This window comes from Amaranthus tricolor, chromosome 5 (genome assembly GCF_026212465.1).
Source record: "Amaranthus tricolor cultivar Red isolate AtriRed21 chromosome 5, ASM2621246v1, whole genome shotgun sequence".
NCBI classification, from domain to species: domain Eukaryota; kingdom Viridiplantae; phylum Streptophyta; class Magnoliopsida; order Caryophyllales; family Amaranthaceae; genus Amaranthus; species Amaranthus tricolor.
The window spans coordinates 29,232,053-29,376,231 of NC_080051.1; the positions used below are offsets into that span (position 1 = coordinate 29,232,053).

Consider the following 144,179-nt stretch of genomic DNA (forward strand, 5'->3'; position numbering starts at 1 on the left):
CAATTTGTCGATATGTGATAACTTATCCCAACACCACCCCCCCCCCCCCACCTCACATGTGAACCCCCGTCAAATTAGCATGTGGGTGTAGTCAATTAGGGTAGGAACGTCATTCTTTTCAAACCTACCATTTTTTAATTTTTATCGAACCATCGGCTTTGATACCATGTTGGAATAATATTTTCCCTTGCCTTTTCTCATTGATAATGTGAGTATATATACAACAGCTGGTCTTAGCCGAAACCGTCTCAAATTGAGACCACGAGTAGGTCGGCCCGATTTACGCGTGTATCAACCTCACATGCTTTCTCTCGTTTTTTTCATTTTCTGGGAATTTTTCAATTTTAATCTTAAAGGTATCAATTTTGATCTTAAAGGTATTAATTTCAATTTAAAGTAAACTTTAAACGGATCAATTAACATAAACATTTTCAATTCTGACCTATTTGTGATCAATTTTGACGTTAAATTGATCAATTTCTACCTAAATATGGTTATGTTTCACAATTTAAGAACGAAGTTAATAAAATGATATTATTTTATCATTCTATGGATGAATTTCAAACAACAAATGAATAGTCAATAACACTATCAATAATATTGTTAAAACATTGTACAATACAAGTACTTTTATTCAATGCAACATGATGGTTCTAATGGAACATAAGAGTACTTGTACTCTTTAATCATCGATCAATAATAGTGATATTATTTTTTCCTCAACACGTTTATATATATTTATAAATAGTTCAAATTGAATATGTTAGTAGTTAAATTATGACACATAAATTGACAATTGATATTTTATGATCTAGCTCAATTTTAAACGTATAAGCTTCAATTATCGTTTTCAAAATAAGTATTTCAAAGTCTATAAAGATATTTTATAGGTTTTAATTCAAATTGAATATGTTAATAGTTAAATTATGACATATAATTTGACAATGATGTTTTATAATCTAACTCAATTTTGAACTTCTAATCTTCAATTATCGTTTTAAAAATAAGTATTCAAACTGTATAGATATATTGTATAGCATTTAGTTCAAATTTTATATGTTAATAGTTTTAACACTATTATTGATGGTTTTATTGACCATTTATTTGTTGTTTGAAATTCATCCATACAATGATAGAATAATACTCTCTCCTATTCATCTTAAGTGTCCCATTTACTTTATACACTCTATCCAATGTACTTATTTAATCCTTAATAAATCGAGTTATGTATAATTAAAAATTATAAAAAGTTGATATTAATAATCTTTACATCAAAACGAATCAAATAAGATCCCACATGACTATGTTTTAACTTATAGATTAATAATAAAATGCAATTTAAGAGTGATAAATGAACAGTGTCTCAAAAGTAAATGAAACATATTTAGGTAGAAATTGATCAGTTTAACGTTAAAATTGATCACTTATAGGTTCAAATTGAAATTTTTTACTTTAATTGATATGTTTAAGTATTACTTTGCGTTAAAATTGATACCTTTGGTCAAAATTGATAAATGCCCAGAAAATGAAAAAAAGAAGGAAAAACGTGTGATATTTTTACACGTGCAAATTGGGCCAACCCACTCTTGGTGTCAATTTGAGACGAACTCGACCAAATTTTGGTGTATATAAAAATATAATCGAAAATTTGAAAAAATAAGACAATTAAACAACTTATTTCCCAAAATAAGCTCCATGAAAACTTATTTCCCAAAATAAGCTTCCGTACATCCAAACCTAGGTTTGGCAAGAGTTGTTGTTAGTAACAGCGAAAGAGAAAAAAAAAAAAACTAAAAGCCCAAAGTCGCTGTTACTAACAACGACTTTAAGGTTAACTGGTAACTCCTTCACCTCGTCAGCTGGAATAAGGAAGTAACTAACAACTGAAAACTTAAAACGCATTAAGTTGTTGTTACTAACAGCGACTTAAAAAAAAATTTTTTTTTTTTTAAAGTTGCTGTTAGTAACAGCGACTTTAGGCTTTTAATTTTTTTTTTCTCTTTCGCTGTTACTAACAGCGACTCTTGCCAAACCTAGGTTTGGATATACGGACGCTTATTTTGGAAATTAAGTTTTCACGGAGCTTATTTTGGAAATTAAGTTTTCACGGAACTTATTTTGGGAAATAAGTTGTTTAATTGTCTTATTTTTTTCAAATTTTCAATATAATAAGTAGAAAGGTGGGCTAACTATACAAAGGCCCAATGGGGTTATATGAAACAAAAAATTATCCTAACACACAAATTTTTAAAAAAGATTTATTTACAATTGTAGAATTAAATTACTAATCAATTGAAATTCTAACAAATCAATAATCAAATAAGAAAGATGACTAAAATTCCATTGGAAATTTTCATTTCTTTTAAAACTATTTTCTTTGTGAAATTCTTAGAAATTATTTTTTATGTTCAATTGAACGAGAAATTACAAGTAACACGGGAATTGTATTTACAAACCCTCCTCTTGATAACTACATTCCTACAGTCGTTTTTAAGAATTTGCACTTCAAAAAAATTTTCATTTACTATACTTACTCAAAAATGCCAATTAAACAATTATTTTAAACAAGCAATTAAAACAGAAATAGAAGAAAATTATGAGGCACAAACAACCTCTAAATGGTTCAATCCATTATTACTATTCTAAGTCATATATCATACAATATATATATATATATATATATATATATATATATATATATATATATATATATATATATATATATATATATATATACACACACATATATTTCAATCCTAAATATCTATAATTAGCGTAAAAACTCATGTAATGTACGATTTTGTTAGCATCGATATATATAAACACATGATATTAAAAAATAAAGCCAGATATATTATACAGTAGACATATTCAATTTTGACAGTTATATGTATGATTAATTCTGTAATTTTGGAAATTGTCAGCAACATATCATGTAGTATGTTATATCCTCTACTCAATTTAACTATAAATAAATGGAAAATTTGAAATGTCTAATCCAATTTCTCAAAAAATTGAACAAAATAATATAACTTTCAACTTTATTCCAAAACTAAGCGTGAAATTCCCAAACCTGAGGTTTGGGGCTGTTCACAGTTACTAACTGCGAACAGGTCAAAATAGGTCAAATAACTGTTCGTAGTTAGTAACTGCAAACAGCCCTTTGACCAATTTTGACCTGTTCGCAGTAGAATGCTCCACAAATACGCAGATCTTTTTATTTTTTTCATTTTCCCCAATTCTCAAAACCCTAGCTTATCACTCGACATTCTCCCTTTAAAACCATAGATTCAATCCATCAATTTCTTGCATTCTTCTTTCAATTTGACACTTCAAAATTAGTCTGTAATACTCTAGATTGCTCAAAGGTAAACTTGTTTGCGTTTTTTTTAGTATATATGTAGTTTTTTAGGGTTTTAATCAAATTTGCTTATTTTTTCAAATGTAGGTTACTAGTTCTTTTGCTTCACTCAAAGCTTCTCCTACTAGGCCAACTTTTCTTTTGCTTCACTCAAAGCTTCTCTCTTAACTTTACTCAAAGCTATTCTCTTCTCTAGCTTTACTAAAAGCTTTCTAATTCTCCTCTAGACTTACCCAAGTCTAGTTACAACAATTCTTTCAAAAACCCTTTGCAAGGATAAATTTTCTAAAAATAAAATTAAAGAGTTGCACAAGAAAATATTATAAATTAATTGGCAATTTTTGAACAAAATATTTCTTGTTAATTTTTCCAAACTCACTTATGATTTTCAAGGCTCATAGAGTGCTTAATTTTTGAAACAAACAAGTCTTGTATTTATAGAGTTAATTTAGTTAATAAAAAAGGAAGTAACTACTCATTATTCCCTTACCCTAAAAATAAGGAGAATAATATGGATCTTGAATTTACAAGGTTTAAAAGCCACGGTTATTTCCTTAATAAAAGGTAAAATAGATGTACAAATGATTTACAAGTAAAAGCCACGGTTTTCCTTTTTCTAATAATAGGTAAATTAGTTACTTACTAGAATTAGATCCAAAATAAAAGCCTATTTTTAAAAGGAGAAAAAAAAGGAAGAAATATTCCATTTTTAGAAAATCACACGGTTATATTTTTAGGTGATTATAAAATATTTTGCCAATTAACTTAATTAATAAATAATGCAACAAATTAATTTTAACTAATACATCAACTAAAAATTCAGAAAATAACTTAATCAAAATTTTCCAGCAGACGTATCTTCTCCAGACTCCAGTCTGGGAATAATGCACTGTTTTTATTTTCCAGTAACGTTAGATCATCAAACTTGGGAACAGTAGACCTCCTGTCTACATTTGACATCCTAAGCGATATACCTTATCTAACTTCATTAAATTCTTTTGATGAGTACACGTTCATAGACTAAGTAATAGGCACTATCAACTATCCTTAACAAGACCGGATATCGACCTGCATACAATCTCTAAAAATACATTTGTTTATATAAAGTGCAGTCATTATCAAAACCTAAGAGTGCCAACAGAGGTCATGGTCGCAATACACGGGCTTTGAATTTAGACATGATCCCGATCAAATTCGTGGTAAAGGAAGGACTAAGTCTAAGAGAATTGCCAAGAAATGGATGAGGGTAGAAAGAAACAAAATAATTGTCGTCGTTGTGGGAGTGAAGGTCACAACACTAGAACATGTGATTCCAGTTAACATATACTATATATATTATACTAGTATGATACTCTATAACATATATAATAATGTTAAACTTACAACACAAATGTATGATACATAATTACATAATAGGAATATTAACTAAAATTACTGCGGACACAGTAGTAGAGGAGATGGATCCAGCAGCTCCAGGACCCCAAGACTCTAGTGTCTTAACTATGCAGCAGGAGCACAGGAGCACTCCTCTTTGGAATGCTCAGGTTAGTTGTACAATAGTTGTGATTTGCATTTTATTAATGATAACATACAAGTAACTTATGTATAACTCCATATTCATAAGTGTCCGATACAGACACGTTAGTCACTGGGCATCCAGATTCCGTTCCATGGGTGATCGATGAAAGGGTCATCCCGTACCTGGAGCTCACGAGGTTGTATGACTTTCACCTTGTTGCATACGATAGAGTTGACCGTGCTATTATCACAGTTACTAACTGCGAACAACTATTTTGTCTTTTTTGACCTGTTTGCATTTATTAACTGCGAACAGTCAAAAACCTCAGGTTTGGAAATTTCACGCTTAGTTTTGGAATAAAGTTGAAAGTTGTTTTATTATGTTCATTTTTTTGAAAATTTGTTTAAAGATACTTTAATGGTAAAGATATTGATGAAGACTAAATGTCATGACATTTTTCTTTAACCAATAAATGAATTACATTTGACAGAACTCTCTTTATTCGTGATACTTGAAATTTTCCAAACTTTTACCATAATGTATGATTGTACTTGATGAAAAATTATAAGAAGTTAATTTTAATATAATGTCCTTTGACAAATCAAGACAAGAAGTCATAATATGCTTTAAATTATAAATTGAAAATAAAATAAATCTAGAGTGATTATAGAATATTGTTGAAAACAACAAATGAGATATTTAATTGAGAAAAGGAGTATATTATCGTGTGGATGTAAAAAAGTTCAAAATAAACCCGATGTTTTGAACTTAACTTATTTTGAGAGGATATGAACTTAACTTTAAGTCTTTAATATGTGAATTTAATTTAATTATTTTAAAAGAATAATTTGAAATTATAGCTTTAAAATTTAGCACTTTTGTGAATTACAACATCAATATCTATTTTTTTGCGAATTACATCCACCAAAGTATCAAAGTTTGTAGGTTCAAGCCAAAGCACATAATTTCGACCATTTCAGTGGTAGGAATTTTAGGTTAAATGGTCAAAGTTATGTGTTTTTGGTTTGAACTACAAGAACTACAAACTTCAATACTTTGATAAATGTAATTCGTAAAAAATAAATATTAAGGTTGTAATTAGCAAAAGTGCTAAACTTTAAAGTTCTAATTTGAAAATTATTTTTTTAAAAAATAAACATTAACTTTAAAACTCGTTTAAAACACGAGTTGCAAATTTGCAATCAACCCATGTCGTCCCATGAGCTGTATGAACCCATGAGCCGAATCTTACAAATACTACTTGTGTAGGTTAAAACCACTTCATTTCTTCGGTTGATTTCTGCTTTCCGTGGCAAAATTAACTTTTGAAGCAACGTAAGTGTTTGATCTTCCTCTTGTTTTGGAATCCCGAATTCTCCATTGCTTTTCAAAATTAGGGTTTCAATTGATATGTGGACTTCATTGCTTTCACACATTAAAGATGCTTTACTTTTATGGGTTTTCGTTCGTTCGTAATTTGCTCAAATTAATGCTAATTTTATCTTTTTGTTTCCTGATTAAATTTGTAGGGCTGAAAATTTTGGGCTATGACTACCATTCGTAAGTTCTGCTGCAACGATCTTCTTCGCTTTGCTTCTGTAAATTTGGACCATCTTACAGAAACTGTAAGTCAATTTCTATACTTGTTATGAGTTGCTATACTTGTTAAGTTTGTACTGGTTATTGATCCTTTTTCTGTTTGCTTGGCAAAATTTGAATTTGTGAGCAGTTCAATATGTCGTTCTACATGACCTATTTGGCTAGATGGCCTGATTATTTCCATGTTGCTGAAGGCCCCAGCAATCGAATTATGGGTTACAGTATGTTTTCATCCAATTGCTCTCTCACATTTGTGTTCATTTCTGGTACTTGGTTTTTGGAATCAGATTTATTTAGTACTTCTACCGTCACATTCGGGACTATAATTCTTTTTTTTTGAAATAGTATTAGTTTGACATTCTTACTGTCTAAGTCCATTCTCAATGAGGCAAAAAATTTATAGTTTGGGTGATGATGGATATATTAAAATGACTCATGAACTCATGTGCACTTTTGATTTGTGTAAACTTGCATATGATGAATCAAAAACAAGATCTTTGTTATCACAAACAAAGTTGATTGTGTACATCTGAGATTCATCCCTCCAAACACCACCCAGGTGAGAGCCATTAATAACATTGGCGTTATGGAATGTGTTGTTTATTGGAAGTTATCAACATTTTTGCATTGGTGCAAACGGCTCTTACTGTTTCGATTATTGCATTTTTTTTGTGAAATAAAAGTCTCTTACCTGACAATATTCAAATATATAGAGATGTAATCCAGATGTGTGAAATGTAGGTTCACCACTGCCACCAAAGGCTTTGTGTACTGTATTCCTTTTGGAGTATGAACTGTGGCTAAGGATGTGTGATGGGCCAGTGATGGCCTTTTTTTCGCAGTCGACTGTTTCTATTTTTATTCGGCTATAATTCTATTTGTTGTTGATTGATGTTTTGCAGAGCTGTGTGATGATATTTGTAACCTTTGGCTTTGAAAGCTAGCCATGCTGCTCCATTCAAAACTTAGTCTTGGCACTAAAACCTTATTTTTTAGCTTTCTAAAAAGCCCTTTAGTAAAATTATTTTGTGCCTGACCACATTATTAAGTAAAGCTCGCCATTAAGCTGCTCCACATTAGACATTGTAGCTTCAAATAAATTTTTTATACTGTCCATAGTTTTGAATGAAGTTATAGGATGCCATCAATTTTAAACAGTCACCTTGTTAATTATTCCTAGAATTTTACCTATATATCATTCAACTGCTTGCCTTTTTGGATCATGGAAGGTTTGGCATTTTGTGTTATGTATGAAAAATACAATCACCCAGAATATTTTAAAATTTTATTTGAACTATTATTTTTTCCTTTCTTGTAGTTATGGGAAAAGTTGAAGGCCAAGGTGAGTCTTGGCACGGTCATGTTACAGCTGTGACTGTTGCACCAGAGTATCGCCGCCAACAATTAGCTAAAAAGCTGATGAACTTACTAGAAGACATTAGTGACAAGATGTGAGTATCTTACTACTTAGAGTAAATCATGTTCCATTATGGAATATTTTTTGAGACTCATTTTTGTAAGACTTAGTTAATGTCAAGTCCTTGGTAACATTGTTTTCTAAGAAGCTTTTATTTCCTGAGGAGAATTAGATATTTTAGAGATTTAGATAGACAGGCTTATGTTTGGATCTATTTAAGACCTGCATGAAGTATGTTGTTACCTAGCAATGTCTTTTTTTTTTTTTACTATGTGCATATAAATGTAAATCAAAGGCAAAACACCAGGACAAATCTTAATCAACCAAATGCAAGGGTTATGCATAGATTTTCCTATCATACTCTGGAGTCATTCATAACTTTTTTGTCCATCAAAGCTTATTGATTCACAAAGTATGCTGTGTTTAAAAAATTCTTTTTTGTATACCTTTAATCTTTGCACTTGTCAATTCTAGAAGGGTTTACGAATTGTTAGAAGATCAAATTCTGACAACTCATTTAAATTGTGCAAGTGAAAGCTGTGGAACCTTGATATTAAATTCTTTAGTTAATGTACCAAAGCAAATAATCCTCACTTGATCTCTAGTACTTGACATGCTTCCTGTTCCACCCAATTATAGTTTTTTTAGAATAAGCATGTCTATCTATGTAATATATTGATATTTTTCAGTATTGTAGTCTGTGTGTATAAGGGTGGCAGTGAGGCTTGATTGTCTGCAGGTGTGCATAAGTATGTGCTCTGTTTCGTTGGTATTACTTGGTTTATATGATCAATAATGTAGGGAAATGTTGGACTAGTTAGCTACGGGCTATTGCTCTGTTGCCTTCTAACCAAATTGGCTTAGCTTTGTAGTGACAAAGCTTATTTCGTCGACCTTTTTGTGCGGGCATCAAATGTACCAGCTATAAAGATGTATGAAAAGGTAAGGTTCTTTTGACATCATTTATGTTTTTCTTTCTTTTGCTTCACTGTGTAAAATCAAGACTGGAATATTGTACATGGCCTTTCTAATTAATTTGATTTATTTGTATAAAGTGTTGTACATGAACTCGTACTATTTGCGGTCACCTTGAGCTTTAAACTTGACCTAGATGTACCCGTGTCTGTATGACATGACCCGGGTACTGACTTATGATACAGATCGGACTTGATTGAGGGAAAACAGCTTAGTCATATTATTGAAGGAAAGTATTTGTTAGGCTTTTTGCAAACCTAGATGTTAAAATTTAGGCACCAAAACAAAGCAAGGAAAATGAAAACATTGGGTTTGCTCCCTGCCATAGTCATTGCATGTTAGAGTTCTAGCATTTACAAAGAGGAGAAGAGAGAGAAGGAAGCGTGCTGTTCAGTTGAGGCGAGAGAGATAAAGTGAGAATCGTGAGAGGTAACGTGGGATTGTGACTTATTGATATTGGTAAAAGGGAGGTTAAAAGAAAAGTCAATCCCAATTGCCCAAAATGACCACTGTCTTAAATTTCAATCACTTTAAAGTGATTTATTTTCCTCTTGTTACATTTCTTTTTATCCTCTTTACTCTGTCTAATGTTTCATTTAGTTTAAAAAGATACCTTTTATTTTTTATCTCTTGCACTTTTCCCATTTTTTAAGATCTTCTTTCCTCTTGAAATTACGGTTCTAGAACAATTTTTTTAGTTAAACAATCATACCTCTAATTTTTTAATGGAAAAAGTTATATGATAAACTAATCATAATTGAACATGAATATTTTTTATTTGTGTCCCTGAGCTCATGCCCGCATTTGGGATGCTTCTAAGACAAGTCCCCAAGTTAGAAATTTACAACTTGACAAGTCTGCTCTTGGATCGGTACCTGAGCTGGACACCCGTACCTGAGTCAGCATGGCTGTGTACACCCCTATTAAAGCTTAAATTTACATTGCATTTGTATATTGCAATTCTCTGCCTACTCAAGCATTACAATTAATTTCTGATGGCCAGGATAAATTAGATATGAGCTAAAGTTTCCTGGATAAAGTTTACATGAAATTATACCGAAGGAGGAAGGGTTCTCCAAGAAAAGTTGATGAAAAAGGTGTGCTGATGATGTAAGAATGGAAGTTCTGAATACCTGATTTGTTTTTCCTTCTTATTTCTAGACAGATTTTAGGATTCTGTGCAGCTTTTAAACAAGCCAATTGAGACTACTACCAGATCCTTGAATTTGATGGGCGTTCTAGTTTCATCAGTATGATACAATCAACAACCGTACATTTAAGCTAGTAGACTAGCACATATGTTATTGGGAAGCTAACCTAGGCCAGAGAATAAGGGATTTCAAATGGTCAATGAACCTGCTAAGTTTACATTAGGAAAAAGTACACCAAGAGAAGTAGAGGGGAAAAATTGATTTAGTGCAGGCCATTGTAGTTATTGTGCTGTAGTCTCTAAATTTTTGGCTGAGAAAATTTTTGTTAAGGAACAATGAGTAAGCCAGAGAGGGAGTTTCACTACAGAGCCTAAAGTATAAACATTAAATGTAATATACTACAAAGTAGAATCAACTAGATAGCAACGTAAATTATCCCTCTATTCTCCTTTTTCTTTGGAATAATCTAGCAATAATTGTCTTGAAATAGTCGGTGTTGGATGAGAAAGTAGTTACCAAAAACGGGAAACTTCCAATCGGATGTTGTATCAGAACCTTTGTTTCCAAACTTAACATTAAATTTTCCGAAATTACATTTCCTAAATGTTTTTTTTTTCAAGCCCAAAACCATATATAATACCATAAGCCCTTGTTTTCCTTTTTTTTCTTCCTTATCTTTTCTTTTTAGTTGTTTTGACTTTTTTCTTGCCTCTTTTTTTCTCATTTCATTTTTTGTTGTAAAATAAAATTGTACCTATGTTTTTAAAGCTCTAAAATTAACGTTTCCCTTTTCTGTTTCTGTTTGTGTTGTATCGAATTAAATTTCATTTCAGATAACATTGATGTGCTTTCTTGTTTGTTTTGAGGGAAGGGGAAGGGAAAAGGATGGAAAAAAGTGTTTTCCCTTCTAATCTTTCCACATTAGAGAGATTGCTTTCTTAACCAAATTGTCCATATTTTCCCTCCAAATCCAATTCTCTCCCCCCTCTTTTTGTTATCCAAACAAAAGATCTTCTATCCTTTTAAATCCCTCCTCTTTCTTTCCCTCTATTTTTCTCTATCCTAACACAATGTAAAGCTTTCTTAAGGCAGGAAGAAAGACAAATGAGAGCTGAATCTTCGGGAACTCATGCAATAATGTGAACCATTGCCTTAGTGCTAGAACTTGGACCTTTTATGATTTGCTAATGTCACCAACATAGTATTTTATTGATTGGAGAACTTAGATGGACACCTTTATATATTTGTACCACTATATATCAATGGTGTTTACAGATATATTTGGAACTATGAGAAGTCTGATATATTTTAGACAACACAGAAAACATGTAATAGATGGTTAGAAAATGACACCTGTAAAGGGAATGACTTGAGAAAATCTTGATGATAAATACTATCCCAGTTTACACTTGGTTCTCCCTTTCTCGCAATCAACATGTCATCAGTTCAGCTAGACACGAGCCTTTTTCCCCAACCAACTTGTCATGAGTTCAGATAGACACGGGCCTTTATGCAACCAACATGTCATGGGTTGGGCTAGACCTTGGCCTTTAACTTTATTGGTTCATTGACATGGCTTGCAACAAACCTATTTTACATGAGTTGCATGCTTGCATCCATCCTTTCAAAATAAAGTATTTAATCAGATAATATCTGTGGCTAGGAACAGAGCATAATGGTCTTTTTTCTGCCATTGTTCATGTGAGACCCCTGGGCCTTTAACGGGAAAGAGATTTTCTGGTTGGACCGTTGGACTAGTAAAGATTTGAGGTCAAGATGACTTCTTTTCCTTTCTGATCAATCAAACAAATCAGTATTGTTCTAATGCTGGGTGTGTCTGTCTGTTATTTTGTAATTGTTTATCATAAACAAATACTGTTTCTTGTCAACTATCAAAAAACAAGGAAAGCTAACTTTTCATGGAAAGCAGTATTGGATATATGTGAATTCTCTGCTATACTTATGCTCATCTAATGCATGTCTTGTGTCTCAGCTTGGCTATGTGGTGTACAGACGAGTTCTTCGTTACTATTCTGGTGAAGAAGATGGATTAGGTAATCCTTAGTTCCTTGTATTTTACTGATATGTAAAATCTCCAGACCTTTTTGAAGTTCATTGATGAAAAAAGTTGTTAATTGCAGCAGTATTTATAAGCTACAATATATCAATATTTCCTGATGCTTGTTTAACACTCTTTCAGATATGAGAAAAGCGTTATCAAGGGATGTAGAGAAGAAATCTGTTATTCCTCTCAAAAGGCCTATAACTCCTGATGAACTGGAGTATGACTAGTAAATTAATGGTTCTTTCTTTTTTCTGGTTATTGTAGTTTACTTTGGGGATATTTATTTTGCAACAATTTGAGAATGTTAATGGATGGATGTGTAACGATTTGCTTATCTTTTGCTAAAATTGATCTATATAGACCTCGAGCTCAATTTTGGACAATTTTTATATTCGGGTTTGGTGAACCATCACCTTGTAGCGCCCAAATCAAAGCTCTTAAGACATGGTCTATTGCAACACCGCCTCGAACACTCTTATGATCAAGAGCAAAAAATGTTGGAAAACGTTCCGACTGTCGAAGCCCTCACCATGAGGCACTTCGAGGTTAGACGAGTGTCCTTGAATGAAGTGTCTCTTGAGCTTTTGGGACTAGCAACTTGTTGGCCCCATACCACCTTATACTTGTTGCACACTCTCTATCTTATATTTGCCTCCTGTCGATAAGTCATCATAAATCTATACCCATCCACTGGTTAGTGGTTACTACCCCAAAGTTAAACCTATACAACTATACCTCCCAATTGAGTTGGATTGTATTTGCCGTCTACTGAAAACGTAGGATATTTGGTTAAGAATATAGAATAAAAAAGACAAGCCTTCATTTAACAATATTCATGAGCATCAGAAAAATCGATTCTTGTCTCGGTTAGAGCAAAGACCGTTTTTTCAAGCATGATCATAGGTTTGATTTGCACGTAGCTTTGTCTTTCTCTCAACCTATCTCGTAACAAAATAGAGATTTTTGTCATTTATTTATTTATTTTTAATAAACTTATATGGCTATTTTTTTTTTTTTCAAAAAATGGTATTTTATAAACTACCCTAGCTATTCCTGGGGCTAACACACCTAATTACAAAACAATTTATAAACAAGGTGCATCGTATTAAAGAATAGTTGTGATACCTTAAATTTAGCTTAAAAAAAAGGATTGATAGACTACTCATATTAATAAGGTGCATCTTCTTTTTATGGGAGTCCATTTGCTAAGAACTCTACTGTTAAGCGTGTTTGATGGAGAACAATCTTATGATGAGTGACCTCATGGAAAGTTTTCCCATGCACGAGTGAGGCCAAAGTGCGTTGGAAAGACTTATGTGGTCTGTGGAGCAAGTCTACTATCTCCATTAATAGTCACCTGCGGTCCGTTAGATCGGGTGTTACAAATGGTATCAGAGTAACCCTGCGACCGTGGCTGATTGTGTGTTCAGTGCACCTAGCGGGGGGAAAAATCCTAAAACTAGGTCTAACGAGGAAATTGTATTCCTAAGTGGGGGATGAGTGTGATACCCTAGATTTAGCTTGAAAAAAAAGGATTAGTAGACTACTCATATCAATAAGGTGCATCTTCTTTTCATGGGAGCCCATTTACTAAGAACTCCACAATTAAGCGTGTTTGTTGTGGAGCAACCTTAGGATGGGTGAGTTCATGAGAAGTTTTCCCAGGCGCGCACGAGTGAGGTCAAAGTGCGCTGAAAGAACTTATGTTGGTCTTTGGGGCCAATCTACAGTCTCCATGAGTAGTCACCGGCGCTTCATTGGGCCGGGGTGTTACAATAATAAAGTCTAAATAAAATCATAAAACGATATTTTAATTTTTAACAGACTATTATATTTCGAACTCTCTCCTATTCACAATTATTATCCTATTAATATAGAAACTCCTGCAATGTACGAATTTATGAGTATGAAATATATAATAATATAACTTTAAAGAATAAGACAAATATATATTATCGTGATTAAATCTATTAAATACTGACTTCTTTAAAGTAAAAAAATACTTATTTTTTTAAAAATTATTTATCAAATACCTCACTTTTTTATTCAATTAAATATATCATATTCTTTAAAGCGAAGTTGTCTTACCCAAGGTGCTGGGACCTTTGAAGGGATACTTTGCTCCCTAGAGGACCAAGCTTACTTCTCAGCTAAGTCCCAGAACGATAGCACTCGCAGAAATGGCACGGTCACACCAAAAGGACCCTGACAGAGAACGAAGAGCCTCAAATACCTGCAGGATGGTTGCAACGGATACGATGACATGTCAAGAGATAACTGCAATTATATGCAAAAAGCTGGAAAAGCTCGTACAAGGCAAGACACCACACCTACCTCGTACCCTACCAATGTAGATACTGAAAGACAGAGGGGGAGACCGTAGTGTAAGAATCAGCAAATCACTAAACCCTACGTAGACTTGAGGAATATCCCATTTCCCTTTCTACTGGTCTCGAGAAAGTATCTATCAAGGTAAAAGCCTAAATTGCCATTAGGGTTTTGGAGACCCCTCCTCATACCCACTATTATAAATATGCGATGCCATACATCATCAACGGTAGGATACCTTTTTGTACTGAATTTCAAGTATTCTTCTCTCAGAAAAAAAGATCACTAAAATTCTCTAAAAGCAATATTTGTGGTTCCATAATAACCCATACTGACTTTATCATCGGAGGAGGACCCCTCTTCGGCCCTCGTTTGTTACCTTGTGCAGGATATGGAGTGAAATAGTTGGAAAAGCTACTAAGACCTTCCCTGTCGTTCATAGCCATTGTGAATCCTAAAAAACATTATCTTCAACTTTGCTGAGAGTGTTGATTGTTCTCTTCACAGCCGGAACATAAATACTTGACCTAATTAAGCTCAACTTAAAAAAAAAATCTGTATCTAAATTAGGTAAATATTTTATGTAATTAACTATCAACCACTAATATAATACCACTTGTCTATGCTCTTTAAGAATGAAATTTGTCATTTTTCAACATTTGTAATAGTATGTATGAGTTGATCTTTGCACGTTTGCCAATAAACCTATTCAGTTGAAAATATTTAAAAATGTGTTTGTTTAATAATTATAAAATGCTGATTTTTATAATACTAACATTAAAATAAATCAAACAAGATCTTATTTAACTATGTTTCAACTTATAAATTAATAATAAAATATAAATTTAAAAATAATTGATAAATACTATAAAATTTTAAACAAAACAATAATAGCCAATATGAGAAGGGTATATCATCAATAATTCAATATTTAAGAAATTTCACATGATAGCATCCAGTTTATGCACTATCTAACTGCCGTAGTATTTTTCATTAAATTCTTATTAATTTCCGTTTAATTTATCATTTTGTAAGATTTTTTCCACATGGTAGCATCCAATTTTTACTCTCAAATATTTAATTTACCATTTTAACGTTTAATTCACCGATTAATTTATCAATGCCCTTAAATGTTGTAACAATTAAGTAGGTATGTCTTAGTGCTTGAAATGCACCTTTTGTACTTTATGAAATGCACCTTTTGAATTATTTATTAGTGTTTATAATGCACCTTTGAACTTTATAATGTCAATAATTTGAATGACAATAAAATTGTTACAACATTTAGGGCGTTAATAAATTAATGGATGAATTAAACGTTAAAATGGTGAATTAAACATTTAAGATCAAAAATTGAATGCTACCATGTGGAAAAATCTTACAAAATGATGAATTAAACAAAAATTAACAATAATTTAACGGAAAATGCTACGACAGTCAGATAGTGCATAAACTGGATGCTACCATGTGGAAAAATCTTACAAAAGTGCTATCACCGACGTTTCATGAAACTTGGTGCTATCATGTAGAATTTCCTATATTCTATTCTACAAATTCATATCGTAAAATAAAATAAAAATTAATTACTCTCTTGAATGACTGTCTCTTTAAGAGACAAATGTCAAGCCCTTCCCAGATTAATGCCTACTTATCATATTTTTAATATCTACTTATATTATCCTTAATTCTATTTATGTATCCTTAATGTCTACTTTTAATATCTTAAATACCTACTTACATTATTCTTGATACACACTTACAATATTTTTAAAAATATATATAATAGGCTGGGCCGATTAGATTCGCATCTAATTTGCGAATAAAAATTACCACTTCAAAAAGGTACTATCCTTCAATGGCGGTGAAAAATTCGAAGATAATCTTCTAGTGTCAATTCTATTTCCAGCCAACAATTTCACTCAAATTCCTGGATTTTACGTGTAAAAGCAAGAACATCATCTACTCAAATTCAATCTTATCTTGTGGTCCCCATTTCGCGCTAATTTTCAAAGTAGAAGGTAAAATATTATTGTTGTTTTTTATGCCTTGTTCTTATTACTCTGTCTCTTTCATTTGTTCTTTTTTACTTTGTTCTTTCATTATTGCGCTAGAATTTGTCTTGAAATTTGGATTAATGCTACTTTTTATTAGTGGTGTATTAACTGGAACACGGAATTGTAGATTAGGTTAATTAGTTTTTTAATTTGAGATACTTTTAGTGGACATTATAGTATGATTTTAGGAGTATATGCTTACTACACGACATTCTGAATTGTTAGTTTCTCTTTAAAATTTGTTGTCCTTATTAGCCCTAAAATTAGACCCTAATTGATGTTAGAATTGTCTTAAAACAAATTAATGATTTAGTTTTTGAACAATTTTTCATCTGCGGAATTGTTTTATCTAACATCTGATTTTCACCCATGTATTCTGAGTCCATTTTGTAAAAAGATTTGATAATTTTGGCCTAAAATGAATCGCCGATTGACCATACTCATGCTCAAGTGTAGGGTATCTGGTAACCGGTATGCTCATAGGACAAATGGATAAAATCTAACTGAAACCTAATTGACTCAACTTTAAAATAACCCGAACATAGAATAAATAAAACAAATTTAAATGGTGACAGAGGTACATACAAAACCTAATTGACTCCAGTCATGTGCGCTCATGCATAGGAGTTTGCTTTTTCACTCTATTGAGTTGGTTGGTAATTTCTTGGATATTACATTTCTAATTTTGCATTATCAATGCAAAATCTTTCTTTAAATGACCAACAAGTCCTTCCATTGTATGTTTTTCATTTTCAATTCCCATAATAATTTTTTTTTTCCTAGTTTAATTGATACGGAAACCTATTTCCTTCATCAATTTAGCACTGTTAGATGTTACAACAACATACTCTGAAGACTTCGGTACATAATTGTAATTATAAGGTCACCAATAAGCTTCATAAATTATGCATGCTTCTTGTTTACGTGAAGCTCGAAATGATTTTGGTCAATGGTAAACTACTTTTTGTTATTATAAGGCTAAAGTTACATACATCCGTCCCAAATCTTGGATGGAAGCCAAGATGGTAGTCCCTTACTAGTATTAGGATAATGAAACGCTTTTTGTAAAACGACCTTTTGGAGTAACATATCAACTAATGCCTTTTTCCCCTGACCATTTACTTTAATGCTTTATACTTGCTTAGCCATTATGCCCATCCTTTACCTATGTTCTGTTTCTAGTGTTGTACCTAACTCTAATTTTAATTAACAATAAAGGACTGAGGATTAGTACATTGGGGATGATTGAGTTGTTAATTTATTATTTTTCCTTTTCCTTTTTGATAAAGTAGATTTAACTTGGTGAGGGATACGAGTGGTATGTATGTAGGCTTTTTGCTTCTAACTTCGTACCATTGATGGTTGATTCGGAGGAATTTGATTGGCCTATTATATTGGAGTTACTATATTGTTCAGACATTTGGATTTGTTCACTATAATCTAAAGCTAAAATTTGTTGACAGAAATTTGTTCGAAAAGCAGACACTAACTTGGGAGAAGTTGGTGTGTGAGTTGTGTATACCTGGAGCTTAAACAACACCTTGTGGAAGGAGATTATGAGGGAGGAGCATGTGAGTATGGCTTATTAACAAGTAGTTTTGGTATTCAATTATTCTGTGAAAGAAGTTTGGCAATGATTGCAGATTGTTCTCACTCTGTTTAGTTTTGGTGGTTTTGTCCTGTTATTTTGAATAAACTAGCTGAACTACAATCAGGGGTAGGAATAGCTCTACCAACTGCCACTAGGTGAGCATTGATTTGAAATTATTATGTTCGATTTTTCAGTTTTTGGGGTCACTGTTTTACAGGATTTGTGCATCATTTAGGTAATAGGGTTCATGAAGCCTAGGCATATGATGAGTGGTGCAGGCATGTAGTTAGGAAAAATGAGGTGCACAGTTTTTAAATGAAACTTGTTACTGATTTAGTGGCATGTATTGTGTACATGTGCACATCTAATCCTTAGAATTATTCTAAGCAGTCTCTCTACTTGTTCATTGTGCAAACAAATTTAGCAGCATTCACTCCATTCTACCTGTAGCAAATTTAAGGCAGTAGGTAGTAGCCAAGTTTTACCTTGTAACTGTAGAATCTCTAACTTTAATCATTTGAAATGGCAGGCAATAAATCTGGAATTCTTAGATTTTAGGAATGGTGGGGCCTTATCCTAATGAGTCTCGCTGGCTGAATAACCATCTCTAACTAGTACTCCTTGTGGGTCAGCTTCAGGTACACAATTGGTGGTTACCTAGAGAAGGGGTAAAAAGGTGTATTTTAGGGGGCTGTTGGGAAAAATTTGTGAATGAAATAAAAAGATAAGTTAAATGTGTGGTTGAGAAAAATTAATAGTGTGGATTGTGACCAAAAATAGAAATATAGCAATTCATGTGAGAGAGACGTAAGTGAATGATGTAGCGATTCAATCAATTTTTAAGAACGGGAACTGAGGGAGCAAAATATGTATCTTGTATATTTGCATTAAGTCCATCAGTTTTTATAATAGATATCTTTTTGGGTCATAATTAAACTGAAATGACTAAGAGCTTTACCATTCATACTCAGCTCAACTGATGTCATGATAAATAACTCCAGAGAATTTGGTCAGAGGTGAAGAAGTATGTGCAAATATGAACTTTGCCTACCTTAAGATTCTGAAATTAGAGTTAACATCACGTGCTTAACAGGCAGATTGCATTTATGTGAGAGCTGTACATCACATGAGCTTCATTAGATGCTAAGGTGATTCTTTAACGACCATTTAAGGCAGTCATAGTATGGCCTTCTCCTGTGATTCTTGCTAATTTCCTTAATTTGCTACTATGGTCTTATAACTGATTACAGCGTTGGAAAGCGAGTTCTATTCCTATATTTAGTTAAGTAGGCTTTGCAATTTACACGGAGCAACTATTTTGAGGTTCAAAATGATCATTTAAAATGTTGCACACATTTATTTTCTCTTGCAAATAAGCATATGAAAGTATGTGGAGTTGGCACTTGGCTCCTGATGTGTGGAAGAATTGGTCTTATTCCGTTCTCAACCAAATTGACGATTTGAAAGTTAGTCAAGGTTGTCATTACAATAACAATAAAAATCACGAAGAAGGTTTTCTTACATGCACGGTCGAGTTCTTGAGTTTGGGCTCACTTAATAGATGAATTTGATTTTTAAGAATTGCTTAGTTTTTGTGGAAAATTCTTTTTTGTTTTTCATGAGATTACAAGGTAGGCTAGGGAAAGGGGAGGACTAGGTGAAAATGAAACCCATGACCTTTTCTGGACTGGAGAAAGTGGTACTTGCACTAATTGAGACCAGACCCGATTCTCAACACGCGCTTTTTTGGAAAATCTAGCATACTACATCTAGCTTATATTGATTGAAATTCTGCTCATTAAAAATTTATTTATTCAAGTTTGCAATGTCGTAAAAATGTGTAAACTTTTTTAAAAATGGGCTAATTTTGAATAAAAATAAACTCAAATGTAGTATAGTCTGTACTCTGTATAGTTACTCTCCTTGCTATAAGTAGGAGAAAAATATCACAGCTGGAATACATGATGAAGTAAAAGTTTTCCTGCATAGACCGTAGAACACTAAGTGAAAGTGAAAATGCAAGTGCAAGCGCAAGTGCGTATTTAGTGCCGTTATATTGTCTACAATCTGCATATGTTCATTAAACTATTAGAAAAGTTATAGTAATCTTTTGTAGGGAGTAGTTTTACGTTATTGCAAAGCAAGATCAACTCGAACATTTTGCAAGGACTTGAATATTGAATAGAAAAGCATATCTGCAATTGGTGTTGACTTAGATGTTTAAAGTTATTTCTTCATTTAACTTGCAGATTGGAGAATTGTATTTTATTAGATAAGTTTTGTATATAATTTTGAAGCTTTTTCAAATTTTATCTACCTTTGGATATTGTGAAGATTATTTTTTCATTTTTTGATTTCTTGTACTTGGTAATTGGTATCATTATAATAAAACAGAAGACTAAGAAGACAAAGTCTTGGGTTCAATTGTCACCCAACACTCCCTTTCGTCATCTTAGCATGTAATTGAACAAAAAAAATACACATCAAGTATGATTAATCATTAATAAGAGTTTCATTTACTAAAATAGTTCGAACGAACAACATTCACAAAGAACATGAAAAGAGAAAATCGCAAAGACGTTTTTAGATATAAGCAAAGACGATTTTCTCTTACAAGAAAGTCATGTTAAACACCCTAAACTAACTTAATATTGTCCCCTAGATGTAATGCATGGCTAATTTTTTTGGTCATAAATCATTTATTACTCAAAATTGAAAGACTAAAACAAAAGATATGGCTGGACTTGCTCACCCAAGCATGGTTTGTTCACCCGGGCACAATTGTCTTGGAGCTTCTACCATCTCGGATCCTCGCTCAAGTATTTTGGCTGGTTACGTGATCACTTATAGGCGTTATAGGTGTAAAATGTAAATCATCATTCGACAGTGAGAATGGTCGCCAAGCATGAAATTTGTTCGCTTGAGTTGCATTAAACAATAGGTCCTTATGTAGTTTTCTCGCGAGCACATGAAATTCCCACCCTGGACAATTTTACTTGAATTGGGCATAAATCTTGTATTTTACGTCTTTTTTGGGTGTATGACCTTTTGTGGAAAGATCTTGTGGAGTCTGTTTTAGACATACAAAGTGCTCACCCAAGCACAATGTTTTCTGTTCAATTTAACTTGAAACGAGCTTAAGCCTTTATTTTAACTTTGTTTTGGGCATATTAACTGTTGTGAGTAAAATATATGAGATGTAGAAGTTGCGCATTATGTTTAAACTAAAAAAATTTAAACAACCACCCTTCTGCCTTATATTTTAGATCCAAGCTACTAGACACAAAAATACCTTATTTATGATCCGCAAATGCACCTAAGGAATAATCATCCTATTTATCTACTTCAAGCCCAAATAAGCACAAGTAGGATTAATTCAATTTTTTCCAAATAACAAGTTGTAGTATCCAAGAGTGCTCTCTCCTCAAACCCCTCTCTCGAGAAGGAATTGTCCACAGTTCCTAGTGGTTATATCAAACTAATCATAAGCATTGGTGAAAAATGCCTATTGAAAGCAATTAACCCTATTAGAATCACATAGCATAAGAGATCAACCACCTGTGCCTACCCTGTGCTTCTTTTCGGCTCCCAGATCAAATAGATTATCATTAATCGAAGAGCTATAGTGATACAAAATAGAATAAAACCAAGAATATCATTGTTAAATCATTTGAAAACCCAAGTATGCAAAAGAGATTTTGTATGATTTATGAAAATCAATTGAAATATGAACTTGAAATATAAATCACAAGAGATTTTGTATTAAAGAACTAGTCATCAATCAATAAATACTATGTCGGATCAATTATTAACAATGGTTTCCTTTATTAAGAACAAGCAATATTCACGAAGAACATACTACAATGCAACAATGCCATAACCTTAATCCCAACAATATGGATTAACAAAAGAAAATAGCAAGAGGGAACTTCTTAGGAGTTTTAAGATATAAGAAAAGACGAGTTTTTCTGAAACAAAGCCATCTATATGGGCAAGCTGAAAGTATTTTAAACTTAACTTAGTTTTCCCTTAGATTGGATGTTAATGGATGGATTATATTTTCGTTACAACTAATATAATGCTGAAAATTAAAGGACAAAGAGAATTTAGTTTCATCTTGTGCCAGCTTGAGCGCCCTGCAAACTAGGGGCTTCTGCCATCTCCACTCATGAGGTGCTCACCCAAACAATGTGGGTGCTTACTTGAGTACTCATAGACATGAAGTGTTTGACGACTTAGTTTTGCAAATTCACATATACTCTATGTCTCTGATACATTTGACGACACAGTGTTATGAAGTTAGTGAATCCATGCGTTTGCCAGCTTCTACGGCAGTAATCATTGTTATCCTTGGGGAGCTGTAGTTCTATAATTCTATTAGACTTTTCACTTGTCATTAATTACTTTAGAATTTTGAGTGAAAAAACTAGGAACAGTTGAAGGTCGATAGCAACTAGAAGCTCGTGAAATTTTTGCCTGACTAAAGAAAAAGTAATTTGCTTGGACTCATAAATTTTTGTTTCTTGGACTGTTTTAGATACATCTTACCTTGATATTTGAAATAAAAACAGTAACTGTTTGGCATATTGTATGATTTTCATGTACATGAATAATATTCTGTTTCTAAAAGGTGCCTAGGCTGAGTGGCTGATTTGCATATATGTACATTTTAATTTAGTTTTCTTGACTCTAGGAAAGCCTTCGTCTTTGGCTCACATGATGAAATATATTCCAGAAAAGTAGCAAAATCTGTGTCCAGGTAACGTCGTGGATTGTTTTTGCTGATGAGTTTAGGCGAAGGCTGAATAACTCGGTCAAAGGGAAGACTGTGCAAAGAAGCCACAGTTACTCTTGTTTTCTCTTGATTCACTAGAACTCTGTGTAGCACACTCCTATACCTCCCGTTGCTAAATATCTGTGACATAAAGATGAAAGAAACTTTAGTTTATTATAACATTGCATTGAATCATGCTAGATTATATATCTCTCATTTTATTGAACTTATGAAAGAATATGTTACCTCTAGATGATCACCAATGTTTATGACAAAAGCATTTGGTATTGGCTCGACTGTCAACCATTTTTCTTCAAACTGTATTTGCAAACCCTTGACCTCATCCTGGAGAAGAAGGGTGAGGAAGCCATAGTCTGAGTGTGGTGGCATCCCAAGTGTGAGTTCAGGTTCTGGACATGGTGGGTAACAATTTGCCACGACTATCTGGCTCCCCTCCTGGAATTCTTCCAGAATCTCTTTTTCTTCAGTGAAATTCAATTCTGAAGTACAAAGTCCAAGGCTTTCTAGAATGGCCTCCATCAACATCATAAAAAGGTTTCTGGTTTCCTTTGAGTACGTTGCTGCCTGCGTCCTGTAGAAGAATTTAGATTGAAATGATTACCTAGAATTAAAAAAAAAAATTTTTTTTGAGGGCATTTGGTGACCAGTAGTTTCTACTTTATTTCCAAAATGGAAAAGCAGCCACAAAATCTATCATCTGGTGGCTGTCACATTTCCTAAAAGATTCATTGCGTAGTAAAGCAATAGTTGGTAGGGCTGTGGAGGAGAATAAATAATGTCTCTGATTTACCTCAGGTCTTTTGGTGAAGAGGGCCACTGAGAAAGGAAATGATCCGGCATGGGATGACAAACAAGCTTCAAAAAATCTCTCCAACAATAGACTCCATCTTTATTCTGACTAAAGCTAGTTCCGTATCGAACTGGTGCTTTCATGTCTGTGGACATGTACTTGAGTCGTTCGTCGAAGGGGAGCTCGAAAAATCTTTTGCAGACCTCGGTCATCCTATGGATAATATCTGTGGAAATGCCATGATTAACCACCTGCGGCAATACGTATGAGCAGCTTAAAATGGTAAGTCTTATGCTTATGTATATATTTTTTTCAATTTGAAAACTTGGCATGAATGCATTGTGCTGCTAAATGTTTCAGTTAACGGACCTGAAAGAAACCATATTGTTCACATGCCTTAGTAAGGGCTTTGAGAACTCGAGACCGGGTAGGGCCTTGTAGTTCAGCAAAATCTATAACCGGAAGTTTGATGTTTTCCTTAAAATGTGATTCATTTCCTGTACTTGGACGTTCTGTAATGGGTAATATGTACTTGTTTGGGACCTTGTCAATTCCATTCTCATGAAGATGCTTCACACCTTTCTGATATTGAATTTCAGATAGGCTGTCACTCATTCTGGTCGATGATGTGAGTGAAATTGCTGGAGACATTAATGGGAACACCTAATTTCCTGTGACATGCATTCAGTAATGGTCAATTATACATTCTTTTGCATTCAGAAATGGTCAATTATATATGGTCTTATTTCCTGTTAATGAGGAGAAAGGAGAGGGAGGGAGAAGAAAGAGGAGGGGAGAAGAGAGGAAAGTCAACACTGAACATTAGTACATAAATACCATCCGTACCTTATTTCCGAAGATGGCTGAATACTATTAAGGGAAGCTTAGAAATCAACTTTTTTTTTGAGAGTTAATGGTTATGCCGAACTCTATTTATAGAAGTGGCATATGAAGGCTACGTCAAAGGCACAGTTACAAGTTTTTGAAATAAAACCAGAGCTTTGAAAACCAGCTTTGGTTTTTCAGCCAATTCAAGCAACACTTTGTGTATTATAAGACCGTTGACTAAAGTTGGGTCAAAAACATGCTCGTGGGTCCTAAGGTTTCTCCATTTGTGTATTCCCAATCAATTTCAAGTTTTTGTCTATTTTCCTTGATCTAGTTCTCTCACTTGAATATTATATGTTTCATGCAACTGGCTGACTTTTGGAATAATTTTTAAAAAATAGGGTCTATTTCTAATATTGGTTGTCTATTATTGGAGTCTTAATCATGTCATAAAACCCATTTAATTCAGTGTATCTTCCCGGAGGTTCAATCTAAAAAGCTTGGATGCCTAATAATTGCTCAAGTTGTAAATGTTGTGATGTTGTCTGCTGTTCTGCAATAAGATGTACTTCTGGACAATTTACAACTTTCGCTGCATTTGAGTGGGAATAAAATAGTAAATCTTATATGCCTCACGTTTTGGAGTTGGCATATCATTGTTGATGAATGCTATCAAGTTGATTCAATGAGCCGGGTGCTAGCAGAAGCTTTGAGTAATATTATCTCAGAATGTTAACTTAAAGCCACCTGTTCACAATTTTCAATGTTCAGAATTGTTCAGCAACAAAGTTCAGAATTGTTCAAATCAAGTAAAATAAGTTACCATATGACCGTTGAAGCATGTTTAACTGGCGGTAATAAAAAGAAGTAAATGGTGATAAATATGTAAATGTTATTTTAGGTAAAAAAAATTCCCATGATGTTCTTTTTGGAGATGATGAATGATTTTAAAGAAAGACGAATTCTTGAGGAAAAATTGACGTTAGCTGTAAGTTCATTAGCTGACATTTGAGTCTGGCCATGATCCTCAGTTTGATGTTGTCTGATTGAATTTCACAAAGTTCATCCCCAAATTAAACTTGTGTCGAACTCATAAATTAGTTATCGAGCTTGGCTGGATTAAAATAATTCGAGTTGAACCAAACTTGAGGCCAAGACGATATACGCTGCTCTAAAATTAAAAGAGGATAAAATTAATTTTACTCGTTTCTATTGAACAAGCCATGTAGGTCATGTTAAAAGAACTCTTATCGTCGTTATTCAATTGGGAATCTAGGCTTGAGAATAAAGGACATGTGATAATCTCTTGTAATATCTATTGTTTTTCTTTGATTAACAAGCTCACATGCTGAATATTGTAAAGTTGAGTTCGCTTGTTTAATTTTTACCCGTAATTTAAGCTTGAGTTGAGCTTGAATTGAAATGATTGGGAACTTCTCTGTTGTGTCACTTCATCATCATCACAACTTACTCCTATTGCACAAGCGACACTTTTTGTAAATTGTACTCCTTGTCCGTCTATTTTTATTAGAAGTTACCAACTTTGGAGCATATATGCATATGACTTTTTTGGGTTTATTAAACTTTTTAACTTATGCACTGCAGGCAATGTATGTCAGAACTGATTGGCTCCTAGCATCTGATATTTTAGCTCACAAAGTGGTTACAAGTAAGAATGTTTTAAGTTCTTTTCTTATTTAAAAATTATATTCCTGAACTGCACTAATATGATTCAAGGGCATGCATAAATTAGCTGAGTGTTTAAGAAAAGCTGTTTGAATGTGTCAGAATGTTTAGAGTGGTATTTGCAAGTTGCAATTGTTTTGACTTCTTATTAAATTAGAAGTCAGATGATAGGAAAAGGGGCATTCTCTCCACATTAATGATCAATTGACCATATCGAGCAAACTGAGTAACCAATAAACCCTTTTTGAATAAACTATACTCATCTGCCAATGACCTTGGAGTAGTTGGTTATCTTTGAGCTGTTGCAAGAGGCATATAGAAAACTAGGTACCACGGTATATCAGATTGGCCAAAAAGAAACAAAATTTAGAAGTGCCTAAGGAGAAAAAGTGTTTTTTTGTGCAAGCTTAGCCAATTATTTGCTGCCTTTTTTAGCTATAATAAAGGAGTGGCTCTAAGAAAATGCAATTATCGGATTTGGCCAAGGTTGCGATCACTTGTACTAGTATCAATATGTGGGATATCTTTTTAGAAGTTCTATTCATTATCCTAATGGCTGACATTGGTCTTTTTAATCTTACTGTACTTTTTTGGGGTCCCCTTTTCTTTCTTTTTTTGTTGGATTTATTTGTCCATTTTTACTTTTTATTTTTTATTTTTTAATTTTTTTCCTATTTCTTGTTCTTATAACATTCTGTGATCCCAATGCCATTAAATAGTGTGGGTCTCACGTAGGTGGGGTGGGAAGGTTATATGTACGTAACTATGCCATTTTTAGTGATAAGTGGTAACAAAGAGTTTTTTTTTTTTGATTGATCTTTAGTAGAAATTAGCAAAACTTATCCGTAACTTAACATAAATGAGAGCACTTTTTTCTTGTATCTTGTTCTTGTTATTATAAAATCTGATTCCTAGCCATTTCCTGTAGAAAAATATACCATCATACAGAGTGGGTCATATAATCTAATAATCTATTCTCACTCATTAGTGGGTCATATAATCTGATAATCTATTCTCACTCATTATCCTCTCTTAAGGTAAAAACCCCTCTTATTTTTCCAGGGGCATGTTCAAAACTACCTCATTGTTGAAATCTACCCTCAGAAGTATACTTATCATGTATCAGTAGTCATCACTGTACCTCAAAATTCAGACTTTTGAAAGAGAGGTATTAATAAAAATTTAATATTGAAGATTACTTGGCAACTAAAGCGTAATGAAAATAAGTTTTTTAAAATGAAAATTACATATTGCAGTTTTAATATGGGGAAAATTGCTAGAAACTACTTAGAAAAAACAAATTTTTATGAAAAACTACCTAAAATATTTTTTTTTGTCAAAAACAACCTATAAAATTTATTTTTTTGTCAAAGAGTACCTATTAACGTTTACCATCCAAAAATCAGTTAATAAATCAAGATTTTAACAACAAAACAACAAAATGCTTTTCATGTGCCATAAGAGTACGGAATTTTGGATGGTAGCAGTTAATAGGTACTCTTTGATAAAAATTTCTAATAATTTTCCCTTAATATATTATACATGGGTTATTTTATTTTCATCATTTCATCCATACGTACTATATAATGCACAACGTTGATATTTAATATTTTTGATTAGCATAAGTAAAATGTAAAACTATAAAGTGTTAGATAGTTTTTAAATTACGCATCAAAACAAATTATACAAAATGTGACTTGTATGTTATTAGAATTAGGGAGTGAATATGATACAATTAGCTAGTATGTGGATACCGAGGAAATATAATTTCTTATGGCCATTTTCTACTTTTGCTTTGATTCTAATTTGGTTAAAGGTTTTTCCTTTTCATTCTATCCATGGTCAACTTGCTGTGCCCAAGAAAATAATTCTCTAAATCACAACATTTCTCATTTAAAAAAAATGAACCCCTTCTACACACTTTGACCCCCCCTAACATGTAGTCGTAACCAGGAGGAACTTCATGAGAATGAGAAAGTTCCTTTGAAAATTCGGTGCTCATATATATTTTTTTTATCAAAATTAAGAGTAGCTCTCAGAACCCACATTTTGGCTTTATTTTAAGTTGCAGGACTTACAATATGGCATTTTATGTGATTTAAAATGGGTAAATGGATTAGTTGCTTGATGTTAAGTAATTATTTTGTTGATACATGTTAATTAACTTTTGTGTAATTTCTATTATTATATAAACTCATGGAGCTAGCATCTAGCATATCATCATCTTCATCATGATTCTTTGGAATTTTTTTATAAAAATTCGTATTATAATGTTAAAATTTGCATATTCTTTTATGTTATGTTTGAGAATGATGGTTTCATTTAAAAATCTAAAATTGGCTCAAATTTCATATTTAACAAATCAAAAAAATTCAAATTAAGATTTGACCAAACTCTACCATTGTTTTAGAAGTACTTCAAGTTGGAGAATTTGAGATTGACTTTTCAAACCTTATATTCTCAAATTTTCTATATACGATTTCAACATTGAAATTTACAATTTGAAATGAAATACTTATTCTCGAACAAAATCTATTAATTTTCATTTTGGTTATATAAACAAATAGTGGAAAATTTAAATTTCTTCACATATTTATCTTCATCTCTATTCTCATGGATAATCCACTAATTTTGTCAAATTCCATATTTTCTGTTTTAATCTTTTTGATGTTAAGTCGCCTAGTCCCTTCAGTGTAATACTTGCTTAACGTGCACATTTTCCTGTTACAAATATTTGTCTTATGAGCAAACTTATACTTATGTTTTAATCTTTTACCTAAATAATCATTTCAGATTCATCAGACCGTTTTTTGTAACTCCTATGGGTACTTGTAGTTTTGAAATCGATTGGGATCAGCCATTATTTGAACATATTATCATAATGCTTTTGAACATGTTGATCCGAATTTGCTCAAACTTATTAAGCCTTTATTAGAACTTAGAAGTAATTCGATCTTATATTGTGCAATGACTCTTTGAGGGCCTATAGCTAAATGATCTTCAAATGCCCGTGAAAGCAGTGTCTTTGTAAGATCCTTACTGTCATCTATCAAACTGTCCATTAGGGTATTTGACATGAATAATGTGTAGAAAATAACATATGTACTCTGATGAATCCTAATATATTGGAAGTTAACTAAGCATTCAATCTTAACAAGTAGAATCCGTTCATGTTTTGTACTGAAAATATTACTTGGATGCCCTTTTCTTTATCTAATCTATAGCCTCCGTTTTGTTCTTTGTTTTTATCTATATACTATAGAGTATAATATGAATCTCTCCGATTTTTCATATGTAATGGGGCTAAATATTTATAGTTCTTTGATTTTGGATTATAATGAACTATAGTAAAATGATTCATAAATCATATGTCGATATACTTTTATTTGGGCATCTTCTTGAGTGCCACTTTTGATGTTATATCTCTGTCTGGCCACCTTAGAAAATCTCACTTGGATCTCTTTAGAAGTTAAGAAGTTTCTGTCTAATACTTTTCTTGCCAGCATTAATAATTTAGGAGTAAGTTATTGTACCCTTGAGAATTTTGATCTTTATGGTCCTTTGGAAATATGGAGGATTCCTTGCTGTAACCTTTTGTATGTATTACATAAAATTTTCAGCATTTAGCTTTTGTTAGGGTTCTTCATCATATGATAATATTTGTGGACATTATATTACCCTTCTACATTTGGATCAAATCAGGGGCAGTCTCTTGTTAGCTCTAGTATTTTTTTTCATTTGAATATGAACATACCAGACTGTTGCCCCTATGCCTCCAGCAAGGCCCCTGCTTATGGCCGACGTGGTTTACACGGAGCCTTACCAATACAATTGGACCACTTGAGTTGAGACATTTTGCTGAAAATGTACTCTTTGGTTGGGCACTTGACTTTTATGAAAAGCTCGACTAGTTTATTTTTCTTTGTTGTGTTGAATGTTCACTAGATGATCATGTGATTAGAGTAGTGGAGGGATCCTCACGTTTAGTATAATTGAATTGAGGATGCAGATGAAAGTAAATTGAAAAGTATGTTTGATTGGGTTTAATAAAAGTTTTTTCATGCAAGTGCTATTTGGTATAGCTAGCTGTTAGATTAGTATTTTAAAACTTATTGTAACGTTTCCTTATTCTGTAAATGCTAAAATAATATTTTTGGGCGTGTATAAAGAGATGTTAGAGCAATGTTATTGATGGAATTTGATTCCAAGTATCAAGTTATGAGTATCACATTTACACATTTATGAATCTAGTTTTAGTGTAATTAACAATATTTATTAAATCAATGTCATTAAATGGTTTAATGGTTTCTTTTTAAGTGAGGTTTGAGAGGATTACATGTATGCAACCTCACTCTTATTAATTATAAAATTAACAAACAAGTTGTTTCATTGACCTGTAGTATCTAACATTATGTGCAACTTTACATAACTAATAAGTGCATATAATTTAAGTGCATAAATATTGAGTAGGATAATGATGATGATGATTACATAAATAATAAGTGCATATAATTTAATAATCATTTGAAAAAACCTATATCTATCTACCTAGCGATTAATAAAGATAGACAGCAGATACACCTCAACAACAATTTATAAATTTTTAGTGATTTATAGAATTTGATACAACTCAACAACAATATGTTAGGGTGTTTGGCATGAACATTTTAATGTCAAGTAATGGATTTAATTACCATTACTCCACATTTTTTGTTTGGTATAATATTAAGTTAACACAATCCCTTTCTTGGGGGTAATGGATACCCTTATGTTGTTATTACTCATTAATGTCAAGTAACAAATTGCCTTTTTTTAGGTGGTTGTTGTCTTGTGTATTTTCCTTATATTGTTATACCAAACAACCTATAAGTATAACTCTTACCTTTACCCTTGCTCTTCTTTATCATTTCTCTTTCTATTATATTTTATGTTCTCATACCAAATAACCTCTGTATGTTTGAGAAAGTAATTAAAATGTTAAGCATAAGATTCCGTGTGCTTAGCTTAAATGGATATTACATAATATTATGTGATTAAGATGTACTACTACGATTAAAAGAATATGATGGACTGTCATTACACTAACATAATTATATGAGTTAGAATGTTGGTCTTCTAGAAGTGATTAGTGGAGGAAAATAAAGTTAGTGTAGATGACATTAGAAATGTTTTGGTAGCGTGGAAATTGAAGAAAAGTTAAATGTAAAAATTGTTAAAGTTGGTTTGATCATATATAAAGGAAAACAAAAGTAATTACTAATTACAGTTAGTTATTTTTAGTATATAAATAATTGACTTATGAGTTCATTAGTTTTTTAACTGAATTTTGAGTAACAATATAAGTGGACTGAATTATTAAATTTAATGGGAATTAATGTAATTTTAATTGGAAGACAAATAATGTTATAACGGTGAAGTGTCATTGTAATAGTGAGTAAATGGTCAATGCGACGTTATGAGCGTTAAAATTCATAGTTAAACGGGATATAATGTCATGAGTAAAGCTAGTCTAGTATAGTGTAGTCAAACTGGCAAAATGCAAACATGGGTTATTATTTGCTAATCACATTTAACATATTGTGGGTCGTCGTAGTCCTATGAAGCGTTGGGTTATCTGATACGGTGCATCGCAGCTGTTGGCATGAAAAGTTTATGTAGGCTGTGATGTTGATATGATATTTTAATAGTGTGGATTGCATCATTTTATGCAACGGTCCAAGAGTTTTGGTAGATCCAGCCACTTTTTTAATTGCTTTCCTACGTGGATAAGCAGGTGCTTGTCCTTCAGAGTACCTCTTACAACCAAGACTTTTAAGGCGTTGTTTTAGATTCTATTTTTAATAATCAATAATTAAGATGCTCCACAAAGTCCTTAATAATATTATAATTGTCCTTAATCTTGGCTGTTTCCTTATTTGCAAACTAGCTGAGTACCCCATTTTCTCTGGCCATTGCACCCTTAAAAATAATAATTTAGGAGTAGTTTAAGACACGAGTGACATTTGACTTGTTTTATAGTCCGTGAAGCTGTCTGGCAAAGAGTATAAATTACTCCTATACTTTTAGAAGTCTAATTTATAGGTTATTCTTGAAAGGATTTTAATTACTATCTGATTCGGACACATGGTGTAATGAACTCTTTGCTTCATTCTGCCTTCCTTTGATTCTCTGACATACCTTTACGTTCACTAGTTATGGTGTTATTCATTAGGAGTATGGCTTCATGATAAAACCAAAACTCCAATTTCCTGGGTCCAATTTTTTTAGTGTCATTAATATATTATATGTGGACACTTGGCAAATAACGATCGCAATGTTGGACGCGGCTCCTGATGGTGTTATGAGTCGGATCGTAAACATCACAATGTGTATTTTAGCTTGGAATTTTTTTTTATCATAGTAATTCATATTTTCTTAATTATATATTAAAATTAAAGCTTATAATAGTCCTTTAAAAAGATAATAATATTGGCTAATATGTTATATGGAGTATGTAACGAAGTTTTGGTTTGATAAGCGCAACATATATTCTGAAGCAGTCTTTATGTAATCATATACCTCTTTTTTATTCGTAAACTTTATCTTGAATAATTCCACCTTTCACCCTCATTCCATGTTTGGTTTATTTTTTAATAATTCAATCTTTGCTATTTATTTGCTTCTAACATACCCCTTAACTTGTTTATTTGCTTTCAACATACCCCTTAACTTGTTTATTTGCTTCCAACCATTGTAAAATGATTCGCTAGCTGATTCGCCTTTTAAATTTACAATTTGCTTAACTTTTCCCAAGAATATTCCAAAACGGCCATAATTCGATTTTTCAATTTGCGATTCGCAAGGAGATTATCAAATTACGTGACACTGCTTTCAGCAGATTCTTAACTTGTTTAGCCTGAATACACGTAAACTTATTTAAAAAAAATAGAAAAAATACCCTTCTCTTCCCCCACCCTATCCCACTGATTCAGTCAACATAATAACCCCCTTCCCTTACGATCCCCGCCCTCTCCTACCCATGTCGCGGCCAATCCTCTCCCCCAGGCCCTTGATGTGTGAACCCCTTTCCTTCCCACACCTCCCTTGCCGGTGCCCCCAACTGTCGCCTACCCTGCGCAAATGTTGTGCACAACCCGAACATATAAGCATCACCTCGATCTCACACCATCCACCCACAACTCTTGCAACAACCAGACCCACCCTTAATGGCGAATTCAAACCACCCACACACAACCCTAAACCAGCACCCACAAATTTGATTTGGCTAGTGGTTAGCGGTGGGGAAAAAGGGAAGAAGGGTTGGTGGTGGCGTTGGTGGTGGCTTGGGATGGGAAAGCGGGAGGGTTGTTGGTGGATGGGGTTGGTTGTTTGTGGCTAAGGGTGGTGTAAGGGTTTTAGGTTTAAGTTTTATTTTTCTTTTTTTCTTTTTCAAAAAATGACATGTTACAAAAGGTTATCAGGTCACAGGATACACTAGAATGAAATACATAGCAACTTAGCAAGTGTTGGATTATCAAAAAATAATTTAAAGGTAAGTATTCACAACGGATTAGTAAAAGATAGGATTATTTATGACAATTTTTCCTTTTTATTCTATGCTGTTAAGAAAATTTATCAATTTAGCTATAATTTAATTTTGATAGTTTTTGAAGTTTATTAGGAGAAAAAACAAAAATAAAGTAGGTGAAAAAGTATGGATGAGATGTTGAGAAAGAGAGTGAGTTTTGTGGACTAAATGAAGATAAAGAATATTATGGCACTATTGTCATCATTAGAAAGTAGCAAGGTGAGAGGCATTTTAAAATGAATAATATAGTAAAATGAGTGTGGTAGGGAAAATATAGTAAAGGTTTTTGAGTTTACAACAACCATAATACAAGTAAAAATAATTGCGAAACTGTGTAGTTCTTTGACTAAAAATTTACTTCGTGGCCATTAGAGTGAAACCAAAATTTATCACAATGTTATTGTGTAGTAGGCTAGTAGCCATTTATTTACCATTTCCCTGTAGAAGTTGAAGCCACCCTTTAATAATGGTTTGTTCTCTGGTCTTTTCTTTGTTGTATATATGTTCAAAACACATGTTGGTCGCCTTAAATGACTTGGCAAGTTAGAATGTGCCTTGGCGCATCCATCTTAGACAGTCAAGTCTTGCAGGGGCTTCTAGTGAGTCTTGTTAAAAATATTTGAATTCCACCTTAGCATTGGACATGTGTACTTCTGGAATTTATTGCATTATCTGTGCACAATAAAGTCCTTTTTGACGTGATTGCAAGACTACTTTCTTTTAGCTTTGAAATTTAGGATTATATTACTAACTATCAAGTTTTTTGTTCACGACTATTGTTGGTCTATATTACAATAACATTAAGGTGTTATTTGCAAGAATTGAGTTTGTCTCGGTTGGAGTATGTATCGTTCAACTAAGGTTTTTAGTTTGATTCTCGCTATCCCTCTTCCCTCATCCTGCTCAATACTATAAGATATGTTATTTGCATTACCTATAGTCCTTTTTACATGATTTTTTTTTCCAAATGTAGTTAAATTATGCTCTTCGTGGTCTTGTTTGAAGTTTGAACTTGCATTACCATTAATAGGAGTGAGAAATATGTAATGTGAAAGCCTTTTCTGTGGTAGTTTATTCTATATATTGAGATTAAGAAAAAAAAGCTTGACAACTTTGATAAGTGGAGAAAAAAAATAGAAAGGTTGAACTATAACTTGTACTTATGAAACATTAATACGTTATCCATTCCTAGTTCCTAAGCTGAAAAACTAGCAGTTATTTCCTTGCAGTTAACATCTATTTCTTTGTCCCTATAAAATTGGATTGTTAATACTTAATAGTTAGAATATTAATTTTTAGTTGGAAAATAAAATTAAGTGTAAGTTATGAAAAGAATAAATAGAAGACAAATGAATGAGGTGAAGATAGATTATAAATTTGTGTGTTAAATTAAGAGAGAGTGGAGTCAATTACCGGAAAAGAAATTTTGCAGAGTAGGTTGGACAAACTAAAATTAAGGTGTAAATTTTGGGACAGACTGCAGACAGGCACAACACTGTAAATATCTAAGGTTAGAATTGTTATCCGTGTGTACTTTATTTGAATAAACGTACAGTTTATTCATTAGGAGTATTAAGTACTTGAATTGGAATGACTACACATTCCATGAGAGATTTGGCTGTCAAAAAAAATCATCAATACAACAATGATTTTGAAATAAAAAAAAGTTGTACTACTTGGTATGACTACTTAGACAGTGATTAAATGATCATGAACTTGAATGTGTGACATAAAATTCTCAAGATATAGTACCTAAGTTGTGTGTAATGCTTCAGTAGAATGGTGGTTGTTAATGTGATTCACCCATTTACCTCTATTTAGAGTTAATAATCTGACAAACTTTTTTCCTGGCTTTTAACTGTAAGCAAAGAATGACTACTACATTTCCTAAACGTAAAACATAATGCGAGCTGAGCAGAATAAGCCCCAAGTCTGTGCAGGTTCTTCCTATTCTTGCTCTCAGCATTTTATGCTACAATTTGTCGATCTATTGTACCTAGTCGATGCATATTTTGTTTACATGAAGTAAACGCTTTTTACTGTTCATGAAATGATACCTTCCTATTATATACGTCAAATTGTTGCAATACTTTGAAATACCAATCACCAAATACTCTAAATTCAATCATTGTCAATGTCCAAAGTTTTTCAATGATTCAATGAAGCAAGGCCTTACTTTCCTAGAAATGTTGCTTGAAGTTGTACAAAGTAGTTGATAGACAAAGTCCTTTTGTAATGTCAAGCAAACTACCTTCAAAAGTCAATCCTCTGTTATGGCTGCGACAGCGTCATTGAAGGCAGTAGTTATCAGCCGATCTGAAAGTCTTCCTGATTATATCGTGTTTAATTACTTTGTCGTTCTATCCAGATTAGGTGCATCATTTTATGCCACATCACTCTTTGCAGTCTGCACACCAACATAATTACCATCTTTTTTTATTCAACCAATTGTGTGTCATGCAATAGCTTGTTTGTTAGAACTTGAAAATTTGATATTTATTGCTTTGCCGATTATTTTTTTGGGACGATATTTTCCCTAAAATTCAAATATACAACAGTATTTAGTATTTTTCAACAATTTTGAAGTTTATAATAAGTACAAAATCACTCACTGTTTAATGGAGCGTTAAATTTTAATTTGATACGACATTTTAATAGAGACTGCCTTTTGCTTCTTTTTAGTATTTGTTTAATGTTACAATATTCTATCTATATCATCAAAGATATCATCCATAATGGTATAACTTGGATTATTTAGAATACAATTTCTTCAACTAATGGTATTACTGCTCAAGTTTTTCTTTTTAGTCTATGAAAATCCTTTTCTTTTTCTTTGATGTAAGTGGCCCTTGACAAGATTTGGACGCTCATTAATACTTTCATTATCTATTTTTTTATTATAAGGTTGAGAAAATAAGAAGATTAGGTGAAAATTGAACCCATAACCTTACCCGGGAAAATGATGTTGGCTCTCACTGTGAGAAGACTCATTTTTCACTTTAACAATCTTATTTAACCTTCTTTAATCCACTATTATCCCTACACCTAAAGTTTCTAACGTTTTGTAAATACTTTTCTTTTGGGATGAACATAAGTCGTTAAATATGATTATGGTGTGTTTGATCTCTTGTTGGATAGGGACAGGTGGGCTCTAAAATGTTGATTGGAAGCGAAGAGGGGGAGGGGGGGGGGGGGGGGGGGAGGCTTAAGAGCGTAGTCAAAATAAGGTAGCATTGTGATGTAATGCTCAGAATCATAGAGGTGTAAAAAAATTACTATCTTACGGTCTTAATCGATATTTGGGAGTTCAACAATCTAATTATTTTTGTTATTGTGTGTTCGTGATTAAAAGAATATTTTTAACCACGAGTAAGTTCCAAGGGAACTAAATTTATGCTAGGAGGGACATGGGAAAGGGCTGGTTCGGACTTTGGAGGGAGGAAAACGGTAGAAATGAGAAAGAATCAATTCATCAAAATATGCCGTATGAAATGAAAATGTGCCATGTAAGTGCCTTTATGTAAAGATATCCATAGGACGGTTAGGATGGTGGAGGGCTTCGAGCTGATTCTAAATGGGTATGGTTAATTGATGAGTTTGAACCAGTTCGTGGCTGATTTATGGCCGCTTTGTAAGCAAATTAGGTCCAAGTCAATTCTTGTTTAGTATTAAGTCTGAGTTTTCCAAATATGAAGAATTGGTTTTTGTAAGAATCTAAGAGTCGTTCATTAATTTTTTAAGCCTTTCCAGCTCTACTTGATCTTAATTCTAATAGTTCATAATAGGCCCCGGTATTTCATGGCTATGGTTGCGGTAGGGCTCGTTCAGGCCTTTAGGGTATCAATTGGACTGGTTTGGGTTGAACCACAACATTTTTTCCCATCTGGGCTGATTTTTGTTTTTGGTGGGCAGATTTAAGGTTCATTCAAAGCTGAACTGCCTAATGGCCATATCTACATTTATGTTTTTTTTTTTTGGAGCTGTTGAATTAAGATGGGGGGAGTAATTCTCAACTCCTAAGTTATTAACAATAGGATGGTTAAGGATATTGTGTCCGGGTGGACATGGTCTAGTTCAATCTAGATTCCAGGATAGATACATTGTCTATTTTTCTATGCTCGGGTGACCTAGAAAATAAGTTACTAGTATTAAATTTTCCAATTATATTAATATATGTATGGGTGCGTTTATCTATGAAATGTGATTTTCGTCCTTTCCTTATTCTTATAAAAACAAAGTGAATAATTGGTTTTGTTTATTTTTTCAAAATAGTTTATAAATTCGTAAAAATATTAGTATAGTTCTATAGACCCGTATGAAGTCACAACAATTAATAAATGTGAGCATCAGTACATAATACAGATGTGAGATATATGTCAACTACTTTAAAAAAATATGATTATCTACTGTAAACAATAAGTTAAATCTTGTATCTTCCTAACTAACATGACTTATGACTTGGTTGACTGTTATTTTCCTTAAATTTTATTTCCTGAATTAAAATACAAGTACATTGCTGAGTGTGAATGCCTGTCCTTTTGGTAAGTGCCATACCAAATGTCTTTGATATTGTTTTATATTTGCATGCAAGACTTCTGACTTTGGGAATTGTCAGTATATAAAATAGATAAATGTATTCTCATTAAGCGTTTACTTTAATTCAACCCATAAAAAAAGGATTATCGAGCGTTTACTTTGTTTAAATAACTATTGCTAAATCAGTTTGAGGACTGACTAATTTAAAAATTGCATAGTTAATTACAATGTCAATGCTACTGTGTTTTGTTTACCAATTCAATAATTGCTGAAGTAGTACAAAAATTATGCTTTCAGGTGATGTTGCTAACTTAGAGTTCTAGGTTGTATTTGGGCAAATATAGTTGTTGAATAACAAGAACGTGGCAAGACTAAGTCCGGTCCATTGTCTACGATCTGAGGTATTATCATTAATTGAATCTCATTGTTTGTTATCAGGCTGCTATTACTTGACTCTGATTTTTACCTTCTTTCAACCTGTGAGCCGACAAATCTTAAAAGTATTGGGAAAATGAGTAAACCTTTGGGGCTCATAATCAGTGGTATAGCCGTATAGGGGTCCTCGAAATCGATTATAAAAATTAGATGAATACAAAAAAGTGGAGGGGCCATGACATTCTTTCTTATAAATTTCACATTTTTTATAATTTTTCTAAAAAAATGCAGTATGATATATAATTTATGGTGTATTGTTCACTATACATAGTTTTTTTTGATGTTAATGGTGTCATTGTTACTTTCTTTGTCCGTTTGATGATGCTACAACCCACAATTGGACAAGTATAAAAAAAATGGTTGAGACATTAAAATTATATGAATACATTTAAAAGTAAAGAGAAGTTGTACAAATAAGAATTTAAATAAGTAACAGGATATTATCCAAAATACAAATATTGTAAAGTAAATGAGACGAACCAAAATAAAAAAATATATACAAGCTATTGGGAAAAGTGAGTAAAATAGAAGACCATAGAATTGTTTTTCAACTTTATAAGTATAATTGTTTTTTCAATTAATTTTCTTAACATTTTAATAGGAAATGAATAAAAGAAAATTAAATGGTAAAAGGGACAAGAAAGGAACCAAATTTCTTACTTTGAACATAGGCCTAAGCTTTGAATATTCCAATGGTTGTTGATTTGGGTGGTTGGGGATATATGGTTACTTATTAAATACATAATTAGTAACTTAGTAACAGAATCATTTTAAATACATAATTTGATCTTTTATCCTGAAAAATTAACTATTCAAGATTTAAAAAGGGCGTCATTCTAAATTATGATTTTGAGAAATTATAATTATAAAAAATTACACAGTCATTATAAAAATGGAAAAAATTGGAATAGAAATGATAAGCAAGTAGCATGTAATTACAATTTTTATGCGCACTTGCTAGGAAGAGTAGGAGTCATCTGGTTCAAATTAGTTGTTATAATTTTTGGTTTCACGCTATTTAATGTCTTGTTTTGAGCGTTGCTATCTGTATATGTACATATTTTAAATTATAAAAAGTTGATATTATAAAATTATTTATTGAGAGGAATTAAACAGAATCTCACCGTATATGTTTTTTTAATGGTTTCTTATGAAGTACATAAAGAATAAGAACTTTAACATTATTAATCAACAAATGATCGGTATACTACCAACTACCAAGCAGAAACGAAGAAAGAAAGTAAGATCATTGAGGAAAGGAGATGGTTAATGCAATCATTGAACCATAACAATTTGCTAGGAAATGAAATGAAAGTGCAATTAACAAACTGACCTTAACGTGATTAATTGTAGCCTTAAATTGATATATTATCCCCTTAATTAAAGAGATGACTTATCACCTAAAAGTGATAACTTTTGTTGCTAAATTGATTATTTATTGCTTATAATTACTCATTTTAAGGTTATTTAAGATGACCTTAACGTGATTACTTATAACGTTAAAGTAATGACTAACCACCTTAAAGTGATGATTTATCACCTTAAATTGATGACTTACATTATTAAATTTTAGAAAATACATAGCACAAATCTATCGGAGACCAAAATAAAAATGAAAATATTGATGAAGAACAGGAAGAATGATAAGAACCAGAAGAATACTAGACCTAAAATGGTTGTGAAGTCAACAAACCTGTAAAAACAATTACAGTAGGGTCTAAAGTTTTAATCTTTATCCTTAGAAATCACCCACGACCAATGGTAAGGGTGTTCAATGCAATGAAACAACACTTCAATAATAAGCAATGAGAAACAATACGAAACAAAGCAAAATCAAAAACATAAGATTTACGAGGTTCACCTCAATGTGGGTTACGTCATTGGTGGTGGTTAACTTGCTTGATTATGTGAAGAAATAATGGAGTTCTCAAGAACTCTTACAAAGAAATATTACACTTGGAGAAGATCAAAGAAAATGGGTTTGTGTTTAGCTAGGGTTTTTAATCCACATTGGAGGGAGTGTATGAGACTCCTATTTATAGTCGAAGTTGTATACAAATGATTGGGCAAGAGCCCACATTAAAACATTCCAGTAAAACTTATCGCACAAGAAAACAGAGTGCATTCTGGACCCTCGCTCGATCGGTCGAGCGAAATAGCCTTGGTCGAGCGGCTTAAATTCCAGTCGAGCAGCAGATTAGAATGCTCACTGATCTGGTCGAGCCAACTGGCTCGGTCGAGCATGCCACAGTGTGGGTCGAGCGGCTCATCAAAAAGTTCATAATGACTCCCACCTCATCATACACACACATACACACATCCACACACCATCAATTCTCATTATACACTATGCACTCAAAGTCACACCAAAAAAACCCAACAAAACCACTTTTTTTTGAATAAAATTCAAACATCTATATCAAACAAAAGGTTGCACCTTGCCTATGTAGTATTCTGTGTTTTACTTGGGATCTTGGTAGAATTAGAAGTTTTGCTGAAGAGGAAGAAAAGATTGCAGAGATACTTTAAAGAAGAAGAAACTGAATGGTTTCCAATTTCCAGCAAAAATTTAAAACTTCTACGGTTTTTGTTTTTTATCTTTTTTGAAACTAAATCTAAACAGTTTTTTCTCAATTGGATTGGACTGGCCCATATTAAGTCGTCTCATCGTGAGACGGTCTTATTAAAGAATTTGTCTATGCCAAAACTTCTTTTGCACTATCTTGCTCCATTCGTTGTTTAATAAAGCAAAAAAAACATGATCAACTTCTAGAATGCACATTTTATATGCACAAAATCAATAAAGACAAACTTGCTTTGATGATTTCCAAAGTCTTAAGCTTAATTTGGCCAAGAATTAACTTTTGGATTTAATCTCTACTTTCCCTACTCCTTACTGCATTTAGTAGAGTTTGAAAATACTTAGTCACACTAAGCGAAGTCTAGGTTGAATAAATTCACCAATCACAACAAATAGATAAATAATAGTTACTTTGCAAATTGCAAGTGTAGTAACTAACTAAACCAGAGAGTTAATATATTCAAGTTTATTATTATTGTAGTTTTTTAATACATTGTGAAAGTAAAGATGGAAGCCTCAACATATTTGAGGCCCTGTGCAATGGCATCACCTGGCTTTTGTATAAGAGTTGTCAAACCTTTTTCTAAGTTATAAATTTTCTTTAGTAATTGAGTTTTAACTTTCATTTGTGTATGCGTTGAAGAACGACATAAGTTGGCCCAAGTTATGAGCATCTTGTGTTCATGATTTTAAGGTCATGCATTCAATCCTTCTCATTTTAAGGTCATGACTTTTTCTTATTTGTCTCTCCCACACTAAGCACCACTCCTCAAATTCAGATTGAAGGACCTCTAACTCATATCTAGTAGAGAGCCATTTACCAATTACCATACCATCATTTAAAAAGTAAATGTCAACTAGATTTGCGTTGAGTATCTTAAAATTTTTTAATTACCTATTTTAGCCAATTAGACTCCCACCTAGCCTCCTAGATATAGCGCTGGTTGTCATTTATGCTTTTTGTCGTGCGTCAATATGAAGGAAAAGAGCTATATGAGTAGGCTTACGATGAAAGTGTACTGATAAAGATTTTAAAGTTCTCAGACTTGTTTTGTAAACAAATGCATATTGCATAGGAACAATGTCCTCTAGGACCCTTACGTTCCTATTTGTTTAGCAAAAAGATATAATATTATCAAGGGATAATGGAGAACAATGCTACGGGATACAAACTAGAATTTTTACTAGATTTGATATTTTGAGAGAACATTGAGATTTTAATTAGATTGAGAAAAATATATTTATTTAATTTGAAGATGAGTTTTTTAAATTCTAAATGCCTTAGAAAACACTTGAACAAAATAAGCCAATGTTTGTGATTACATGGTTGATTTTAAATAATAAACAAATAAATAAATAACTCACTAACTTGTGACTTTGAAGTGAATATGAGTAATTAGATGTAAAATTTATTTGAGTTCAAGTCGAGATGGAAGACTTCAGTAGAGGCTCTATGCCTTTGTGGCCTTGTGGAGAGGCCTAATGAAAAGACCTAGGCAAATTGTTTGAATATTATTAGCGGAAGGAAAGGAAGGGAAGCAAAGGAGAAGAAAAAATAATGAGCTTTTCATCCACATTTTTCCGTGAAGGAATTTTTCCTTTTAATTCCCATTCCTTTATTTTGTTTTCCTCCCCAATTGTTTATTCAAATGAATGAAGTCCCTTCATTTCCCTTCCCTTTCCCTATATTGCTTCCATTGTCTCGCATAATTCGTTTAAAAGCCAAAATGTTTATTTGATTTGAGTCCATCTTTTGGTTATCCGTATAGATCATAAGAAAGAAATCATCTGATCAAATTAAAATGAGTCAAATCCTTTCACTTGTATACCCAATGTGCCCATTAAAACATGTATGTTCTTGATGATGATAGGTGAGCACCCCTTGGTTAATGTTGGGCTTTCTATGGGCTACAAGCCTACAAGGACCTTTGTATGGTTGGTACCAACTTAATGGAAACTTGTGCTAGGATTTATTCAACTATAACAATGAGCTCTGAACTAGATTTTATAACATTAAAAAATTATCTTGATATAGTTTATGTTTTTGGTGTAATCTTTCTCAGTGCTGTGCTTTCCGTCCACTTATTGTTTATCTGTTAGCTGGTTCTACTACTTTTGTCGATGTTGGCGATAGGATATTTGGAAATCTTATCTTATGTAGTTATTGTTAGATGCTTCATATTACCCACATTACCTTATTGTGATCTTATTGTAAATGTTTTTGATCTTGCCGCGACCAATATATAGGCCCAGACATTCATGTGCATCATCCAACACCATCCTATGACTGGTTCCACAACTGTGACCGAAACCATATTTTTGCACTATAGGTATGGGAACTTGGAAGAATCTTATCTTAATGTCATTATCGGTTAAAAGTGCTAGAATATTTTTGTCAGGTCTGCAGTGCTTGTCATTCAAGGATAATTTTCTGTAAACTGAATTAATGACAGGAGGAATCATGACTTTTATGAATTTACAATTTGCATCTACCCACCGGATTGTTTCCCCTAGTCTTTGTGGCATTTATACTGATATTGTTAGTTGATTAGACGAGTTCAATGGGCAAATGCTCTCTGCACTGATTCTTCAATGTAATTCCTTTTCATAAGATGCTGTATGTCCAGTGGAAATGATTATGACATCTGGTTATATATTGGAAGTCGTTAGATTTTATGCAACACCAATACTTGTTATTTGATTATATTCATGAGAATAAATGTGGATTTTTTTGCTTCGAATTATGTCAAATAGGTCTCATTTTATAGAGTATAATTAATAGATACCTATTTTATATTTAAGCCATTACAAAATTGTAATGACTATTCTAAATTCTCAATCCTTCTAATACCTTGGTGTTCAACTCAAGGTTTTGAGACATTTTTCCTCCTCTCGCTTCTTTTGTCATTTCTTTAATGCACTTTTATACATTTTCTCTCTTTAACACCTTCCTTTGGTGTTGGGTAACTATCCTTTTAGTGTTATGTTACTTGGATTTTTATGTGAGCGTAGGACATGAGTAGGGAACGGAGGAACTCTACAATAATTTGTCCAGAAACTAAGTCTCTTAACCTGTTTTAAAGTGTCATGACTCACCAGTCAGTTCATGTTGTATCAAAGCATCTGATATGGCGATGAGGAGTGTCACAGTAGCTGAGTTTGTGTTCACTACTTTGATAAATGTTTGAACTTCTTTTGATTCATTGTTCCACCTACAATTTCCAATTGCTACCACAACATTGTCAAGATATCCCAACATTCCGTACATATATAGAAACACCATGATGGACCAAAAACAGTTTTGTAGCCCTTACCACTTACCAGATTTATTGCATTGATCAAATTACTTATCTTGCGTAGATGTTGTGACACGTTTTCTGATTTCTTATAACGTTAGTTAGTGTAATTGTTGGAATATATATAGGATTAAAGGGTGTAGTGGTTTACCTGTAGACCGAGATGTTTTAGTTCGTGATAATCTAAAACTTAACATTAAATGAGAGTTTCACAGAATAGAAAGCATGATCGATACCTAAACCTAAGTCTTAGATAAATCAGTCCTCCAATATCTGTGACCCTCAATATTCCTACCCTGGTCGTATGTTTGGAAAAGAGCATGATTCTTGTTAAGAAAATGATGTTGATAATCAGGCCATATGAACCATCTTCTCTTCAGCATCCAATTTGATTATTTAACCATAAACAGACGGTAAATCCGACAATTAGCTGAAATTGAGGTCTGATTTGTAAGAACAAATTGAAGGATGAAGCAAATTGCAGTTAATTCTTTCATTGATTCCAATGTGATACTGTGTTGATTTACATAAAGAAAATCCTTGAGATGCTGTATATCGTAGAATGTTTTAGCAGCAAGATTTCTGTACATTGACATATAATCCATAACAAGTCAATTACTTAGCTTGCTGGCAAAAGTGGATCACTTAGTTTACTATCCTTACCTATTAATAATGAAAATATCATCCAGTAAACAATCCCGGCAGAGAAGAAACTGAAGAACCAAGCATTGTTGTAGATTGTCATGAATATTTCTGGAATTGAACCCAGGATCCCAACTTTCTGCAACAAACCTGGTATTACCGGAAAAATCCCAACAAGTAAAGCTAGAAGTGCTGCCAAATTATACCCTCCTGTGTAATAATAGGCTCCATTTTTTTTCAATGTGTATAAATGTTCTACATTGAGCTTCATTTTCTTAATGAGATAGTAGTCTGTGAGTATTATGCCCCCTATTGGACCCATCAGTGCAGAGTAGCCTACAAGCCAAGTATACACAAAACTCTCACTAGATTGTAGTAATCGCCATGGTTGAAAGGCAATGCCTAAAGATGCTGTTAGAAGAGCTCCTTTCCAAAATGTGAACTTTGATGGACTGAGATTAACAAGCGCATTTGCAGGTGCAACAACATTTGCAGCAATATTGGTGGTGATTGTGGCGAGGCTGATTCCAAATATGGCTAGGATTATTGTGGTGACTCCCCCGATCTCACCGAGTAGCTGGATGGGATTTGATATCACACGGCCGAAGATCACTTTGGTTGAAGAAGTCACTGCCAAACCAACAAAAGTGAATGCGCCCATGAAAACTGGTAAGCCAACTTGACCTATGATCTGATCCTTCTGGCTCTTGGCATACCTAGTAATATATAACTATTTCTCAGTGAAAAAGTTTGAATTGTTAAATATACACCTGATACTATTGCATTGTAAGTTAAATCATTTATGCTTTGAATTGTAAGAACCTTGTTTCAACCTACAGCACATGGGAGTTAATTATTATTATGCTAATCTTGTTAATACTTTAATGACTCTGTTTTAGTAAGATGCTACCTTAATGCTCTCTATTTTCACCCGTAAATTCCTTAGAAGGCATATATGACATGTTATATATGCATATGTATGGGGTTTGAAAGTAATGCAGCTCCCAGGTTTGCCAACGATAGTTAAATTCAGCTAGGAATGCTCCCACATGATGGGTGAGCCAATTGACCAGTAACTTCATATTTTGACTTTTATAGACATAAAATGTGAAACTATGCTGAAAGAACATGCTATAAACTAGAAGCTCACATACAGTTTGAAAATTTCAGGACAATTTTAATGTTAGTCGATTTGTTACCTCCGTAATTTGTTAGATTCAATAGTAGTGAGACCCTCATTTTCATATGCAGTCAAAGGCTCAAAGCTTTAGCTTAATGTCAAATAACCACATTTCATTACCCAAGTCACTCCCATCTAATTCCCGCCTAGGCGGAATTGAGGGTCGTTGTAGGCAATTGTATACTTGTGCAAAGAGGTTGTTTTAGATTGAACACGGATTACAAAAGGCTTATTTTGTATGTAAATACAAATTTGAGTTCATCTAATCATTTTGGCGTTTGACATACCTTGTAAAATCAGGGATATTGAGCGCCAGAGTTGCCCAGAAACTTATATTTGCTGTAAGAGCCGGGAAGAAGATGGAGCAGAACTGAGACGCTGAAAGGCGAGAAGATAAAGAAAGCATATGACCAAATCCACCAGCAGTAACATAAGCCCAGGTAAGAAGACAAGATGTAAGAGCAATCAAAATTGGAGCTGAAAATTTCTCAAGCACTCGTATGCCTTCCATTCCTTTCCAAACAATTGCTAATTGAGCCAACCAAAATGCAATAAAACAAGAGAATTCAAGTGGGGAAGTTCCTAACCACGGTAAAATTTGCGATAGACTTGATTGTTTAATTGAATTTGGCAATAATAGAAATATAGCCTCTCCACCAATCCATGTCTCAATACCATACCATCCACAGCCAACTAATGCTCTTAACAGTGTAGGAACATGGGCACCTCTTATACCAAACGACGATCGAGTCAGCACCGGGAATGAGATTCCATACCGTGCACCTGGCTCACCTGTGAGGACTAATGGGACTAGCAAGATCAAATTGGCTGCCACAACTGTAGCTATGCCTTGCCACCATGCCATTCCAAGATCAACAAGACTACCAGCAAGGTAATATGATGGAACCCCTACAACTAACCCAATCCAAAGACTGGCCATTTCCCAGCCAGAAAATGTGCGTTGACTTTGAGTAGTTGGTTTAAGATCATCATTGATAAGTGTAGGATCAGATTCAAATTCATCTGCTTGGTAATTTGATATGGGTTTAATTGATGCCATTAAAGTACTAGAGGGAGTAGAGCATTTTCTGTGAAGGGGAGTTGATGAGAGACCAAGATTATGGTAATTTTGTGTGGTAATCAATTTGTTGCTGGTAGTTAAATTAGTTGGAAAGTTGAAGGATTTTCTGGGTTTTAGAGTGTGAGAATATGAAAGTGAAGTTTTAAGGTAGGGATGAAAATGGAGACCCAGATAGTTCGACTCCATGATTATGATGGTGCCGGAAAAAAAAGGTTTTGAAAGGTAGGGTAAAAGAAGCCAAGTTAATGTATGGCTTTGTTTGTGTTTGGGATAGATGATGATTGATGACGATGAGTGGTTGTTTCTGCAAGAATTGTCACTTTCATGCAAATGAAAGCTATGGGGGTTGATTGAGAATGATTGCCCAATAAGAAAGGTTGAGTATATGGCTAGTAGTACTTGGTTGTGGTTCCATTTGTCAAATTATTCTTCATCCAGATTAGCACAGCTAAATTAGAATCATAATCTTTATTGTTTGATTTAGTTTGGATTGATGAGGGGATAACAATTCAAATTGTGAAGGTTAAGACTTTGGAAATAATTGATTTTTAAATGATTAAATAAGGTAAAGGATGAAGGATTTTTATAATAGCGTATGCTTCTATTTTATTAATGTGTACTTTTTATTTATGTGAAGATGTACATGTTTATTACCACAGTCAATTGGAAACCATATCTTTGTCAGTGATTTAATATTATTTCTAACAATGACAAGGTACGTAAATCTGACCCTCTTGAATCCTACCTTAGGTGGGAGTCATTTAATAATATTTGGATAATGAAATATTATGTTATTATTGTTATTGGAATATAAGACAAAAAAGGTAGTATAAAAAAATGTGTAATACTCCTATGAAATGAAAAGATAAATGAAGAGATATAAGTAGAATAAAGAAATGTGGGCCATATAAAAAAATAAAAAATCAAAATATAGCAAAATTAATAATGTGAATAGCATCTGAAGTTTCAAGGTAATAAACAATTTTGTTGAGATCATGAGTTCATTGGAAAACAAGTACAAAATGGTATGGAACAGCAATCTCAATGTGCAATTATATTCGAGGATTTAAGTTTCAACTCAAAGTTGTATCCACTCTTTTGGTTTTTGATACTCAATAATTGATAATAAGAATTTATTTTATAGTGATAAAATTTTAATCCTTAAATAAGACTTGTTTCTATATTTCCTTTAAATACTTTCCAAATGGTGATATTAAAAGTGTTTATTTAAGTTATTGGGATAATTTTGAGTTGGGTATTTTGAGTTGAATTAAAATTGAGTCTTGTGTTTATATTGATTCTTTTATAATTTTAAATTTATTTTTAATTCAAATCAAATAAGGTTTGATAAATGTCAAATTATCAGTTTTGTTTTAAACATATTTGGGTTATACATTGAAATTTGTAATCAATTTTGTTAAGAAAACCGACATTATTAAAATAGAACAAAATAAGAATAATCATTAAACTTGTAAAAATTTTTTTTTATCATAATAACATCTTTTCTTTACCAATATCTTTCTATATAGACAATTAAATACCAAATAAAAAGATAGATAGAGAAATTGACTATTCACAGCACTTCATTTACCATTTTCAAAAACCTTAGAATTTTATCTTCAAAAGAAATGTTTCGACAACTACAACTGAAACTTGAATCCCCACAATTTCATTTTATTTTAATTCTTTTACTCTGCAACATTTTATATTTTAATTAATGTCTTCAAATTTTTTTTTATTCTTTTTCATATTTCTTTCCTCACTTTTAATTCTAACTACACAATTTATATAATGTTTATTTTACTTGATTGATATTGATTTAACTGGTTTTTTTAATTATAATTGATTTTTACTAATTGAAATTGATTCACAAATTTTATCTATTTATACTGGTTGTAACTAATTTTTAGTTATACATTATAACTGAGTTTTATTTACTGTAATTGTTTTTTGTGATTAAAATGATTTTACTGATTACTTTTTTAAGGTTAATTAAACAAGATTTTAGTGATCTTTACTAATTTTTTAATATTTGTGTCAATTATTAGTATTATAATTTCTCAGGGAATAAAAACATAATGTGTAACGTTTACACTTGTCACGTTTCTTACCACAATTTGGGAACTCTTTTTTCTTTATAGAGGTACACTATTTTTTATACGTTTATTGATTTCACAACTACTTATTCGCCAAAATGTTCATGGTCTTATTAAATTCGTCAAAATAATAATTTTTTTGTACGCACGATATGAATACGGTGGAAAATATAAATGTGAATTTTACTTTTTGTGACCAACAAACATTTTATGACTAATGAATAAATGATATCTAAAGATTAGTTCATTCCAAAATATATATCTAAATTTTAATATTACCAGGGATTTAATTTTTGTTAAATATTAGCGCTCATATTTTTCTCAAGGCATAGAAATAGAATCCATAACTAACCTTTTATTATAACTATAATTAAGAATTATACCTAAAATGACTACAGATTTACGATTTACATGAGGGGTATAAATACGTTAATTTAAACAGTTGTGCCAAATATAAATTTATGTTTTTTCAAAATTACCAAAATTCAAGAATCACGAGTTCCCCTATTGTTGAAGGTTATCCATTTTAATAATGTAAAAAAAGTTTTATTTTACGTCATACTGAAATTAAAAATAAAATTTACCAAAATTTATAATTCTAGTCTTACAAATATAATATAAATATTAAATGGCAGTTAGCGGGTATATATAATACTTCCTGCTTTAAATGTTCTATTTGTTTTGGACACAAATATTAAAAAATGAGGTGACAACCTAAAATAGTAAAAAGCTATAAATTCGATTACTCAATCGGGTTTTGGGTCGGATTCTATCGGGTTCGGATATTCTCGGGTTCAAATTTTTTCAGGTAATTTAAAGCTTTGAATCGAGTAGATTCGATTACAGGTCTAATCGGGTACAGGTTTTTATCGGGTTAATACCACAATGGGTTGGTTTTGGTTTCGGATCGGGACAACTTCAGTTTGGATTTGTATCGGGTTCAGTTGACACAATTCGAATATAGATTGGTTATACTGCAGGTCGAATCGAGTTTGGTTAGACTATGGGTCGACTCATTTTTCGTTTTAGGTTAACATCAAGTCAATTTATTTTGTAACAACCCGACTTACCGTTGACTAAGTAAACAAGGTCATCACGGGTTTTACTTCCCAAAAACTCAAATCTCAATCCCAAAACTTGCGCAAATGAGTCTTTAGTTCTAAATCATAGCTAAATCAGCTAATTCTCAATCCAAACATCTATCTAATTTATAAAGTAATCATAAAAGTCTCTATAAAAGTCCAATATAACCCATACTGTCTAGACTAATATACAATTACCAAAGCCTATTACAAAACTACAAAAATTCTAACGTGCTCAGCTCAATATAATATCCTTGGAACTCTAATCAACTCCTAACCCATCGTTCCCGATTTCCGATCGGTTTCGATCTGTAAACAAACTAAAAGTTGGAAACAACAAAGGGTCAGATTAAACTGAATGAGGAGTAACAATCCAAAACAATAAAACACAGTAATTCCAAAGGTTTAAAAGCAACATCAGTTTCCTAGATCTATGTGCGCACAATCTAGTTTGAGAGGTGCCCCATTGCTCTAAGGCTATGCTGCTCTCCGGTAAAGCTAGTCAATATCTGAATGACAACTCGCCTCAAAAACAGGAAGTAGGAAACAATATTCCTCAACTCCGTCAATGACCAGCTCGCAAGCCCGATCCATTAACCATATCATAATATCAACATAAGCGGTCCCAACAAAATTTGTCTCAACAATTTTCAATTTCAAAAGAGCTTTAGTAAAAAGTTTATTTTCAAGAATGTAGTCTGATCAAACCCTTTAAGGGACTGCTACTACTCACCGATAATGTCGCTTCAAGGTAACGAATCCAGCTAACAAGTAGAAGGGTTCTTCGATGATATCGTCTCTTGGAGCATAACAAGATCACAACATCACTAGAGAGCATTCGATACTACTATACTAACATATAACTTATTACATCTCTCCTAAAAACGAAGTTTAATCAAGACTCATGTTTTAACATATCTAATAATTAAGGAAGTGTGCAAGTTCTAACTCAGCCCCTAATGCGTCCTCAAAACATTATAACCATGCCCTAGACTAATTTATATTTCTTTAAAAATTACTCTTCTCCATAATTCTATTTATATTTCCAATTAAACACAATATTTTCATATAACCCAAAACGAAGAATATCCAAAAAAAATCTAAAAATCCATCAAAGAACGTCGACTATCCAGTAAGACACAATCATTTTATCCCACAATTATTAATTTTCAAAAGACTCCTAATTCACACAAGGATTCCACATCATCCATATTCTATCAATGACAACATTCATATACCAATCCTCACAACTACGTATAAATCATCAAGATTCAATGAATTCACTCCTAACTTTCATCATCTTATCATTAAATCCTAGTTTGTCCAAATTTACATATAGTAAACACAAGGATAAGTATTCTTTCAACAATCCACAAGTTCACGAGCATCTAGTATTTCATCAAAGAGCATCAATTTATTCAATTTTTGCCATAAAAACTCATAATGTCGAGTAATAATTCAACACCTCAATATAAACAACTTGCTACTAGTCTTAATTCGGCCAAATACAACTAAAACAAGCTTAATAAACGAATCTTGGATTAATACATTGATTTTCATGATTAAAGATTCATGGATGATAAGATGGAATACAACTAATAGGAAAAGAGGGGTGTATGTATAGAATTCTACGCTTTACAAAAGAATTGAATAGATAAAACAATTACCATAATTTGTAGGAAGAATTGGGCGTCTATTTCAAAGGAAGAACAAGAAGTTGATTGTTTGCTTCAAATTCCACGCCCCAGCAATCAAAGGGAACCCAACTACCCCTTATTTCTTCGAAAATCGAAGGCAAGAAGGAATATTGTTATTGTGTTGTTCAGAGAATTGAGGTGAAGAAGGCGGCCATGGCTGCTGCACTTGATTTGAGTTTCTTGAGGGTAGATTCGTTGTTTGCTGCTGGGTTCTTCAAGAATCAAGGCAGAGGAGAAGGCAAGACATCATCAAACATGTAAATCGGAACTCAATGAACAAAAATGGCACAAGAAGAAGGGAAGGACATACGGATGCAGTTGTTGCATCTGAGTTTTAGCTAGAGGAAGAAGAAGAGGAAGAAGGAGGGGTTTGATGGTTGCCCGGTTCTGTCTCAAGGAGAGGGAGGAAGTTGCTCGAGGCTTCATAGGAATCGAACATTGCATCACTACCTCAATGTTACAGAGAACCACGAGGAAATAGAAGGAGGAGGAGGGGTTTTTGAGGAGAAGGTGAATACTTGTAATGGTAGGGCCAAAATCTGATTTTTGGTTTCTATTTCTAGCATATAGAAATAGGAATAATAATAATAATAAAAGAATAAAATTAAATATGAATTAGGAAAAGTAAGAAATAGGTCAAATATCTATTTCGTTATCTTAGCTCACAATTATTTTATTTCACTCAACCCAAAATAATTATCATACTAATATTTGTTTTAAATTCCCAATTTTAATTTCTAATTTTTCGTTGTCAACCGGTTCGGCAACTTTAGTTCGGATAATATCGGATCGGTAAAACCTAAAAAAATAACATATTTTCGGGCCGCATAACTTTCAATTCCTATTCGAATTTTTGGGTCGGGTTCGAATTGTAACAAGTCTTGTGCAATTCGTGTTTGGTTAACCACATTGTCAGGTTAATCTCGGGTGTTAATTATGGGTCCTTTCGAGTGGGATTATATCGAGTACCTATCGGGTTAAAGACGAGTTCGCATTGTATTAGGTTGGGTGCAAATCGAGTTCGGTTAACCACATTGTCAGGTTAAAATCGGGTATGGGTTGTTCTCGAGTCGGGTGCCGGTCGATTATGGGTCTAAAATAATCGGGTACATGTCGGGTTACAGGTCAACATCAGGTCGAGTTTCGGTCAATTACTGGTCACCGCACCTTGGGTCAACCAACGGATCGGATACAGGTCGATTTCTGACGGTATTTCAGATCGGGTCTATTTTTTACATATTTTTAATATTAAAAAAATGAGGAGACTGTCTAAAAGTGTATATCTTAAAATGGAAATTGGATAGTAAAAGTGAACTACCAAAATAAAAAACACAAATTCTTGTGCGAGACGGTCTCTTTGAAAGACCATCTCTAATTGAGCTGACTCTTTATGTATTTTGTAAAATATTGTAAGTAAGCATTAAAAAGGATGTAAGTAAATATTTAAGATATTGAAAGTAGACATTAAAGATATGGTAAGTAAGCATTAAAGAATAAGCATTAAGAATACGGTAAGTAAGTATTACTCTTTAATGGGTTGGACTTGAGATACGTCTCTCAAAGAAACGATCTCTCAAAAGACTAGCTGAATAATAAAATGGGACAACTAAAAAGAATTGGAGGGAGTATATGTGTTGATAGAGAGATAAGAAAAAACAATAGTGTTTAAAGGGAACCATCAATGTCATGAACTAGAAAAACAAAAGGGAAACACATTATATTTAAAAAGGAAGGTTCCGAGGAAAGTATATTACTTGATAATGCAATACAAATGTTTTCCACAACAAAGAATAAAAAAAATGTATTGGATGATTGAGTATATATAAATCAATCGATCTAATTCAATATTTATTTTACTTTATAAATAAATTCGATTTTGATATGACTTTAAAATTAATTTAAAATTATGTAATAATTAAAGTGAATATAAATCCTACTTTAAACCCACTTAAAACATATAACTCAAAATAAACTCAATAATCAAACTATGATTAGAAGATAGACTCATACATCATACAGAAATATTTAATCATAAGCTCCTCTAAAATCTCAGCTTTGTGCGCAACAATTCCTTTCAATGCAAATCTAGTGTGACTCTTAAAACTTTTTTTAGATTTAGATAAAAAGCCTTTAAATAAAAACAAAAAAATATACCTGCTCTTTTGATCATAATAACTTCATAAGAATAAATACTAAATAATCGTAAGTTATATTAATTATTTAATTAAATTATTACTTACAACATAAATATTTATTTATACATATTTCAGGTCACATTAAATTCTTATACAATAAAATTTTTAAATAACCAATGTGTATGCTAAGTGGATTCCTATAGTATATAGAAAATTACATTTTCCGAAAATTCTAAATTCATTTGACTTATAACTATTTTAAATAAACAAAAAAAATCTAAATACGACCAGTCAATCATCTTATAAATTTAAAACTCTTATATAATTTATGTACAAACAAACGACTTTTAGAATATTTAAACACACAATCATCGATCCCCTAGTAAAAAAGATAAAAAATTTCACATTTAAATTAAAAAATAAAGCACATGTATCACATAATTGACCATCCCTCCTGTAACACCTCAGAATTTCCGACCCCTTAACGAAACCAAAACCGTAAAGGACGGGAGGAAATTCGGGTGTTACATAAAAGAAAAAGGAAAAGAATTTAGATAAACTTTAATTATTAACTTTTAAAAGGTGAGTGGAAATTTTGGCAGCATCTGCCTTAAAACTGTGCGCCTTTGTAGAAAACAAAAGTTAATTAAGAAGCTAATAAAGTAAAGGCACTAACGGCTTATCAAAACTATATCACGGCGGAATGATTCGTCGCCGGCTTCTCAAATCAACATGCCAAACATGGATCGTGGTTCCAGTGTCGACGTTTGCGTTTTTTAAAAAGACTTAACTACTCAAAACCATACAGAGTTATAAACTACGCAGCGGAAATACAAATACACGTGGGAGGACACAAGGCCTCATAACATAACATATACAACCGAAATTTACAAAAGATAACAAGAGATACAAAATCGAAAGATAGGGTAATGACACAAGTTATGCTTCGCCCTCATCACTTTCCCCAAATGCAATGCAATGCATAAGAAGCTCCAGTACCTGCTACGCTGGTCTATGATCCCCCTGCTGCTCGACATTAGACCAAGGGCCAATGTGTCATAGCAGGACAATCATAGAAAGTCAACAAACAAACATAAACACAAACACATACACGTCAGTAACTAACATCAAATAGAATAAGGCCAACTACTAGATAGCATTATATCATAAAACAAATAAGACGATTTCATAAAACGCAAGCACGGATAGTAACCGTTTATCGGCCACTTATACTTCTTAATTTCATTACGTGCTTTCCAACCCGAACCATGTGCTCTCGGGTAGAATGCAGGTCTTCACGTTCCTCTCTTCAAACATAAACTCTTGCAAAACACGCATAGATTAACTCGACCTAGGCATTAACAGAATACCTAACTCATACCCTTATAGAGCTTGTCTATCTTAAGGTAAGCGTGATCATAGTTCGTAATACCCTTGAAGTAACTTAACTTAGGCACACTTCTCACTAGCATAAACTATTCTATCAATAATAAGTATACGTTCTATCAATGAGTAAATATTCTACCAAAGAATGAACCTTCTATCATTACATAACTTTCAATCAATGAATAAACTTTCTATCACTGAATAGTTTTCTATCAGTGGATCTTTTCTCTACTTCCTGGCATAGTGACACTCCAAAGGGCGTTATCGGCCTCCCGGCGCCCAATGGCGAAGTATGAGCTCATGCCCCCTCCAGCTGACCCTCTCGGGTCCTACCTTCGGGCTAAACCTAACACACTGGGGTACTAAACCAGTGAAGAGGCCACCATATTGGGGTTTGCAAGGCCCGCATGGTAACACCTCGGTCAAGGGGCGTTATCGGCCTCCCGGCGCCCAATGACCCAAGCATGCTCATACCCCCCTTACGGTGGTCCCGTAGAACCTCACCTAGGGGACTAATAAAACAACCGGACATAATCCAGTTAAGTCACGCCAGCTAATCATGATATAGTACCTTATCAGATGGGAATAACTTCCACTCTCAACTATTAATGAGCGCCCTGGGATAGCAGCGCGCTAAAACCCACTGAGCCACTCAATAGAATATGAAATTCACCTATAAAGGAGTCATTCTAACTTCAATTAGGCATAATCTAATTCTTAAATAAATAAGGGGTAGTTCTCGCCCTCTATTAACTCTCATTCTCTAAACTATTCTAAGCGCAAGGATTTCATAGTCGATAGCTCTTCATGTAAAGTGTACTCAATAGTATCTCATAGTTTCAATGCAATGTATATTATCACAATAAACAATAATGTCTTAAAGCAAATTGCGTATAAGGGTTAGTTACTGCGTGTACGTACCTGTAAGCGTCACCGCACGATCAAAAGTCACAAAATCACCCAACTAAGGCTCTACTTTCCTCTTACGTAATAGGCACCTATATAAGTTATGAGTAGAACTATTAAGTTCCCTTAACTACTTTGACATACCAAACTAAATACCAATTTAACCGCTACACCCATTCAACATGAGTTTCCGATTACTCTAGCACGCACACAACCCATTCAATACAAGTCAAAAATTATTAACTCAATACAACATAAGTCTTTCCATCAATTTAAAGTAGAAGTATGTGTGAATAGTTTCTTTACATTAATCAACTTGAGTTATAGCGATCCACGTTACTTTAGGATAACATATCAATTCACACTTAAATCTTGCGATGTTCATGTAGTGCTAATATGACGACAATGACGAATCTTAAGTTTATCACATCGCAATATCATCCATTATATTCTTCAAGGTTAGGAAGAACTACAATCACGACATCATAACTAGTAACTTTAGCAACTCTCAACAATAAGTTAGACACTATGCTCATGACTTATTGAAATTACGTATTTACAACATCAATAACAACCTAATAAGGTAGTAGTAATTCTCTACAATTAAATCAATAACAATTAGCAACTCCTACTTCCAATTAACAACCAAAACCATTTCTATAGTCAATTGTAATCAAAACATTACTAATTGCCACCACGATAATCAACAAAGTCTCAACTACTTATAAGATTATTGAATAAATCATCACATCACCAAAGTAGCATACAAACACACACACACACTACTAGTAATCACATCTCTAAATAAAACCCTAATCATTTCATTTCAATGACAATTCTTTTAACTACTACCCATACTAGAATTCAATGAGACTAATACAATACACAATCAACACACAACTCATGAACATGGTAGATTCTAATTAAAATTAGTAAATTAATCAATTGGAAAGTGAGATGCTTACAAAGATTAAAACTAGTAAGAATGGTGAAGAGGAGGATGAAGGTCGTGGTGGTGGTGCACGAAAGCCAAGAAGGGCTGGAGAGGGCCTTAAATCGAACAGCAATTGGCGGTTGTTCGTGGGTCTGCTGCCGGCCAGCCACAGCGAGGGAGGAGGGAGTGTGCTGCGGTGGCGAGAAGAAAACGCAGCTGCTGGTCAGAGGAGAACGCAGCCTTGCTGCTGCTGCTTGCGGGAAGGAGAAGGCGGGCTGCTGCTGGTCGTTCACTGGTGGCGCAGGGGAGAAAAGGGGTTGCTGGTGTCCTCGTGGCTGCTGGGCTGCTGTGCGGGAAGGGGGAAAATGCGGGAGTGAGGGAGGAAGGAAGAAGAAGAGAAAGAAGGAGGAGAAGAAGGAAAGAAGTGACGGCTCCCTCTTGAGTGTTTAGGGTTTCAACGTTTTTATACTCGTTATTTCTATTATTATGATTATTATTATTATTATTATTATTATTATTATTATTATTATTATTATTATTATTATTATTATTATATATTTATTTATTTATTTTTCATCTCGATTTGTTTTCTTACGAGACCCAACTAAGAGACTCACCTTCGAGGGCTCACACATTTTAATAAATAATCATTTCGATTCAAACCTCTTTATTGGAGAAGTCGTAACTGTATTTTTAATATATATATAAGTCGACATTTAAATCCGTATATCAAAGAAATTTATTAAAACTAATTCGGAAATAATTAAATAATAATTGTAAAATCTTTAAAAACTATTAAAATATTAAATAATTACGTCATTAAAATCTCAGGGTGTTACACCTCCAAAATTGGCTCTATAAAAACCCAATACAATGTAGAACTTCATTTCACTAGAATACCTAAACTTACATTTCATCTCTTTAACAAACTCAAAAATTCAATGATTAAGCTATGGAGGACATAACTTCATCAATCCAAAAAAAAGGAAACAAAAATTATTTTACAATTTTAGAGATTTCAATAGGTGCCCTAATCACAACCTCTCTTGCACTCTATATTCTTCACATAATCTTCACCAAATATTTCAAAAGAAGAAATCAAACTCTTTATGTTGAACCAACAACTTCAATAAGTCTTGATAATCATATCCTAAACACAATCCCAATCCTTTTTTATTCTTCCAAAACATGTGATTTATATAGCATTAATAAAGTTGATCAATGTGTAATATGTCTTGGAACTTTTCATAAAGGTGATTTAATTCGTTGGCTTCCTAATTGTGGTCATATATTTCATGTTTCATGTATTGATCATTGGTTTCATGCACATATAACTTGTCCTATTTGTCGTGCGCTTGTGCATGGGCCGAGCGGAAATCGAGACCTTGCTGGTGCTCGGCCTGTGCTGCATAGGACAAGATCGGGCGGTTTGATGTGTCATTCAAATAAATTGGTGCTACCCGTACAAGGGTTAGGACCTTGTGATTTGGTTAAGGTTCAGTTGAAGAGATCGCTGTCGATGAATGAATCTTGTGCGGTGATTGATACAAGGGAACAAAGTAGTTCTTCTTCTTCCTCTTGTTCTTCATTATTAGTTGATAATAGTTCTTGTAATCATCCTACTATTTCAAAATTTGATTTTTTATTAAGTAGATTGTATGGGTATAGTGAAGGACATGGAGGTACTCTAAGGAGTAATGGTATTCTACCTTATTGATTAGTTAGAAATTTAGTGCTCTTCTATCTCTTGAGTTTACTACAAAAGGGTTTTAATTTCCACAAATATTAAAAAGTACTTCAAGAATAATAGTTTTAGATAAGAGGCAGGCAAAATACAATAGGAAAAATGTATGGATCAAATGAAAAATACGTCAAGTATATAGATGAAAATTAAAGAGTGTGAATCATAGTCAAAATTAAATCGTAGTGAATTCTATGAGACTCACTAAAAAAAATTATTTCAATACTAGTAAGAATAAAAAGAGAGCAGAAATAGGTAAAGTAAACTAAAATGAAATATAACAAACTCTAAAAAACATTAAAAAAAAAAAGAGAAAATAGTTGGTCGAATATCTTATTTTATGTTAAACTCAAAGAACATGAGGGTTGGTTTTGAAGGATGGCTAGTAGGGTTGATAAAGAAAATAATAAAAAAAAATATTCAAAAATTAAGGGAAAATACATTTTATTGTAAATGAACGTTTTTATTATGAGTAATGTAACTTATTACTTAGTATATGTTTTATAAATTATTCAAATAGTTTGTATATTTTTCAATTTGTTTAGGAAAAATTATTTATATAGTGTTTTATCCAGAGTTTTTAAATATTTTTATGTCCATTCATTTTACCTTGTTTTAAATTATAATGTGTATTTTTTTTTTTCTAAATGATCCATGTAAAATAAAAAAAAAATAATAATTTCTCTCATACATGATTTTACATATCATAATATTTCAAACCTTTAGAATCATTATCATGTTTTGTTTTTTTCCCTACTTTTTCACAATATTTTAAGTAAAAGAATGGAATAGGATGTGTAAAGTAAGTAGCATAAGATCATAATTTCACATAGTGATAACTTCATCCGTCAAAACCGTTGGATGGATGGTGTATCTTTCTCCTATTATACATCAACAAATGACGTTTCTTCATTTGTAACCACATTAACCAAACCTTACCACTATCTATCCCATTCCTATACCATACGTCAATGCACTTTTTATTTTTTATGTAGAATTTTGTATATGTATATATATTGTCATTGTAATCGGCCATCAATTGAACTAAATAATTGAAATTTTTTTATTTTATATCTATTACTTGTAGAAAGATTAATTTTCTTTCTCTTTTTACATATAGAGAATTATAATACCACTCGCTTAAACTATGTGGATATATATGTTCTTTTGAGAAAACAAAAACTAATAGTATAACATAGTGATATTAACCATCAACTTAAGCTTTTGAGTGAATTGATTTTTTAACATGATATGAGAGCCAACATACATGATAAGAGATCGTCAGTTTAAATTTCACCCACCCATCATTTCAAATGAAATATTTAAAAAGAAAAAATATCGAGAGAACATATCCATAATGTATATAGACTTCTATCATGTTTGAGGATTAATTTCGAGCAGGGGGTATTTAACCGCATCCTCTTTTATGGGTATTTAACCGTTGTATACTATAGGCGGAAAATACTGAGTATGATGATGATTAACCAAATAAAATCTATTTTGTTCATGTTTAATAGTGTTTTTTTATATACTTAAGCAACCTAACTCAACTCCAAAGTAAATTGGATAAATTTTCAATGTGATCGAATGTATTATAGTAAAATATGACGGAACTCGGACATTGTAAACTTATCTATTATAGTTCAAACTAATGTAAATACATGAACTATGGTGAATACTTTTAAATCAAAAGAATCAACTAGTAACAAAAATAAGGTCAACAAAGGAAACTATAGCATTTGATTGTTAATTATTAGCCGATTTAGTAGGTTTGTTTGATCAACTGGTAGTTTGGTATCCGTATTATTGGGTTTTGTCAATTGTTAAATCAATTGTATAAATCAGGTATTAATGGAGACAAATGATAGATAGAACTAATTGTTTCTTGTTTTTTTTTTCTTTGTTTTTTTTTGCTTAGTAAAAGCAGGCCAAAAAGCCTATGGTCAAGAAAAAATTTACTTAGAGCAGTTCTTTTGTTTAGGATACTCATGTGAGAGGTTGTCTTTTAATGAGACGATCTCAAAGCAAGAAGCACGTATCTTCATTAATTGAGCTATTATTATCCTATATGTGAGGGTGGCTAGTCTCATAGTGAGGCCACCTCATACGATAATTTGTGCTTTTGTTTTCACTTATATGTTAGCTTTGCAAGTGACCTAAACGTCAATTATTATATATAATATGATTGTATGATCAACTAATAAGCTAATATTTAACCAAGAAGCTGATGTAAAAGCATTTATTTGCCAAATGTTCCCTCCGTTCTTCGCAATTTACATTACTGTCAATTTAGTTTATCTTATTAATTTTTCACCTTTTTCTTTTTTAGTAATGGTCGCATTCTCCTTTTTTTAAACTTATCCCTAAAATTATTTTCTTTCTCTATTTCAACCACTGATTTTCATCAACCACTTATTATGTCTTAACCTTTGACCTAGTTTTAATTTTCCACTAAATTTCACTCAAAATACAACTGATGTATTTATCGGTGTATTTTAACCAAAATTGTTTGAAATATAATTAGATGTGTGGGTGGGGCATGAAATTTGGTGTAGGGAGGAAAAGGACAATTAAGAGCAAAATGAGAGCCGGTGTTGGTGGAAATCTACAAAATGGTAATAATAATGGAGGAGATTAGGTCCTTGAAAATGGTATTTTACTACTTAAACATACTAATAACAGCAGTTGGACTTTTGTGTAAACGGCCCATGTGTTTGTGGGCCCATTTTAGAATCCACATAACCGAAACTCTGTTAAAGCTTTCAACTTTAATAATTTCTTAATCACAATTTTGGAGCGTCCACCTTTTAAAGCACTAAAGCTTCTTTCTATACTCAACAAATCATCCCCTTTCTCAATTTTTATAAAAGTATTTGTCCTATTATGTAGACTTCACTAAACTCAACCTAAAAATAAATTATCCTGATTTTTAAATGAGACGATTTTATGGTGAGGCTATTCTATTAGGCTGCTTAATATATATTTTTTGTCTTAAAATGATCACTTATAATGTTAAAGTGATCACTTATAATTTTAATATAATTATTTTTTATAGTCTTAGAGTGATTACTTATAACCTTATAACGATTACTTATGATCTTAAAGTATTCAATTGAAATAGGTTATTATATGGACCCGTCTCATGGTGAGACGTTCTCATACAAGATGAACTGATAATGTTTTAGATCATATTTTATTTTATATTTTTTTCTAAGTTATGGGGTGTAAAAGAAAGTAAATTAAACTAAAGTGAGAGTAATAAAAGTTAATATAAATTACTCTATCTATTTTATAATGCTCGTTGCATTTGAAGTATTGAGAGAAAATTTTTACATAAATATTTAGTATTTTAATATTTATTATGGTTGATATAGATTAAAATAATATGGATCAAGTTCATACAATATTTTTTATATGCCTAAAGTTATAGTTTTCATTAGTGTTTATTATCTACTCGTTCTTTATTATTATCATAAACTTGAACAATATATTTATTCAATCACATAATAAAAATGCATTTAAATTAAAATTTCAAAAAAAAAATTCTAATTGAGTAATATCCTCCTTTTTTTTCATTATTTGTACTTCTATTGTTCTTTTAATTTTTCCAAAGTAGGTTAGAAATCACAAGACTCCAAAACACAAGTAATTCAACAATTTATGATGAAAGAGATTTACAACTTGTAAGGAGAACAAAATAAAATTATGCACCCCAACTAACACCATACAAATAAATTGAAAATTATATGAACACATAAAGAAAATGAAAATTAGTTGAGGGTAATTAAACTCAATTAAAATGATTAATTTTTTTTAAATGATCGAATCATATTAGATCAGATCAGGTCAGGTCGAATCGGATAAAGTAGATTAAATAAATAAATAAAAAGAATTAAGAATTGAAAGGCGCTCGATGAGGAATCCCCTTTCTTCTTCTTGAACTTGAAGGAGGCGTGGGCGGGTATATGCCTTGTTGTGAGCCTTCACGCAATGCTTCTCTATCTCTCCTGCTACTTCTTGTCATTGATATCCCTTCTTCACTCTTACTCCCTTCTATATCAAAGCTTGTATTCCCATTCCTTTTCACTCCTACAAGCTAATCCATTTCAATCCACCATCAACATATTAATTACAGTACAATTATTTACGAATTACAGCCTTAAAGTATAGGTCTTTTGTAAATTATAGCCTCGATAAGTTTTTTACGAATTACAGTCTACAAAGTATCAATGTCTAAAATATTTGGATGAATTTTATGTTAAATGGTTGAAATCCTGTGATTTGGACATTAATACTTTGATAACTGTAATTCGTAAAAACCTAAATATTAACTTGTAATTCACAAATTAATCATTATAATTATAATAATAATATTTAGCAATGTAAATCATAATTTTCTTTCAGAATATTGAATGCAAAATCAACTTACATAATAAATACAATAATAATAGTAAATATAAAATTTTCTTTTAAAAAGCTTAATACTAAATAACGTTGTCAAATTGAAATTTAATTAGCATTTCAAATTTACCAAAACATTTTGTCTAAATTGTAACACAACACAAAGTAACAATCCTTTAGAAATACATATATGTCATATTTATCCTGAGTAAATCTATGAATTTAAAGGAAATTAAGCATAAGCTTAATCTAGAGTCTAAACTTAGTTTTTAGTCAAATTGATGATTTATTTGAAACTGAAAATGTAACAATTAAATTGAAACAAAAATGTATCTTATAAAAGTAAGTGAACACAAAACCATATACTATATAGATAGTACTCCTTTTTATTCGACCTAAATGTCCCGTATGACTAAACACATTTGCCGATCCATTGTTTCTATCATTAACATTATTAATTGTGCATAATTAAATTTTTTTTAATGAGTTGATTTTGAAACGAATCAAATAAGATATTAAATGACATTATTATAGCTTTTAGATTAAAAATACAACTTTAAAATAATTAATAAATAATATAAAAATTTCAATAAATATTTATGCTGAATACGAGGTAGTATAATTTATCGATACACCCAATATGGAAAACTTGCACAAGGCTTTAGGAAGTTGAAAGAAAGTTCAATCAATAATATAGACTATTGTTGTCCATGTTTGGTACATAAGGTTGCTTTATGAGAACATTTCCACATGATAATAGTATTATTTAAAGCACTAAAAATGGAATTTCTTTAAAAATCAAAAACATTTTTATAAAAAACCAAAAAAAAAAAAAAAAAAAAACTTGTGTTACATACCAAGAAATTGATGATAACTAATTACCACTTGATATAGACATGATAAATGCATATTGTAGCAAGAGCAAGCAAACACAAGTATTATAAGGAAATTCTAAAATTGTAGAGGAACTCAACTTTACGTTATCAAATATATTAAGTATTTGTTGTTTGGTTAGGTTGCATGATGGGGATGGCTATGGTGTGACACTGCATGTGGTGATGGTTATATGATCATCAATGAAGGACTTTATTCATAATAATACTCTTAAAAATAATTAATTAACAAACCAAATTATATATATATAGATGTTGATTTATCTTTTTTTCCCCATTGTTTTCTCATTTTTCCAATTAGAGAGTTGCATCATGTGGGTCATTAATTTATGATTCATGTGGGCATGAGATTATGACCATTAGATGAGTTGTCAATGTTGCATCATGATCATCAATCAAATTTAATTACAATAATATTTATGTTCTAGTAAATTACATCAATTTAATTAAAGTGAAATTGTTATACGTATGACCTCATAATTATCATTGAATGAGATGATTTTATAGTGAGTCTTTTTATTCGATTGAATTAAATTACATTTACTATCTTAAAATAATAATTTAAAATTTTAGAGTAATTAAATTAATTATAAAAATTAACTGATTATATGGACTCATTTCATAATGAGACGATCTCATACAATTACACAAGCTGATAAATAATTTATTTTTTGTTCTTTAAGACCCAAATAATTAAATGCTTTTGAAAAATGTTTACTTAAAGTTAACATTTCCACAAAGATGTAAAAGAAGTGGGAATAATCAATGAGAATGTGTTTTAGTCAAGCAATAATATCATTCCCTCCAATTTACTATTATTGTCCCATTTTTTTATGCATTTTATCTAATTCATTTATTCAATCTTTAATATCTCTAATTGTACATAATTAAAAATTATGAAAAGTTGATATGAATAATTCTCGCATTAAAACGAATTAAACAAGATCCCACTTGACTATGTTTTAACTTATAAATTAATAAATAAACACAAATTAAGAGTAAAAGATAAATAGTGTCAAAAAGTAAAAGAAATGTTAGTGTTGAATTGGAGGAAATAGTTCAATAAAGATCCTCAATTTATCATTTAATTCCTTCAAAAAATTATCAAAAGCAACAATGCAAAATTTAAAATCTCAACATAACAAACCAATTATAATAATCGATTGAATAAAATTTTATTGTCACATTGAAAGAAAAAAATATATTTAAATTTATTTTTTACAATAAAAATCAAAAGACTAATCTCGATAATAATATAGATCGCCTCGACTACATAAATAAAAATAAAAAATAAAAAAATAGAGTAATATACCTTGCATCCCAAAGAGCAAAAGCGAAAAGGGTCTAAAAGACTTCTTCCACAAATCTCACACAAATGAGCAACACCTTTTCCTGATTTAGGTTGCGGCCTTTGATTCAAAAACATAACTCTTGCACTGTTTATCACATATGTTTGAACTCCACTTATATCCAACACTTTCTGTACATCTCCTACTCTCACTACATCATGATATGATGATCTCCTTATCTGTATTATATACACACTAAATTGATCAATACATATTATATATATAATCTCATATAATAATCTATTAATATCATTATGGCGTATATATTTTATTTTCAAAAAACTTAAAATTCCACATATATCGCACTAAGCCATTTCAACTAAAAGAAAAATGCAACACAAATCCTCATCATATGTCGTAATTATTGTCACATTGGTCTTTAATTTAACACCATCATAAAAAATCAATACAATTAAAAATTTAAACATAGTCCATAATATACTACATACTCTATTAATTATTACTTTCTACCTTTTACTATTCTTGCTACATTTATTTTTATGCATTTCAATTATCTCATATTTTGATTATTTATATATTGAATTATATATATTTAAAAATTATAAAAACTTAATATTATAAAAATACGCGATTAGACAATTCAAATAAGATCTCATTTGACTATATTTTTTTAACACATTAGCTATAATATATAAAATAAACTTAAATGATAAATAATGTAAAAAATTGTTATGTAGCGAGTATTTCAGAACCAAAAAAGTATTATTTTCTTAAAAAAAAAAAAAAATCAAACCCACCTGAATAACTTGATGATCTTTGTGTCTAGAAGATCTGCAATAATAGCAAAAAGCATCTGAATGACAGTCTAAGCAAAACATATTACACTCACTTCTTGCAGCATCTCCATGGATTCTACAAATGTGAAAGAATGCACTACCTAACAATGGTTCTAACCATGGAGGAACAACCATTGATTATGAATAATTAAATTTATTATTTTTTTGAGTTGGGTTATTTTGTAATTATCTTATTTTTTTGAAGATCATATGATGTAAAATGAGATTGTACATTGAATGTGATGATCAATTTACAGCATTATAAAGAATGAAAAAGAAAGGGTATTAATAATTATTAGGTATTTGGGATTCTTTGGAGAAAAGGTGTTTGGATTCTCCCTAATGATGAAGAATTTTACAGGGAGGAAAAGAAGGAAAGAGAGGAAAAAAAGAGACTTAAACAAACTGCAACTTAGAATTCAACAACAAATTAAAGGGCTAGCAAGCTATTTGATATAACAGAAGATGATGATTAAATCAAGGGCTGAGATTGGGTTTGGTGGATGATGATAAATCATGATCGATGATTTGATTGTGAAGAGAGAGAAGAAAGGGGAGAGAGAGAAAGAGAGTTGGAATTGAGTTTGGCGCTTACGCTACTTTTTGGATCTTTTCTTTGCGTCTATTTGTTTGGCACCACTGCTAGGATTTCTAAGGCACTGGGTTAAGGCAACGTATGGGGCTTTTTTTAAAAAAAACTTTTGATCATTTTTAATAGTTTCTATATTTTTAGTTTTTAGGTTATTTAGTGTATTATTTTAAATTTTAATATATTTAATTTTATAAAGTAACAAAATTTTAAGAAGTTATAAAATATGTGCAAGAAAATGAATCAAATAAGATTTTATTCGACTATATTTTACATTAAACTCAGAAAAATATATGTCGAATAAAATCAGTTAATGTATAGTAGTTAACTACAGTGACTGTAGCAATTATTAGAGACCGGAAGTAGTATTATTATTGAGCTATATTTGTGAGAGTGGTCTTTCAATGAGATCATCTCAAAACAAGAAATCTATATGCTAATAATTTGGGAAAAATTATCTCTTACAATAATTTAGACACTATTATTGTGATTAATTCTATAATTTTGAAAGAATTTCTTCTTTGTTAATTTGCCATAGAGATTGATAAAAATAAAAATATATAAAGGAGGTTTTTTTACCTTTCGTTTGGTAACTAATATTAAGCGGTGGGAATAAAAATGATTTGTGAAGTAAATTTTCATGATATATATCATGTTATTTTTATAGTAATGAAAAATTAATTATAAAAAAGTTTTTTGTCCACAATTTTTTTATTACCAGCTTATACCATATTTTATAATAGTAATGTATTGATGTAAATTTATAAAGAAAATGAGATTATTAAAGAATAATAAATATGATCATTAAACTTATTAAGAGATATTCTTACCAAAATATATTACACTAACTCTTTATTATCACTTCTATCATTTAGTATTGACTACCAAACGTGTCATCGAAGTAATAGGAAAGAAGTATAAACAAGAATATCAATGATGTGTTCATGCGTATGAAAACAATGGATTGAGATCGTAAGTGTAGTGTAAATTTTTGGATTCGAGATTGTATATTTGTATATATTATTCAATTCTATAATTAAAATCTAATATTTACTTTAAAATTTTAATTTTATAGTCTATACAAATATGTTAGAAAATTTGATAAAGTCTCTGTCGTGCGGGCACTAAGTGTAGTTAAGTTCTATCTATTTCTTTTTTTTCAAAAAAATAATTTGAGAATTACGGTCTTAAAGTTTAGCATATTTATAAATTACAATCTTAATGTTTATTTTTTGCGATAGTATCAAAGTTTGCTGGTTCAAGCCAAATTACATTATTCCGATCATTTTGGCGGTTAAAATTTTAGATTAATTGGTCAGAAGTCTATAATTTTTTGTCTAAATATATAACTTTGATACTTTGTTGACTGTATGTCACAAAAAATTTAACATATTGTAATTTGGATAAATGCTATATTAGAGCCGTAATTCGCAAATTACTATCTATTTCTTTTAGGAAATGGATAGATCCGAACTCGTCGTTTGGTTGTCTATGTCGGCAATTTGTTGCGCCAAATTTGTGTCTCGGTCTGTCGCTTTCACAATCGACGCTTAGATTCTGGTACTTCTTAAATCTTCATCATGTTCAAACTGTTCAAGCTATTAGCAAGTCTGAATAATTCAGTAATTTAACTTCAATTTTCATTAGTTGATATTTCTTAGCTTTTGTTTGTTCTTCATTATATGTACTATTTGACATTTTGTCTTATTGGTTAGCGATGCAATTAGGGTTTTCTTCTCATTTGAACTCCCGGAAAGTAATATAATCAAAATTGAAGTACCCACTCTTTGATAAATGTAATAAAATAGATATTTGAAGAAATGCTATACCAATTTTTTGTATCGAATTTGGTTGAGGTATGAATTGCATATTGTTACTAGTAGGATAATCATATTTCAATTGAAAAATCAGATAACCCTTGTTTAGGGATGTTTCCCAAGTCAAAATTTGTGTTTGTTTGATGCATTTTTTAGAAGTATGAAATCTAAGGTAGCAAAAAATTTGAGATTTTGCAAGCAAAATTAGGTTGGGAGTAGTCAATGTATTGTCAATTTTATGATTTTGCTACCAAATAAGGGTGCGTTCCTTGGGGACAGTTGGAATTGAAATGAGGGGTATTAATTGGAGGACTTAACGAATTACAAGTGTAAAAGAACTGAAAATTAGCTGTTTAAATGGGAAAGCGGAAGTAGGCTAAGGTGCTGGTGTTGCGGTCATGGGGACTTGGTGGAGGAGAATGGGGCGATATTGAGAAGGGACTTATGAAGGTATACGGGGAGTGGACCTATTACACAGCATTTGGGAACAGTCCAGTATTGTCCGCTCGACGTAGATTCTAATCATTGATTGATTTACCTCATTTTGTTCAAAATCTTGGTGTTTGTTTTATGTGCTCTAGAAAGTGGCAAGAGTAGGACTATGTGTGATCATTCTTTTGTTCCTGTCTTTTATTCACATGAATGGTTTATTCCTGTCTTTTATTCACATGAAGGTTACTATCTAAGAATGGATGGGGCAACTGTCATTCATTTATGTTTTTATGTGATGAGCTAGTTGGTTTTGCACATAGTTTCATCATGTAAATTAATTGATTGTGGCCTGCTTGTTGATCGCTCACAGGGTATTTCAGGACCAAGACTCACAATCTTGTCCAAAGGATGCTCCTCGACACTCACATTACCCTCCCTTTGTAGTCAATCCATCAAGTTCTTCTCGACCATCTACAGGGGGGTAGCAATGCCTCTAGAAGCAGTAATATACAAACACTATTTGATAGGCCTGTCCCTGTCAAATGTGTCATCTGCAGGAGCTACTGGAATATTCTTATCAGTGAAGTACGAAATTTAATAATGAATTTCTCTGATCTGATATATATCATTCTTGGTTGCAACAATTACACATGTTATAATTATATAAGTATGAACTTGTGTGGTGTTTGAAGTATAGCCAAGTCAATGTGTTTCAGACCATCTAGTGGGTTAGATGTTTAGGATCACTTCCAGGCTCCACCCTTAACTACTTATCGAATTAATTTGAAGTTCTTGAAAGACATAGTGTACTGTGGATTGTTTATACTTTATAGCCCTAAAATACTCGGGATGATAACAAAAAAGGCCTTTTTTTCCAAGAATTTTTTTTCACCCAAGTCTAACTTTCTTGGAAGCTCATATGCTGGGGTGAATCATGGATGACCCATTTTGAGTTTGATGATAGTCCCCTTTTTGTTATGTTGTAATATGCAGGGGGAGGGGGGATGTCTTTTTTTACTACTATTAAAGAAAATAAAAGTGCTGTAACTGAGTTATGATACCCGAGTCTCCTTATGTTGTCATGGACTAGATTTGAAGTGGTTATAGAACTGAAATGACCTAGTGTTTGGATAGAAGAAAATGGAGGGAAGGAAGGGGAGGTCCTTGGAGGGATGAAGGATCCCTTATTCGGATAACAAAATGGGAGGGAACTAGGAAGAGATTTAGAGGGATTGGATGGATGTTTTTTTTTTGTTAATGTATCAATCTTTCCAAAGTTGAAAAGATTTGAAGGAAAAACTCTTATCTCCCTTCCTTTTTCTCCTTAAAAAAACAAGAGTTCATTCCCTTTTATTTCTCTCCCTTTCATTTCTCTTCCCTTCCCTCCCTTCCCCTTCCTTTCCTTCTTTTCTCTCCAAAGATGCTATCCAAACATAGTGCTAGTATATAGACTATGGTGAGCGATACCTCATTGGCTCAACAAAAATGTATGTGATCTAGTTATATTTTGATTTGACATCCATTGTTACTAGTTTATTACTCTTTGTATGCCTTTGAATTTGCTATTGCAAGTACATAAAGCTCTGACTTCAATTTCTGAGCTGCAACAAATTTTAAGAGACAAAACTGCCAAACTCCCAAGTATGTTTTTTGACATTGGGGTGGCAATGGATCGGACTTGGATCCAATTTGCAAAACTCCAAGTCTTCCCTGTTCCATTCAGAATCTGACTTTTCAAACCTACTTCGTATAATAGTTACTCGACTCTCAATTCCCTTTTCTCCCTTTGGATCATGTCGGACTGTCATCTCAGATTAAAAATGTTACTGCAATCTGCACTTGATAATTGATCAATCTATCTGAACAGTGCTTCTGATCCCCTTTCCTCTTGAAATATAATGGTTAGGTATGAGATAAATTGCATAAGGAAATGCTCCAGCTTGCCTGTAAGTTTTGATAAATTGAAGTGCAATATTTCTTCCAAAATGATCTCACATCTTCGGGAGAAGTAATGCTCTTTAATAAAGTAGTAGAAGTATATTATAATGTCTAAAAGAGACTGATCATGATCTGTTTATCTTCATTGTTCAAGTGCAGAATCATCTGGATGACTGAGCTAGCTGCAGCCTTGGAGAAACTAAATGGCCTGGAGAAGAAAGAAAAGATCTGCTGTAGTGCTACACATCAGAGTCTCTTCTGCACAATTTGCCAGGTACCATGCTCTGCTATGCAGGAAATTTGTTTGAAAGAAATGATTCTGTCAGACATTTAAATGACAGTTAAACGAGATGAGCTACCCTAACCCAACAACGATGGAAAACGATCAACAACTTTCTCCTCTTAAATAGTGGTTTTCCCTTCTCACTCTAACTTAAGAGTTTCTCTTGGAGATTGATAAGCATCAACAAGCTTCAACGGCTTCACCACACTATGAATTCAGTCTCCAAAACCTTTCTTAAAGATCTCAATGGCTCACAGGATTCATTCTTTGAGTTTCCTAAAAGCCAAAACACATGGCTTCCAAAAGACCGTACAATGCACCATTGGAATCTCATCTTTGTGCTCCAGACTCCAGTACTTTGGATCTGAAATATTTTGTCGTTGTAGGAGTTGCTCGCTTGAGCATGTTTGTTGCTCATATGATTATATGAACAACTTTCACGACCACTACTACTTGTTGGGATGTTTGTTGGCCCTCCGATTAACAAAGATCGACGATGATTTTATGTTCGAAAAAACTCAACAGCCAGTTCCTTGATAAGGAGATTAAGTTGACGATTTTTGTTACAAAAATTGCAGCTTTGTATCACCACCAAGCAATGATACATGTTGCTAAACCACGTCCAGTGTAATGGTTTATCACAAGCGCATACTTGGATGGTTATTTTTTTTTTGTTTGTTGTGTTGTTACTTGGGGCTCCTTGCATGCACAGATTTGTACATGTGTGGTTGTATCTTTAGGTTTAGGGGTGTCTTCTGATACAATCATGTGTTTTTTTTTTTTTTGAGTTCTAAACATAAAATCAGGTTCATATTTACCTATTCCAACAATTTGTTTAACAGAAAATGGTGGGAAATGACGGAGAAATCTATAATGGCTCATTAAATCAAAAACGCTTATTATGTGAAATTGTATGTGACATGATTCGAATTTGAATATAATCGTCTTTTATGTAAAGTGAATTAAATTGATATTTGATGTCTGAACTCTTTAAACTCGAATGCAAAATCTATTATACCAATCATGAATTCAATTTAACTTGATGATCAATCTAAGATAATCACTAAATGCCAATCCAAAACTTAATCTTGTATGACTAAATTTTCAAATGAGCAAAAAACTCAACTTATAATCAGCTTGTTTAACTATTATATCGTTCTAATTAAAATCTTTTTGATTAAGGTTGATTGCAAATTAAATAAGATGTATAATGCAAAAATTAATTAAATTAGAGTTAATGTTAAAAATTAAAAGGCAAATTAATTAAATATAAAATTAAAATTGTATATATTTATTTTCTTTAAAAAATTTTCAAGTTTTTTTTTTTTTTTTTGTCATCCCCACTTCATAAAAAAAATATCTCCAAATCGAGAAAGCTTCAAATTCAAACACAAACCGAAGTCTTTGGAACCAAGCAGCTTCTCTCTTATGCTTTTCCTTCATCATCTAAACAATGACCACATATCACCGTTTTACGCCTATAAATTCGCCACGTGTCCTTTACTCTTTTTCATCACTTTCGGTGTTCCCTCACTTCTCAACTCTTCATGATCCATCCCAGCAAAACGACGACGCACCCGTTTATTAAACCACATGACACGTGTCCAAATCTCTCATGTTTTCTTCTCGTAAACGCTGCGTATCAAACTACCCTCCAAGATTCACGAGCTTACAATAAATCTTAACCGTAAAATCTTCCTGTAAATCTCCGTCCGTCTACGTGCCCATCTTTTAACACGTGTCCACAGATCAAAGGCTCATCCAGTTTCTCATATCTCAAACCACTTTTTTTCTATAAATACCCACCATGTGTAACCAAAAAGCAATTATAGTTCATAACATCATAATCCAAATCAACGGTCAAAAAACATTGCATAAATTTCATCATTAGAAGTTGTACAAGTTCTACGTTGATGGCGATGAGTCTTACACATCAGATTGGCGCTCTCTCAGGAACACCATTAACGGTGGAAGCCACCACTACCGCCGATTCAACATCAATATCAACGGTTGCAACATCCGCATTATGGAAACCCTCAGCACCATCGTTAAAATGCAAAGTCACGCGCGATAACCTAACGGACGCTCTATCACCACCGGTGAGTCCATGCCTTTCGCCGATAAGGGCGGATCTAACGGCGGCGTGTAAAGCCTTCTCCGCCGTAGCGGAAGTGGAAACTGCGGCTGATGAGAAAGAGTTTATAGTAGGTGGAAAAGCGGTGAAGGATAAGAGTGTAAAAGGTGTTCCGGTCTATGTGATGATGCCGTTGGATAGTGTAAAGATGGATAATAGTGTGAACAGGAGAAAAGCGATGAATGCGAGTTTGCAGGCTTTGAAGAGTGCGGGAGTGGAAGGGATAATGATGGATGTGTGGTGGGGATTAGTGGAGAGGGAAAAGCCAGGGGAGTATAATTGGGGTGGGTATGTTGAATTGTTGGAGATGGCGAAGAAGCACGGCTTGAAAGTTCAGGCAGTTATGTCGTTTCATCAGTGTGGTGGTAATGTTGGTGACTCCGTCACGTAAGTATTTGTCAACCTCCCTAATCTGTCCCTATATTTTAATTTTAATGCTTGTTTGATTGCTAGTATTATGGTATGAACTATGCAATGTTGACGAAAACTTATTAACAAGAATTATCTCAACAAACTAAAAATCTCTTCTAAAAAATAGAGAATTCACGCATGAGGAGAAGAAATTAGCTTCATTATATATTAATATTATATATTCCTACTAATGCATTGAAAGACAAAAGGCGATGAATTAAGCTTTCTTCCTACTATGTTTAAATGCAAGTATGAAAACAGGTGATGTTGTATTGTTAAGCATATTGATCAGTAGGGCATGCATAGCTTAGTTTACAACTCATAAGATCAATTGAGGTAAGGGATCATAATTTAGATAAATTTTTGAAGTAAGGCTAGAGAATCTCGTATACACGGGGGAAAAAGATGGAATTGATTATTTTACAGATGAGAATAGAATATCTATTAGTTAGTAAGGAAAGCCTTCAACTACAACTTCTCTTTGTAAAAATACTTCTCTTTTGCTACAACAAAAGTTGTCGCTGTTGAGATGGTTTGTTCTACCTCAATGAATTAAAGATGTGTACATACTTAGTCATTAAAATGTTCGCCCCTTGTCATATGGTGTAGGCATATATGTTCTTGGCTTGTAAAATGTGTATATTTTGTATTTTTTTAATTATATGTTGCATTGATAATAAGTATGGTTCTATTTAATATGGTATCAAAGCTAATCAACCGGGATCCTAATTTATTACTCTTGCGTGCGAATTTGATAGGGTTTGCATGTTTGGTATGGTTTATCACACATTGATAAATTAAAGTGTATTGCATCTTTTTTTAATTATATGCTAACATTAACAATGAGTTCAACCCAATTTAACAGTTGCAAACATTTATAAATGAAACAATGAATTTCGTTGCAAAAGCTTTTTATAGCAACAACTTTGGCGTTTTTTGTAATGACATGTGTTGTTGCATTAAAAAAAGGGAATTTCTGGTAGTGTACTTGGTAAAGTCATGATCTTATAAATTAGATAGGTTTGATCAAGGGTTTATAAGTTTGTTTCCAAAACTTTTATTGTGGTGTCATAGGCCTACTTAAGGACGATAAGGGCAATTTCCGCTGATAAATCTTAAGAGTATATAACTTAAACCAAATTACAATAGTTGAAACTTGAAGTAGGTTTCATTTAGTGATGTTTTTTTCGTATACAGAAAAATAAGAACTAAAACATCATTGATGATGAATAGCATTCTATAAATTTGGTTTAGAGGCTTAGAGCTTATAAGTTCAGATGCGGACTAACAAAATTTTGACAAGCTCAATCAAGGACTAATTGTCTAATACTTTTGCATAAGTTTAGTTTTTAATTAATGTGCTTTAGGTTAATAAGTTGATAAGTTAAACTGTTAAAGAATAGCAAGTATAATGAGGATCAAGGGTTTATTAGTTTAGAGACTATTAGTTTAGATATGTTTAAGCTTGGCTCATTAGTTAAAGAGTTTAAGTTGGAGATAATAATGTCTAAAGGATAATTTTCTATAGTGATCATTAATTCATTATACTACTATTAATTTAGCCTTAAAGTAATACTAATGGGATTGAGTTTTTAAGGTAGTGTACTTCCATCAATTTCCGATAATATTGATAAGAATATATTACTAATTATGGAGCTGACCTTGAACTATGAACTTTAGGTTTTGGAAGAGTTGGTTTAATGAAAAAAAACCTATTTATAATGATGTTATCCCTTTGAAGACGGGTCATTTGTAATTTTATATTCAGTTCAAAATGAAGTTATATTTCCTAGACATTTTGAACATTCTGGATGAACCTAGTTTGTTCTGTCTAAAATAATTGATTTGAGAGATGCAATTCAATTTTGATTGATTGTAGAGATAGAAGATTGGGTATTTTGGTAGATTTTCTTGGCGTGAAAATTTTGGGTGGCCAAGAGTACACGGTTCTTTTAGAGGCTTGTGACCATAAAATTTTGTTTTTGTTTTTGTTTTGAATGGTGGGGACTGGGAAAGGGCCGGAAACTAAAGTGATTATTTTGGCAGTTTTCATGTGAGGCTTCTGTCAGTTGAAGTAATTACAAAAGTGGGAAGACTTTGCTGCTTTTGGACATTTCTATTTTTATGGGTTATGGGTTGCTTTCATTCCCACTTCAAATCTTTAAATTAGCTAGTTGCCTCTTCAATTTTGAGGCATTTAATGTGAATATACTCAACCCTTTTTAAATTAGTATCAAACTCGAGAAATAAGTTGATATTTGATAATAAATAAAGAGAGAATAAATTATGTGTGGATAAAACTAGAAGAGAATAAATTGTATGGATGTGGTCAAGAGAAAATGGTGAACCATTGTTCAAAAATTAAAAAAATGCAAAATAACTGAGACGGATCAAAATAGCAAATATGTTAAATGAATGGGATGAAGGGAGCATGTAATTGATTTTCCTTCGAAAATTCTGAAAGGTGACTTTTCACTATTTTAGAAAAAAATACTCCCTCCATCCCATTTGATTTGCACTATTTTATAAAGATGTATAACAAGTATATTAAAAAAAAGTGAACGAATTAATAGAAAGGATGAATTTGTGCAAATAAGATTAAAAGAGAATTTTGGATGACCTTACCAAAAGAGGAAACTGTGCAAAGAAAGTCTCCGAAATTGGTCTACTGGTGCATGACTCTTAGTCACATAGTACGTTCAAGGATTTTTATTCCCTGTGTTGGATCTAACTCTATGTTTTCTGATCTAGTGAATGTGAATGATATTGATCTAGTGATTTATATGGATCTTGCTTTGCTCCTTGTATGTGCAGAATCCCTTTGCCAAAATGGGTAGTGGAAGAGATGCACAACGATCCGGATCTTGCATACACTGATCAATGGGGGAGAAGGAACTTTGAATATGTGTCCCTTGGTTGTGATTCTCTCCCTGTCTTGAAAGGGCGGACGCCTGTGCAGTGTTATGCCGACTTCATGCGTGCTTTCCGGGATCAGTTCCAACACCTCCTAGGGGAAACTATTGTGGTCAAACCCATCTTCCAAAACTAGTTCAAAAAACTTTTTAGTTACTATGTTTCAAATCCGTGACAAAAATGTTTTTTATACAGGAAATTCAAGTTGGGATGGGTCCTGCCGGTGAGCTACGTTACCCTTCATATCCAGAGCAAGATGGAGTATGGAAGTTCCCTGGAATTGGAGCCTTCCAATGTTTTGATAAGGTAAAAATTGCCCTTAATTGATGTTTTTTTTTCCAAGTCTTTTAATGTTAATTTTTGATGATTTCATTTATAGTGGTCTTTTTTCCTGATTGGTTATGTTTTGTTTGTGTTCAGTACATGATTAGTAGCTTAAAAGCGGCTGCAGAAGCTGCTGGTAAACCCGAATGGGGTCATTCAGGTCCGACTGATGCTGGCCACTACAACAACTGGCCGGAAGACACCCAGTTCTTCCGTAAGGAAGATGGAGGTTGGAGCACTCCTTATGGTGAATTCTTCCTCACTTGGTACTCCCAAATGCTCTTAGATCATGGTGAGAGGATTCTTTCTTCAGCTACCGAAATCTTCAGGGAAAAGGGTGTCAAAATCTCGGTAAAAATCGCTGGCATTCACTGGCACTACGGAACTAGATCCCATGCTCCTGAACTAACTGCTGGTTACTACAACACAAGGTTCCGCGATGGATACCTTCCAATAGCCCAAATGCTAGGTCGTCATGGTGCCATTTTCAACTTCACCTGCATCGAGATGCGGGATTACGAACAGCCGCAGGATGCTTTGTGTGCTCCTGAGAAGCTTGTAAAGCAAGTTGTTTTGGCCACTCAACGAGCCGGTGTCCCCTTAGCCGGTGAGAATGCATTGCCGAGATATGATGAACTCGCCCATGAGCAGATTCTGAAGGCCTCAGCTCTGCAAGTGGATGAAAATTCAGGCGACAGAGATATGTGCGCGTTCACTTACTTGAGGATGAACCCGGACTTGTTCCAAGCCGATAACTGGAGAAAATTTGTCGCATTTGTAAAGAAGATGGAAGAAGGGAAGGATGTGCACCGGTGTTGGGAGCAAGTTGAAAGAGAAGCTGAGCAATTCGTACATATGACTCAGCCACTTGTTCAAGAGGCGGCTGTTGCTCTAATGCACTAGTAATTTTAAGGGTACAACATTAAGCACACTGCCAGAAATCACAAATAGTTTTATGTTATGTTAATTTTATTTCAATTTCAGATCCTTTATTTCTGTAATCTTTCAGTACCCTCTTTATTTATTGACAGGGTTACTGTTCTACTGTTCTATTATGTAGATGAAGATGAGTATTAAACTTTAATACTGTATTTCTATAATATGTACAGTATACCATCTGTATTATTGCTGAGGTCTGTTTTATTATGTGAATTTTTCAGGTAAAGTTAATATGGACGATTTTGAGATGGAAAATTTTGGAAGAAGTTATTCTTGTCTGGACAATCTGATTCAAGCATTCTTATGTAAATGTTAATCTTTTAATAATTTCACCAATGATTTTCTTTTTCTTATTGGACGAAAAGGATATTAATTAAGAAAGAGGGGAGGTCTTTCTTATATGGTGCTAGAATTATGTTTGGACTCTTTATGGTGTAAAAGGAAAAGTCTTTACCCAATACGTCAATTTGTAACTCTGACATTATTATCTTGTAAAAGACTTAAAAGTTAAAAATTTAATAAAATATTTTTAGTTTTTAACTTTATCGGTTATTTTTAAACTATGTACTATATAGTGTGTATATCAACTTATTTGGTTGATACTGAAATTTCATAACACATGATGTTACATTTCCTAATAAATCATTTATTCCTTCATAAAATTCTTAGGAACTAAATTTTTGTGTTTGTTTATCACTTTGAAATTTATAACGGACACAAGAATTTTCAATAACCAATGGGTATGAATTATGATGAATTGATGATTAAAGTTTTAAAAGTTGTACTTTCTCCGTTCTATTATATTTGTTATATTTGACTTTTTACTCAATTTAATATGTTATTCATTTATATGTCGAATTATAAACATCTAAAAATTATAAAATGTTAATATTATGAAAGTATGCGATTAGACGATCCCACTAGACTATATTTTTACTTACATATTCGCCGCAATATATAAAATAAGCTTGAACGATAAATAGTGCCTAAAATCGAAATGTACCAAGTATTTTAGATTGGAGGAAGTATTAATTAACTTATCTTGAATTATAAATTTTTGTGTGGTTGATTTTTTTTCAATCAAACACAGTTAATTTTGATCATTTTATGAAAATTAACAATTTCAAGGGAAATATTCAACAAATATTCTTAGATTGATAATAAGCACGATATTTTTTCATGATAAATTAAATTATTTATAAAAACCTAATAATAATAATTAAATTAAGATATTCATATATTTCAGAAGGTCAAAACAAAACTTTTATATTGTCAATGGATGAACGGCAGATAAGACAACTAAAACACACCTATCATGCCTCTCAAGTATTCTATAAAAACATTTTGTAAGAAGTTATCATATCATTAATTATTAACTATATATTTTAATCTATGAAAATTGAAATAATTTACCAAGATCGATACGATGTTAAAAACTTTGATGAATGATAATAATTTTAATAAACTAATAAACGTTTGATAAAATCAAATTTGCAAAATTGACACAATGATTTAAGGAGGTTCACTCATGACTACGTCCTCCGTGGTGTGTAGTTTGTTGTTTATATTATTTCAATGGAGTAAAACACTCTTACAAATGAAGTATTACAATTGAGTAAGAGATAAAAACAATAGGCTATGTGTTTGGCTTAGGGGTTGTGTTTGATGATAATCTTGAATGAGTATGAGAGCTCATTATTTATAGTACTAAGTACACTCAATGATAATTGCTCTCTTAATACATGCTTAATGCTGAATAATGAATGAGTTGAAACAGCTCTAAGGGCTTGAAAAGACAAAAAACAGCATCCTAGGCGCATCAGAGAACCGCTTGACCAGAACAGAGAGCTCGCTCAGTCGAGCGGGCTACATGCAGCTTATGGATACATTATGTTTGTTCGCTCGACCCACCCAAGAGCTCGCTCGGTCGAGCGAGCTGATCGAGTGACCTTCAATATCTTTTCTGTCAGTTTCTGCTCGAGCAAAACATCTTCCAAAACCCTTTGCACTTCTTCATTAAACACCATTAAAACCAATAATTCCCATTATTACTTCAATAAATAAATCACACTTAACCACCATAAACATTAAGTTACTCACTTAATTCTCTTATTAACCAATGTCATAAGATTCCATCTCATCAATTTCACACATGAATGGACACATCAATTTGTGCACTCAAATTACACTATTCATAACAAAAATCCCTACTACAATTTTCATAAGTTTATCACAATATTTTATATATTACACAATAGACATTATTAAATAATATTCTAGCTTTTAAATTTTCTTTAAAGTGATAGATAGGCTCGTAATATTTATAATTTAATCAGCAAAAGTAATATGAAATATTTATAAACGAACTCAAGTATGCTAATAATAAATAATCATTATCAATATTTTTGTAAATAACTTGTAGAATTATACATTTATTAATCTATGAAAAACACTTCCAAGAAGTAATACATTTCCAAGAAGTAATACATTTCACCTTGGGCAAATTACTTCATTGTCATAATTCAATGTACATGCATGTTGTCACTTGTTTGCATTGGTTGCTTGAACATGCTTGATAAATGAAGTAATGTTCAAGTATGAAGAACCACCTTCTTCTATTGCCCTTTTTGCTTTTTCCCCATATTCTATTGCTCTACGTCTTCTTTCTTGTCCTATCTCCCACCCATCCATAAGTTTCTCAATAGCATTCTTCACACATTCTCTAGTTACATAAACCCCATCATTTTTCTCCTCTCCCCATTGCATTGAAACCTCAACCCCTATTCTAACCCCAATTTTTAGCACTTGAACAATAAATTTTTCATTAAAAAATTGTTCAGCAAACATTGGCCATGTAATCATAGGCACACCAGCACATATAGCTTCTAAAGTAGAATTCCATCCACAATGAGTCAAAAATCCTCCAGTAGCTGAATGAGATAATATCAATACTTGTGGGGCCCACCCTTTGACTATAAGTCCTCTTCCTTGAACCCTACTCTCAAAGTTTTCATCTTTAAGCCATTTCATTACATCCTCATTATAATCAACATCTCTAATAACCCAAATAAATGGACAATTAGATGACTCTAATCCCATTCCAAGCTCAATCAATTGTTTAGGCATCAAATGACAAAGACTACCAAAACAAACATAAAGAACTGATTTTGGCTTCATCAAATCAAGCCACTTTAAGCAATAATGCCCTTCAAAATTTCCCTCATTTTTCATTTTACTTGAAATAGAAAGAGGGCCCACACACAAAACATTCCTCATCACATTTTTATAAGATTTCACATAGTCTAACTCAAGTTCTTCAAAACTATTCACCAACAAACCTTCAGCAGATGATTCAGCTTCCTTAAACTGATCCTGAATTTGCTTCAAACCATCACAATCATCAATACTACAATTTTTCTTCATCATTTTAGGCAATTGAGCATAAGTAAACTCAACTTTATCCAAGATTTCAGGAACATAAAATGGTTCAAAATCAGATTTTACACTTTCATACACTTTATGAACCATCATTTTATGTGAACAAAAGAGGGTAAAACAAGAAACACCTTGATAAGCAAATCTTGGAATATTAAACTTTTGTGCAACATGATGAGTCCAAGGAAGACTAGATATAATAAAACTAGGACTTGGGTTTACCTTTACAAGGTAATCCTCTAATGGGTTTTGGAGTAAATAGCTTGATTGTAGGAATTTTGTTTTTAATTTAGGACATGGTAGGCTATCAAGGTTCTCACAATTTTGAGGCAAACCGACGTCGTTGCATGGAAAATGAAGAGGAATAAGGTGAATTTGGAGGTTTGAGTTAATGGGTGATTTGAGTATTGGTTGGTAATGGAGGGCATTAAGTGGGGTTGTGATGATGGAGACAGTAAGGCCTCTTTGTGCTAAGAGTTTGGATAAGTCAATCATGGGGATTAGATGGCTTTGAGACATTAGAGGGATAACAATGGCATGAAGTTTGATTTCTTGGCTAGCCATTTATGTGTTAATAAGAAGCTTAAATTTGATAATGTAGATAGAGAGAGGGGGAAGAAAAGGAGACGAATGAAGGCAAGTAAAAGGGTAGTGAAGTGAAATTTGGAGGGTTAAGAGTATTGCTAACTATATATATATATATATATATATGTATATATATATATATAAAAGATGCATCAGTGAGGAATAATAATAATAATTATTATTATTATTATTATTATTATCGCTTGTGGCTTAATGGATATAGCATTTTCATGTAGAGTAGAAAGTTTAGGGTTCGACCCCTACCGGGCACTGGTATCAGTTAGGGGAAAACCCCCATCTCGAACCCTACCTTGTGCGGAAACTGGGATTGTCCTTTACCTTTATTATTATTATTATTATTATAGTTTATGGTATGAAAGTTAGTGTTTTTTTTATTAAAATCAAACCATAATCATAATTATATAGAAAAGTGATATTTTATCTCTAATTGAGATAGACTAGCTCGACTTTTTGAGAAATTTAGTTAAATGATATTTAATAAAGAGAATGTTTTTGATTGAGTATACTCTTGCAACTTTATATAAATAATAAGTGTATATGATATCATAAGTTATTTTATTTTATTTTATTAGAGTCTAAAGCAAATTAGTATAAATTTTTGTACTAACCCGTTAAATAGACGGGGTATATATTTTGATAATGGATGATGTTGAAGGTGTTGTGATGTAATGGCTCACGTTTTAGTAGTATTTATGATTGGTGCATTTCTTGAAAATTAATAATGATTGGTTCATTTCATTTTGCTTATACACATCAACTAGCCTTTTTTCTTTTCTTATAGTTTGGATGCAATATAATGCAAATTTATGAACCATTTAATTTAACATTTTTTTTCCTTGTTTGCTTAACTACATCTACCCATCAAATAGTTTACTCATTTAACCATTTAATTGTACGCAAAGCCTTTTCATAGTCTTTAATACTCATTTATGTTAAGAAATCAATTTATCAAAAAAAACTAAGGTTAGTGGTTGAACTTGAAGCCTCATAAGAACCTGTTATACTATATTTTATCAAACTGTTTCTCACGCATGGGCTCTTTCAGCTAGTTGCTAGAAGCCCAGAGGCTAGAAGTGTGAACAAAATATATGCTCTCCTCATGCGTAAAGCTAAATATTCCACTAGAAGTGGGAGTAAATGATATTTGAACTCTTAACCTTTTTGTTATATTGATTTCTGATATCATATCAAACAACCAATTTAATCAAAAAATTAAGTTAGCATTGCTAACTTGAAATCAAATCTTATAATATATTGTAGACTCTATTAATTTAGAAATATCTAGACCGCTTAGACTGTTCTAGGCTCTGCGTCATTTTATATCAAAATGTATGAAATAAAAAACATAAGAATGAGTCTTAACACATGCTAATTTGAATATTTGACTCCCACTAAAAGTATCCTATATTCTTCGGTGCTCTTATTTCACCTGCTTACAAAATTCTTAACCAACCAATTATTATTTCATGAAGCTTGATTCCATATAACCCTATTACCCTATAAGGCAAGATCCATAGATAATATATAACCTATAATAGGACGTATAGTTAAACGATTAATTAACCGGCCAGCTAGCTCCTTGTCTTCTTTTTCAAATTTACTTACTATGTAATAATCAAAAGGACTTGTGGCTTAATGGAGCATCTAGAGTAAAAGGTAGGACTAACAAAAGCTGATCTGACCTGCTAACCTAATCTGAAACCGACCCGAAATTAGCGGGTTTGGGTTTAGATTTTTGACCCAATTAATTAAATGGGTCAACCCGACCTGATCTGTTTATTAAATGGGTTAGGTTCAGGTTGAATATTTAAACCCGAAAAAAACCTGTTTAACCCATTTATTAACTCATTGAAAATTTTAAATAAAGTCATAAAATCATAATTCAATAATATATCAGATATATTGATATACATCCTCCTCACTTCCTCTGTTTGCCGTTTTGTTGCGACATAAACCTTAAACATTTGTTCAGACCTACCGTCTCCTCCTCACTTCCTCTTCTCCTTCCTCTTCTCTCCTTTGTGCGATTCTGGGACCTATCGCCTACACCTTCAGACCTTCTCCTTCCTCTTCTCGCCGGCAGCTTCTTCTCTTCTCCTTCATCTTCTCTGCGGCACCAAGGTAAGTATTATTAACACATAAAAGTCCGATTTTTCTTTTTTTTTTTGTTTTTTTAGATTTGGATTGTGTTCGATTTTTTTGTGTTTGATTTTGATGTTCATTGCTGGAACTGCTATTTCCATCGTTGTGTTTTTAGATTTTGATGTTTGATTTTGTGTTTGATTTTGATGTTTAATTTTTTGTGTTTTTAGATTTTATTTTATTTGTTTTGATTTTATTTTTCTGTTTTGATTTTGATTTTACTCCATTTTTCTTTATTTACTCCATTTTTTGGTTTTCTGACCCAATTTTGATTTTGATGTGTAATTTACTGGTATATCAAAAACCCTAAAAATCTAAAACCTAAAAACTGCGGCGCCTTCCTCAAATCCTCTCCACTCTCCAGTCTCCTGCTTGCTGCTTCTCTGTGCGACTTTGGAGTGCGCCTTCTCCTTCCTCTTCTCTGTGGCGGCACCAAGGTAAGAATTATTGATTTATTTCTTTGTTTTCCATTTTTCTGATTTTTTTTTGATCGATTTTTTCTGATTTGGATTGTGTTCGATTTTTGTGATTTTTCAGATTTTTCAGTTCAATCTTCCTGATCTTCAATTCAAGCTTGTACTGTGTTCGATTTTCAACTCCATTAATGGATGAAAGTATGTTATACTGTGTTCCATTAATGGATGAAGCTTGTAATGTTTTACAGTGTTAGCCATAAATTAGTTTTTATATTGTAATTTTGTAATATTGTAATTTTTGGGTCAAATGGGTCAAATGAATGACCTGAAATATATGGGTTCAATGACCTGAAAAAAAAAGCAGGTTAAATGGGTCATTAGCAGGTTGACCCGACCTGCAACAGATCAGGTCGGGGTTTCAATTTCTGACCCATTTAATTAAATGGGTCAGGTTCAGGTCAAGGGTCTATTGAGCCATTTATATATGACCCGAACCTGAAAACGACCCAACCCGACCTGTTTGACACCCCTAGTAAAAGGTTTAGAGTTCCACCCATACCGGATGCAGGTATTAACAGCGATTTCTTGACTGCGCGAATACCTTTTGTTGTATATGTGATTTTAATTTTATTAATCAAACATATGAAATAAAGTTACATAAACTTAGTAGGTTACAAAACATATGGTAAGTTCAAACCTTTGCTTTACATACACCAAATGAGAGCTTCATCATCGGGAACACCATATATCGAACATAGTAACAAGAAGATTTTGTATGTGAACTTGATATTAATTCTCGGCAAAAATCTGAAATATATTCTGAGATACAAAGAATTACACTAAATTCCCAGCACAAGGAACTTAGAACGATATGAAAAAACTTAAGTGGAAGAAGAAACGAAAATTTATAATCAAGGGTTGCAAGTTCTCTATGTAAAGTACTTGAGAAGAAAAGAAAAATCAGAAATTGCATGTATATTCCATATACATCTCATGTAAGAAATAACTTATACGTGTCTTCTATATTTATAGAAAAGCATACAATCATTCATGAAGTAATATGTCACTTCATGAACCGCAACATCGATTTACAAATCAATGTCGATATGTAATCAATTCATCCCAATAATTCAGTTAATATAACCATATTAACCGTAGGTAGTTATTGTATAACTAACAAAACCGAATAAAACGCACATTGCAAAAACTAGCGCGAAAGTCGCGGGCCGCGACCAAGCGAACTCGCGAGCCACGAGTAATGTCGTGGGCCGCGACCTGAGCTGATACCAAAACAGAATCTTCTGCAATCTTGGGATATTGCCAATTAATTATTAATTTAATTAATTTATTTGATTTAATTGACTTATTATTTGCGATGACCATTATACGCTTTAAATGACAACAGCTCTTTACTCTCTCCTTGAGGGTACTGGGTATGGCTTGTCCACCTCTTTCAAGAAAAAGAAAAACCCCCAATTCGAATCCTCCCTTATACGGGATACTGAAATATTATCCTTTATTTACTTGTTCTCTAATAAATAATTAGTCTCATTTTTTTTAATTATCCTAATAATTTACTTTACTTCTATTTCAAAACTACTTGCTCTGGATCTGCACGTTCTTATTAATCTTATCTAGACTAGTTGTGGGATGTATAGATAATACAATGAATATTTAGAAACATTAAAGCTTAAGAAACAACAACGAATTTCATAATCAAAAGATAAAATTTGAGGAATATAGTAAATAGGAAACACCAAGTACATACATGCCATATACGATTACAATTAAACTTCGTTTACATAACAAAAATTTCTAATTAATAACGGTGATTTGTAAATCAGCACAAAAAAACAAAAAGAATAATATTAAAATAAACAAAATCAAAAAAGATAAGTTAAAATAACAAAATCCTCACCCTATCACATCTTACCATATAAGGTTGATTTATTAACCTCACAAATAACCGTTATTTACTAAAAAAATTACTCAATATATTAGACTAATTAATTAATGCATTCCGAAATTAATATTTGTAGTATCCACTAATTAACATTTATATAAAAACTTTGTTTTCACATAGAATTAATCTCCTCTTTAAATTATTTTCCATTAGAAAATTCTATAAGCTTTTCTGAACAAAAATATATACTTATATATGGAATTTAAAGTGTCACACACTGTTCTTTTCGACTTTTTAGAAAATTCCAATTTTTTGTTGAAATGAATTTAATTTAAGAATTTAAGTAGATTATAAAATGGTTAGAATAAAAAATGTATTGATCGACTAATATCATTTGAATAGATAAGAGTAGAAAATAGGGATTTGTCAATTCTCGTATTTGGCCTTATTTTCATTTAATAACTTAATGAATGCTTAATATTGTGCAAGTTTAATAATTGTTGGCTTAGTCAGCTTCTTTATTAATTAGTTTTTTGACAAACCAACTAAAACATTTTTAATAAATGAATTAATTGGTTCTATGACCAATTACGACATTGTATTAGGTTTATTAGGTTAAGAAGATTACAAAAATGTTAATGACTAATGAGGGGTCAAGACTCAAGACCTTTTTTAATAAAAAATATTATTTGTTATACTATTTAGTTTTTGTATTAAGCTTTTCATGTCATCATTTCTACGTATTTATTTCTAATTAAAATCTCTTGTTTCCATTTCCTCTCCGACATTTTAATTTCTTGAAATAAGAAATATAATAAACACAAATTTATTAATCCTTATAACAAAATTAGTCATAAAAAGTTATTAAAATTAATATTTCCTTTAAGTCTTAAACTTGTTAAGATCGTGTCTTAAATTAGAGATTAAATGTGTGTGTGAGTGAGTGTGTTTTCATTCTGGTCAATTTTGAGTCAAGACTTTCAAATTAGTTCAAAATCGGATCTTGTATTTACATTGGTTTTTACATAATTGTAAATCCCTTTTAAAGTCGGGTCAAAGTCAAAAATGTCGAGTTGTCGGGTTTGTTTTGACACCTCTATATGTTTATGTTAATGCCTAATTAGAATGTATTCTAGAAAATTTTTAAGCATATATTTTTTACACTACAACAAAATACACTTTTAGTGGGATATATTCAGTGATATTTAATTTAAATGTCACTATTTTAAATTTCTAATGTTATATATAGTGGCTTTAGTGACATCTATTGAACTCTTTAGTATTAAAATAAAAAATCATACTAAAACTTTTTGCAGCATTTAATCCAGTGACAGTTCTCATAAATGCCAGTATAAGCTATAGTACAATTACATATATCACTAAAGCCAAAATAAACCGTCACTAAATCACTTTATACTGAAATTCAAAATAAAAACTAATAATTATAACACTAAAAATATAAATTAGTGACATATTTTTCAATGTCATCACTAAATATATGCCACTAAAAATTAATTTTGTGGTTGTGTTAATTTGGGACAGGTAATAAGGGTCAGAAAGAGAAAATTGATCTTTCGAATTGATAGTGAGAATCAAACCTCTGTTATAAGAGTGAAAAAGAAAATCCTCGGCCACTAAATTAAATAATCAAGATTCAAAGATATTATAAATAAATTGTTTATAGTTTCATGATACATGCATGTTTGAATATACTACTCCCATATCCAACCATAAAATTAAGCTAAAATGGAAAAAACAATTTCAAATTCATTAACGTTAACTTATACTGAAAAGTCATCATATGACATATAGAATATAATTTGATCAATTGTACCATACTAATATACTATTATATTATTGCTTTTGATAATTATGTTTCAACTAATTAATTGTTTAGTAACATGAATCAAAGATATAATATAAGGATTCTAAAAGGGCTTTACTTGATTTGTCGATTAGCTGCTTCCTAAGTAAGTTATTCCAATTAGGGTTAACAAACCCTACAATTAGAGCAATAGGCACAACTAATATTGTCCATTAACATCAATACAAGTGTCTCTTTTGGGGAGCATATTAGCATCTTTTAGGGATTAACAAATTTATATTAGTGGACAACACCCAACCCTAGAGCTATAGTACTCTAGCTAGATATCCCTCTGTCCCTTTTAATTTACACCCTAAAATTTAAAAAGTTTTTACATATTTAAGTTTTAAAGTGCACACTCAAAGGAACATAGGAAATATTACCTGACATTTTGAATTGATTTTAATATGGGTTTTTGAACGGATTTTAAATATGATATTTTAAATTGAGTTAATTTTGATTCTGAGTTATACTCAATTTTAATTAATCAGGTTAATTAATAATTATAACGTAATAATTAATAATATATAATTTGTAATAGCTTGGTTTACAGCGCACGATACAAACTTTGTAACATGGAAAGTCTAGGCATGGCTTTAGGGGTACGAGAATGTTTTAGATTCAGATCTCCATAATGGAATACTAATCATAAAGAACACTTTTTATCATTTAACGTTATTGGCTTCAATTTTAAGATACATCGTATTTGGTTGTTTGCTTTATGTTGGCATTGGGATTTGTCATTAGTTTTATTGCTACCTATTTTGTTACATTGTAATTATAAAAATACAATTTAAAAATTATTATAACCATAAAGGATACTAACTACTAAGATTTCGCACAAAGCAGGGTTCGGTGAATTTTTTTTTTCCTGAACGCACTTATTATCAACCTAATTAGAGTTAGTTGGACAATTTATATCAAGTTGTAGCACATTTAAGTTCATATGTCAATTATACGATCTTACGACTTGATATTCTACCAAATTGATTGAATTACAATAAGAATCAAGTCGTAAGATTCTACCCGATAATCTAAATTGTCCAATTAACTCCAATTAGATTGATAATAAGCGCGTTCCGCGTAGCATGAAAATCATAAAATTCTACCAAATTTACAATTCTACCTACAATATGAATCGTTCATTTGCTTTTATTTGGGAGGGCTACCTTAAGGTACCATAAACTATTGTTATTCTTGCTTGTTTTGCATAGTTTATGCTTTATGTGTGTGGTGATTTAATTCTTCTTTCACATCTCATCTCCATCTTTACTTGTGTGCCCATATTCACAATTAGTCTTGTGCAATGCTGGCTCAAATCAAAACGAGTTGGATTGTGTCTTACAAAAAAGAAAATGAACTCGAATGGATCAGGCCCATTTTGTTCGGCCCAACCCATTTATAATCCTTGAATAATGTAAGGAATTACTAATGTGAGAGACCATTTATTGGTGAGAATATCTTAATTAAACAAAGAGTTCATATACTACTAATTTGTACTAATTGAGTTCTTTAACTCGTATAAAATACGTCTTATATTTAGACCGTCTCATATGAACATGGTGAAACTCTTTTACTCTATGAAGCTATTTTGTAAGCAAGTAACAACTCCCACATCTTCTTCCAACTTATTAATACACAATCTTCATATAAATCCTAACCATAATGAGTACGTATTAACAGTGCCATTTACCTTCACTCCATGACTAAAGATGGAACTCAAACCTAGCCCAAACCTGAACAAAAACCCGAACAGCCCGACAATATATCACAAGAACATAAGTATTTAGATTCCTGGGGTGGTGGATATATCCAGCTAGCTCGTGTTCCCGCAAGTGGGACTATTGACATTTAAAAAAAAAAAATTAAAGTTTGGTAGGTGGTGCCGAAAATCAAACGTGAGAACAACAATGCAGTTTATTGTATTGTATTACCAAATTTCTTTGAACGTAAGTGTATTTGATAATTAATTTATATATAAGCATATTTATTAAAGTATTTTTCTATTAATTTTACTCTCACTAAGTTTGAATCTTGAAAACCTCTAATTTTTTATTTTACTAATGCTATTGTTAGAATTTAGAAAATCAATATGGACAAATTCAAATAAAAAGGAGAAAAAATAATATTAAACACTTTAACGGCTATTAATTGTTGGTAGTTGGTCTTATAAAAAACGTTATCAACGACAATTTAGAATTTGGAATTATGTAATCCATTTCGGAGTTTCTATAATTAGTTGTTAATTGATAGAATTTCTCACATATTATAATGAGTATCAAAATAACAAAGTTTCGTTTTAGGCTCGTTTAAAGCCAATTCATTCATTATGAAAATAGAAGGCTCAATTAGAACATGCATGGTCCGTTTAAAGCTAGGAAATTAAGAGTAAGATTTGGCCCAAAAGGCCCCTGGCCTGTTGCATAGGTCCGTAAATCATGGCACACTATTCGCTAACAGCTAGTCTCCTGAAACACCGTCTCTCTGATAGACGTCTCTCAGATCCAGCCCATTAAAGCTTAATGCCCATTCTTATTCTTCATTTTACTTTATGGGCCAACTCAATTATAGATGGTCTCTCACAAGAATTTATGGGCCAACTCAATTATAGATGGTCTCTCACAAGAATTTGTGATATGCTAAACAATACTATGTTTCTATGTATAAATAAGTTTTTTATTGATTCAATTCAAACAACTAAAAACAATCTAAATATTATGTAAAATATGTCCCAGCTCCCAAATTGCATTAGTTATGGAAAAAAAAATTCTCCAAAGTCATCAACTTTTAAGTTTTAAGTGGGGATATTGAGTAACTACTCATAACTACCTTAAGAACATTGATGATTAGTGCCAATAGATGCACTCCATAAAAAGTTGATTAAGCCATCATAAAAATATCTAGCTAACTCACAGGCACAAGCACAAGCACAAAGACACTCAATTCCCCAATCCCCACATCTACAGCACAAAACTCTATATCGGATCTATTCAAACGGACCCAGCAATCAAAACAAGCACTCAAGCATAAAAAGCTAAAATATGATTAAGCAAAAGTTTGACAAATGATTGATAGTTGATACTTCTACATAAATTAGCTTGTAGTTGATTGGAGTGACTGATTTAACTAGCTTATTTAATTAATTTGTTTGACTAGCTGATTTTGAACACGTTGTTATCATCATCATCGTACTCAGTGTGTCCCACCCATAGAAAACTATGATCAGGGTCTTGGGAGGGAAGGAAGACGACAACTCATACCCATAAAAGAGGATATGGTTGTTGTTTTCCTTCCCTCCCCAGGCCCTGCTCATAGTTTTCTATGGGCAGAATATACTGGCTACGATGATGATGACAACGTGTTCAAACCACCTTATTTAAAAATTATCTTATTCGATCATAATAACACGTTATTTTAACCAAGTAATTTACTAAACATTAATTTAATTGTTCGACTATCCAATTATTTAGTGTCAAAATGAGATAAAATTGTCCAAAAATCTATTACACCAAACACCAACAATATTTTTCAATCATCGAGGTAAGACAATCTTATTTAGTGTCAAAATGAGATAAAATTGTCCAAAAATCTATTACACCAAACACCAACAATATTTTTCAATCATCGAGGTAAGACAATCTAGGAGAATCTAGCTTCAGGTTTATCTCTAGATCATAAATCAAACCATTTAATTCAAAATCTTATTTATAATAACTTATGTGACATATAACCTAGAAAAAATACAGTCAAATTATTTCAATACACATGAAAAATAATTATTTGACTCATCCAGTACCCTCTGTCGCTCTCATTTATTAGATTAATTTCTATTTTGGTCTTACATCATTTCTATTTTTGGACAATAATCCACCAGTGTCTTTTAATCTCATCCAAACATTTTAACGCTATTTAAATTTATTTTTCAAAAATTACACTCTTTACTTCAAATCTATTTAGACAGAGACGATACATATAAGGAAATGAGATCAGAAAAGTGAGTGAGTGGCGACTGCAGAGTTAAGCACATGTTTTGAGCATGAAATGGAGGTGGCCAAATCGCACATCCTGCCCACTTGGGATGTTCGGGTCCTGTACTACCTATTTTCTCTATACCACTTTGACACTTGCTAATAAATATCTATGTTTTATGTGTGTAATTTAGTCCACTTTCCTGTTGGTGATCTTTTCCACTACGAGTACATACATAATGGATGTCATAATAATAGGCAATATCATATTGGTTTTTTTTTTATTCAATATATTACGCTCATTAAAATTATACTCCTATTAAAGTCTTAAAAAAATAAAAGATGATATATAATATCCTTATCATAGAAAATAAGTAAATATTAGTCACATAGACTCTTGACTCAAGAAATTATGTTGTTATTATTGAGAAAAAATTTAAGAAAAAAAGTATAGTAGAGTGATAAATATAAAACTACTAAATTATTTTTCTTTTTTTTTTATCATGATATTCATTTAATTGTGATTACAATCTAATTTATAGTACTATAAAATAACCATAATTAACTAAAACTATGAGAGCGTACTCTCATTATTTTGACCCACTACTCCACTAAGTCGACCACTTGTTTTTTAATAATCACTAATATAAAGTAACTTATTAACTTTGAAACACTATATATTCCAACAAATTTCCTAAAGTTAAAGCTACTAACTTAATGTCAAATTGGAAAGTTAAATAGCACACTAACTCACTACTACAAATAACTTATTAAAATAAATAAGTCTTAAATAATACTCTATTCGTTCTCTAATGTTTTTCTTATTTGGAATATTCCATCTTAAGGAGAGATAAATTAAATTAGTGTTTTTGACGCATATTTAAAAGATAAAATATATTCATGTGAGATTTTGTTAGATTCGTCTTAATGTACACTTTTTTATTGTGTATTTTTTATAATTTTTTATTATGTGTATTTGGAGATATTGAGATTTAAAATTTATACTGAAAAATTGTAAAAAAGCCAAATGAGAAGAACAAAAAGAAATAAAAAGTATAGATATTTTAATTTTGAATTAAATCTCAACAGTTACCTACTATTCTTTGTCTCACCAAATTTCTCAAATGGGATGTAATCGTGATGCGAAGAGAAGGACTTCACAAGTTTATATAGGATGTAATCTAGCTAGAAAATCAATATTAGAGTTTATTTTACTAGAGTTTGCTTTACGAATGTTGATGATAAATAATAATAATAATAATAATAATAACAGATATTTCATGATATACCACTGAGTTTCTTCGAAATTCACCATATACCACACAAAATTTTAAATTCACCATATACCATTGAGTTTACGTCCGTTAGCACAAAATACCATTAATGACACTTGCCGTTAGTGTGTCGTTTGTGGTAAATTAATAATTCACCATATAGCATTTACTTTTTTTTATTTTCATCAAATACCATTTAAATCTTTTAGTCTTTAATTAGTTATTTTTAGTACAAATTAGATTTTTAATAAGTAATTAAAGTTCAAACAACAATCTTTCCCTTCAGGCCTTCCCAGACAACTACCTCCCCCCTCACCCTCCCTTCCCAAGCAGCCACCACCCTTAACCGGCCCGTTTCTCCTCCTATCCACAGCAGCCCATGCACAGTAGCCACCAGCAGCCCTTCCTTTTTCCTAAACCCTTCCATAGCAGCCCACAAACACAAACCCAGAACTCTGTTCATACCCTCCGATCTCCATCAATGGCGTCACTTCCATTAATGCCCAAAACCTACAGGTTGATGCATTAACTTTTCGGTTTGGCCAACGACTTTTGGGTTTTTCATGCACATTTTCTTCGATTCTTGTGCTACTGTTTCACTTCTTTTGCTCTCACTTCCTTCAACTAAACCATCTTTAATCTCTTTTCCTACTTCAATTTCCTTTACTATTAACTTTTCATCAAATACAAAATCAAAACATTCCAATTTAATACAATTTCCCAAACCCAAATCCCCAAAACTTCACTTAATCCACACAACTAAAGCCTAAAAATCAACAATTCAATCCCTTTCATCTTCATCATGGCTTCATGAATAACCCGTTGTTTATCACAATCAGAACTTTTATCCTTACTTTTCATGCAATTCCCACCTTCCATTTGTCTGGGTTTGATTGATTTCAAGTGATGAATAGCTGAATCATGGCTTGGTTTGTATGACACTTCTTTTGTTTATCATAATTCCATGTGGTATATTTTTTTAGAAAAATGGTATTTGATGAAAATAAAAAAAAGTAAATGGTATATGGTGAATTATTAATTTACCACAAATGGCACACTAACGGCAAGTGTCATTAATGGTATTCTGTGCTAACGGACGTAAACTCAATGGTATATGGTGAATTAGAAAATTTTGTGTGGTATATGGTGAATTTCGAAGAAACTCAGTGGTATATCATGAAATATCCGTAATAATAATAATAATAATAATAATAATAATAATAATAATAATAATAATAATAATAATAATAATTTAATAATAATAAGAAGAAGAAGAAGAAAAAATTAATTAGAATAATTTAGATTTTTCATGATTTTCCTACAATAATTTCATCCATTGATGATTAACCATGATTAATCTCAAATTTAGAGGGCATTTTCCTCGAGTAAACTCGGTGGGTTGATGATTTGCTATAGCAAGTAATATTTTAAAAATAAGATAAATTAAAATAAAATTTCAAAAAAATGTTTAAAAAATATTGAAAAAAATTCTAATTGGTTTTTAGCATTAAGAATTTTTTATATAAATTTTCTAAATTTTTCTCTAATTTTACATTAATTTTCAGTTTACTTTTTTGGTGAATTACCTACTAGCAGGTTATCAGGTTACCCAAGTTTACTCTAAGCAAATACCATCTAAAATTAAGATTATTCATGATTAATCAATAGATAAAATTATTATGAGAAAACCATGAAAAAATTAAATTATTTTAAGTATTTTTTTGTAATAATAATAATAGTAATAGTAGTACTAGGTCGTAATCTAAATGAGAAAAGATGATAAGAGACAAAAGAAATAGGGCCTAAACGATATATAAAATCACCGAAAGACTAGGGTATATGAAAAAGAAATACTTCACCGAAAGCTTTTTGTTATCATTTCAGTGTATCTTTAATTTCTAATATTGGCATGCTTGCAATTCTCCAAATCTATAAATTTAGTTTGTGATGCTCTATTTAAAGCATTTTCTTTCCTTTTTAATTATTGGCTTTTAACGTTTTTTCTAACTTATCCAACTGGTGTATAAGTTTAGATTATAAAATAAATTATCTATTTAAACCTGATTAAAATATTATCTAAAGAATTAATATATTTGTCAATTTTAAAGAATATTACAAATTAAATTTTTTACAAAATTATCTATTTTCTAATCTAAATCTATGCACCTAATGGATAAATAAACAGGTTGGTTAATACTTTTATCCTTAAGTGCACGTAGGCCATCTCGTGCACCATACAAATAAATAAAGGTAGAAAAGGACTTAGATTCACTAGAAGTGAGAAGTCAAGGATGGAAAACTAGGTCAATGGTTCCAAACCTAGTAGTAGTATCTTGCATAAACAAAAGAAAATCATTGTGAATAAAATAATACTTCCTCCTATTCATCTTAAGTTCTCATTTACTTTATATTAACTATTCAATGCACTTATTCAATTCTAAATATATCTAATTATGTATAATTAAAAATTATGAAAAGTTGATATTAATTAACTTTACATTAAAACGAATTAAATGAGATCCCACATCACTATGTTTTATCTTATAGATTAATAATAATATACAATTTAAGAGTGATAAATGAATAGTGTCTCAAAAGTAAATGGAACACCTGATGAGAATAGGAGGGAATAATTTTGTTTTGATTACAACAAAATTATAGAGACGACAAAGATAATATATATTTTTTTTATCAGATTGAGTTTGCATCATATAATTCAAATATATCAAAGATAGTTTTTTGAGTCATAATATACAAATTTAAATGGAATATTACTCATATAAAAACTATAAGATGATAAGAGAGTTATAGGGAAGAAAGTTGTGTCGATACTCTTTGAATGGAGGGTGCATTATTCATTTGAAATTGTACACAATATTACACAAGTTGATGTACAAGTAATTTGCAATCCCTTATTAGTCGTTTTTATATATTTTTTTTATTTCAGCTCGTCTTGTATGAGACCGTATTTCCGTGAGATGGGGGCATATAATTAGCTTAATGTACATAATTACTTTAACACACTAAAAATATATGAATCATCCCAATAAAAAAACACCATAAGATCATCTCATTTAAGAATTTGTGTTCTTATTTTAACTAACACAAATTTATTTTTCAGTAATTCTAAGTGATAAAAACATTGCCTGACTCATTATATATCGAAGTGCATTTCAAGTTCATAAACACAAGTTTCATAGGAATGAAACACATTATAGTATCAACATACAAAAGGCGTCCACGCCTCTCAATTAGTTCCATAGGAGGTCTAAACATGTTTAACGGGTTCGATTGCATAAGGCACCGAAAATTTAGGCGCCTTAATATATATTAAATAATTTAGTATATGTTAGGTCTTTAAAGATACAAAATTGTTAAAAAATATAATTTTTAGAATTACACAGAGCCTTTATAAAATTTGTCAATTATTTCTCCGCGCTAATTAGTCCCAAATAATCTTCATTGTCTTAGAGTCTTTCGGGTTTGGTTATGAATGATCAAGTGGTGTTTGTAGTAGAATTGAACTTGATGTAAGTGATGAGCAGAATCGTTTCGTTCACTTTTGAGCCTTAAAGTGAAAGATAAAAAGACTCCCTAAAACCTTAAGGTGTAATGAATAATATAATATTTATTTTATTTTTTTGTTGATATTTTAACTATTTATAAAAAAAATACTAATAAATCATATCACTTAGAAAAATATATATATTTAAATTTAATTTAAGTTAATATCAATGGTATATATGAAAATAAATTTTTTTAGACCTTAAAATATTTAAAACAGTAAACAATACCTCGTTGTGAGAATAAAAGTCTCTATCACAAAGATGAAGTACAAAAGGAAAATTCTATCTACCACTTAATCTATATTGAATGTTTAAAACATAGGCAATAATGTAAAAGGTTAGCATATTAGAAGAAAAAAACTACCATAAGTCAAAAATATGTTAGAAAGCATTTATTGGTTTTTTAAATAATTGTCTGAAAATTTCCTAAGAAAAAAAATAATTGTCTGAAAATAAGACATTCTTTTTTTTTATATTTATTATTTATTGATTAATGATCATCTATCAATTCTATCTCCATGTTCAATTATGATCTATGATGGCTTAATCCATATCTTAAGTTAAGATAATTTATTTAAGTGCTTTTTTAATTAAATATTAATTAAAATAGTAAGTGTGGTTGGATTGATTCGTAAAGTACAGCTGTTCTTGGCTTCGTAATTTCGTATCAAAACAAAGGGTGACAAATCTTGACACGAGTAATAGTGATGAAAGTTTGGCTTTGAAAGTAAAATATGATGCATGAGCCCAACAAGATACTAATGAATTCCTTTATATGAGGGTTATAAAAAGTTATATTTAAAATAAATTATGACATTATTTTGCGTATAAATGATGAGAATTAGCTAGGCTTTACAATTTAATATGGTATGATATTCCATCAAAGTTTATGGGTCGTAATTCTAAATTTTCATCTAATACACAAAAAATTGAAAAAAAGTTGATCAAACTCATGATTGTTTTGAAGTTATTGTTTCATTGTTAAAGCCTTAGAAGATAAAAATTATTTAAAGTCATATGTAGTTTTTGTAATTTGATATTGAGAAAAAAAAAACTCAATATATTTAAACACGAACTTATTTAAAAACAAATTGACACAAAAATAACATATATAAAAAATATACAAATTAAATTATTTTGACCAATCATTTTGGCAGTTCTAAAAATAGTATTAGACAAAGAGGTAGTCTAAGTTAACTCCAAAAAACGTAGTCAAAGTAAATAACGGTGATTTGTAATATTAGTATATTACACTTATATGGAAAAATTTGATGGGATAGAGATTTAAGGATTTTATTTTATTTTATTTACTATATTAGTATTTATTTTGTTTTTTTATAATGATATAAAAATCACAATGATTGATTAAGAATTTATGGAAACAAATATTGAGTTCCTTATCAACGATATTCAAGTATCAAGCAAGGCGGTGGTGCGCATTATTGTCACAAATGTGTAGGAGTTCAATAAATGGTTAAGTATTGTTAGTTTGAATATTGCCCTCCTCTTGGAGGACACGTAGAATGCCTAAAGTGCCTATTGATCACGGGTTACACTTGTATCTTCTATCATTTTCCTACCCATCTTGAATAAAAATCAACAACCTATGCCCTAACATTAATTATATGGAATTAGTCAAGTATCATTAAAGGTGTGCTTGTCTTATGTTATGAATTTTAGAGCCACTAGAATTCTAGTTGTGTGTGATAATTTGAATTTTATTTGGATTAGAATATATTACTTTTTCGGTTTGAGTTTTTGAGTTGATTTTTATTATTTATTTTTAGTTTTTTTCTCTCGGTTACGGAGTACTTAATTAAAAACATTAGCACTCATGCGTCAAAGGTACTCCTTGCATTCAATGTTTAAAATGGTAATCATTTTATTCTATAGCGTTTGCAACAAGTACAAGTTGAGTTATTTTTCAGAGTTAAGGAAAAATGAACTTTATGGAATTTTGATGAATTGTGTAATATGGATGGGAGTCAAAGAGAATTGATCATAGCTAGCCATAATTTTATATTGTATCAAATTTTATAGGGTGAAGTAAATGTATTAAATTTGAGCTGGTTGAAGTGGCGTAGATATTTTCTAGATAAGTAGATAATAAAAGTTATCATTAAAAAAATTATTAAAACGGAGTTAGAATGACAAAAAAGATATTGTAACTAATTAATTTATAATTTTACAAGTACAATTCTTTTTATATAATTGTAACTTAAAAGTAAAGTGAAAATTGATATTGTACATCATTTTATATATTTGGGCCAAACAAGAATTTCATCATTCATATACTCCATAATCAAAATAATCAAAACATAATTATACCTTAGTAATTATATTTAATATTGGAGCCAAAGAAAGAGTCCCAACATCCATGCAAGTGCATGATCATATGACATATATTCATAGCGCAAAAAGAAAAAAGTTTTAACCAACTCACAAACCACATGCTTAACCAACATCCAAAAAGATCCCTTTCTTCTTATCTCAATACTCAAATAGTATCTATCTCCTCCCACTTCCCCTTAATTCCTACGCCCCCTTACTACTTATATATACCCTTACATTAGCTTTTCAATTCATAATCAACCAAATCTCTAAGACTCAAAATACATACCCTTATAAGTTGTAAGGAAAAAAGCCCTTAAAATAGTCATACATAATGTATCATTCTAAAAGCATAATATATATCTTAATCACTCTTTACATGCTTGCCTCCACATCTCTAGCTCGCCACTACGGCTTCGACCAAGGCAAAGAAGTGACAAAGGAAAGTACAACCCCAACTAACCAAGATAGTGTGGGCACCCCAACTGGATCCGTCGGATCCGAGCATGGCCCCAATTGGGATTATGGATGGGGATGGGGAGCCGGGCCCAAGAGTGGTTGGGGTTATGGATATGGATCAAGCCATTCCCCTACAGGGTTTGCTAGGGGTTATGGATTTGGGTCTGGATTCGGATCTGGATCTGGGTCCGGATATGGATATGGATCAGGAGGAGATAGTGCGAGTGGATATGGGTCTGGTCATGGATCTGGAGGATCTCAAGGAGGAGGTGGAAGCCCTTCATACCATGGCTAAGAGTAATTTCCTTAAGTAATAGCTCCATCATGTTATAATATATATACTCTCTTTCTGTCACTTTAAATCTGTTGTAACGTAACAAGTTTAAAGAGACTCACAAGAATTATGTTTAGGAATAATATTAGTATGTTATTATGACTAAGTTAATAGTATAATGTTTGAGCTTTCTAAATCAATACATGTGATAAAATGCATGTGTATACATGAATCTTGTTGTATTGCGTTTGGTTAGAGTACATAATGATGAAAATGTTGATCCATCACTATGTGCACTAAAGTGTGAAAGTGTAGTGCTTAGAAGTATATCCGTCATTGTCTAAATTTAGAAATAGTATTAATCACATTTTTTGTGCTAATTATTATGTTAATTTCTTGTTAGTCTCATTTTTATCAACATTATTAAGCCTATATATAATAAGAAATATGTGTCTATTTCAGATTATTATTGATAGTGACGTATTATTACTATTATATATAAGAAAAATATCATCATTAGTAGCAATTTTAAAAGAATAAAGTAATAATATTTATATAAATTGATTTCAAAAATTTTAAAAGGATAAAGTAATAATATTTATATAAATTGATTTCAAAAAATATAAATGGACTGAATTATTAGCTGTGCTTGAAATCAAGAATTAGATTTTTTTTTTAATATAGGAAAAAGAGAGGGATAGAGTAAAGTTCAAATGTGGACTAACATAAATGATCAACGACATATACACAAACAAAATTAAGAGGTGTAGCTAGCTTTCAACTAATAATAATAATTATTATTATTATTATTTTATTATTAATATTATTATTATTATTATTATTAATATTACCTATTTTCTCCTATTCACACTTAAGCTAGCTAATAGTAGTAGCTTTATTAGTTAATAATCAAGAATCAAGATAATTGACAAGTTATATATTGTTCATGAAATGTAAGTTAGCTATCCAAACTTAATTGGTGCATTTTTCTATACTGAGTTTTCAAAACAGTTAATTTGTCCTAACTTTATTATAGTCCAATCTAATAAATGTGTTTTATTTTTAGTTTTGAACATGATTCTATTACTTTAATTTATTATATTATTTCTCTTATTTTTGAATATTTTATTACTCTAATATTCACTATTATTGTCTCATTTGGTTATTAAACATTTTTTGTCAATTACTCGTTATACGTACTTTGTTCTTATTCTACAAGTTAATAACTTAAAACATAATTAAGTGTCATTGTGTTTGCTTCGTCTCAATATAAAGTTTATTTATACTAATTTTTTTTTAATTTTTACTCAAGCATAATTAGAAATATTTAATATTAAAATAGTACATTGACAAATGTGCCAAAATTAAATAAGACAATAATAATGAATAAAAAAACACATTATAACTAATTTCAATTTATGCCAAAACAAATAAGGCTAATTCATTTCAATACACAAGTATTATTGTAAACTTTGGTGGTGAACTTTTTAAGTCTGATGAGCATTTTAGTATTATTGCAAATGAGGTTAGCAGCTTAACACTATAACTATTACATGTAACTCTGCAAGTGTGAATAGTTAGTAGTGTTCATTTATAAGGTTATCAAATCAATTTTAGGTTAAATGAATAATTAATAGTGTTTACATTAATTTTATATTATTTAAATTTATATTAAAGTTGAATTTAAAGTTAAATTCAATTACGAGATTAAATGATTAAATAATTTTGTCAAATCATTATGTATGATTTATATAAAAGAGAAATGTCATTGATTGTACAAATCTCCATTCTAGTAGCCCAGTTTGACACAACAATTCTAAACAGCAAGGTCAGTTTTAAGTAAGTGCAAGTCGTATTAAACTCAAAGCCTTAAAAAATTTTAATTTTCAACCAATGTTAAGTTTCAAACTTTTCTATATATGATAATTTAGCATCTATAAATAATATTTCGTCCGAACCTCTCAAAACCCTGGGCACGCCCTGGGCACGCCCTGGGCAACAGGTAGTGAACAAAGCACAGTATGCGATATTTTGGTGGCACTCAATGACTTCACGTGGATTTTGAGACAGCCGTAGTTGATACTTCTGCCTGATATACTAATACTTTTGGAGTATTTGGTAATTCACTTTTTAACTAATTATGATTAAATTTTTATTTTTAGTTTATAGTTGAGTTGTTAAAAAAGTTGTTATACAATGCCTTTTAGATTTTTGGGCTTTTTAAAAAGTGAAAAACTTAAATTATGAGTTAAATTTCAAGTATGGATTGTGCAACTTTTTTTGGACTTATATTTTTATAAAAGAGAATTAATAATAATAAATGGAAGATACTTGTTATGTAACCAAAAGGGCTCATGATCAAATTTGAAACCATACATCTTTTAGGTGATTTTTTTTTTGTTTTCACACAAATTTTTAATTAACACAGTTTCACATTGAGGTTATTTTTATTATGTTGATCTATTATATATATTTTTAACAATCACTTTTAAATTTAAAGTGATAAATTATAATTTATTCTTCTTAAACAATTAAAGTAATCACTAACCTTAAAGTGATTACTTATAATTTTAATTTGTACAAACTTTTCCTTGTTAAAATGATTACTTTTTACGGTTAAAGTACTCACTTACAAACTTTAAGTGATCATTTAGGACCTGTTTGGCACAAGGGAATAGGACTTGTGAGACTTTAATATGAGACTTTTAAGACACCAATTTTAAGATAGAAAAAGTTTTAACCCTTATTTGTTATATTAGGGACTTAGATGAAAGATATAAAAATGAAAATCTTAACTCAAACATCACTCTCCCCCAAGACATTTTTCTTGGAAACTTTCTCATTTCTTATTTTTCCCATTTCCTTTAAACAAACAAAGACTCTATTTATTTAGGCGTAAGTCCCATATCCTCAAAATCCCATGCCAAACACTTAACACTAAGGTGATCACTTACTTACTTCGTTCCAATTCATTTGCAATGTTTACTTTTTCACGTAGTCCAATGTATTAATTCAATTATTAATATCTCTAATTTTGTATGATGAAAATTATAAAAATTGATATTAATATTCTTTGCAATGAGACGAATCAAACAAGATTTCACTTGACTATGTTTTAACCTATAAATCAAAAGTTAATTACAAATTAAGAATGACAAACAAATAATATATTTTTTTCCAATTTATTTAATTTGGAATGGAGGAAATATAACTTTAGAGTAATCAATTAAAAAAATAATTTGAGTGTACGAACTTTTCATTGTTGAAATGTAGAGACTAAACCCTCATTCGTCGTACAATACGGCTTGCTCGACAATCCCTGACTCTCAACAATTCCTCCTCCCTTCCTCCGCAGTCTGCTCATCGACGTACGCCACTGAGATTCCCATTTCTCCCGCAGATCACATCCATGAATCCACCGTCCATTTCTTCCGCAGGGTATTTGTTCTTGGCTGCTTGTTTTGTAAATTTTTGATTGAATTTGTTTCAATGTGTATGATTTAATTAAATTATAGTAAAATTTGTTTCAATGTTTATGATTTTCTTTCAATTTTCCATCGACATTCGGTTATTCCATTTTGAACTATACCGTATTTATGGGTAATTGTTCTTGGATATATGCTTGTTTTCTTAGAAAAATGTGATTGAATTTGCTTTAATTGGTATGATTTGATTAAACTGTAGCAAAACATGTATCAATGGATATCCGAATAAATTTGTTTTAATGGGTATGAATTGCTTTCAATTTGCCATCGACATACCGAATTGTTTATTTTTAGATTTGAGTAAAGTGTAAAAATGGATAAATATTTTCATTTTAATTTTGTTTTGAGTAAAGTGTAAAAAATTTCCAATCACAATTGACCTCCATTAGGGTTCAATTTTAAATAAAATGTTCCTTGGTGAATGTTGTTTAATGAAATTATTATTTATGAAGATAAAATTAGAAGGAGGGTAAATGCTAAGTCACAATAATGAAAGGTAAAAATTAAGCGACAAATGTTTAAATTAAGTTGGAGTTAGATAGAGTAGGGATATTTAACTCAATGTGACCCACAACATTAAGCGTAAGTGGCAAAAATAAAGATTAACCATATTGATATAATTTAAACGAGTTGTGCCTCTAAAGATAAAAGAAAATTTTATCAAACGACTATTAGACCAATGCTTTGATACAATACAGATGAAAATTTTGGGCTTTTATGTTGGATCTTTGTAGGAAAGTGAAAGTAATGGAAATGTTGAAACTTAGATGGATGAGTGCACATATATATTTTAAGGAATAGAATTCGAAACAAAGAAATAAATTTAAAGGTTTAATTGTCTAAGATATTGAGGATAAAAAGGAAATATTTTAGATCTGGGACCCTCAAATTTGCTAATTATCTCTTTTCATCTTTAATTCATTGTGTGTTGGAAATTTATTAAGTCTAATTGTGTATGAATATTGTGTAAATGGTTGATATTTGAAATTATTATAATGTTTGCTTTTGGAGCTGGGTTTTATAATTGAGGTATCTGGTTGCATTGTTGGGATTACTTGTGGCGAGAACATGCATTCCCTCGGGAGGGAAGATTAATCTCCTTTGATATATACTGACTATGATGATGAAGGATTTGGATAGGGTTAGATTTTTTGGGGTTTGGATTGATTACTTGCAAAGCATTTTGTAACCGCCTCGAATTATGAAGGCAAACACTAATTGGAATTTAGTATTAATCAAGCGGAAGCTTACTTTTGCCAACACAATTAAGGGGTTACTTAAAGGTTAAACTAATATTCAAGTATAATTCTTGAACCAAACCAAAGCAATATAACGGAAGTCTTAACTGTCCAAAATATAGGAAAATTACAACCAAATCGAAATAAGTCCAAAATTCAAATTACATCCTTAAAATAGTCTAAATCTAAACTAATAATCTCTCAAATAAAATAAAGAGATCTAAACAAAAGGGGAGTCATACTCCAACTCGGGTTCAACTTCCGCTCGCATATCCATTCTCCGTCGAGGTGCCATAGGGGTTTACTCTAAAAACAAAACCATTGGAAAAACATACAAAGCATAGTATCAGCAAAAAGGCTGAGTATAAACACACTGGTGTCCGTCAAACAAGTTATTAAAATCTTTCTTTTTTTTTTTATTTGAGTAAATTCATTTTGAAATATGCTTTTTCATTTGATAAATCATATTATGATTCAAATGAAGTTCAATGGCTCTATAGTAATTTAAAATTCTCATTTTTCATTATAAATCATAAGATCTCAATGGATCCAAATCAATTTCAAACTCATATCATAAGTTTACATGGGTACTCTGTGAGTCATCCTGTGACTCGTTTGGTAGTCGGTCTACCGTCCGCGACATGTCCGGCAAGTGTAACACAATGGTATTGTGAACAATACGCGCTCAGCATTGGTGAGCCGTTTAATCATGCACACAACATTTGCTGTGGCATATGTACCCGCCATTTAGGCTAAAACATTTTTTTGTACATAATATATATCTTGTAATTTTAATAGCATTTGAAAGTCAAAAATATTAACTTTCTCCATATGATAAACATCTTTTATTTGCACATAGCAAAACATACTTTATTTGCAACTTAGCAAAATCAAATCATAATATTTCCCACATGGGTAAAACATGCTTAGCATAATCATATCATTAAACATAACCTTTGTATTATATTGGGGCATCACTAGCATGTATGGAAATTCATAGTAACAAAAAGTGATTAAAGATCAATACGATTTTTTTTTAAGGAAACCACTAAAATGTTTTGTTCCAATCCTTCTTAAAGTAAATATAACTTAAAAGGGTTTTGAAATTCATTCAAAACAACTAGAATATGATTCATAAGTCTATAAAATCATTAATACAGAAGATTTCATAAAACACTATTTTCTTAAATACGAGATAGTTTTGCCGGTAATAAAATCGATAATTGATTTACAAAGTACATATTAATTCTCCAACAAGGCCCAAATTAATCAAGTCATTATAATACCTTATTTAAAATGAATTTAAGTTTGTCCCATCAAGTTATAATGGGTTATGCGTATTTATAACGATCTTACAATTATTTTCGACAATTTGGGTATTTACTGTTATTTAAATGGTCTCTTAAATCCGTAAAATTTATAAACCGTCTCATTTAAAATTAATTTATACTATGAGGCAGTAGGTTATTAATATAATTATAATTTTTTTTATATAGGTTTATTTTTACCCAAATTTAATTAACAATATTACACTTTCTAATAAATAAACATTTTCTATTATTTTGATAAATTAGTAAATAATTAATAATTTATTTTATAAAATTATACCAATGTTCCAGAAGTCATATAATATGTTTATTAGGCCATTTGAACTTATAAAACTCATGTATGATGTTTTATTATTTTGTATAGACATTTTATCGATAAATAGTATAAAATAGGTTTAAAATTATTTGAGTCCGAATAAAATATTATAAAAACTTATATGATATTCCAGAAGCTATTTTAAGGGGTATAAAATTTTAAATAACCATTAAAAATCATGTGGAATATTTTTAATAATTAATATCGTTATTTTACCGATAAATCGAATAAAATTTATTTAAGTCCATATATGGTCACGAAAATCCATATAAATTTTTGAACATGTATTTACTGCTTATATAAGTGCCTCATCCAAAAGACGTCATTTAGTATTTATTTTGTATTTTACCGTTTTCAAACTTACCGATTATTAATAACCGAGTAAAAATTATTAAGGTCCTTAAATGTCAACGAAACCTTCCCAAACTCTTACCAATTTTACCTACTGTCCATATGAGTATGTGATAAAAATTTCAAGTCCATATGTCATTGTTTGGTAATTATTTTATATTTTACCATTTTACAATTTACCGTTAAACAATTTAACGATTATTCAAAAATTTAAAAAAAAATTCCAAACTAAATATATTCTGGCCAAATCTTGTTGGAGACATTATAATATATTTTTATTAATTATTTTTGATGATGAAGAGTTCATCTAATACCATGTTTTATAATAAGAGTATTTAACACCTTAAAATCCATTAAAATATCAATTTAACGAATAATCTCAAAAAAAAAAATATCCAAGAAATTTTCTTAACATATAGCTACTGAAAATTTCTTTTAAAATGAATTTCAAATATTTTCAAATTCATATAATCATTTTCATCACAATAACTTTCACAAAGTAGTGTTAAACATGCCTTTAAACATACAATAATTTATAAAATCAACATGCATGATGCCCACAATAATAATACATGTAATAAATTATTTCATACTCAAATTTATCATTTTGACATCATCTTTCAAGATTTAAGAACTTCTCTTTGGGAATTTTTTTTTTTTTTTTTTAAAAAAAGTTTATACACAAACTTTCCCAACTTGTTCTTAAATCCTTTAAAAATCACCCCATGTGACATACCTCGACTCCAAGCCTATATAATTATTCCGTAAGCTCTTACGCGTTCTTAGAAGCGGTTCTAACTTCGGGTCCTTGCCCTTCAAGTCTCAACTCCAACTCTTCAACTAAACATATTGCATTCATCCAAAAATCAATAATAAATTTGGATTTCTAACATGCACTTAACTTTTCCTAGTTAGAGTTGTTAGACTAATACTTGTGATGATTTTAACATATTTGGAGTATACTTATTATGTTGAGCAACATACTTAGTTAAGTCCCATAATTTACTTGAATCCTTTAAGTAACAAAATTTATATGTTTGTGGAAAAACATCTTCTTACTTTCTATTGTGGCCGATTTTTATAGATTTACAAGTGATGATTTTCTTAGTTTAGAGATAAAATACTCATTTTATAATGATCTTAGTTTATAGAAAGATTCATGTAAAAAAAAATGAAAAAAATGTTTTACATGAACAAGTTTTAACAAAACTAGTGGAATAAAGAAATGAGTATAACTTACTCTATACTTGGTGGATTTCTTCAAGTTTGGTGTCTATGGAAAGCTCTTAAGATGAAGATTATTTTTATGGGAGATTTGAGTTTATAAACATAAATTTTCAGAAGTTTTAGATGGGTTTTTGAAGAAGATTTGATGAGAAAAGAAGGTGTTTTAGTTATTGAAAGTTTAGAGGATTCTAGTGTTTGTTCATGGATGAACTTGGGAGCAATGTGTTGGGATTTATGGCTGAATAACAATTCAGAAAATTGAGTGCTTTTGCTTCAAATATTTGCCTCTTGCATGCTTGTAATGATGCACAAGCTTTGGGTAGAACAAAAGGGGTTTTGGGTAGTGTGATTGGCTTGAGTGTGTAAGTGAACAAGGAGCTACTAAGGGGATTTGGGACAGCTATATTAGCTGCTGTTTGGGGCTGATTTGGAGTGTTTTTTGTCCTCAATTTGGTCTATTATGGTATAAGAAAGGTTTATCTAAGATAGTTTAAAGTTTGGGTAAAAATTGTTGTACATGTAACAAGTTATGTAACTTGTACTTCATGTTTAAAAATCACTTGTATATGTGAGAAATATTTAATTTACTCCCATCATGGTTATATAATATGCTTGGGTAATAATTAAATTTTTTTTGAACTGTTATGGATAGTTGCTCAACTTTAAGTTTTACCTCCAAAGTTTACGTTACTTGTTACGATTCATAATCATGTTACGAATTAACAAGTTTCTTATCATCGTAGAGATTTTTCAAATTACTACCATCACTAATTAAATTATAATTAGTAACGAACAAATATATAAGAAAAAAAAATTAGGCGCTAAAAACAACTAATGAAATCTTCTAACAATACGACTGTTTCACATTTAGCAGAATAAGTTATACTGCTGCTGTCCAGAAGAAACATTCTCCCTTTATTAATTGATTATCATGTTATTGCATTAAATAATTTTTTCCCTATTGACTGATAATAAATGAATCAAAAATCTTTTTCTAAACTATATTGCGGGAAGAGAAAATTTTCTAAGTGACTTACATATTGAATAGACTTATGGGTGCAAGATGGAAAGGAAAGGATGCAAAAGCGAAAGCTCTTGCAGAACCCATGTCAGATATCATTTCAGCACTTCAATCTTCTCTAACCGCATCTGAATGCAAGGGGTCGATTTCTGGACATCGGGTTCTTTTTGAAGCAGATACGGAGCAGTCTGAGCTTCTGAACCGTGCATGTTTTGGTCAAGTCATTATAACCAGCCAGTAGGATATGCAATGGTATGAGCTAAATTTGCATGAAGCTTTTTACTTGTCGTATACATTGAAGTGTTTGAAAATCGCGGGAGATGAGGGTAGTGTGAAAAGTAAAGAAGAGTTGTGGGATTTCATGGTTTCAGAAGTTGAAATATCTAAGAATGAATAATTGGGTAGTGAAGTCAGGATCCCAATATGGCGTGGATTATGTTGCATATCGCCACCATCCAGCTTTCGTCCATTCAGAATATGTTGTTCTTGTCCTGTCCGAAAGAAATGGTAGCTCGAATGAACGTTTGAGGTTGTAGTCTGATATACACGGAACCGTTCGACTTTGTGGTGGGGTTGCCAAGACATTACTGGTTTTACATGTTCTCGGAATCAAAGAGATCGACTCTCCTGTACGTTTGAAGGATTATGATATAGAAGCTTCGTACAATCTCTACACGGATACCGGAGCAAACCCGTGAAAAGAAAACAGTTGATAAATCATCTATAGTGCAACTATGGCTCAATAGCTAACTTTACCAGTTTTTGATATTCGAAATACCACGTGTATAACAAATTGACAATCAAGAAACGGATTCTTCAGAGACATAGATAAAATGCAAAACTCAATCACAGTTTGCCTGAAAGGAACATAAATTATACAGAACAGATTCAGTAACACCGTGCTGGGTCTCCGGTGTTTAACATTTAACATTTCTTGTATGCTAAGATATTTATAAGGTGATAAAAAAATAGTCTATCAAATACCTAAAACAACGATCTCAATTCTCAAATGTCAACTGGCAAAAGGTTGGGGGATATTGTTCTGCATCACTGCATGTCATACTTCGTTAAGGCGTTCGAGTTCCTTTTCCCAATTGATGCCAAACATCTGACGACCAAATGGTACAACTAAGTTGTAGCGAAACACCTGTTTGTTGCGCGATAGAATACTGGTCAGCACATCTAGAAGTAAATAAGAACAAATGTATAATATCGGATATGAATACATTTTAAGTCTGCACAAAGTATGAAACCTCTAACCTTGTTATTGATTGCATTCATTTGAACCTTCAGAACCTCTGAGCACTCTGTCCATTTGGCATTATTCCCGTTGATGTTGTACGCCCATGCCTTCTTTAAGGCTGAGCGCCATTCGGCAGCATCACTCCTTATCTGTTTGTTGAGTTCAACCCATTCTGGTGCACACCCATTCTTTGAAAGAATTCGATACAGTGTGTCTTCACTAGGGTCTGCATGAGGATTGGTATTAAGATCCAAAGGTTTTCCCTTGCCTGCTAGGTTCTCGAAATGGCCTTCCTCCATGGATTGCCATATTCTTTGCTCAACAACGTTGATTATATCAGTTTCTGATCTGCACAAATGATAAAAGATTTCAGATGAAAAATGTCAGTCTCAAGAATGTCATCCAATAGATTAGTCATCACAAATGAAATGTATCACACAGATACCATAAACAAGTCACTGGAAGAAAACGTACATCAAGTACACACAAAATGTCAAACTAGTTGCTAGTTTCTACGAAGTTGAAAAGAAAAATGAATAAATACAGAAATTTATTTGGAAAAATTGTAGGTTCAGTTTGGGGGGGGGGGGGGGGGGGAGATGCCTGCACTGCAATACCAAGGAATGCCATAACAACCAATATTTTTCCACAAAAACCACGTTATTCTTTCTTCCTACATTATAACCAACAGAGAGGAGGGGGAAACCCGCCAAACACACCAACCTTCCTGCTTCACTGCAACCTTTAATTTACCAAACACATCCAAAGTTGGGAAAGATGAAATAGGGGGAGAAGAGAACTTGCAGTGGAGGAAGAGAGAAGCTCATAAACAGGAGCAAGAAAGAAAAAAGAGCTCACAGCTAGCAAAGTTAATAGAGAAAGGTCCTTTTTCTCATCACTGGAGGAGTTTCACAACCCATTAAGGGGAGATGTCAAGCACTCATCTGTAAGACACATCTTTTGTCGCTGTCTTTGGCTGTCTCCAGTATAATATTATGGAGTCGTCTAGATAGCTCAAGAAATAAATTGCAAGAAACTATGCAAAGTAGCTGGATAGGTGTACACAATTGCAAACACGAATAAATATAGTAAGTAGACTTTCCTAAACTAAAAAGCCATTTCTTTTTGCATCAAGAAATAAAATCCTATCATGATTTCCAAATGATGCTATACAAATTTGGGGAAACCAAATTTGATATAATATCGTACATTATTACATACAAGTAGTTTATGTTATTCAATGGAACACCAAAAGCTAGTTATAAATTGCAATAATAAATAATCATGCTTAAGCCCTTAAATCATACTAAAACTCAGTCCTCAAAGATGATAGCTCCCCTCAAACAAAGATTAATATCTGTTAGAGTATATAACATATCCTGGGGCTTCAACCATCAGCTTAAGCTTTTGGTTGAGTTGGTCCCTTGACATGGTATCAGAAGCCAATGTGACAAAAGGTCACGGGTTCGAATCTCAACCACCCCTCATTCAAAGTGGAATATTAAGCACCATGTATGAGGAGAACATGTGTTGCATCCACACTTCTAGCCCAAAGGGCTCTCGTGTGAGGGGGCGTGTTAGAGTATATAACATATCCTGGGGCTTCAACCATCAGCTTAAGCTTTTGGTTGAGTTGGTTCCTTGACAATATCATTAATAATTCAACCATACATCAATAAACTAAACTCTCACACACTTAGAATAACCTCTTCAACATATAGATCTCACCTTCAATAGTGATCGCCCTATACAGATGAACTCTTAGGTTTCTCTTTTCCTTGTATTAGCCTTCTCTCAATAATTCTAATGTTGTTTTAGCCTCCTTATATAAGATTATAATCTACAACGCATTAGAATAAACCTAGATTTTGCTCTCCAAGAAAAGCCTAAGACAGAAAACTCATATTTTATCCTGCATCAGAGTGCTTGGACGAGCACTATGGTTTGATTATTCACCGGAAGCTTTGTGTGTTTGTGCTTCGTTCAAAGCACCTCCCTTCCTTCTTCTTGCCTTGTTCAAGGCATGAACCATGGTCCTTGTGAACCTTTTGGCCTTGTTCAAGGCACTCATCTTAATCTCAAGGAGTGATCAAATCCTCAATCATCCATATTTCCTTGCACACTCATCCTCCTTCTCCAAAGTGCAAGACAAGGCATGGAATAAAGTCATCTCCTACAGAATGAGGTTTGGGACTTGACATAACAAATCCTACTAAAATTCAGTCCAGATAGGCCGCAAGACAACTAAAATCAGCATAAAAAGCAGTACGCAAACAATATTGACATTCAAATTGAACTAGCACTAGTGCGAGAACAAAAAAAAGGAAGCGAAGGCAATAAAGCGAAACCTGACATTGTTGCGTTGGCCGCGAAGTTCAGGAGGGAGTTTACGATCATTAGCAGCGTCAATTACAGCAGATAATCGATCAATAAAACTATTCTTCTTGATTTTCCGATTCGTAGATGAAGGATAATCAATTGTCTCAGACGATGATGATGATGATGATGATGAGAACCGCCTAATTCTAGTACTCGAAATCAGAATTCCATGGCAATTAATATCAATTATCCTGGAATATGGTGAAGCTGCAAGCATGGCTTTGCGAGACGCCATCGCCATAGCTGCAGCTGCAGAACTCTTTCCTTCTCTTTGTCAAATCTCAACCATTAAGTACACGCGGTTCTTTGTGGTTTGGTAATTTAGACGGTGACCGTTGACGTGTAGCGTAACTGTACGTCGGGCTTTTTGATTTTGAACAATTTATGCCAAAGTTGAACTCGTCCATGTCATTGCCTCATTGGTAATATTTTGAGTATTAAAATTTTGAATTCATATATTTTTTTTGAGTAAAAATTTTGAATTCATATAGTAATATAGGTAAAATTAAGACTATATTCAAAATGTCAAGTTTTCTATAACATAAAATTGTTGATAATATTATTTATTTTTTCACTCTCCTACAAAATTTTACTTTTTAATATAAAGAAAATCGATGATCAATTATCCGCACATCTATTTGTGTTTTTTTAATTACTGAATTACAATTTTGTATGGATCATAAAGAAATATTTTCAACATGATCCTAAAATAATAAAATTAGTATATTGGGCATTATTTAGAACGAAAATTTAAAAGAATACACATTTCAACATTGATAATAATCAATATATAATGGACTATAAATTTACCCCCTTTTTATTTGTCATCATTAATTTCATTATATTAGCAATTTTTATGACATTTTCAATTTTACTCTCGCTTAAAAAATTACTCATATAATTTTTCTCAATTTATTTATCAAACTCAACGCTTCAACGTAAACGCAATCCATGTTATGAACACAATTTAAAATTAGTTTCCAACAAAATTTCATAAAAAATATAAAAGTAAAAAAAATTTATTTTTTTGAAGGGTCAAGTCGGCACAAATGAACCATCTTGAAATTTCTGTATTAGGAGGAAAACAAAAGGATAGCACAATTGATTTTTTAGGCAAAGGAATGGGAGAGGTTAAGAATGAATCATAACCAGGTCCTTGCAGTAGAAAGTAGTACATACACCAACTAAGAAAAACCCAATTCTTCAATACATATTCTTTACCACCAAATAACCGACAATTCATTGTTCAACTCGAAAATTTACAAAGCCTCGAAAAAGAAACAGCTCCCCAAGCATTCAACACTAGAAGAACGCCTCAAATTATCGAATATTCAACTTCAACACTAGAAGAACGCCCCAAATAAACGAATATTCAACATCAGTAGGAGGGACTACAATATAAGAGAAAACATTGTGAACTTTCATTAGGCATGTCTTCCACCCACCACCGTTCTCTCTGCCCTCGAAAATTTCATAGCAGACCAGCATCCTTGAGAGCGGCTTCAAAGTCTTCATCACTTTCAAATGAAGGAACCTGCATGAGGACATATACAACCCACATTTTCAACATGATGGATCAAACCACGACTAACGAAACGATTTCCACTTTCATAATTTTTTTATGAAATTATTATGTGACAAGGAAGTATTAGACATTTCAAAGGAACACAATTATCAACAACATACGAAGGCATGCGAGACTCTCGTATTTGTAATTTCGATTTAGTTCATCTACCGCCAAAAAAGTAGAAAATATACTTGTTCCCATAAATCACAAGCAGCCAAGCCAAACAAAAGATAGTGACTCATGAACTGAACTCGTAAATGAAACAACGATACTGAAGAGCATTCTTTTGTTTAGTTGATCAACTACCAAAAGTAGTCAATATACTTGTTCCCATATATCCCAAGCCAAACAAAAGATCGTAAATCATAACTCAACTTGTAATCATCAACCCACAATCATTCCTCAAAGTATCGTCAATAATTTACTTAACAGACCAAGTTACTGAAACTCAACTAAGGGTTAAAGGATCTGAGTCTCCGACACACAATCTTTATACATTATTGACAATCTGATAAGGGATTGTCAAATAAGTGTCTAGATGGTTTAGCACTAATCCAACTCTTAGCGGATTATAAAAAGGTTTCTTCTTCTATCCAAATATGTGTATTGTGGGAAGGAGTAAATATATACTCCCTCTATATGGACTACTCAATACAAGTGTCATTAGAGGCGCAAGGCAATGTCATGTTTTTCAAAAAGTGTAGTTTTCAATGTAAAAAAGATTGTCAAAAATCCCAAAGTGTGAGCCCCAAAAGGGTAATTAATACTCATTGTGACTGGATTCTTAAAATATGTGTTCCTTAAAAACACGCAGTGGCCGATTTCTTGTAAAAAATGTCAAAAACATTATTAAAATCACCTCCAAATGCTATAGGAACGCAAAATTGTGATTTTGTACTCATTTCTCAAATCGAAGTCACTTAAAAGCAAGCGGCAATGTCAATTCTCTCAAAAAAATGTTGTCTTCAGAGTCAAAAACGACGTCAAAAGGGAAGCCAAAGTACTCATTTTGACCATCTTTTCAAAATAATGATCCCTAACGGACACATAACTTGAATAATGGCATCTTTAATGTAAAAAAGTTGTTAAAGATAGCTTCAAAATGCGTGTTCCAATAGAAGGCATATTGGCGGCATCCATTTTTCCATAAAAATTTGATTCCAAAATATAAATTGTCGTAAAAAGTTGCATCAGTTACATGTTGTAAATCACCCAGACCAAAAATAGCAAGGTTCATGTAAAGGATGGACGAATTTTAAATTATTGAAAGGAGAAACCATTTATGGAAGGTTGTTTTATCCTTGGACCATTTTTGTGAAGTTTACCAATATCTACCTCCCAGTTTTTTCATAAAATTGAAAACGGAAATATCAATTAAGCAAAACATCACCCAACACTTTTGAGTCCGGAAAAGAGATGTGCCATTACCTCAACGACTTTAGCTCCAAAATGATTCTCAATCTTCCCCATAATCATTTCGTCTCTATCGTCACTAATCAAATTAAATACAGCACCTGTAATATACAAAAAAGATAAAAGTCAAAAGCTGCAAAGGTAGGTCAATGCTATGTACCAGTTGTAGCTTTCTATCAACATCCATAAAAAGTTTCACAGCATCTAAAGAAGCACATCAGACTTATAAAGCATCAGTATAGAAACATGCAATTTGACTACCAGCCACAGCAGCAAATACACACACAAACACAAACGATTTCATGCTCATTGCAACCAGAAAAACTATCCATCATTTTCACCTAACTTCTATGTCCTAAAAAGTACGAAGGGGAACTATCATAACTTACTATCTTTGGCATCCACATCAATGAATTCTATAATAACCAAAATAATGATTGGAGATGATCCTAAACACTACCCTAAAAGTAAACACAACATTGGAAGTAAAAGTAGACAATTTGCCATATGGAAAGAATTATTCGATACAAATGTCCCTTCGAGCAATGAGATTCAAAAGTACATAATCAGACGAACTAAATTACTCAGAAACGCAGAGGCATGAAGCTTGATTGTGTATGATACAAATTGCAATAATCTAGCACATTGTCACATGAATCACTAATCTCCTTGCAAATCGTGAATCGAAAAAGGCGAATTATGGTCGATTTTGGGCTATTCTTGGGCAAACTTTTAGGCTATTCTTGGGCAAAATTGAACGAATCACAAATTCAAAATGCGAATTAGCTAGCAAATCATGTTAAACTGGTCTAGCATTAAAAACATTTGAAACAAGGATATAGGGGCACAAAAAAAGTATCAAACATATGTATCAAGTAAATGTTGGTCTACAACAAAAACAATCACCAACATATTTATGGACTTTGAAAGAAATACTACTCTCAGTCCCATCTCACAAACCCTTCAAACACGCTCTTCTCTTCTCCTCTGCTTTGAAATGTGTCCATTGTCTACTGCCAAGATGCATTATAGATTATTAAGAACCATAAACCTGAAAGCTCAGACATACTTCACTTAAAGATACATCCTGATAGGAGTTTTGTTCAGCACAAATAAAGAGCTGTTTCATTATTGGCAACTCATAACGGAAGCAAGATGGTCCACAAAGGTAACCATTAGAGAGAAAGAGCAAGAACAATGAGCAAGAGAGAGAAAGTGTGTTGAGAGAGAGGGGGGAAGGGAGAGGGGGATATATAGAGGGAGTGGAGAGAGAGACGAGGAGAGAGGAAGAGACCAGATAGAGAACATAGAGCAGAGATGAAAGAACAAAGAATATTGCAAGAAAAATTTTATTTGGAAGAGTATATTTATCTGCGTAACCTTACAATATTAGTGATAATATAACTGATCATCTAAATCCACAAATCAAGACAAGCAAATATGAAATTTATTAATGAATTTTGACGATAAGATAATTGTCCATGTGGAGGACCACCGGAACGACCTAAATCTTTTTCGATAAAGACTATAGCATTGTTGTTGTCATAATAAGATAACTGACAACAAATCCAAAATAGAAGGAACTCAACTAGTACCAAGCATAAACTAGATTCCTCCAAACACCTTTTTTAGGGTGCCACACCAGGAAAGTCGGGGGCAGTGTCGCGAAAAACAGCTATAAATGAATAATAACGAAAATCTCGGCCATGCAGAGTGATTTTTTGGGAAAAAAATCACATACGGGGAGTTTTGAATTTATAATTACATTTTTGTGGGTGAAGTACTATTATTATGCAATAATATGCCCAAAGCTATAATAATTTATAGGTGCACTATATGATGTACTTTTAGTGGACAATTAATTAATTAACTTATTAGTTCATTATTTTGGTCATCGATAATAATTATATTTTGAAAATTCATGCACCGTTATATAACGAAATTTAACATCATGGCAGCCGGCAACTCTGAAACAAATACATAGCAGCCATTATATAACGTAAACGAGTTTTTATTTCATGGCCATCAATCATAGACTTATTAAATACTGTTGTGTCATGCTCTAGTCTCTACATCACTAAATACAGCAATTAAAAATCACAGTGCACAATAGCACACTGAAAAAAAAGTTAAAGCTTCTAAAAAATCTGCCAAGTTAAGAAATTACCTTTCCGACCAAAACGTCCTGCTCGTCCGACTCTATGCAAATAAACCTCATAATCAGGCTCTGTCCTAGCATCATATTTCACCGGGAGGTCATAATTAACAACTAAATTAACCTGCACAGAATAAAAATATATGTCACGTTGTGTGTAGATCCAAAGACAAGAGAAGATATATGCATACAACATCCATCACCTGTGACTGGTCGAAACCCCTAGCAAGAAGATCTGTTGATATAAGCACTTTAGTCAAACCATCTTTGAACTCTTTCACTATTTTGTCTCTGTCATCATGGGTAAGAGCACCCTGAATGGTAGTCACTTCATAACCTAAATCGGTAAGTGCCCTATGAAGATAGCCTGCACTATTTCTTGTGCGTACAAATATTATGGTCTGGCCCAACTTTTGACCTAACTCCAAAATTTTTTCTCCAACGACTTTGATTTTTGCCAATTCATCAGGGCAGTGAACCTTATACTGCTTTACAGACTCTAATGATAGTTCTTCCTTCTTGACAAATAGTTGGTTGTAATTATGAATTGTCCTTTCAACAAAAGACTTCACCCTTTCACTAAAGGTGGCAGAAAATAGCAAAACCTGGACAAAGAAAAAAATAAGAAAAAGGAAATTGCCCCCAAGGTACATAGAAATTAGTACATGGTATAACAGAACACCAGTTTTCGCATCAATTTTCCATGAAAAAGTCAACAACGCAAAGTAGCAGCCTCATATGATGCACAACCCAGAACAACAGAATAACTAACGCACAGCCAGCACAATACAATAAATAACTGGCTTGGAATATATTCATTCATCAATTATAGCTATGCCCAAAAGGGAGACTAGGCAGAGGAGAGGATCATCCCCCAAAGGAATCTTGTTAAAGTCAATATTAGAAAATTGAAGCCATAGAAGTTTCCAAACCTATTTCTCCCCCTCTCCACAAGTGCGGCAATCAAAAATTTAATTATGAACAGACCACACTGTCATTCAATTAAAATACTACAATAACTGCAAAAGGTGAATTAACAGCTAAAAAAGAAACATCGAACACAAGCTAAAGCTGAATATCAACCTGGCAATTAGGTGCAATTTTCTTGATATCATTCATAATCCTAAGAGAATCATCCCTGAAGCCATCCTGAAAAGGCAGCAAACAGATTATCCACAACATTAAAGCATGAATGTGACATTCAACTCAAGAGTCCAACAAAATTTCTCACTCGCATACACGAGATTATACTAAATTCAATCAAAAATCTGAAAAAAAAACTTTGAAAACATGACACCGTTCCACATATTAAAATATATTTAATAAATTTTCATAACAAGACATTACAAATGAAAAGTTATGTTAAATGTTCAAGCAACTTAATTTTCTAGTGGCCAATCAACTTCTTATTAACCAATCATATCATAACAAACAATTCTGAGTTTAACAGAATGCATAAACAAAACATGGAAGGCAAAATCATTTCTTGACTTGGATAAAGAAGATTACATCATGTAACACCAAAGTTGAACCGCCAAAAAAAACCAAAAAAAACTAACAGCAGTAGTTTACCAGATAGAAGATTAAACAATAAAAAGTGCAATCTATTACAAAGAACATTGATGCGGATGCAAATGGGTTAAAGTGAGATCTTCAAGATACATTAAAAAGGATCTCATAGCAGAGTCCAACGTATATTTTATAGTGCAATCTTAGTATGTCAATGGATGCAACTTTGCGAAAAGGCTGAAATGGATTTGAACACATGGCACATTTTAAACTCACATAAAATTTAGCAACAGAAACTGTTCACCATCAACAAAAGCAAATGGTTAACCATAAAAGGTGGAGCCAGTTGCAATTGGTCCCAGCTAGACCTTTCAAGCTATGAGTTAAAAACTTTTGGTGGCACAACTCAGAGCACAATCCTTGAGTTATTTTGAGCTCATTTCAGAATGTACCTTACAGAGATGCAGACTTGAAGCCACCTGGACTAAAATTAGTTGCAGGCTTGCAGCAACATATTTAATTGGTATCACATAGTCTTTTGGGAAGGAGGCTGTTTGAGTAATTAGCCAGCTTATATTTTGGTATGTGTAAGAATGGGACATAGCAAAGATGTTGGCATACCTGTCCTAGCAGCTTCAACACCTAAGGTTAGTTCCACATCATTACAGCACATTTTTGTCGTTGGAAATTCATTTCTTAATTATTTGGAAAGTGAATTCAAGAGATAAGTTTATGCCCTTTTAGATGAGACAGGCTCAAGAAAACTATCCAGTCATTTGTTAACAAAAACAGCTAGAACTAGTTCCTTGAGTGCATTTTGGTATGGTTTCTAAGCTTTAATTTCCGAGTACACAGGCTCACAAAACGGAACGGGGGGGGGGGGGGGGGGGGGGGGAATACCTATTATGCTCAATATCTCAGATTAATTAAACACAAATTATTCTAGAATATAGCAGTGTAGTAATGCCTATTTGAAAGCCTTACACCACAATGTTATTCTAATCAGTATAGTTTCCCATTAATATAATTTTTCTTATCAAAAAAAAAAACAAATAGAAAGGTTAAGAGAACTGTGAGTTACCTCAGCTAACATGTGATCAGCTTCATCAAAAACAAGGATCTTCATGTTAACCAAAGACAATTTCTTAAATGAAATCCACTTCTTAATCGTACCAGGTGTCCCAATGATCACTTGAGCTGTAACAGGTGCCCGCTTGTTTATTGGAGTATGAGATGGATTGTCCAAGTTTTCTGGAACTGCTCTCTCAGCACTTATACCAGTATATGTTCCCATCTTCTGTAGCACCTCCAAGTTCTATCTCCATCATAACAATTAACAAAGTCAAAAGAGAAAAATTGTGTCTCGGTTTCAATCAAGTTTTCTAACGAACATGATATGCCAAGGCCATAATACGAGTCTATTTTGTAGAGCTTATTTCAGGAAAAATAAATAGAAATAAGTTTAAAAGATAAGGGAAAATAATTTTAGAAGTAGACCAAAGGGAAAATAAATTCAAATAAGGGAAAATGAAATTGAAGGATACTAAGTTATGGTGAATTCTCCTTATATATTTATATTTCACAGAAAAAAAAACTAAAAACAGAGCCAATAAATTAAGATAAGGTCTATAAATCTTAAATAAGGTCAATTAAGAGCTAATAAGTTGAGATAAACTATATAGAATGGAGCCTAAAATAAGATTCCAAATGCCTCCATGCACATGAACCTCTCTTTTGTTTCTTGTTTCTTGCAAACTATGAGTAATAAAAGATTAAAGAATTCTTCTCCTGCTGCTAGAGTTGAACCCATCATCAAAAAAAAAAAAAAAAAAAAAAAGTTGGGAGACAATGCCTATAGCTTTCTGGTTTTTTATCTTGAAACTTCAAAAATTGTCCAAAAAATGAGAGGATATAATTATAATTCTACTGAGTTTATTCATTCAGCTAATTTAAGTGATATGGGCGCCACACAAAACTCAAAATGTAACCATTTTAATCATCTTCATCACGGTTTTCACTATAATAATGAATAATGCCTAGAAAGCCATAATCCGCAGAAAATTAATCCAAACAACAAGGAAAATCAACAAGTGAAGCTAACCTGAATGGCTAATTCTCTGGTAGGGCAAATACAAAGAGCTTGGGGAGCTTGTAACTTTGGATCAACACGACTCAACATTCCCAGATTAAAACAGGTTGTTTTCCCAGATCCATTATGGGCTTGAGCAATTAAATTCTTATAAGGAGGTGTTAAAATCATAGGCAAAGTGATCGCTTGAATTTTACTAGGTCGTTCAAACCGCATCACTACGTACAAACCTTTAAGTAAATCCTCCGATAGATTCAAATCTTCAAACCTCTTAGCCGATGTATAAGGCGTATCTGTAACCTAATTCACAATAAAATCCAATCCAAAACCCTAATTTCAATCAAGTACAAAAAATCCAAATTCAAATATTTAGTTTCAGATATAATAGTAATTAAGATTAATACCGCTTGGATGCTAGTATCATCAGGATCATCCAATTCTTTTCGCTCGTTGATTGAGAGCTGATCGACGGGGAGTTCATCATCGACTTCGTCTCCCCATGAACGCTTAATCTCTGGAGGTTTGAGCTCTGGAGGAATGGAAGTCGATGAGGAAGTTTCTGTTTGATTTGACTCGTTTGTGGTAGGGATTACAGTGGTTTCTGTAGAGTCCGCCATTGATGAGGTTTCTGTAGAGTTGAGACAGTGAAAATAATTACTTGTAGAAAGCAGTGTTTCAGAACATTAAGGGGGTGTATGGTATGTGGGATTATAAAATGGGAATGGAAATTAAATTCTCACTTTTATAAAATTTTATGTTTAGAAGGTGGGTTTGGGATTTGAACTGGGGATTAAGAATGTGATTATGAGTAATGAATTTCTAAGGTTTTATTATTTAGGGGTTAAATAATTAAAGATGGAATTGGATTTGAGATTTAAAAGAATTTTATATTCTTATTTATAAAAAATTTTATAATTTTTTTATTTTTAATGGGAATAAAATTGTAAATTTATATTTTATTTTTTAGTACTTATTTATAATTTCGTACTTACTTTCATTAACATACCAAATAAGAAATTGGGAGTATATTATATAAATTCCCAACACTCAAAATTTAATCTCAATCCCAATCTTACATTCTTATTATCCTCAATTTTTCAAAAAGTCAAGAACTACAAGTGCATAATTTTGCGTAATTAAAACGCTAAAGTAGGGCTAAAATGGGAATTGTATGGGTCGATTCTAAATGGGTTGGAAATCAACAAAATAAAATTTCACCATACCATATTTTAAATGTAAATTATCAATAGTACCTTAAATTTTTGCAATTATTATTGGTATTTCTAATTTTTTCGATTATTAATGGTATCCTTAATTTTTTTTCGGTTATCGATGGTACCCTCGTGTTATTGAGCGTTTTACAACCGTAACCTTTTCTAATTTTTTCCGTCCAAAATCATTAATTTTTTTCTTTTATTTTTCATTTTAAAACTTTAACACGAATGTACCATTGATAATCGAAAAAATTTAAGGATATTATTGATAAAGTACAAAAACTTGGGAATAACAATGATAATTTTCCTATTTGAAATCATAAATAGATATATTGAGGATATAAAATACAAACTAAAAATAAATTAAACTAAATAACTAATTAGTTACGATTACTAAATAGATAAAAAAAATAAAAAAACTTAATTTTTTAAAGCCCTAATTTCCAAGAGAACTAAAAGCGTTTACCTAATTTACCTAAAAAGAAAAACAAATAAAAAACCCTAATTTCTAAAAGGAAAAATTATCATGAATAATACAATTTTTTGTTTATTTTCCTACAATAATACAAACTTTTGATTAACCATAAATAATACCAACTTAATGGTATTTCCCTACAATATACCTAACATGTTAAAATCAAATTATAGGAGATTATATGGCAAAAAAAATTTAGTAAATTAGTTGATAAACTAAAGTTAGTATTATTATGGAAAAAAATTCCCCTAAGTTGGTATTATTCGAATAATCAAAAATTGGTATTATTATTGAAAAATTTATAAAAGATTATATTATTTACAGTAGTTTTTTTTTAAAGCCTAATTTACTTAGGTTAACAAATTTAAGAGAACATGAATAGTGGACATAGAAATTGGGGGATAAAAAGTAAAGAAGAGAAATAGCTTATATTATTGTCGGCGATCTGCGGGGAACGGGGGATGAGATGAAGTTATCAAGAGAAGTATAGAAAAAGAGAAGGCTGAAGGCTGCAGTTTGCAGTAAAAAGCAAAACAGGCAAATCTTGTATGAGACCGTCTACGTTGAGATGGGCTCATACAAGCAACTTGTTAGGCCTTATGTGTATTCTCTAAATTTTGTAAATTGTAACAATTTTTCTATGCGACACCGTGTATTTCTAGCAGCTTTAGATGCAGGGGTGGAACCCCGTCATTTCAGGGAGGCCATGAATCATGCCGGATGGAGAGAAGCGATGCAAAAAGAAATATATGCGTTGGAGGACAATGCCACATGGTCATGGCAGAATTACCTCCCGATAAGAAAGCACTTGGGTGCAAATGGGTTTATAAAATAAAACACAACTCGGATGGAACTATGGAGCGCTTGAAGGCTCGTCTTGTGATTTTTGGGAATCATCAGGTTGAGGGAATTAACTACAATGAGACTTTTGCACCAGTGGCTAAGATGGTGACTGTTCGCGCTTTTCTAGCAGTCGCGGCTGCAAAGAATTGGGAGCTTCATCAGATGGACGTTCATAATGCCTTCCTACATGGTGACCTTGATGAAGAAGTGTATATGAAACCTCCTCCTAGATTTCATACTACAAATCCGGGTCTTGTTAGTCGATTGCAGAAGTCATTATATGGTTTACGGCAAGCTCCTAGATGTTGGTTTGCTAAGCTCGCAGATGCTCTGAAGAGGTATGGATTTTCTCAGTCATACTCGGATTATTCTTTATTTACGCTGTCTCGTGATAGTATCCATCTTAGCATTCTGGTCTATCTTAGCATTCTGGTTTATGTGGATGATTTGATTATTTCTGGCAATGATTCTTTTGCGATCTCTGATTTCAAGAAGTATTTGCGTGACTGTTTTCATATGAAGGATCTGGGTTGTGTTCATATTCTAGCACAGTTTATGCAACATCCGCGACAGCATCATTGGGACGCCACTCTGCGTTGTGTTTGGTATTTGAAAGGGTGTCCTGGCCAAGGCATTCTCTTGCGTGCTGATTGCAACTTGCAATTAACAGGTTAGTGTGATTCTGACTGGGCTAGTTGTCCTCTTACTAGACGCTCCTTGACGGGTTGGTTAGTGTTTCTTGGTAGTTCTCCGATCTTTTGGAAAACCAAGAAACAACATACGGTGTCTAGGTCTTCCGCGAAGGCGGAGTATCGTTCTATGGCGGCGATTACAGCGGAGTTAAAATGGTTTAAGGCTTTGTTGGGGAGCTTAGGTGTGCTGCATTCTAAGGCAATGAATCTATTTTGTGACAGTCAATCGGCGTTGTATATTGCTCAAAATCCGGTGTTTCACGAGCGTACTAAGCATATTGAGGTTGATTGTCACTATGTTCGTGACGCTATTCAAGAAGGTATTCTACGTACCTCTCATGTCAAGACGGATGAGCAAGTTGCGGATTTGTTTACTAAAGCATTGGGAAAGAAGCAATTCCGATATTTACTAGACAAGTTGGGCATTTGTGACTTGCATGCTCCAACTTGAGGGGGGGTGTTAGGCAAAAATTTGAAATAAATGAGATTATTTATCTACTTAATTCCAAATATAAGATTCGGGAAAACTTATGTCCCAAAATAAGCTTCCGTACGTCCAAGCCTAGCCTCAGCTAAGTCGCTGTTACTATCAGCGAATAAAGGGGAAAAAAATTAAAAAGTTGAAAGTCGCTGTTACTAACAGCGACTATCAACTTTTTAATTTTTTTTTAATTTAAAAACTAAACTAGCCGTTGTTAATTAGAAAAATAGCCGTTAGGAATGTGAAAATAGTCGTTGTAATGTTGTTGTATAAATAGGTCCATCATTTCTCATACTTCATTTTATCCATTCTACATCATTCTTCTTCTTTTCAATCAATTGTTAAAGTTAACATAAGGTATTTTGTTAGTTTTATTATTGTAAATGTAAATATTATTTTTAAAAGTTCACTAACGTTACTATATTATATGTATTATGTAGATGTCAAAGGAGCATTATATTGAAGAGCTTTGTGATTGTGGTTATGAAGTTGAGATTAATACTGATTGGAGCGACTTCGATCCAGGGCGTGAATTTGTTGCTTGCCCTTTCTACTTGGCTGACGGATTAGGATGCACATACTTTCGCTGGAATGCTCCGGAGGGTACAAAATGGCAGAGAGACTTAATAATACGGCTTGAGAAGGAAAAACAAGAGCTTAAAGATGAGGTATTTAATCTAAAGAGACAAATGGATGATATGGCACATAGGAAAGAAGAGACTGAAAGAATTATGAGAAAGTTAAATAAGCCTTCTTAGTTACGGACGCTAGTTTAACTTAATGCATGAAGTATGTAATTGGATTTGGATTTGTTGAACTTGCTTGAAATTGTGTTGAATGTTGGATAGCAGCATCCTTATTTGAATATGATTGTATGTTTGTTTTTGATTAAATTCATGCTGCATTGTTCGCGGAATGATTCATCGCCCAAAAGTCTGAGTAGTTAACATCAATTCACTCATAATAAACGTGTGATACTACGGTAAAAATATATACATCTACATATAGGTTACAATTTACACACAAAAGACCAACAGTTACAAATGAGTATGTACAAATGTTCAATAATTACAAAACTATTGTAATGCTAATCCTCCTCCTGTACCCTGTCTAATTCTGACGGTTTACGACGCCTCCTACGATAGTAAGATGCAGTCGCATGACGCTCGGGTAGGGGAGGGGATTGATAGTGTGATGATGTGGCACCCTGTGAGGACCCGGCACCGTAGTCCGGGCACGTTAAGTTAACCTCCTCAAGATGAACGTCGGGGTGATGAGGAGATGACTCGTACTCGTACGTAGTGGTGTGGGGCGCAGTCAATTCCGGAATGAAGTGTTGAAACTGCGTGCCTAGGAGTATGCCTTGGGCAATCTCCCGTACGGGCTCCTCTTGGGAGGAGCCGATGACTGATGCAATGCCCTAATTTTAAAATCACCACCAAATGAAAAAAATTATAATAAAAACGAACCTCAATTAGCTGTAGATCAAGAAGAATTACTTAATTGCAAGCTTGTCAACCTACATTAATGTGAAAATTGATTAAAACACAACAAACCCTAATTTTTCGAATATTGAAAAAAAACACAAAAAAAATTACCTTAGGTCGATCTAGGAAGACTAGAACACTAATTACTGGTACAAACTTGAAATTTGATGACTTTAGTTGAAGGATTGAAGTTTCTTACAAGGTTGGAATGAAGAAGGAGAAATTAGGGAGATTGCAATTGAAAAACAAAATCGCAAAATGAACTGAGGAAGAAGATGTCTGGAAAATTAAAAACCTGATAGTCGCTGTTAGTAACAGCGACTTTCAACTTTTTAATTTTTTTTTCCCCTAATTCGCTGTTAGTAACAGCGACTTAGCCGAGGCTAGGCTTGGACGTACGGAAGCTTATTTTGGGACATAAGTTTTCCCGAATCTTATATTTGGAATTAAGTAGATAAATAATCTCATTTATTTCAAATTTTCGGTATTAGGCCTTAAGTGTATTTGGGTAATTAACTTTGGGCCATTGTATAGCCTTTGTATATCTTAGGCCCATATTTTGTGTATATAAACCTTACTAAATCTATTGAATCAACAGAGAAGGAAAATCAATTCCTAACACAACTCAAATCAGAATCTAAAAAATTTTAATTATAAAATTAAATCTAAATTTTAAATTTTCTTTTAATAAATTTGAATTAATTCAGTACATATTATGATATTAAGTTGTTTTACAGTGAAATAGTCTTATTAAAGAATTTGCAAAAACTAAAAGTTAATGGGGTTTGAACCACTAGGTTAAATTATCAACGTATTTTAAGTAAATAACGAATATTTATAATTTTAGAAAAATCACCTTATATGGAATATATTGATCGGATGTGCTTTTATGATTTTAATTTATTTTTTTTATTTTGTTTAATTTATTGGTATTTATTTCAATTTTTTATGGTTATTTACAAATCATAGTAATTAACTAGAAAATTTTGTAACTCTATCGACTTAGCCAACATAGCTTTTATAATTTTTTTTCCCTATTAAGTAATGTCAATTGACATTACTGAACCGCCCCTAAATTCGCCCCTTACTAAACTAATCTAACATGACATCGTGAATAATACGCATAAAAAATAATTTATCCGTTTGAGTCGAGCACACAAAATATGGAGCCAACTGACCTCACAAAGAAGAATTATTGGGGATGGAAGGAGAAGGAATTTGCCATTTCCATCTTTGATTGCTATTTCATGCAAAGGGAAGTAAATTAGTTTTTTTTTATATATATATATATTGATACTCACAATAGCATATATCTAAACTAGCTATACTAGGCTATAACTAGATCTAACTTTGGGAGTCTTTGGCTATTGATTATTAGCTTGTTTAACTAATTGTACTATTAAATTTTTTATTAGTTGTTGAGTTAATTATTAATTGGATAAAAAGTAGTTGTTATTATTGTTTATTTATCAGTCAAAAAGTATGTCATAAAACTAAAATTAGAGGAAAACTTGATATGAGCATTTTTTTTGATTTAGTTTAAACATTTTTAGATTTATTTAAAGTCATTTGTCAAATATTGTAATAGCTAAATAAGTTATTAAGGGGATGCCCTCTATTTATAAGCAAAATATCTATAGTTTAGGCACCAAATTAATAGTCCTTAATCCATACCCTTTTGAATCATGTTTTAAATCTCATTTTTTGAAAATGAGCTTTGGTGTTCAAGTTTATATCATTTTTATATTATAATCAAGATCCTACATAGATTGAAAAGGATAAATGAGATCCAACAAATATTTTTTTAATATGTTATAGGATATTCGATATGCTAAGGTGGATGTGTGGGCACACATTGATGGATCGAATTAAGAACCAAGAGTTTAGGGACAAATTAGGGGTAGCCCCTATATCTGAAAAAATGCGCGAAAATAGATTGAGGTTGTTTAGGCATGTGCAGAGAAAGACTTTCGACGCCCCTATAAGGAGGGTAAAAAGCATTATAGTAGTGGTAAGAGGAGTCGAGAAAGACCCAGGAGAACTTGGGCTGAGCAAATAAGAGTTGACTTACATGAGTTAAACCTCTCTGCGGACCTGAGTAGGGATAAGAGTAGTTGGAGACGTCATATCCATGTCTTAGATTTCTAATGTCCTCTTAGTTTACCTTTTAGTGTCCTTAACTTCTTATTTTTCTCGTTTCCTTTCTATTAGTTCTTTGTTTTCATTTTGTAGTGGTTCTTCTTTTTATTTTATTTATAGTTCTCTAAGTTATCTTTCCCGTGTTATTACGTCTTTTTATCTTTTTCGAGCAGGGAGACTCCTTTGGCCACGCTCTCCTTTATGGGTATGAGTTGCCGCCGTCTTTCCCTCCCTAGACCTTGTCCTTAGTTTTTCTTTGAGCGGGATACACTGGATAGGATGATGATAATGATGAAGATAGGATATTTGATATTGGTCATATTTCTTCATATTAGTTCATTTTTAAAGTTTTGAGTTATAAATAAAGATTTATTTAAATTTATATTTTAATTGATTAAAAGATATACTTTTAATAATCTTTTTATATCTTGTGAATCAATAAATACATGAATTTGCACAATCTCATTGGCGATCTATTTTTAATTTATATTTATATGTAAGTAAAAGCTAAAATGTAATATATTTTTTACATATGATCCGATCACTATATCGCAGGATCACAGAATCATACGACCCTACTTATGATCTAAATCGCTCGTCTATTTTTGAATCGTAGAATAGTAATATCGTAGTTCCCATAACCATGATTTATACTCATTTATACTCAAATTTGCCCCATAACTTTCATCCAAAATATTAACCATCCTAGCTTAATTATTGAATCTTTTCTTAAAAATACTTTTCTAATTAAGTAAAATGTCCTTTAGGATCAATGTCTAACCATAAAAACTTATTATCACAAACATTAACATCTTTTAAGCTTATCATTATCATCATACCCAGTGTATTCCGCTCATTGAAAATGATGGTTAAGGTCCATAAAGGAGAGTGCGGTCAAAAAGTCCCTCAACACAAGAAAGGTCTTTCAAGAGCGAGAAATTTTAAGCTTAATGAACTATAATTTCACTATTAAGATTGACAAGTTCAATTATTTTTTTTTGCTTTTGACTAAACATAATTAATTAAATAAAGTATTCATAATTTGATTTGGAGATGAAGTGAGTACATGAATGAACAACTTCCACAAGAAAAAACTGTTAAAATTAGGAGCACCTTGTAGAACAAAGAAAGATGTTGGAATCCAACTCAAATAGTAAAACTTGCACTCATCATTCATGCTTCACCCTTCACAATTAGATAATCTCAATTACTTTATCTTTATTACTTTTTTTAAGAATTAAACACTTATTTTTATTTTATATGAATTATACATCATCATCATCCTACCTAGTATATCCCGCTTGTAGAAAACTAAGGCCAGGATTTGAGGAGGGAAAGACGGCGACAACTCATACCCATAAAGGAGAGCGCGACCAAATGAGTCTCCCGGCTCGAGAAAGATAAAGAGACGTGGTTACACGTGAAAGATAACTTAAAGACCTATAAAAAAAGTAGAACCACTACAAAAGAAAACAAAGAGCTAATAGAAAAGAAATGTTAAAAGCAGGAGGTACATCAGTAATCTAAGACATGGATATGGCGTTTTTAACTGCTCCTATCCTTAATCAGGTCCGCAGAGAGGTTTAATCTCAAAAGATTAAGGTCAGCTACATGAACCAATACATTTTTTGTCCACATAGATTCTTTTTTTCTATTCATTGAGATTTTTACCATTTTAATTTGCAAATTTACGTCACTCATATTATTTTCCATCCCGTCTTCCAAATCAACTTCGGTCTTTCACGTCTTATTTTAAGTATTTTAAGCTCTAATGTTCTATCTTTCTTATCAATTTGCTAATACCATTTTTAGCACTGCTCTTGAAGTTTATCGTGTGGATTCAAAGAAAATTCAAGAAGCAGCGTGTAAATTACGCAGAAAACACAAACCATATTTTCTTCCACTTCATCTTTTTTATTCAAACTTAGAACCTTCCTTTCCCTTTTCATTTTTTCACGTAACTGTCTATATTTCTCATGTTTCTAAAGGACATATTTCATTTCCAGCTATACCCTTGTTCGTTCTCTATCTATTTATGGACTCACGTGAGTGACGAAATTTCATAAGTAGCGTTTAATAACTCGAGTTAAGATACCATTAATTATATACCACCTCCGTTTTATGGTCCTTGCTATTGATAATAACCTTTTGTCAAACAACATGTTAGAATTAGGTACGAGTATTTCAAAACGGAAGAAATATTTAATGTTCTACAATCTACTAATAGTATTTTTAGTATGTTTTAAAATTTAAGATAATGATTTGTAAAATAAAAACTATAATAACCGTTAAAAATATATTTTAATATTTTCATTGACACTCAATAAACATCCTCCACAACCAATACAAATGTTTTTAAGATTATCTGAACTTATATTTTATTCGTAGTAAGCTACCAGATAGAATTTATAACATATTTTATATTTTAACGTGAACGTAAGTATTTGATTAACATGCTATTAAAAGTCAAAATTCAACGTGGCAGTCTAGCTACCAAAAAGGTTGTAAATTCGAATTTCATCCACCTCTCATTTAAAGTGAAATACTTAATATCATATATGAGGAATATGTGTTGCATCTACACTTCAAATTCAAATGACTTTTATATGAAATGACATGATATAATATACTCCTCTCTCCCCATGACATTGATACAATAAAAGAATAACATAAAAATTAAAAAGTAATGACATTAAAACCGTGTTGAATATATGCTTAAAAGAAAGAAATGTCAAAAAAAGACTTATGAATAAAAATAACATATTTTGAAGTTTCAATCATCGATCTTGACTAACGGTCACTTTGACAACTCAATCTACAAAAAGAAATTATGAAGGACATAGTAGTCTTTTAGCAAGAACTAAACTAAGACCAAGTTTGACCCCACAACAATTTTGTCGAAGCAGAAGAAGACCAACTTAACACAGTGACAGAAAACAATACAATACAGCCCCACAAGGCCACAATCTCCAGCTTTCCAAACTTAAAATAAAAAAATGGTAGAATCAAAGAAAAGAAAAAGAACTGGCCTTGATTTCCGCCATTAAAATTGAACTTAACATTCTTCTTCATTCTCCACCCTTTTTTTTCTTTGAAAAGGGTGATCATTTTTCTGGGATGCTACTTCATCCACCGGCTACGGCGGCGTTTATGCTCATAATCGTCGCCGTTATTTTACCGGTGAATTGTCTTCCGGCTAGTGTTTTACAACTTCACAGAGCTTTTCCACCTAATGAACGTGTTGAATTGGACGTTCTTCGGGCCCGAGATGCGGCGCGTCATGCCCGAATCTTGCAAAGTAGTGGCGGCGGTGGAGTTGGTGGTGTTGTGGATTTTGTTGTTCAAGGAACTTCTGATCCTTTCCTTGTTGGGTAAATTCTATTCTCTTTACTTCAATTCTTGCTTTTTTGTTAAATTTTTTTGTGACTTAATTTTGGGTTTTTTTTTGGTTGAGCTTTATTGAGTTGGTTTTAATGGGGTTTTGTTGTTTAAACATGAACTTTACTGGGTTGATTTTAATGGGTTCTTGTTATTTCTTTGGTTGAATTTTGTGTTTGTTCTACCAAATAGTACTCTATATATTTTTACATTATGGTGCATTTGTAATTCTATTAATGAATGTACTCCATATCCTTTTGATTTTTTGGTCATTTAATTTTGGGTTTTTTTTGTTTTTTCTTGAGCTTTATTGAATTGGTTTTAATGGGGTTTTATTGTTTTTTCTTTAGCTTTACTGAATTAGGGTTTTAATGGGCTTTTGCTCTTTGTTCTTTAGCTTTACTAAATTGGGGTTTTAATGGATTTTTTCATGTTTCTAAATTAACTTTCTTTATTCTTGTTCTTTGTGTGTGTGAATACTGTATAGCAAGCATTTGTGTTTTAATGGGTTTTGACATTATTTTGCAATTAAGCATTTGTGTAATTTTAATGATGAATGTGCTTATTCTGTTTTTCGGTTTTCTTTAAGATAGGTTGTATTTTACTAGAGTGAAATTGGGAACACCTCCTAGGGAATACAATGTGCAGATCGACACCGGAAGTGATATATTGTGGGTTACTTGCAATTCTTGTAGTGATTGTCCACGTACGAGTGGCCTTGGGGTAATGTTTCTACTCTTTGTCACGCATTTGTGGATACTTGTTTGCTGTTTTAATTGATTGGTTGTTTTTTGTGTGTTTAATAGGTTGAGCTTCATTTTTACGATAACACTGGCTCGTCTACTGCCAACTTAGTTTCTTGTTCGGACCCAATATGTACTACAATGGTTCCAACATCATCGTCTCAGTGCTCAGCTGATACGAATCCGTGCCGTTACTCGTTCCAATATGGTGATGGAAGTGGGACATCGGGATCTTATATATCTGATATGTTTTACTTTGATATGATCTTTGGGAACTCTATGATTGCTAACTCCTCCGCCTCTATTGTTTTTGGGTAAGCATTATTTCTTATTCTAATCTATGTGAATTGTAATGTCAATCTGTCTCGATACTTCTCTTTTAGGAAATCTATGTGAAGAAAGCTGTCTAACATGATTCACCAACTATTTCGCCTTTTGAATTCTCGATTTTGCTCAAAATGCCCCGAAATAGCCCAAAACCGACCATAATATGCTTTTTCAATTCATGATTTATGAGGAGATTAGCAAATCACGTGACATTGAAAGTTAGCTGATTTGAAAGAGAATTGTATTTGTCTTACTTAAAATTAGTGTTTATTAATGACGTTACTCAGAAAGAGCCTAGTTTCCATCTTCAAATCAATGCTCTTGCTTGATGTTAATGTGTACTTATATACATTCACCTTGGTTTTCCTATTTTTATTATGTATATACTCTATGTGTATGTCTCTTGTTTTTTTTTGTAAATTCTTACTTATAACTTTGTTTTATCATGGTTGTTGCAGATGTAGCACCTATCAATCTGGGGATTTGACCAAGTCAGATCGTGCTATTGACGGAATCTTTGGTTTTGGTCAGCACGGCTTGTCTGTTGTATCCCAATTATCATCTAGAGGGATAACACCTCGTTCTTTTTCCCATTGTTTGAAGGGAGAGGGAAATGGTGGTGGTATTCTGGTCCTTGGCGAGATTTTAGACCCAAGTATTGTGTATAGCCCGCTTGTGCCATCACAGTAAGTTTCTTTTGTCTATTATGATTTAAGAACATCTTAGTTAGGGTGTCTTTTGATTAGTCTTGTTCTATTCTACTGCCTTGTATGTGTTTTATATCAGTCAATTATGTGTTAATTTATTTTATGTCTTGACGTTGTCATTTGCACTTTTTATTGATGTGAAGTTGCATATGTTGTTTGCTATATGACCCCTCCAAATCGCATTCAGGTGGGAGCCACTTAATGACATTGGTCAATAGAATGTTGTTGACGTTGGAGTGTATTCAAGTTTAGTTGTTTGTTATAAATTAAGAAATTCTTTGATATTGTTTCACTTCTCAAGATATAGTTTTTTTGATTTTGTTCAGTGTATCATTTCTTATGCTTCCACATAAAGAAATTATAGGCATGCAGAATGAGAAATGATAAGAGGGTATAACTTTCGGTTGGAAGTGAAGGATATTTTGTGCTTATATGACCTTTTTCTTTCACAAATTTCATAGAGAATATTCTTAACAACTTCAGTACATTACATGTTGGCGAAACTGTTTAGTCTCAGAATCAAAAACCGGTTATTTTAGCTTTCTTATAATTAAAAATATCTGCATCTTACTCAGAAGTTTAACAAGTCTTACGTATATAATGCCAGGCCTCATTATAATTTGGACCTGCAGAGCATTTCAGTCAATGGGCAATTGTTGTCAATTGATCAGTCAGCATTTGCAACATCGAACAATCGGGGAACTATTGTTGATTCTGGAACAACTTTGGCATATTTGATTGAAGAAGCTTATGATCCTTTTGTTAAAGCGGTGAGTCTTCATCTGTTTGTGACATCATGAAACATGGCATAGAGTAGATGTAAGTCCTAGTGCAAAATATCGCTTGCATCATGAAATCACAATCGTATTGTAAAGGTTTTCAAGGTTACCGTGCCAAAATGTTAGCCGACACAACCGTGAAACCATTGGCATTGACCCTAGAAGCCATTTCTCGACCATGACGGAAACCATATTTTTGTACTATTTATGGAACTATTGATTGTGGCATTTCTTTCCATTCATAATTGAATGAGACATCTGGGTTGGATGGGTGTCTAGGGCTATGTGTATTTTTTGGAGGGGGAGGGAGGGTTATATCATGGAACCCGTCACATCGTGTCATGGTTGTTGCTATTAGACCGTTTGACGCTATTTAAGCATTCTCTGTGTTTAGTGAGCGATCATTTCAACTTGCGTGGACTTGTATGCTAAGTTTGTATTGCTTGATTAGTAATCTTAAACAATAGCCTCAAGAAATGTGTCGCAACACTCTAGGGCAAAGCAAACAACATGAATCATGATTTACGACATTCGAAGGATCCTAACGAATTCAAGATTTTGACTTCCTTATTATGTAATCTCTGCAGATAACCGAGATAGCAGTTTCTCAATCCACCAAACCTCTTACATTTAAGGGAAACCAATGTTACTTGGTTTACGCAAGGTTTGTTTTTTTCACATCCCCTCCGGATTCATTGATGTATTATCTTTGAACTTCCATATATTGGACGGTATAATCTATAATTCTGAACATAACTTTATGTTTTTAGTTTAAGCAATATATTTCCACCTGTGAGCTTGAACTTTGCCGGCGGTGCATCTATGGTTTTGAGACCCGAAGAATACCTTATGCATATGGGTTATGTGGTGAGTCATCAAACTTCTACATATGGGTATACATACAATTGCTTTTCACAAATTGTTGTGAAACACGGTTTGTCCGAGAGACGCATTACATATATGGGCTAAATAGCTTATTTAATACAACGTAAAAGAGGAAATAAGAATGTGGGTTTCATGTTTTGAGGTCGTCTCTCTAAAGACGATCTCTCACAAGAGTAGCTGCTTTCTTTTATGTTGATTGAATTCGACATTCTAAAGATCAGTGCCATGTGCTAAAACAGGATGGTGCAGCTCTATGGTGCATGGGATTTCAGAAAGTCCAGGACCCAGGAGTCACAATCTTAGGAGGTTTGTCACTTATATGTCTGCTATTTTCCATGTACAGTTTCCACCGGCTTAAAAATATGGTTGTTATGTAGGATGCTGAGCTATGTGTTAAGTAGTTACTTAATCGCAAATGTAGTTAAGACCATTGTTATCTGGAACGACTTTCGTTCACGGAAACGGGAAAAAGGAACACAACCTAGATTGATTCGGGAACTATTGCGTATGAGGTATATTATGTATCAAAAATATTATTTGAAAACAACATTAAATTAATTTCAACCATAAAGCTATATGCAATTCGATCACGGAAATTTAAGTTGTGCTTGGCCACCACCAAATCATGCATATTTTGTGCTCTCTCGCGAACTACTTTTGCTTTTGTTTCGATCAAAGTAATTCATTGTCAAAATTGTACTTAATGTTTATCTTGGGTTGCCGCAGACCTCGTTTTGAAGGATAAAATATTTGTCTATGATCTGGCTCGTCAAAGGATTGGCTGGGCTAATTACGACTGTAAGTTCAACTACTTCATCCACTGGTTTTCTAGACTCTCAAACTTGAATGTAGTCGGATTAAAATTCATTTTTATTTTACATAATAAACTACTTCCTTTGCTTTTTAAGTGTACTATTACATATAAGCACAAGCAATGAGGATAGAAGAGAGTTATGTAGTGAACAAGCATGTACTTGCTATCAGCTGAACGGTGGACGGGAGAGATAACTGCGTTCCAATGCATGGGCAAATTTAATTATTCTAAAACATCCAATTATAGAAATGGTACACTTAAATCTATAAAAATTCCCAAAAGGGTAAATGGTTCACTCGACTATACAAACCGCAATACTGCAATTTGAGCCACCCGAATTTGATTCCTTACATAGTGCAAATGTTGCGATTGCGGCAATGGGGTTGTTGCGTTTGTTGTACAACCAAAACTATGAAATATAACTTATTTGTTTACAACTTTATAATGCGGGTACTATCGGTTCCGTAGCTTTGAAAACCTGTATGACGAAGCCTTGTTTTTGCACTATGTTCCCATAAGCTTGGTGCCTAATGCAAATGTTGCATTACCTGAAAATGACCCGAAACAGGTGACTGGTTTGCCCCCATGACGACCGATGACTTATGTGCTGATAATTATTTGTTTTCAGGTTCCATGTCTGTAAATGTCTCGGTTACGTTTGGTAGGGATGAATTCATTAATGCCGGACAGCTGAGTGTGAGCAGCTCATCGAAAAATTTTCTTCTTGGGCTTGTTCCTCCTCTCTTTGAGGCTCTTGTTGCACAGATTATAGCATTTCTTATCTTGTAGCTAACCTTCTTCTAATTCAGATTTATACCCAACCTAATCTTTTGCTTTGCTAATCCGTACTACCATCGATTGGCACGGCATGTTAGTTTTGTCTTTGTTCACTCTGTAATTTCTCCATTCTACGAAATCTGATCTGTTAGGGGCTGAAATTGAACGAGCGGAGGCAACCGTTTGAAGTGTGAAGCTGTATCAGATGTAAATTATTCTATGTAGTGATAGCTAATGTGGTATGTCAGGTGTTTTAGAATTAGAACAGCAGTTGAAGTAGAATAGTGTCATGTTCTTCAAGTTGCACTAGATTTGTTCTAGAAAGAGGGAACATATATTGTACTATTCCCTTCTATTGATTTATTTTAATGTTTTTTCAAAGAAAAAGATACTAGTACTAGTATAGTCCATTGTGGGTTCTGCAGAACCTCTGTTAGAAGTTTTTAAATCATAATTGAAAATAGGGGTGTCCATTTGGGTTATCGGTTTGATTTCGATTTTAGTGTTTTAAGTCGGTTTAAAATTGAGTTTGTGTCCACGTTGTTTTTTACATAATTATAAATCTAATTTTAAGTCGGGTCAAATCAAGCTTGGCTACTGGAACCCTTACAAAATGAATGATGGTGGAAAAATATCAGTTTAAACTTTTGGTTGAGTTGTACTCTTAGTATGGTATCAACAGCCAACGTTGTAGAAAGTTACGAGTTTAAATCTCATCAATCCTCATTTTAGAGTAAATTATTTAGCGTCATGTATTAGATGAACATGTCTAACATTCTCACTTCTAGCCTAAAGAGTTCTCATGTGAGGAGATGTAATAGAGTATAAAACATATATTGTGATTTTAACATTTAGTTAAAACTTTTGGTTGAATTAATTTTTAAATTTTAATATTTTCAATTGTGACAAATTCAGAATATTAATATAAAGTAGGTCGAATTTTCATTTCTACATATATTTTGAACTAAATCGATAGCTATCATTTTGTTATAACTTACATGTTATACAATTCATATTGATATTAATGACTTATGCCATAACCTAGACTAATATTTTAGTAAGTGTTATAACCAGGGAAGGAGTGGAGGTTCACTGATGTCATCAAAGTCACATAATTTTTTTTTGTTAAATCCGCTCCTAGACTTATAATAAATTTTCCAAGTCCCAATGAATAATAATTAAACTCAATAAAAAATTAATTTTGTCGTAACAATTTGTTAAAAAAATTCAATAAAAAAGATAAATTTTTGTACAACAATGTGTCACATTCACATAGATCACTTATATAAATTATAGTATTAGAAAAACCCTATCTTAGTAAGTGAGATTTGCTTCTCCGTATTGCTAGTGAGGATTCCTAAACTCTTGCATCAACGTAAATCCTCTTTATTTTCCACTATATAAACCTCCATTTGATACCAGATTAATAATTATAATTCATTATATAAATATTATTACTCCACTGCAAAAAAGAGAATTAAAATAAACTGCACAATTATATTCTTATAAAAAAATAATAATAATTTTATCTTATTCTTGATCTGTATTATGGATGATTCCTATGTATCATTGTATGTGGGAGATTTACACCCTGATGTTAATGAAGAGCAATTAACTGACGCTTTTAATGAATTTAAAACCTTAACATCTGTTCATATTTGTCGTGATTTCGTTTCTGGCAGGTCTCTTTGTTATGGTTATGTTAATTTCGTCTCCCCTCAAGATGGTATGTTAATTTTATTTTTTATTTTTTATTTTTTTATTTTTTATTCATGTTAGATCTGAGAAACTCATATGATAAACGGTGATTTCGGGAATTAATTATTTGTGTAGGTCGTAAAAATTAAACTTTTGTGTTTTGTAATAGGGTTTTTCTAACATATGCCACAATGGCATCGGTTAAGAGCATTAAATTCTTTAATGAGTTACTTTATTCTCTTAAATATGCTTTTGGGAATAATGATTTCATTTATATATTAATTAAAGTAAGTAAAAAAAAGAATAAATAAGGGAATCCTTGAATAAAATTGGTATATAAAGGTAATTAATACTTCCTTAACCTATGCCTTGTGGCATAGATTAGACAAGCCGTTTATAATATTGATGATATTTTTTATTCAAGTTTGATATGAGAAGCCCGATAGAGATCGAGGGAATTAATCATTTGTGTGTAAATTGTAAAATTTAAATTTCTTAAATAAAAAATTTAAGCATTATATATTATACTCCATATATTGGTGATAGGTTAAAGCGTTATAATAAGCGTTATTTAGGTTAGATATGAGAAACCCTATATGCTAAACCCTATTTGAAATTGATTATTTATGAATTAATTAATTATTTTGATTGCCAGCTAAGAAAGCTATTGAGGTAAAGAATCATATGAAACTGAATGGGAAAGCTATAAGGGTAACTTGGTCACTTCGTGATTCCGATGCTAGAAAAATTGTAGCTGGAAATGTGTTTGTTAAGGTACTATTCTATTTTAACCATTACTTGTAACTTGTAAGTTGTATAGAAATGGTTATGGTTTTAAAATTTTATTAAATTTATTTTAGATTTGTTTTTAATTTTAAGATTTGGATTTAATTTTTACGAATATGTGATTTTGGGTTTGGTTTTGATCTGATAAATAATGGGTTTGAGTTTGGAGTCTAGGGTCTTCGGACTTAGGTCCGACCAAGATCTTCTCTCTTGATTCATTCAAGATCCAAATCCACCATGCACGCTTTAAACCCGACCTACTATACAATTTAAAATAAATTTAAGTTCGTTCTATATCTTTTTCTAATACTTATTTGGATTCAGTTTAGACTTATGTATAGCCTATAGACCCATTTTAGTACTAATGAAATATTTTATAAGTAAAAGAAGTATAAATATTTAAATCAAGACCAATTTAAGACCCTAGACCCATCAGATCTAACGAATCTAAATTCGGATCCTTTCAAACCCTAAAGATTTGGTCCGAATCTGATCAGATCCAACCCAAACCCGACAAATGACCATCCTTAATTGTAATAATAAGAAATTGAAACGACTTATAAACCATTAACTAATTATCCCCGAATAAAAAAAATATATATAGTATGAGACAAATCATTATGGACTCGTATGGATAATTCCACGAGTAATAATAGCATTATAATGCTTTTGCAGAACCTTGATAAATCAATTGATGATACGAAATTGCAAGAGATTTTTTCTAGAATTGGTGAAGTCTCTTCATGCAAAGTTCCTACAACAGAGGATGGAAATAGTAAGGGATATGGATACGTTCAATTCAGTTCTGATGAGTCTGCAAATGTTGCCATTAAAACTTTAAATGGGGCAATTATTGAAGGCAAGAAAATGTATGCTTCTTAACTAACTTAATGTATATTGATTTTTGTTAAAGTTTAAGCTGATAGTTAAAATTTCTAATTTATCTGTCTAGTTATTGCATTACCTCCCATAAGAAGCCCTTTGGGCTAGATATTGGTGTTGATGCAACACATGCTTTTCTCATAGTCATGATTATCAACCTAGTGTCCAACACAAAGTCAGGGTTTGCGGGAGAGATAGCGGATAGATTTACCCGTACCCCTCGAGGGAGAGGACATATCATACATGCTTACCTTGTGCATAACATTAAATATTCTATTTTAATAGGAGGGGTGATTGAGATTCCAATTTGTGATCTTTCGTCATATTGGCTCTGATACCACATTAATAAACCAACTTAATCAAAAGCTTAAGCTGATGGTTGAAACTCATAATATATTATGGATCATATTCTATCATTATTGTTTATATCGTATGAAAGGTTAATTTATTGATCATGTAAAAGTTTCTTACCTTGTTATACACGTTATTTTTAATGGTGAAGACATGTCAGCCAATATATAAAAAGGGCCGATCGAGTTTCAACTACCGTGAATGACGCAAATTTATACTTCAAGAATGTGGACCCTGAAATTACACAAGAAGTTTTACAAAAGAAGTTTGCCAAGTTTGGCAACATTTTGAGCATGGTACTCTATATGGATGATAATGGTGGCTCCAAAGGTTTTGGGTTTGTTAACTTTGAGAATCCAAATGAGGCTAAACAAGCTATGGAAGCTATGCATGGCTTACAACTTGGTACGTTATTTGTTTTTCGTTTGTTGCCCAGTGTACTTACAACCACGACTCACAAGCAGGGTTGTTCCTGACCTAAAAAAGATATACATTTGCCTAGAGCCCAGAGATTGAAAGAGGCCCAATAGCTTAATTTATCTATGTTAGGAGTTACAAAGTGGTACACCGCTAGTAAAATTAACTTTACTTTGTCAAACACCTATTAAAGACCGAAATCGACCCTCTATATTTAAAATCTATTTATTTTATTTTACCTAGGGCTTATAAATTATCAAGCTCGATTCAATCGGTTCAATTTTGTTATGTTTATCAACCTCATGTGACTACCTATGCAATAAGTTTGCAAACCTAGCTATATCAATAATTGATTGGATCCATTTTGGTCAATAAGGTTTTGACCCAATGGTTGAGTCGATAAATTATCACATTTAATTTTATTAAGTCATTAAATAAAAAACATTATATAAATTTCTTTAGTTGAATTTGTTAAAAAAGATAAATATGTATAAGATAATCATACTTGGAATAATTTGTTTCTTCATGAAATTTAGGTTCTAAGATTTTGTATGTGGCGAAGGCACAAAAGAAGGCAGACCGTGAACAAATTCTACGATCTCAATTTGAAGAGAAAAAGGAGAAAATATCAAAGTACATGGTATAAATTTTGCGTATTTAAATATTAATAATAATAATTATCAATATTACTTGAAAATTATGGATCAATCTGTGGTTAAAGTATTGAGAATTTTCTTTTTCATTCTTATGACACCTCTCTTCAATTTGTAGAGTCAAGATACTCTGGCCCATGGTAAATAAAAATAAAATATTAAATACTACTCATTTTTATACTCTTAAAGTTATATATATATATATATATATATATATATATATATATATATATATATATATATATATATATATATATATATATATATATATATATATATATATATATATATATATATATATATATATATATATATATATATATATATATATATATATATCATGTTTATTTCTAAAATATTATCCCATTAAGATTAATACATGCATAGGTTGAATCGTAGTTTCTGATGGGTCAGCTACGAACCCCGTAACTTTTAGTAGGATATATTTAACGATATTTAATTTAAATGTCATTGTTTTAAATTTTTAATAGTATATATAGTGGATTTAGTAACATTTATTAGATCCTTTAGCAGCATAATAAAATGTCATACTAAAGCTTTTCGCGACATATACTAATATATAATTACATATGTCACTAAAGGCCAACTAAAACGTTACTAAATCACTTTACAGTAGAAAAAATAAAAACCAACAATTATTACATTAAAAATAGAAATTAGTGGTCTTTTTTAAATACCGCTAAATTCAATGTCGCAAAAATTTGAATTTGTTGTAATGACTTTACCTTTAAGTAGATGATTGATATGACGGTATATAAGATTATTTTCTGACATTTTTAAACTATTTTTTTAGGATTCAAATTTATACATAAAAAATATAAGTGATGAGGTGAATGATGAAGCATTGATTGAACTATTTAGCAAGTGTGGAACAATTAGTTCAGCAAAGATCATGCGCACTGAAAAGGGAATAAGCAAGGGATTTGGATTCGTTTGTTTCTCTACTTCTGATGAAGCTGCTAAAGCTCTTAAAGCTTTTCATAGTATGTTATTTATTACTCCATTACTAATAGTTTAATTAATTATTTACAATTCTAATTTTTTCATAAAAATTTTACGCATTAATTTATCATTTTTCATTTTCATGTCTTAATCATAATATATGCAACTCTAAAGATTATATATACACTATATTACTATTTTTAAAGGTTTTTATATGAAATGGCCGTATGACTTATGAAATGATATCTAAATTTCACCATTAATATATCTTTTTTCAATAGAGAAATAATACATTTTCAAAATTACAAGAAAAGTCCATTATCTTCATGTATTTTTGTAATTTATTATACTCTTTATGTTCTTTATTTTGTATAATTGTCATACTAGTTTGTCTTATTTATTTTGCACCATTTTTATTTTTGGATAATGACTCATAATTTTCTTTTTATCTTATT

The 144,179-nt window shown here is 31.9% G+C and overlaps 13 protein-coding genes, 2 long non-coding RNA genes and 1 pseudogene across 20 annotated transcripts in view; 9 read left to right on the plus strand and 7 right to left on the minus strand.

Annotated features, from left to right (window-relative positions):
* Window positions 1–6,059: 6,059 nt before the first annotated feature.
* Window positions 6,060–12,470, plus strand: LOC130812922 (N-terminal acetyltransferase B complex catalytic subunit NAA20). Its single transcript, XM_057678568.1, has 7 exons — window positions 6,060–6,215; window positions 6,410–6,505; window positions 6,610–6,700; window positions 7,798–7,930; window positions 8,769–8,838; window positions 12,016–12,076; window positions 12,223–12,470. Exons 2-7 carry the CDS (start codon window positions 6,428–6,430, stop codon window positions 12,312–12,314), a joined length of 525 nt encoding a protein of 174 aa, XP_057534551.1. The 5' UTR covers window positions 6,060–6,215; window positions 6,410–6,427; the 3' UTR covers window positions 12,315–12,470.
* Window positions 12,471–21,844: 9,374 nt separating this feature from the next.
* On the minus strand, window positions 21,845–24,736 carry LOC130814203 (probable 2-oxoglutarate-dependent dioxygenase SLC1). The gene is made up of 5 exons (XM_057680278.1): window positions 24,492–24,736; window positions 24,015–24,316; window positions 23,646–23,896; window positions 23,081–23,426; window positions 21,845–22,975 (listed from the first exon to the last, which is right to left on the minus strand). Exons 2-5 carry the CDS (start codon window positions 24,294–24,296, stop codon window positions 22,730–22,732), a joined length of 1,125 nt encoding a protein of 374 aa, XP_057536261.1. The 5' UTR covers window positions 24,297–24,316; window positions 24,492–24,736; the 3' UTR covers window positions 21,845–22,729.
* On the plus strand, window positions 23,788–42,268 carry LOC130814204 (uncharacterized). The gene is made up of 3 exons (XR_009042329.1): window positions 23,788–23,927; window positions 26,079–26,142; window positions 38,560–42,268. It is a non-coding gene; the product is annotated as an uncharacterized LOC130814204 (long non-coding RNA).
* A 2,775-nt stretch (window positions 42,269–45,043) lies between these two features.
* Window positions 45,044–48,759, minus strand: LOC130814202 (purine-uracil permease NCS1). The gene is made up of 2 exons (XM_057680276.1): window positions 46,684–48,759; window positions 45,044–45,932 (listed from the first exon to the last, which is right to left on the minus strand). Exons 1-2 carry the CDS (start codon window positions 47,661–47,663, stop codon window positions 45,194–45,196), a joined length of 1,719 nt encoding a protein of 572 aa, XP_057536259.1. The 5' UTR covers window positions 47,664–48,759; the 3' UTR covers window positions 45,044–45,193.
* Window positions 48,760–58,631: 9,872 nt separating this feature from the next.
* Window positions 58,632–59,771, plus strand: LOC130813283 (RING-H2 finger protein ATL47-like). The gene has a single exon (XM_057679084.1). It carries the CDS (start codon window positions 58,666–58,668, stop codon window positions 59,428–59,430), a length of 765 nt encoding a protein of 254 aa, XP_057535067.1. The 5' UTR covers window positions 58,632–58,665; the 3' UTR covers window positions 59,431–59,771.
* A 3,442-nt stretch (window positions 59,772–63,213) lies between these two features.
* LOC130813889 (protein RGF1 INDUCIBLE TRANSCRIPTION FACTOR 1-like) lies at window positions 63,214–67,553 on the minus strand. The gene is made up of 3 exons (XM_057679793.1): window positions 66,856–67,553; window positions 66,061–66,276; window positions 63,214–63,550 (listed from the first exon to the last, which is right to left on the minus strand). The coding sequence occupies exons 1-3, from the start codon at window positions 67,027–67,029 to the stop codon at window positions 63,347–63,349; spliced, it is 594 nt and encodes a 197-aa protein (XP_057535776.1). The 5' UTR covers window positions 67,030–67,553; the 3' UTR covers window positions 63,214–63,346.
* Window positions 67,554–68,927: 1,374 nt separating this feature from the next.
* Window positions 68,928–72,965, plus strand: LOC130813882 (uncharacterized). Of its 4 annotated transcripts, XM_057679783.1 has the most exons (4): window positions 69,057–69,339; window positions 70,103–70,317; window positions 71,830–71,944; window positions 72,340–72,965. In XM_057679783.1, the coding sequence occupies exons 1-4, from the start codon at window positions 69,304–69,306 to the stop codon at window positions 72,352–72,354; spliced, it is 381 nt and encodes a 126-aa protein (XP_057535766.1). In that variant the 5' UTR covers window positions 69,057–69,303; the 3' UTR covers window positions 72,355–72,965. The 4 variants fall into 4 exon arrangements, 3 of the variants coding, with proteins under 3 accessions (XP_057535766.1, XP_057535765.1, XP_057535767.1); XR_009042252.1 differs by lacking the exon at window positions 69,057–69,339 and adding an exon at window positions 68,928–69,043 and having other exon boundaries at window positions 71,830–72,965; XM_057679782.1 differs by having other exon boundaries at window positions 71,830–72,965.
* Window positions 72,966–73,706: 741 nt separating this feature from the next.
* LOC130813197 (beta-amylase 1, chloroplastic-like) lies at window positions 73,707–78,956 on the plus strand. Of its 2 annotated transcripts, XM_057678961.1 has the most exons (5): window positions 73,707–74,474; window positions 77,313–77,523; window positions 77,607–77,717; window positions 77,832–78,649; window positions 78,896–78,956. In XM_057678961.1, the coding sequence occupies exons 1-4, from the start codon at window positions 73,867–73,869 to the stop codon at window positions 78,636–78,638; spliced, it is 1,737 nt and encodes a 578-aa protein (XP_057534944.1). In that variant the 5' UTR covers window positions 73,707–73,866; the 3' UTR covers window positions 78,639–78,649; window positions 78,896–78,956. The 2 variants fall into 2 exon arrangements, with proteins under 2 accessions (XP_057534944.1, XP_057534943.1); XM_057678960.1 differs by having other exon boundaries at window positions 77,832–78,929.
* Window positions 78,957–81,069: 2,113 nt separating this feature from the next.
* LOC130812955 (UDP-glycosyltransferase 73C3-like) lies at window positions 81,070–82,785 on the minus strand. Its single transcript, XM_057678612.1, has one exon. It carries the CDS (start codon window positions 82,671–82,673, stop codon window positions 81,216–81,218), a length of 1,458 nt encoding a protein of 485 aa, XP_057534595.1. The 5' UTR covers window positions 82,674–82,785; the 3' UTR covers window positions 81,070–81,215.
* Window positions 82,786–100,405: 17,620 nt separating this feature from the next.
* On the plus strand, window positions 100,406–101,202 carry LOC130812889 (uncharacterized). The gene has a single exon (XM_057678525.1). The coding sequence runs from the start codon at window positions 100,514–100,516 to the stop codon at window positions 100,931–100,933; it is 420 nt and encodes a 139-aa protein (XP_057534508.1). The 5' UTR covers window positions 100,406–100,513; the 3' UTR covers window positions 100,934–101,202.
* A 4,541-nt stretch (window positions 101,203–105,743) lies between these two features.
* On the minus strand, window positions 105,744–109,067 carry LOC130813280 (uncharacterized). The gene is made up of 3 exons (XR_009042204.1): window positions 108,871–109,067; window positions 108,367–108,470; window positions 105,744–105,941 (listed from the first exon to the last, which is right to left on the minus strand). It is a non-coding gene; the product is annotated as an uncharacterized LOC130813280 (long non-coding RNA).
* Window positions 109,068–109,859: 792 nt separating this feature from the next.
* Window positions 109,860–110,628, plus strand: LOC130812745 (tRNA-splicing endonuclease subunit Sen2-1-like; annotated as a pseudogene).
* An 80-nt stretch (window positions 110,629–110,708) lies between these two features.
* LOC130812746 (uncharacterized) lies at window positions 110,709–113,894 on the minus strand. The gene is made up of 3 exons (XM_057678323.1): window positions 113,470–113,894; window positions 111,139–111,469; window positions 110,709–111,025 (listed from the first exon to the last, which is right to left on the minus strand). Exons 1-3 carry the CDS (start codon window positions 113,739–113,741, stop codon window positions 110,936–110,938), a joined length of 693 nt encoding a protein of 230 aa, XP_057534306.1. The 5' UTR covers window positions 113,742–113,894; the 3' UTR covers window positions 110,709–110,935.
* Window positions 113,895–114,540: 646 nt separating this feature from the next.
* Window positions 114,541–123,072, minus strand: LOC130812747 (DEAD-box ATP-dependent RNA helicase 38). The gene is made up of 8 exons (XM_057678324.1): window positions 122,638–123,072; window positions 122,246–122,533; window positions 121,226–121,459; window positions 119,719–119,784; window positions 118,839–119,240; window positions 118,648–118,759; window positions 116,496–116,581; window positions 114,541–115,034 (listed from the first exon to the last, which is right to left on the minus strand). Exons 1-8 carry the CDS (start codon window positions 122,848–122,850, stop codon window positions 114,972–114,974), a joined length of 1,464 nt encoding a protein of 487 aa, XP_057534307.1. The 5' UTR covers window positions 122,851–123,072; the 3' UTR covers window positions 114,541–114,971.
* Window positions 123,073–132,483: 9,411 nt separating this feature from the next.
* Window positions 132,484–138,456, plus strand: LOC130813225 (aspartic proteinase 36-like). 2 transcript variants are annotated; one of them, XM_057679005.1, is made up of 10 exons: window positions 132,484–132,935; window positions 133,536–133,665; window positions 133,749–133,999; window positions 134,471–134,698; window positions 135,327–135,489; window positions 136,086–136,162; window positions 136,269–136,365; window positions 136,623–136,689; window positions 137,110–137,181; window positions 137,826–138,456. In XM_057679005.1, exons 1-10 carry the CDS (start codon window positions 132,682–132,684, stop codon window positions 137,984–137,986), a joined length of 1,500 nt encoding a protein of 499 aa, XP_057534988.1. In that variant the 5' UTR covers window positions 132,484–132,681; the 3' UTR covers window positions 137,987–138,456. The 2 variants fall into 2 exon arrangements, with proteins under 2 accessions (XP_057534988.1, XP_057534989.1); XM_057679006.1 differs by having other exon boundaries at window positions 132,811–132,935; window positions 133,532–133,665.
* Window positions 138,457–139,522: 1,066 nt separating this feature from the next.
* Window positions 139,523–144,179, plus strand: part of LOC130813648 (polyadenylate-binding protein 7) — a 7,566-nt gene continuing 2,909 nt past the window's right edge. The window contains exons 1-6 of the mRNA XM_057679492.1: window positions 139,523–139,700; window positions 140,328–140,446; window positions 141,134–141,327; window positions 141,843–142,096; window positions 142,645–142,748; window positions 143,576–143,765. Coding sequence (XP_057535475.1) covers window positions 139,523–139,700; window positions 140,328–140,446; window positions 141,134–141,327; window positions 141,843–142,096; window positions 142,645–142,748; window positions 143,576–143,765 — 1,039 coding nt within the window. The remainder of the gene's footprint in view (window positions 139,701–140,327; window positions 140,447–141,133; window positions 141,328–141,842; window positions 142,097–142,644; window positions 142,749–143,575; window positions 143,766–144,179) is intronic.

Coding starts and splice junctions, on each gene's coding strand:
- LOC130812955 (XM_057678612.1), bottom strand. CDS start 82,673: ATGGCTAGCCAAGAAATCAAACTTCATGCCATTGTTATCCCTCTAATG.
- LOC130813283 (XM_057679084.1), top strand. CDS start 58,666: ATGGAGGACATAACTTCATCAATCCAAAAAAAAGGAAACAAAAATTAT.
- LOC130814203 (XM_057680278.1), bottom strand. CDS start 24,296: ATGTCTCCAGCAATTTCACTCACATCATCGACCAGAATGAGTGACAGC. Junction 23,897..24,014: donor AACAATATGGTTTCTTTCAG/GTCCGTTAACTG, acceptor GTATTGCCGCAG/GTGGTTAATCATGGCATTTC. Junction 22,976..23,080: donor ACATTGGTGATCATCTAGAG/GTAACATATTCT, acceptor TTTATGTCACAG/ATATTTAGCAACGGGAGGTA.
- LOC130812922 (XM_057678568.1), top strand. CDS start 6,428: ATGACTACCATTCGTAAGTTCTGCTGCAACGATCTTCTTCGCTTTGCT. Junction 6,506..6,609: donor TGGACCATCTTACAGAAACT/GTAAGTCAATTT, acceptor ATTTGTGAGCAG/TTCAATATGTCGTTCTACAT. Junction 8,839..12,015: donor CTATAAAGATGTATGAAAAG/GTAAGGTTCTTT, acceptor CTTGTGTCTCAG/CTTGGCTATGTGGTGTACAG.
- LOC130813882 (XM_057679782.1), top strand. CDS start 69,304: ATGCTATACCAATTTTTTGTATCGAATTTGGTTGAG. Junction 69,340..70,102: donor TTGTATCGAATTTGGTTGAG/GTATGAATTGCA, acceptor GATCGCTCACAG/GGTATTTCAGGACCAAGACT. Junction 70,318..71,829: donor GGAATATTCTTATCAGTGAA/GTACGAAATTTA, acceptor GTTCAAGTGCAG/AATCATCTGGATGACTGAGC.
- LOC130812747 (XM_057678324.1), bottom strand. CDS start 122,850: ATGGCGGACTCTACAGAAACCACTGTAATCCCTACCACAAACGAGTCA. Junction 121,460..122,245: donor CCAGAGAATTAGCCATTCAG/GTTAGCTTCACT, acceptor TGATGGAGATAG/AACTTGGAGGTGCTACAGAA. Junction 116,582..118,647: donor AGGACGTTTTGGTCGGAAAG/GTAATTTCTTAA, acceptor TGTATATTACAG/GTGCTGTATTTAATTTGATT.
- LOC130812889 (XM_057678525.1), top strand. CDS start 100,514: ATGTATCATTCTAAAAGCATAATATATATCTTAATCACTCTTTACATG.
- LOC130813889 (XM_057679793.1), bottom strand. CDS start 67,029: ATGGTTGTTCCTCCATGGTTAGAACCATTGTTAGGTAGTGCATTCTTT. Junction 66,277..66,855: donor AAGATCATCAAGTTATTCAG/GTGGGTTTGATT, acceptor TATATAATACAG/ATAAGGAGATCATCATATCA. Junction 63,551..66,060: donor TTTGCTCTTTGGGATGCAAG/GTATATTACTCT, acceptor GAAATGGATTAG/CTTGTAGGAGTGAAAAGGAA.
- LOC130813225 (XM_057679005.1), top strand. CDS start 132,682: ATGCTACTTCATCCACCGGCTACGGCGGCGTTTATGCTCATAATCGTC. Junction 135,490..136,085: donor ATGATCCTTTTGTTAAAGCG/GTGAGTCTTCAT, acceptor TAATCTCTGCAG/ATAACCGAGATAGCAGTTTC. Junction 136,163..136,268: donor TGTTACTTGGTTTACGCAAG/GTTTGTTTTTTT, acceptor TTATGTTTTTAG/TTTAAGCAATATATTTCCAC.
- LOC130813197 (XM_057678961.1), top strand. CDS start 73,867: ATGGCGATGAGTCTTACACATCAGATTGGCGCTCTCTCAGGAACACCA. Junction 77,524..77,606: donor TCCTAGGGGAAACTATTGTG/GTCAAACCCATC, acceptor TTTTTTATACAG/GAAATTCAAGTTGGGATGGG. Junction 77,718..77,831: donor CCTTCCAATGTTTTGATAAG/GTAAAAATTGCC, acceptor GTTTGTGTTCAG/TACATGATTAGTAGCTTAAA.
- LOC130814202 (XM_057680276.1), bottom strand. CDS start 47,663: ATGGAGTCGAACTATCTGGGTCTCCATTTTCATCCCTACCTTAAAACT. Junction 45,933..46,683: donor AATATCCCTGATTTTACAAG/GTATGTCAAACG, acceptor ATATATTACTAG/GTATGCCAAGAGCCAGAAGG.
- LOC130812746 (XM_057678323.1), bottom strand. CDS start 113,741: ATGGCGATGGCGTCTCGCAAAGCCATGCTTGCAGCTTCACCATATTCC. Junction 111,470..113,469: donor GGCCAACGCAACAATGTCAG/GTTTCGCTTTAT, acceptor TCATTTGTGCAG/ATCAGAAACTGATATAATCA. Junction 111,026..111,138: donor TGAATGCAATCAATAACAAG/GTTAGAGGTTTC, acceptor CGCAACAAACAG/GTGTTTCGCTACAACTTAGT.